Genomic DNA, 144,179 nt, shown 5'->3' with positions numbered 1-144,179 from the left:
AATATTCAAACTTACAGAAATTAGACCTTCAATTTTCCAAATTGTATTTCAACTGCACACCAAAGCATGCCCATGTGTGCACACTGGACAGTGACACTACAAGCATCATATGCTCCCATGCCAGGACTGCAGAGTCTCTCCCTACCCAAGAAATCCACCCACAGTGAGGCTCAGAGAACAAGGGCCACTGCCCAGGTCCCACATGAACCAACAGAACCACAGTCTAACACATGGTTAATCCAAATCCCAACAGAAATGACAGCTCAGCAGACCTGCTATGAACACTCTACGCTCACAATGGCATATCTTGTGGTCATCTTTACAACACACTACAGCAGAAGCAGAGGAGAATCCTGGAAAGAACCTGCAAGCCACCCTCCATTAGTTCTCCTAATTGCTAAGCCTTCCCAGAGTTCCTCATTGGCTAGGGCCACCCAGCTAGGCCTACTCTGCTAGGCCTCACAATATTAACAGCTCCCCTACTGGGTGAGCACAGATCAAATTACTCGGAGAGCAAAAAACCTTCCCAGGTTGAACCTCCCACACTGTGGTTAGACAGGATCCCATTCCAGGAAATTTGTAGTTCAGTAAAATCCTCCATTCTCCCAGAGCTCTTCCTGTTCCTCTTCTAAAAGTCCTATTTGTACACATTCCATTACACAGTAATGACCCGTCCAGCAGGTCAGGTTATTCGAGGGTCTCGAGGAGGGAACCACCTGAAAGCCAATGGGGGCAAGAGAAGAAGGAGACCAGGCGCATAAAGAAAGACAGAGTCAGTCTGAGTCGCGTCAAGGTCTCGTTTATTGGCAGGGTGTTGCAGCTTATAAGCAGGATTTCAGGCAGGGAGGGGGAGCAGGGAGAGTGGAAAAATTTTCTTGAGAAGAAGTCAGGGTGGTCAGGGTAGGGTGTTTCTTTGGTCCCAGGCTTCTGCAGCTGGCCGATTACAGTTTATGCCAAGTGGTTTATCTAAACGTAAATTTGGTGGTTAGGCCAAGGACGCCCTGTTTTTGCAAGACTTCACGAAGCAGAAAACTCAAGACACAACAGTCCTGGGTCAAACAGTCCTGGGTCAGTCTCCAACACAGTAAATGTTCAGAGTAGACAGCCCTGTATTTCATAGCTGCAACCAAACACAAGTCTCATTCAAACCATATCTGTTATTAAACAAAACGAGACCATGAATTAAAACACAGTGGTCTATGGGAGGGATTGGAGGTTGGAAATAATACAGTGGAAATAATGTAATTATAATCCCAAAAAATTCTGTTAAAAAGTTGAAACAGGCTTTATGGCCATGTGCTACAGAGACAAAAGATTTGTAGTAGAGCAAACCAAGTACTGACATTATTTCTCTCTGGGTATACATCTTTTTTTGTTTGTTTGTTTGTTTTGTTTTGTTTTGTTTTGTTTTTTGAGACAGGGTTTCTCTGCGTAGCTTTACTCCTTTTCTAGAACTCACTTGGTAGACCAGGCTGGCCTTGAACTCACAGAGATCCACCTGCCCCTGCCTCCTGAGTGCTGGGATTAAAGGCGTGTGCCACCACTGCCCAGCTTGAATTACTTTCATCTGAAACTACCCCACAGCTACTGTTTGCTTTAATTAACTACCTCACAGTAAGAGAATGTGAGGGTTCTTAATGCTTCTCAATGTCAGCTGTGCTCAGCATCAATTTGAAATTCCCACCTGACTCTGCTAGCTCTAGCAAGTCAATGCAACCATGTTGCCAGGTCTGTACTGAAGTCATTCATTCTGGCCAAATAGTCTACCTACATGAGTGCATGGAAGTAGAACGTTGAGTTTTGTCTGTTTCTAGGAGCTCATGTTTTTCTACATCACTGTTCCAATAAAGTACAGAGAGTGAGGTTTTTGATCCTCCTTCCAGTCTCTTAGTGTGGTAGAAAGTATACAAGGGTTTTCTTGCTTTGAAACCCCAAATATTATCAGAAAGGTGAAATTTTGAGATAAAGTTTCCTGAGAGGATTCAGATGGAAGGGAAAAAAGAGATGGCTTTTTCTCAGGTAATGTGTGTATGGAGGTGAGATTTGTTGCCTGTTCTCCTACAAATGCTTCTTTTGTGGTGATCTCAAAACATTTACATTATCTCAAAGTTTTTACAAGGCTCTTTTTTTCTATTTCTGATGCGGTTGTCAAGGTAAAGTTTTTTTTTTTTGAATGCATGTCATATGAGTGTGTGCCACTTTCCATTGTTTTCTCACTTTATTTTTCAAAAAAAATTCTCTGCACTAATGCATAGTACAAAAATTTGATATACAAAAATACATGCATATCCATGTCTTAAGAAAATGGAATTGAGTCATCTCATATGAATGAGAAAAAAAAACTATGTTCCATAATCCTTTTACTCAGGTATCTATTTGCTCAGTATAGACTGTTGAAGAAAGAGGCACTATGAAAAAGAATGGAATGTCTATCTGTCAATGGATAATGTTTAAATTATTATTTCTATGAAAGACATACTGTGTTATATACTAGGTTGAGGTATTTAAATGTAATACAAACTTCCAAATGGAATTTGCCAGTCATAAGGTGATATGAAATTATCCTATCAGGCAAGTTTTCTTCTGTTTATTGTTCTGTTTTGTGGATGGATTCAGAAAGTCTATTCTAGTGTTTCTCTTTGCTATCCATTAACCCTACAGTGAACTTGCAATGCCCTTCTGTTGCGCTGACACCTGCTAACAATCACTCACCTGAGAGCTGATGCAATATTACATCCTGTGGTTATAGAGTACATTTTTTGAACAAATGAACTAATGGAGAATTTGTAGGCAAAGTGTATTTATATTCCTGTTGATTTCACAATCAATAAGTCTCAACAAGGAAATTTTAGGTGGTAGGAGTTGAAGTGTCTTCATTAACAACCAACAATATTAACCTGGGTGCAAGGATGCCATTATTTAGATAGTGTTTGCAAGTGAATCCCAAAGAAGTATTTTCACTATTTAAAATAAACTTAAGAGAGAATCTAATCATTTGTTTTTCTGCAAAACTGTAAAATAGTGGAATTGTAGAATGAAACATGGAAACTAAAGGGGATGCCTCACTGAAGACACTGTTGAGGTATCAATTTTCTACTGTGCCTTGGTTGTAGGCAATTATATTACTTAATCCAGAGTGAGATATACATTCAGTTGAGGCTATGGCTCAGATTCCATGCACTATTTCAAATACAGGTATCTGTTATGTTTTAATTAATGATGTCAGGGAAACAGAATGTGAGGAAAAGGTCACTACAATTTCTTACAGCTGTGTTCAGAATCAATTTAAAATGCCTGTGCACAGTAAAAAGCAGAGCACTGAAGCCACAAACCCAGGTTGTAGAGATTGCCACGATCTGCTGAAATAACAGACCATCTCAACGCAGAAAATGAGAAACTAAGTTTTGATCTCTCTGTAAATATTCATGATCTCTGCATCTCTGCTATGTCCGAAATCACTGATTGAGGACATTTTCCTTATCTGCTTTCTGGTCTCTGAGTGTGGTAGCAGGGAATACAGGTGCTGCTACCTTTGCATACAGAATAGTATCAGAAAAGTGAAACTTTAAGATAAACTTCCTGGCTGAGTAGTGGTGGCACACACCTTTAATTCCAGCACTCTGGAGGCAGAGGCAGGTGGATCTCTATGAGTTCAAGGCCATCCTGGGCTACAGAGTGAGTTCCAGGAAAGGCTCCAAAACCACACACAAAAAAGGTAAACTTCCTGACAAGATCCATAAGAAAGGGGAAGAATGGATGGCATGGTCTCAGGTAAATTCATACACAAGGATGAGAAGATTGACATTCCGCACATAAATGCTTCATTTGCAGAGCTCTCAAATTTTGCTATAGTTGCTCACTGTGAAAAATCATATTTTTGTGTTTTATTATATTTTTAATATAAATTCTTTATTATAATTGTCATTTCTGTTCTACATCCTGTTTTCCACTCTTTTCTGCCTCTTTTATTTTCCAGTGTGACTTATGTACATCAGTTCATGACCTGAAATATTTACAAATTTTCTGATATTAGAGATAAATATTGAAACTCAACTCCTACTGAGGACAACTTCAGATATTATTTATAACCAAGAAAAGGCACATATTCCATGAAATGTTTAGATGTTGGGCACTTTAATCTCATGAAAAAGTCACAACAGCCTCCCTCTTAATATATAACATGTGAAAATTGCAGAATGATTACTGATAACACAGATTTTTTAGTTAAGTAATCTTTTCTGGGGAAAATAAGGACTCAAACCATCATAACAAAGAAAATTTGAATTTTTGCTTCAGAGTCTATTGACTTTCAAAGATGTGGCCATCAATTTCTCCATGGAGGAGTGGGAATACTTGGACACATCTCAGAGGGATTTATACAGAGAGGTCATGTTGGAGAACTACAGCAACCTGGTTTCTTTAGGTGAGAATAAATTATTTCATGGTTGCTGCTTAGCTCTCAGAATGTCTACCAACTTTTAATATTTTAAATTGTTTTCTATCAATGAATCTGAGCTCCCAATTATTCCTAGATATTAGTGTGTGTAATATTTACTGAAAATTTTCTTATTCTAAATGGTGTTTTAATTTAGCAAATACTCCCTTAAATCCCATATAATGATTTTTTTTGCAGTCACTCAGTAGCAATAATGTTTGAATACAGTTTGATTATAATAGTTTTATTTTTGTAATGGGATAATATAAGGAAAGTTGAATATATATACAAAATTAAAATTATGGATTTCTGAAAAGTCTACAACACCTTTCAAGTATGGCCTAACAAGACTTCACTTATAAGTCTTTCCTTATGTAACTTTGTATTACTGAGTACAGGACTGTGTTAGAACCCACCTCTTTTTCCCATCATATAAATAAATTGTCATATATCTATTCTAATTCACAGGCCTTTCTGTATCAAAACCAGAACTAGTCTCCTGCCTTGAACAGAACAAAAAACCCTGGATCATGAACACAGAGGAAGCAGAATGTGGAGAACCAGGTAAGGTGGAAGGAAACAATGGTGTATGTATAAAGTACAAAATAGAAAGAAACCATAATTGCAGTGGGATTAGCCCAACTCTTCACAAGAAGTGATGCCTGAGAATTTCATTTAGAATTGTGTACTAGGATGTAGTACACAGAAAATTTTACATGATTTTCCCTCATTTTATTAGAAGCATGATTAGATAAAATTTAATATGGCCATAACAATTTGACAATGTATGTGCAGCTTTATTGTGTGTTCCAGTAAATGTCTGAATTTTTCTCCTATATGTCAGTGATTCTAGTGCTTTTCTGTATTTTTTTTATAATATATCTGTATCAATTTATTTTTATTTCTTTTACCTTCTTGCATACCATCCCTGTACCACACTAACCTAAATGCCATGATTCCTTTACGCGGTCTCCTACTCACTATCAAAAAAAGAACAGAAAATATGTAAAAAAAAAAAATGAGGAATATTTGGCCTGGCCAACTATTTCTGAACATTTTGAATTTGAATATTTGACATACCTTGGTGTTACACAATTGAAAAATTGATTTTCTTACTTCTGGAAGCTAGGGACTGCACATACATTCCTGTCAAAAAGTTGTGACTTTGGGCCTACTTTCCATTTTAGAAGCTGATATTTTGTCTGTTTTGAGCTTCTGTGGGTTTTAGCCTTGCTGACACAGACTTGATAATTGTATGGACATTGGTCCTATAATTTTTGTAAGTTTATTTTTCTCTAGAGTCATTTACCATTTCTTGTATTTATGTTTTCTCTGCACACATTTTTTTTCATAGGTGCCTGAATCCTGATGCAAGGGTTAAGATAAAAGAATCCGAGATAGGGCTCAGTTCTTCAATATCTCCATATTGCTTCTCTAGTGGAGCATGAGTGATGCATAAATGTATAGGTATTGCAATATAGCATAAGTTTAATGCCATATTCATTAACCAGAATAATAATAGTTTTTTTTTACCTCAGGCCCATGACCAATTTGGTCTCAGTTGCTTGGCTGCAATAAAAGTGTCAGGAATGGGTTCCAACAAGGGAGTTGACTTTAAGACAGTCACATAGTGATTAGCTATTGCCAACCCAAATGTGCTAATTTTGTGCATTTCTTTCAGGCCAGTGAGAATATTCACTCACATGGTTCATAATGGGGAAAGATTGATGAGTACTTTTCTCCTCATGTTGCATATACAGCACGTTCTAACACCATGAATGTCTTTCAGTTGGGTTTAAATTTCCAGTTGAACAAAAGTTTGATATCTTTACATTCAATGTTTTAAGTATGTGAGCCTTATCATTGGGTTCTTTTTTTTCATTTTTCTTTATTAAGAAATTTTCTACTCATTCCACATACCATCCACAGATGCCTCCCCCTCTTTCCAACACCCAGCTCTCCTTCCCAAGCCACCCTGCATCCCTACATCTCTCAAATCAATGTCTCCCATGCAGAGTCAGCACACTGAGCCTAAGCAGATCCAAGCTCTTTCCCATTGTACAAAGGCTGTGTAAGGCATCACACCACAGGCACTGAATTCCCAGAAGCCTGCACATAGACTAGGGACAGATCCTGATCCTCTTGCCTGAGTGCCCCACAAACAGTTTGAGCCAAACAACTATATTCCATATCCAAAAGGCCTAGACCAATCCCATGGGGGCTCCACAGCCACAAGACCAAAATTCATGGGCTTGCACTGCTGTGGCCAGTCATCTCTAAACATCCTCCTATCATGATCTTGATGTCCCTCACCTGCAGAATCCCTCCTCTCTCTCATCAGTTGCATTCCTAGAGTTCAGTCTGGTGCCTGGCCATAGATCTCTGCATCTGCCTCCATCAGTCAAGAGACAAAGGCTCTATAATGACAGCTAGGTTATTCACTAGACCATTCACCAGAGTAGACTAGTCCAGAGATCCTATGGACCACTGCCAGTAGACCAAGGTGGGGTCATTCTTGAGGGTTACTGAGAGCCTCCCCAGCACCCTGCCTCTTCCTTTTCCCATGATGTTCTCATTTATCATGCTATTTGTCTACCTGCCCTCCCACTCCGTCCCTGTTCCAGCTTGACCCTCACATTTCCCTATGTTCTCATTCCAAACTCCTTGCCCTCTGCTACCCCTCCACACCCACTCCATTCATGTAGATTTCACCCACTTCTCCTGCACAGGTTCATTCATGTCTTCCTCCTAAGATCTTTCCCTGTTAGCAAGCCTATCTAGAGTTGTGGGTGGCAGTCTGGCCATCCCTTCCCTCAAATTTAGTATCCACTTATGAGTACATACTATATGTATCCTTCTGAGTCTGGGATACCTCACTCAAGATGATATTTTTTAGTTCCATCAATTTGCCTGCAAATTTCATGATATCATTGATTTTACTGCTGCGTAGTACTCAATTGTGTATATGTGCCATATTTTCTTTATACATTCTTCAGTTGAGGAACATCTAGATTGTTTCCAGGTTCTGGCTATTATGAATAATGCTGTTATGAACATAGTTGAGCACCTGTCCTTGTGGTAAGATTGAGCATTCCTTGGGTATATGCCCAAGAGTGGTATAACTGGGTCTTGAGGAAGATGTTTCCCAATTTTCTGAGAAACCGCCATACTGATTTCCAGTTTGGCTGTACAAGTTTGCATTCCCACCAACAGTGGAGAAGTGTTCCCCTTGCTCCACATCCTCTCCAGCATAAGCTGTCTTCAGTCTTTTTGATCTTAACTATTCTGACGGGTGTAAGATGGTACCTCATATTTATTTCGATTTGCATTTCCCTGATGACTAAGGATGTTGAGCCATTCCTTATATGCCTTTCAGCCATTTGAGATTCTTCTGTTAAGAATTCACTGGTAAGCTCTGTACCCATTTTTTTAATTGGATTGTTCAGTATTTTGAATTCTAGCTGTTTGAGTTCTTTATATATTTTGGCGATTAGCCCTCTGTCAGAAGTGGGGTTGGTGGAGATTTTTTCCCATTCTGTAGGCTTTCGTTTGGTCTTATTGACCATGTCCTTTGCTCTTCAAAAGCTTCTCAGTTTCAGGAGGTCTGATTTATTAATTGTCACTCTCAGTGTCTCTGCTACTGGTATTATATTTAGGAAGTGGTCTCCTGTGCCAGTGCGTTCCTGACTACTTCTTACTTTCTTTTCTATCAAGTTCAGTGTAACTGGGTTTATGTTGAGATCTTTGATCCACTTGGACTAGAATTTTGTGCATGGTGACAGATATGGATCTATTTGCAATCTTCTGCATGTTGACATCCAGTTATGCCAGCTCCATTTGTTAAAGATACTTTCTGTTTTCCATGATACAATTTTGGCTTCTTTGTTGAGAATCACATGTTCATAGGTGTGTGGATTTATGTCAGGGTCTTCAAATTGATTCCATTCATCCATATGTCGGTTTTTATGCCTGTACCAAGCTGTTTTTATTAGTATAGCTCTATATTAGTGCTTGAGGTCAGGGATCATGATGCCTCCAGAGGTTGCTTTATTATACAGGATTCTTTTAGCTATTTGTTTTTCTATACAAAGTTAAGTATTGTTTTTTTGCAAGTCTGTGAAGAATTGTGTTGGGATTTTGATTGGGATTGCATTGAATTTTTAGATTCCTTTTGGTAAGATTGCCATTTTTATTATGTTGATTCTACCTATCCATGAGCATGGGAAGCCTTTCCATTTTCTGATATCTTCTTTGATTTCTTTCTTCAGTGACTGAAAGTTCTTACCATACAATTTTTTCACTTGCTTAATTACAATTACCCCAAGGTATTTTATATTATTTATGGCTATTATAAAGGGGTATGTTTCTCTGATTTCCTTTTCAGCCCATTTATAATTTGTATATGGGAGGGCTACTGATTTTTTTTTAGTTAATCTTGTATCCTTCCACCTTACTGAAGGAGTTTATCAGCTGTAGCTGTTCCCTGTTAGAATTTTTGGGGTCACTTATGTATACTATCATGTTGTCAGCAAATAATAACAGTTTGACTTCTTTTTTTTCCAATTTGTATCCCCTTGATCTCCTTTTGTTGTCTTATTGCTCTATCTAGAACTTCAAGTACTATATTGAATAAGTATGGGGAGAGTGGACAGCCTTGTCATGTTCCTGATTTTAGTGGAATCGCTTTGAGTTTCTCTCCATTTAATTTGATGTTGGCTGTTGGCATGCTGTAAATTGCCTTTATTATGTTTAGGTATGTTCCTTATATTCCTAATCTCTCTAGAACCTTTAGAGCAGACTATTAAGAAAGAGACCAAATGATCTTTTCATTAAATGCAGAAAAAGCTTTTGACAAATACAGTATCCATTCATTATAAAAATTCAACAGTGGGAGGAACATATCTACATATAACAGACTTTATTTATTGTAAGTAATTACCAACATAATCACTCTAAATAGAGAAATCTCAAAAGGGTTCTTCTATAATTGGCAAAGTAAAGGATACTCACTCTCTCCATACCTGTTTGATGTCCTGCGTGAAGTCCTATGTGTCAGTCTATGACAATATGAATTTCAAGGTGATACAGACAGGAGAGAAAAAAGTCATAGTATCCTCATTATATATAATATTTATTATACACCAAAAAATTTAAATCAAGTTTCTTATGATTGGTGCTAAAGTTGTTGCCAGTCTCTCCTTCACCTTTTGTACTGACTTTCTTTCCATCATAACTGAAGAACTCTCCTGAATTACTGTTTCCTAATTCATAGTGTCACTCTACCTCAAATCCCTAATCAAAGAACTAGGACACCTAATGAATTCTGTGACAAGGAGAGTTACCTTCTGTCATGGGTTATCCTTGTTATTGCTTGTCTAGGGAAAAGTGATGAGACCTGAAAAGATACATTCATTAACAATAAAGCTGGATTAACATTCTGAAGTTACATATATATGTATATATCATGTATAAATTTGAAAATATCATATATCAATTTGAAAGATATATACATAAATACATAAGAGTAATAATTATCAAATAGAGGTTATATTATTGATTTGGGGATATGGGAAGAATTGGAGTGAAAGTGGCTGGGATAAGCTTGAAATGAAATGATATAATTATATTTAAATTAGATCTACATTAAAAATAATTTTTGAATTTCACATGTAAACTCTGAGTTATATTTCACTTTGAAATAGAATTCTACATTTCAGTCTACTTTGAAAATATAAATTTTATTCAGTAGAGCTTTTATCCATTTATTGTTTTTTGGTGGGACAGAGTTTCTCTGTGTAACTGTCCTGGCTCTCCTGGAACTTGCTCTGTAGTCCATGCTAGCTTTGAACTCACAGAGATTTGCCTGCTTCTGATCACAGAGTTCTGGGATTAATACCTCTGTCTCCTGAGTGCTGGGACTTAAGACATGCCCAGCTTGCCTTTTTTCTGTTTCTGAATCCAAACCATTTTAGAGATCAAAGACTGTTTGGAAAAACAGATTGTAATGGACTCTGGCCACTATTTATAGTCTGCATTCAAGTCATTGAAGAGGACTTTAGAAAAAAGCCAGACTGTGATTCATATTGAAGGGACCTCTGGGATGGTTCTATCAGTTAATAACACTAGGACAGGACATACTGAGTCCAAATCAAGGTTTACTTTGCTGACAATTAGTTTTACAGCAGAGAAACCCATGCATCTTAATGTTGCCCAGGACCACATTGCCTAATTGATTCTATTGGCACTTTTTCTTACCTGGCCATATAATTTACTTTTCTCACCCCTCCATTTTTTGAGACAGGGTCTGTAACCATGTAGCCATGATTGACCAGAATTGAGTATGTAGATCAGGCTGGCCACATTCCCACAGATAATCATCTGCCCCTGCATCTGCCTCTGCCTTTCAAATCCTGAGATGAAAAGCCAGTCTTTTATCTATTTAAGATATTCTTAGGCATCTGAAAATTTGAAAGACCTATAGAATTATCAACATAATTGTGAGAATTTCAAAATTTTTTCTCCTCATATCCTTAAATAGCTGTGGACCTGGTAGGCATATTTGTTTTTCATGATCATTTTATTCTTTCCTTTTCAATAATTACTCTCCCTGAATAACTACATATTAATGTGTATTAAATCATTAATCAAAGAAAATCTATATATGACATTTTTTATTTCTATTACTTTATCATTTATCTGTTTGGAAAGGATATTTTGATCTAAATAGATAATACAATTTCCAAGTGAACAGAATATGTTTAATAATGGCTAATAGTTTCATTTTATATTCTAACAATTATATTTACATTGTTGGTTACATTATCGTGTACCCTAGCCTGAGCACTGAGAGGCAGGAGGTATGTGTATGCTAATTATGAGCCAAAGTCTCCACCTCTATGGTAATTAGGGGTGGTCTTTGGGGTTTTGGGCATGTTTGCCTCCTGCATGCTAATTAGGGGCAGGACATGCCAGAAGCTAATTAGAGGCTTTGTCTCTTGAGTTTATGCTAATTACTGTTGGGAACTCCTAAGCACGCTGATTAGAGGTGCTTTCCATGGGTTTTATGCAAATTGGGGTGGAGCTTTCCAGAATATGCTAATTAGAGGCTTATCCAATGGGTTTATGCTAATTACAAGCTTGTCCAATGGGTTTATGGTAATTGGAGTGGAGCTTTCCACAATATGCTAATTAGAGGGTCTTTCCACTGGTTTATGCTAATTAGGGGCAAGGCCTTTCTGCATATGCTAATTAGAGAACCTTTCCACAGGTTTATGCTAATCAGGGGTGGGGCTTTCCACAATATGCTAATTAGAGACACTTTCCACAGTTTTATGCTAATCAGGGGCGGGAATTTTCTGCAGTATGCTAATTAGAGGCCATTTCTTCTTACAGGGAATCAAAGGCTACTCTCAGTGACTGATTTCCAAATCCAGGTAAAGGACTGAGTGTCAGCTCCTACAGGAGGGACTGAGTGTCAACAACCACAGTGAGGACAGAGTGTCAGCACCCATGGGAAAGACTGAGGACCCAGCAACCAAGGGAAAACTGAGGATCCATAACCTACGGGAAGGACTGAGTGTCAGCAATCATGGGAATGACTGAGTGTCAGCACCCATGGGAAGGACTGAGCACCCAGCAACCATGGGAAACCTGAGGTTCCAGAATGCATGGGAATGACTGAGTGCCAGCACTGATGGGAAAGACTAAGACCCTAGTACCCATGTGAACCCAGCACCCATGGGAATGACTGAGCCCCAGTACCTAGCCCTGGAAAGTACAGACAGATGAGCCACAGAAGAACGAGCACCATGTACTCTTGAGTCCCATCGCCAAAAATAGTGGTGGAACAGAGAAAGGCATCCTGAGAAATGGAGTCCAAAACATACTGATGCTGCAGAGAAAGGCATCCTGGGAAATGACCTGAGGGGCATGATGGGAAATGTAGTTTGGAATATACTAACTGCACTGAGAAAGGCATCCTGGGAAATAGAGTCTAATCCATGCTGATGATGTGATAAAAGGCATCTTGGGAAAATGACCTGAGAGGCATGATGGGAAATGTACTTTGTAAGCATAGGCAATGGGGAGAAAGGCATGCTGGGAAATGAAGTCGAGAACTTAGAAACAACTAGCAGTAACCCAAACCCTAAACTAACCAACACCTGACCCTGAACCTTACCCTAACCTTAAACCTAACCCTAACCCTGACCCTAACCCTAAATTAACCCTGAACCCCTGACCCTGACCCACATTCTCACAATAATGAGGTACCACAAACCTTCAGAAAATCAGTGTCACTTGGTGAAGGCCTACATCTGATGAAGAAAAGGGGAAAATCCTGAGAACACAGGACACCTGGGAAATGGAGTCCAACATGTCTTGGTGCTGTGGAGAAAGGCATCCTGGGAAATGAAGTCCAAATGTAGTGATGCTGAGAAGAAAGGCATTCTGGGAAATGAAGTCTATACTGTACTGATGCTATAGAGAAAGAAATATTGCAAAATGATCACAAAGGTATGATGGGAAATGTAGTTTGGAATATATAGACAATACAGAGAAAATTATCATGAGAAATGGAGTCTAACACCAAGTGATTTAAGAAAAGCATCCTATCTACCATCTCTACTAAAGGGCTTTGATATAAATGCAAACGGGTAGATCAAAGCATGCCCCAAAATCTATCCATCCCCTTATGCAGCCCTGCTGAAAAAAACAAGCTAAGAACTCAACAGAAAACCTCCATGGGCTCAGAACTACATTCCCCACACTGTCTTTCCCAGTGTCATCAGAACTACATTTCCCACAGTGCCTTTCTCTACTTCATCAGAACTACATTTCTGATGTGGAATGTTCTGTATGGCAAATGTGTTGCTCTGATTGGTTAGTAAATAAAAAACTGATTGGCCAGTAGTCAGGCAGGAGGAAGTATAGGCGGGACAAGGAGGAGAAGTATTCTGGGAAGTGGAAGGCTGAGTCAGAGACACTGCCAGACAAAACCATGACAAACAGCATGTGAAAATGCCGGTAAGCCGTTGGTGATGTGGCAAAGTATAGATTTATAGAAATGGATTAATTAAAGATATAAGAAGTTAGGCAGAAGCCTGCCATGGCCATACAGTTTGTAAGCAATATAAGTCTCTGTGTTTACTTGGTTGGGTCAGAGAGGCTGTGGGACTGGCAGGTATAAGAGGTTTGTCCTGGCTGTGGGCCAGGAAGGAAAACTCTAGCTACACATTCCAACAGCGTCTTTCACTATATGCGCCCTACAGGGTTAAGCAGGCTCAGAACACACAAGGAAACTTCTGTGAACCCAAGAGCAGAGGACACAGGAAACCTGCAGCTAACACCCTCACCACTAACCACAACTTAAACTTAACCCTAAACTAACCCTAACCACTAAACATAATATAATCCTAACCCTAACACTAACTGAAACACTAACCTAAACACTAACAATAAACTAAACTTAACACTAACACTAACCACTTACAATTACCTAATCACTAACCCTAATCCTAATGATTAACCATAACCTACAATTAACCCTAACAGTAACCCTAATGACTAACCATAATCCTAACCCTAACACTAAATGAAACACTAAACCAAACCACTAACCATAAGCTAATCCTGACCATAAGACTAAGCAAAATACTAATCCTAACAACTAACTCTAACCTAATCTTAGCTCTAACACTAACCCTAAACACTAACCATAACCTAATCCTAACCCTAACACTAACTGAAACACTAAATCTAACCACTAACCATAAGCTAATCCTGACCATAAGACTTACCAAAACACTAACTCTAACAACTAACTCTAACCTAACCTTAGCTCTAAGACTAACCCTAAACACTAACCATAAACTAACCCTAACCCTAAATAAAAACAAACCCTACCTTAACACTAAACAACTGCCTAACCCTAACCTAACCCTAATCCCTGACTCTGACAGTAACCCTAACCCTTAACTCTAACCCACTAACCCTAACCTTGAACTAACCCTTAACTCTAACCTATTAACCTCAATGCTAACCCTAACATTAATAACCAGACACTAACCCCCTGACCCTGATCCCTTGACTCTGACCCCCATCCTCACACTGCTGAAGCATCAAAACCCTGCAGAAGGTCAGGTCACATGCTGAGGCCCTACACCTGCTGAAGAAAAGGGGAAACTCCTGAGGACACAGGACACCTGGGAAATGGAGTCCGAATGTCATGGTGATGTGGAGAAAGGCATCCTGGGAAATGGAGTCCAGAATGTACTCATGCTATAGGGAAAGTTTTCCTGGGAAATGAAGTCCATATGTAGTGATGTTATAGAAAAGGGCATCCTGGGAAATGAAATCCATATGTAGTGATGTTATAGAGAAAGGCATCCTGGGAAATGAAGTCCATCTGTACTGAAGCTATAGATTGACCACCCGGCCCTTAGCACCCATGACTGAGCACACAGCATTGCGCACACAGAAATCAAGACTGATAATCTGAGGCTGAGCACCCAGGATCAGCACATGGGACTGAGGACCTGAGGTACTGACCACATAGAAATCAGGACTGATCATGAAGCACCCATGACTGAGTACCTAAGACTGAACACACCCAGATATTGAGACTGGAAATCTTGGACTGAGCACCCAGTACCAACCATCTGAGACTGAGCATGGAGCACCCATGACTGAGACCCCAGGACTCAGTATCAAGTACCAAACATGAACATTCAGAATCTAAGACTGAGCACTGATCACCCAGGACTGAGCACTTGGGTCTGAGCACCCAGAATCAGGACTGAGCATCTGGAACTCAGCACTGAGCACTGAGCACATAGGACTGAGCACCTAGGACTGAACATGCAGGAAACAGGACTGAGCACACAGCACTGCAGCCTGAGCACTGATAAGTAGGGCTCCTGTCTCCATGTGTATGCTAATTAGGGGCAATGTCTCCACTTATATGGTAATCAGGGGCGGGACTTCCCCAGGATGCTAATTACAGGCTTTGTCACTTGGGATTATGCAAATTAGGGTCAGAAAATCCGCAGCATGCTGATTAGAGGTGCTTTCCTCGGGTTTATGCTAATTAGAGGGTGGGTTTATGCTAATTAGAGATTGGGGCATCCGGTAGTGTGCTAATTAGAGGCTTGTTCCATGGATTTATGCTAATTGTGGTGGAGCTTTTCAAGAATATGCTAATTAGAGGTGCTTTCCACAAGTTTATGCTAATCAAGGGAGGGGCTTTACACAGTATGGTAATTAAAAGTGCTTTCCATAGGGTTATGGTAATCACGGGCAGGACTTTTCTGCAGTATGATAATTAGAGGGCCTTTCCACAGGTTTATGCTAATCAGGGGCAGGACTTTTCTGCAGTATGCTAATTAGGAGACCTTTCCAAAGGTTTATGCTAATCAGGAGCGGGACTTTTCTGCAGTATGCTAATTAGAGGCACTTTCCACAGGTTTATGCTAATCATGGGTGGGGCTTTATGTCGTGTGCTAATTAGAGTCACTTTCTACAGGTTTATGTTAATCAGTGGCAGGGCTTTCTGCAGAATGCTAGAGTGTGTTTCCAAAGGTTTAAGCTAATTAGCGGCAGAACTTTTGTGCGGTATGCTAATTAGGGTCACATTCCACACGTTTATGCTAATCAGGGGCGGGGCTTTTCTGCAGTATTCTAATTAGAGGCACTTTCCACAGGTTTATGCTAATCAGGGGTTGGGCTTTCCACAGGTTTATGTTATTCAGGGTTGGGGCTTTTCACAATATGCTAATTATAGGCACTTTCCACAGTTTTATGCTATTCAGGAGCTGGGCTTCTCTGTAGTATGCTAATTAGAGGCCAAATTATTTTACAAAGAATCAAAGGCTACTTTCAGTGACTGAAGTCCAGAATCCAGGTGGAGGACAGAGTGTCAGCACCTACAGGAGGGACTGAGTGTCAACACCCACAGGGAGGACTGAGTGTCAGCACCCATGGAAAGAAATGAGCACCCAGCAAACATGGGAAAACTGAGATCCCGGAACCCACGGGAAGGACTGAGTGTCAGCATGGATGGGAAAGACTGAGACCCTAGCACCCATGTGACCCCAGTAGCCATGGGAATGCCTGAGCCCCAGTACCCGGCCCTGGAAAGCACAGGCAGATGAGCCACAGAAGACCCAGTACCATGGACTCATGAGCCCTGATTACAAAAAGTAGTGGTGGAACAGAAAAAGGCATCCTGGGAAAGGGAGTCAAACACATACTGATGTTGTACTGTTGTAGAGAAAGGCATGCTGGGAAATGACCTGAGGGGCATGATGGAAAATGTAGTTTGTAATATACTAAAAATACTGAGAAAGGCATTCTGGGAAATGAAGTCCAACATTTAGTGATGACCTAATCTGAACTGGAAGTTTCCTCCTGACTCCAGAGCCATGATGGGATATGCAGTTTCTAGAACAATTACGATGTAGAGAGAAAGGCCTCCTGGAAGATGAAGTCCGGAGCTGAGAGACACCTAACCCTTACCCTAACCTTGACCATGACCATGACCTTAGCTCCTGACCCTGACTCTGACCCTATCACTAACCCTAACCCTAACCCAAAACCTAACCCTCACCTAACCCTAAACCTAAGCATATCCTTAACCCTTAAACCTAACCCTGACCACCTGACCCTGACCCCATGAACCTGACCCCCACCCTCACACTGCTGAGGGCACAACAGACCTGCAGATAGTCACGTCCATGAGCTGAGGCCTGTGACACATGCTGAGGGCCCTGAACACCTGCTGAACAAAAGAGGAAACACCTGAGGACACAGGACACATGAAAAATGGAGTCCAAATGTCAGGGTGCTGTAGAGAAAGGCATCCAGGGAAGTGAAGTCCAAAGCATACTGATAGTAGAAAGAAGGAACAGGAAGTTTCAGTCTGCCTCAACAGGCATGGTGGGAAATGTAGTTTTTAATATATAATACACAGAAAGGAATCCTGGGAAATTAAGGTCAAAGCATATGATGGTATAAAGAGGGAACAGGAAGTTTCTTTCTGACCCAAGAGGCTTGATGGGAAATGTAGTTTCTAGAACCATTCTAATGTACTGAAAAGGAAACTTGGGAAATGGAGTCCAATCCATAATGATGGTGTCAGCAAAGGCATCCTGGAAGAGGACACAAGAGGTATGATGGGAAGTGTAGTTTGTAGCACACTGGCAATGTAGAGAAAGGCATCCTGGGAAACGCAGGCCAAAAAGAAATGATAATATAAAGATAAAACAGGAAGTTTCCTCCTGACTTGAGACCCATGAAGGGATATGTAGTTTCTACAACATTGCAGATGTAGAGAGAAAGGTATCCTGGAAGATGAAGTCAAGATGGAGAGAGACCTAACCCTGACCCTGATACTGACGGTAAATCCGGAACCTACCCAGACACTGCTGAGGATAACAAACCTGCAGAAGGTCAGGTCTACCTGCTGAGGCCCTACACATGCTGAGGGCCCTGGACACCTGCTGAAGAAAAGGGGAAAATCCTGAGGACACAGGACACCTGGGAAATGGAGTTCAACATGTCATGGTGCTGTGGAGAAAGGTATCCTGGGAAATGAAGTCTAGAATGTAGTGCTGCTGTAAAGAAAGGCATCCTGGAAAATGAAGTCCATAATATAGTGATGCAGAAGAGAAAGGCATCTTGGGATATGAAGTCCTCAATGTCATGGTGCTATGGAGAAAGCCATCATGGGAAATGTAGTCCAACTATAGTGATGCTATAGCATAAGATACCCTGGGAAATGAAGTACATATGCACTGACACTGTAGAGAAAGGCATCCTGGGAAATGAAACCCTTATGTACTGATGACTATTGGGAAGGCATCCTGAGAAATGAAGTCCAAGTGCAGTGATGCTATAGCAAAAGGCATCCTGGGAAATGAAGACCAAATGATGCTGTAGAGAAAGGCATCATGGGAAACGGAGTCTAAAATATAGTGACACAATACACAAAGGCATCCTGGGAATTAAAGCACAAAACTCTGATACAATAAGGAGAGGTATCCTGGAAAATAACCCCAGTAGCATGATGAGAAGTGTAGTTTATAATAGACATACAATAAAAAGAAAGTCATCCTGGGAAATGGAGTAAAAACCATACTCATGGTATAAACAGGGAATAGGAAGCTTGCTTTGGACACAAGAGGCATGATGGGAACCATTTTGGCATAGATAATACGTAGAAAAGCATGCTGGGAAATGGGGTTCAACAGGTAGCGTTGCCAAAAGAAAAGGCATCGAGGGAAATGATGCGAGTGGCATGATGAGAAATGTAGTTTGGAATACAAGACCAATATTGAGAAAAGCATCCTGGGAAATGGAGTCCAACATCGAGCAATGCTATAAGAAAAGAGATCCTAGGAAATTATCCAAGAGGCATGATGGGAAATGCAGTTTCTAGAACCATTCTAATGTACTGAAAAGGAATCCTGGGAAATGGAGTCCAAACCATACTGATGGTATCATCAAAGGCATCCTGGAAGAGGACACAAGAGGTCTGATGGTAAATGTAGTTTGTAGCACACTGGCAATGTAAAGAAAGGCATCCTGGAAAATGGAGGCCAAAAAGAAATGATGATATAAAGATAGAACAGGAAGTTTCCACCCGACTTGAAATCCATGAGGGGATATGTAGTTTCTAGAACATTGCAGATGTAGAGAGAAAGGCATCCTGGGAGATGAAGTCAAGATGGAGAGAGAACTAACCCTGACCCTGATACTGACAGTAAACCCAAAACCTGATCGTGACCATATACCTGGAACCTGACTCTAACACTAATACTAACCCAGTACCTAACCCTTACCCTAACCCTAACCTTGAGGAGCAAAGGACACACCTTTCCCTAACCAATAACCCTAACCAATAATCATACCTCTAACCCTGTACTTACACTAACCCGAACGTTAACGCTAAATTTATCCACTAACCCTAAAACTTGCCCTAACCCTAACCACAAAAATCTCCCTACCATAACCCTAAAAACTCGTAACCCTTAACCCTAACCAGAACCCAATGACAGTAACCCCTGACCCTAACACTAACCCTTAACCATAACTTTAAACCTAACTCCCTAACCCTAACCCTAACAACCTGACCCTAACCCCCTGAACCTGATCCCTGACCATGACCCATACCCACACACTTCTGTAGCAACACAAACCTGCAGAAGGTCAGGTTCACATGCTGAGGCCCTACACCTGCTGAGGGCCCTGAACACCTGCTGAAAAAAAGGGAAAATTCCTGGGGATACAGGACACCTGGGAAATGGAGTCCAAAATGTCATGGTGTTATGGAGAAAGGCATCCTGGGAAATGAAGTCCAGAGTAAAGTGATGCTATAGACAAAGGCATCCTGGGAAGTAAAGTCCAACACCTACTGTTGTGCTCAAGTGTGAACAGGAAGTGTCCTCCAAACTCAAGAACGATGATGGGAAATGGAGTTTCTACTCCAATGCTGATATAGAGAAAAAGGCATCCTGGGAGATAAAGTCCAAAACATAGTGACAATATACAGCAAGATATCCTGGGAAATAAAGTCCTGATCATAGAGACACCTAAACCAAACCTAACCTAACCAAAACCCTAAAAATGCATATAATTTACTGTAGCTAGAGTTTTCCTGCCTGGCCCACAGTCAGGACAAATCTCTGTCACCCACCAGTCCCACAGCCGCTCAGACCCAACCAAGTAAACACAGAGACTTATATTGCTTACAAACTGTATGGCTGTGGCATGCTTCTGGCTAACTGTCCTTATATCTTAAATTAATCCATTTCTATAAATCTATACCTTGCCATGTGACTCGTGGCTTACCGGCATCTTCACATGCTACTTGTCATGGTGGCGGCTGGCAGTGTCTCCCTCCACCTTCCTGTTCTCTTAATTCTCCTCTTTGTTCATCCCACCTATAATTCCTTCCTGGATACTGGCCAAACAGTGTTTTATTTATTGACCAATAAGAGCAATACATTTGACATACAGACCATCACACAGCAATTAACCCTTACTCTAACATTAACCTAACCCAAACCTGAACCCTAACCCTAAATATAATGACTAACTGTAATCACAAACTCCCTCTACACAAATCATGAAAACTCGTAACCCTAAGCCTAAACAGAACCCACTGACCATAACCTGTGACTTTAACACTAACACTAATGCATACCCCTAAATAAACCCCATAATCCTAAGCCCTTGACCCTATCCCTAAAAACATGTAACTCTTAACCCTGACCCTAACCCCTTACACTAAACACTGACCCTAAAACTAACCCTGACCATTAACCCTAACCCTAAACCTAACCCCCTAACCCTAACAATAACCCTAAACCTAAGACCCTGACCCTGACCTCCTGACCATGACCCCCATCATCACACTGCTGAGGATAACAAATATTCAGAAAATCATGTCACCTTCTGAGGCCCTACACCTGCTGAGAGGCCTGGACACCTGCTGAAGAAATGGGGAAACTCCTGAGGATATAGGACACCTGGGAAATGGAGTCCAACATGTCATGGTGCTGTGGAGAAAGACATCCTGGGAAATAAAGTCCATCATAGTGATGGTATAGAGAAAGGCATCCTGGAAAATGAGGTCCATAATGTAGTAATGTTCTAGAGAAAGGCATCCGGGGAAATGAAGTCCAAATGTAGTGATGGTGTAGAGAAAGTCATCCTGGGAAATGAAATCCAAGTGTAGTGATGGTAAAGAGAAAGTCATCTTGAGAAAGGAAGTCCTACATGTACTGATGCTGTAGAGAAAGACATCCTGGGAAACGAAGTCCAAAGCACTCTGATGCTCAAAAGAGGAAAAAGGAAGTTTCCTACCAACTCAAGAGCCAAGATGGGAAATGTAGTTTCTAGTACAATGTCAATGTAGAGAGAAAGGCATCCTGGGAAATAAAGTTCAACATGATGTTGCACTATTGAGAAAGGCATCCTGGGAATTGAAGTCAATAAAGTGCTGATGGTATTCATAAAGACATACTGGGAAATGGAGTCCAATATGTAGTGATGCTGTAGAGATATGCATCCTAGAAAATAAAGTCCAAATGTACTGATGCTGTAGAGAAAGGCATCCTGGGAAATGAAGTCCAAAATGTAGTGATGCTCTAGAGAAAGGAATCCTGGGAAATGAAATCACACATGTAGTGATGTTTTAGAGAAAGGCATCCTGGGAAATGAATTCCAGAATGTACTGATGCTATAGAGAATGGCAAGCAGGGAAATGAAGTCCAAATGTAATGATGCTCTAGAGAAAGGCATCTTGGGAAATGAGGTCTATATGTAATGACCCTATAAAGAAAGGCAACCTGGGACATGAAGTCCAGAGTGTAATCATGCTATCGAGGAAAGCGTCCTCAGAAATGAAGTCCAGTATGTACTGATGCTATTCTTTTGCCATGATGTGTATGTAGCAGTGAGACGACAACTTATGTGTCTGGTATCTATTCATCCTATGTGAGTTCCAGAGATGAAAGCCAGGTAATCACTTGGTTGCCAGTTACCTCAATGGCACCTATTTGTATTTTGAAATTATTTATGTATGTGCTGGCATGTGAGTGTCCATATGCCACACCAGAAGTGTAGAAATAAGAGAAAGATTTGTAGGAGTGATATGGGCTCCTAGAGTACGAACTCAGGCCACTAGGCTTAGCAGCAACCTCCTTTACTCATAGAAACTACTCCCTGACATTGATTTGTTGTTTGGAGAAAGTGTTATGAAAAAATGTTTGGTTCTTAGAATAAACTAACTCATTACACATGCAAGAAAAAGAAAAAAAAAGAGATATCAGTATATCATTTTTATTTAAAAATAGTATTTATTAGTCAATATTTCCTATTTTCCATTATTTTTAAAAGAAGATGTTTTCAATCAGAAAAAAACAATAATTTCCTGTTTTAATGTTTCAGCTAATCTTATTTCAGCATCAATGAGACAGCTCTATTAGAAATGTCTGTGTTGCACAAGGCTGTGACCTCATCTTGATCACCATATGAAGACAGACAAAAGTAGACCCCACAAAGTTGTCTTCTATTCTTCACATTTCTGTCATGGCCTAAAAACCCATAGTGACATTACACACACACACACACACACACACACACACACACACACACACACACCAGATTTTTTTAGGTAAATGTCACTGCTATTACATTATCTGGTACCTCTATAATACCCCTTAAAAAGCAATACTTCAAGACATTATGACAAATGGATAACTGTTGAGGATATGAAGATGCACAGAACTTCAAATAATATATACATATACATAGTATATCAAGTTCTATTATAAAATATTCAGTTGATTACTGATAAACTTAAATTATTAAATGTCTTCCAGATAGATGAAAATGTTTCTTTGGATAGACACATAAGTATTTAATGTTTTTATACTCTCTATTAAGTATTCTAACATTAACATTGTTAAAATATTTTGAGAAAATTACAATTATTGGAAGTAAATCATCTACCCCTTGACTTGTACTCAGGAGACTGACACATGAAGTTCATGAATTCATATAATAACCATGACTAATAACTGACATTCAAGATATTCTCTCACATTCATTTGTTGATCTGAGAAACATTTGTGAACAAATGTTTGGTCCTCAGAATAAACTAAATAATTTTACATGCAATAAAAGGAAAAACAAAAGATATAGCAATATACCATTTTCACTTGCAAATAGAATTTATCATTCAATTTCTCCTACTTTGCTTTATCTTTCAATGAAAATATGTTTACAATCTGAAAAGGCAGTATTTTATTGATTTAATAATACAACTAATCTTATTTTAGCATTAATGAGACAGCTGTGTTGGAAATGCCTTTCTTGTGCAAGGCTGTAATGTTATCTTGATGACCATATGAAGTTGGACAAAAGTAGACCTCGCAAAGTAAATCTCACTGCTATTACATTATAATTCCCTTAGAAAACAATACTTTGGGATGAAGTGCCAAATGCATAACAGATTAGGACATGGAGATGCATGGGATAGAAGAAAATATTTCTTTGAATACATACATGAAGTATTTAATGATTTTTTATATTATCTATTAAGTACTTTAAAATTAACACCATTAAAATGTACTTGTAAGTAAATTTGTTGCAACAACTCTGGGTTTGGTCCCAGATTTTGGCACCAAAACATGAGATTTACAACTCTGAGCAAAGGTGTCCTGAGTACCTGGGAGTCAGAAAACACTTTGAGCAGCTTAGGACAACTCTGACAGCTGGAACTGCAGAGAGACAGTTCAGACCTGGAGGACAAGGTAACCTGGACACCTCAAGTAGTTCTGCCCTGAAGGTGTCCTAGACACCTGGAGCTGTTTAGCACTGCTCTGATGATTGTAACTGCAAGGAGATAGTTCTGTCCTGAATGGCAAGGTATCCCAGACACCTCAAGCTGCTCAAAACAACAACTCTGCCCTAAAGGTGTCTTGGACACCTGGAGCTTTTTAGCCCATGCCTGGAGGGAAGATTTTCTGATTTCTCAGGAAACTCAGACCTGGAAGTGCTTAAGCAGGGAAGGGTTTTCTGACCCTTCAGGAAAGTCAGGCTGTACCTGGTGTGATGGGGGATGTTCTCCCTGCAGGATATAGCAATCCTGCTCCTCTCCTGAAGAGTCACTACAGCTGAGTTTGCTCAGCGCCCACTTAAGGGGGCTTCCTAGAAAATCCCTGTTTCTCTGGCCAAAAAAATTACAAAAATATAGCAATCTCCTCTGGCTCAGGAAAAAAGTGTTACTTTTCAGCTCTTTTGCTCTGTCTACTCAGGAAGGATCTTCCATTTAGTTCCCCCTTGCTCAAGCCATTGTGAGACATCTCAGCAAGGTTCTTTTGTTCAGTTTCCCCTTGCTCAATCCAACAAGGTTTTTCTGTGAACCAGTGAATGAAGGTCTTCACACCCAAAACAATTTTGAGAAAGTGATTTATTTGGGAATAAGGAGTCCAGGAGAGTATCTGCATCTACCAGGGTGGAGAGTACAACTCTCCATTGACCAGACAGGTCAGTTTATATAGGATGTTTTGGGAATGGAGTCAAACAATCGTTTTTTTTTTCTGCCCAGGGATTGGCTAGTTTTGTGGGCTAGGGACAGAGATGGTCCTGATTACAAAGAAAAATTGTTTTTCTTTCAGTGGCCTTTCTTGGCTTTTTGGCACTACCTTTAAGGCCAGGGCTCATTTTTTTCACAGACTCTGATTCTAGGGACCAAGAGTATTATTTTGGAATCAATTTCAGAGTCAGGGCATGTTTTCTTGTTTCATTTCTCTGGCTCAGGTCCATGGCTCAGGTATAAAATACAAGTTGTGTTTCCTTCCCTGTTCCTGGGCCCTAGAGACAGGATTCTACTATCCTGTTCTGTGATTGGTTCGTTTTACAAGTCAGTTGGTCAGGGGAAGAGATAGTATGATTTGAGCCAAACTGTGTTGTTTCTCTTTTGTTTGTTTTTTTGTTCGCTTTTTTGTGTGAGTGTTTTTTTTTTTTTAAACTGGCCTTATCTGTGTCATCTTTCCCTAGTTCTGGGCTCCAGGATCATTCTGGGATTCTTTTTTTTTCCCCAGACAGGGTTTCTCTGTGTAGCTTTGCACCTTTCCTGGAAGTCGCTTTGGAGACCAGGCTGGCCTTGAACTCACAGAGATCCACCTGCCTCTGCCGCCCGAGTGCTGGGATTAAAGGCATGCACCACCACTGCCCAGCCATTCTGGGTTTCTTTACCCAGCACCTTTTCCCTACACTTTTGACAAAACAACAATCAATCAAAGTACATCATATACGCTTAGACTTGTGCTCAGGAAACTGACACACAAGGATCATGAATTCTAATGTATCCATGACTAATTACTGACATTCAGACCAAGCTGGATAACAAACAATATTTCAAGGGAATTTGTGAAAAAAATGTTAAAAACAAAATCAAGAACAAAAATCCACCACCCTTTCACAAACACCCTTACTTGAAAAGTGTGATCACATACTGCCTGAGACTTAAATAAAAATGAAACACTTAGATGATCGCCATCTCATTCTAATATATTGCAGCAGACAAATACCTCTTACTACATGAAAGTCAAAAAAGATGAACAAAAACCACAGAAGAAGTGAAAGAACCACAAAATAAACTTCACTAATTGAATTTGTCACACATATAGCACCCTTTAATATCTATCTCTCATGTTGCAAAATAGAAGCCAAAATGTAGTCTTCACATCAGTCTTTAGTGAACTTGGTTAATAACTTACTTACTTCAAAGCTACAAGGAAAAAGGCTTAAAACAAAGTTTTTTTCCTTGAAATTGAAAACAATTGTGATGTCTAAAGTCTTACATAAAGTTTACATAAGTAGGGTTTCTTTTGTGTGAGTACATACATATTTCCTGGTATCAAGATAATATAAAGAGCTTTAAAATGTTGACAGGCACCAGGTGGTGGTGGCACACGCCTATAATCCCAGCACTTGGGAGGCAGAAGCAGGTGGATCTCTGTGAGTTTGTGGCCAGCCTGGTCTACAAAGTGAGGTCCAGAAAAGGCAAAAAACTACACAGAGAAACCCTCTCTCGAAAAACGGAAAAAGCAGGAATACTGATTAAAATGTTGACAGGGATAGAGAAATGGCCAAGCCTTTATTACAAGTTCATTTCCTGGACCAAGGTCTGGTTTTCAATGACTTGGAGTAATTCCTGCTATAAGAAGGGCCAAGGGCTTAACCTTCTTGGGAACTAGAATGCACATACATATACTCACAGAAATATATACAGATATTGCTTAATTAAAATAAAAACAAATATTAAAACTAACTTTCAATCATGAATGTTTTTCTATTATAATTCTGGTACCATGAGTTTTGAGGCATCTAAATGATTACAGAGTTTTTATCTATCATGAATTGGTCCATGTTTCAGAAAGAAAGCATAAAGACTCGAAGTTAGAGAAATAAATAATTTTCGGTCTATGATATGATTTGGAAAGATTTATGAAATGGTACCCTGCTGTAAGAAATCTGTCACTGGGGATTGGCCTGAGAGTTTCTATCTGCATACCATTTCCACTTTACATTCTTCTTCATGCTGCAGGACAAGAATGTGAATTCTTAGCCTCTTGTTTTAACTGCCATGACTGTCACTTGTTTCCATGCCACTTTTACAGGGTTCATGTATTGCTCTGGAACTAAGGGCTAAATTAAACACTTTTCTAAGTTCACTTAGATATGATCCATTATCAAAGCAACAGAAAAGCAATGATACACATTTATGAAATTTTACACCAGAATTTATTATTTCATGTATTTGAAGAGATGTAGGAAATCTAAGAGGGTTACCTTATCATTTAAATTTATAGGCCTTTTATCCATATTAGTTGACAGGTGTAAACAAAATAAAGAGATATTATAATGCTTGAAAAGATTATTGAGACATTTTAGATTTTTTTTCCAAAATAATTAATCTTGGTAATTGAATGTAAGTATGTTGGCTAAAGATAATACCAATTTATATATATTCAGATTTCCTTTGGTATGTCTTTTTTCAGATCTTCAAAGTCTAATATTATATTCTAAAGCTTTAAGATAGCAATTACACACTAAATGTTTTACAGTTATAGGTTTGCTGTGTTTTCACTAGGCATTATCACATTGATAATGTTCAAAGGGTTTCTCTCCGGTATGTGTTTTTATATACTTGAAGATGACTGGGGTGTGCAAAGGCTGTACCACACTGTTTCAATTCATAGGGTTTCTCTCAAATATGTGTTCTTCCATGAAACTGAAGAGCAGTGTGATTAGCAAAGGCTTTACCACACTGATTACATACATAGGGTTTCTCTCCAGTATGTGTTCTTTCGTGCCTTTGAAGAGTACTATGACGAGCAAACGCTTTCCCACACTGATTACATTCATAGGGTTTCTCTCCAGTATGTGTTCTTTCATGCAATTGAAGAGTACTATGACGAGCAAAAGCTTTACCCTTTGATTACATTCATAGGGTTTTTCTCCAGTATGTGTTCTTTTATGCCTTTGAAGAGCATTGTGATCAGCAAAGGATTTACAACACTGATTACATTGATATAGTTTCTCTCCAGTATGTATTCTTTTATGCCTTTGAAGAGTTTTGTGATCAGCAAAGGACTTACAACACTGATTACATTGATAGGGTTTCTCTCCAGTATGTGTTCTTTCATGCCCTTGAAGATAACTATGACGAGCAAATGCTTTCCCACACTGATTACATTCATAGGGTTTCTCTCCAGTATGTGTTCTTTCATGCAATTGAAGAGTATTGTGACGAGCAAAAGCTTTACCACATTGATTACATTCATAGGGTTTCTCTCCAGTATGTGTTCTTTTATGCCTTTGAAGAGTATTGTGATAAGCAAAGGACTTACAACACTGATTACATTGATAGAGTTTCTCTCCAGTATGTATTCTTTTATGCCTTTGAAGAGTATTGTGATAAGCAAAGGTCTTACAACACTGATTACATTGATAGGGTTTCTCTCCAGTATGTGTTCTTTCATGTACTTGAAGATGACTGTGATAAGCAAAAGATTTACCACACTGATTGCATTCATGGGGTTTTTCTCCAGTATGTGTTCTTTCATGGAATTTATGAGTACTGTGATGAACAAAAGCTTTACCACACTGATTACATTCATAGGGTTTCTCTCCAGTATGTGTTCTTTTATGCCTTTGAAGAGTATTGTGATAAGCAAAAGATTTACAACACTGATTACATTGATAGAGTTTCTCTCCAGTATGTATTCTTTTATGCCTTTGAAGAGTATTGTGATAAGCAAAGGACTTACAACACTGATTACATTGATAGGGTTTCTCTCCAGTATGTGTTCTTTCATGTACTTGAAGATGACTGTGATAAGCAAAAGATTTACCACACTGATTGCATTCATGGGGTTTCTCTCCAGTATGTGTTCTTTCATGCTTTTGAAGATCATTATGACGAGCAAAAGCGTTATCACACTGATGACATTCATAGGGTTTGACTCCAGTATGTATTCTTTTATGCACTTGAAGAACACCGTTTTGTGCAAAGGCTTTCCCACACTGATTACATTCATAGGGTTTCTCTCCAGTATGTGTTCTTTCATGCAATTGAAGAGTACTGTGATGAGCAAAGGCTTTCCCACACTGATTACATTCATAGGGTTTCTCTCCTGTATGTGTTCTTTTATGCATTTGAAAAGTATTGTGATAAGCAAAGGATTTACAACACTGATTACATTCATAGGGTTTCTCTCCAGAATGTGTTCTTTTATGTACTCGAATATGAGTGGGGTAAGCAAAGGCTTTACCATATTGATTATATTCATAGCGTTGGTCTCCAGTATGTATTTTTTTATACTTTGGGGGATGACTATGATGTACAAAGACTTGACCACACTGAGTGTGTTCAGGTGATTTCTCTGTAGTATGACTTCTTTCACACCTGCAAGGATAATTGAAACATTTAATAGCTTTGCCACATTCATTACATTGTTGAGTCTTTATATCTGCATGAATTAATTTTACAATTTTGTGTGAATATAAAGAGTTATGTTATCTTTAGTTTTTAACATGATGTGTACATTCATGTTGTTGCCTGCGTTAAGGATGGCTTTGCATATTTGAACATGCCTGTCATAGTAAAACCCTTTATTACCTGGCTCATATTTATGGCATCATTTTTCTCTGAGATTTTTTTAATATTTGAAGATAACTGGGAGAATTCAGACATTTACATCACATACTCTATTGATAAACTTTCCTATACTATGATTAATGCTACATTTCCAAAGTGAACCAGAACAAACAGAAGCATTTACACAGGCCTAGTACTCATAGGTCTTTTCTGTGATGTGTTGTTGATTTAATCCAAATTAAGCTGGAAAACTAATTGTTTGTAAATTTAAATGTCATTCAACAAGTTTGCTCAACATGGGGCTACTACATGTTTTGTAATTGTTCTGAGATTGAGAGATGTACATTACTTCTTTTCATATCCTTATGTTCATATGGCTGGTATCCAAAGTGACATATGATATAACTATTAAAGAAAGAATAACAACAAGAAGGTTTCCACATTTTATTTAATGTTGGACTTTCTTTTTCCCATCAACATGTAAGATAGGAATTACTATATCTCTACAACATCCTCACTTTAATTCTTGACTCTAACCACTTATCTACCTAAATTATCAAAGACAGAATAACTTTTTGAGTAACAATGCTTTTACTATGGATTATTTGCTTATCAAAAGGTTGTGTACATATTCTTATCATGCATTCAGTGAGTATGCCTTTTGTAATTTGAATGGTATGAAATTAAAGGATTGTTATTTGTACAGCATAGCTATGATGAAGGTATTATTCAAATGATGATTGCTGTGGGATGGTCTGTATGTCAAATGTGTTGCTGATTGGTCAATAAATAAATCACTGATTGGCCAGTGGCAAGGCAGGAAGTATAGGTGGGACTAACAGAGAGGAGAATTGAGAGAACAGGAAGCTGGGTGAGAGAGATACTGCTAGCCGCCATCAGGACAAGGAAGATGTAAAGTACCGGTAAGCCACAAGCCACGTGGCAAGGTATAGATTTATAGAAATGGATCAATTTAAGCTGTAAGAACAGTTAGCAAGAAGCCTGCTAAGCCACACAGTTTGTAATCAATATAAGTCTCTGTGTTTACTTGGTTGGGTCTGAGCAGCTGTGGGTCTGGCAGGTGAGAGAGTTTTGTCCTGAGGTGGGCCAGGCAGGAAAACTCTAGCTACAGATGATTTCTGTTAAGGCATTGATTCCTTGTCTTCCTTTTTAAAAGGATGACTTGCAAACACAATTCACTTACCTGCCATTGAGGTATGTGTGTTTATAAGCATGTGATTTATAAGCATGTAATGATCATCAATGCATTTTGAGCTGTGTTTATTTACAATGTTTCATTTCATTAAAACTTCCAGATAAGTTAAATATATCCAGAGGCCCATTTGTATCAGCTTGCACAAGAAAATTACCTTCCATGTTTTCGAGAATTTTGACAAAGTTCTTCAACTTCAAGATCTTCCCAGTTGTAGCCTAAAATATCAAACAAGGAAATGTATGAAATATTACAGGAAACTGAAAAATTTACATTACTATCTTCAGTGATCCTTAGAACCAAGCCTGTTTTATTCACCTCATTCTGCCTCATTCTTAGTCAGAATTACAGAAGAGCATCGATAACCAAGAAACTGTTGTCCCCTTATTTAAATTGTGAAGAAAAATTTACAGTATTACCTATAGCAGTGAGGTTCATAAAGGTCTCCAGCATCACATCTTTGTAGAGATTCCTCTGTGAAGGATCCATCAATGCCCACTCTTCCTGAGTGATGTCGACATGCACATCATTATAGGTCACTGTATTCTAAAATATGCCATACATAAATATGCCATCCATATGTATGAAACAAAAAGCATGATACAACATTGTAAATGTGTGGTTCTTTGATAATATAGCCACATAATTCTTGTGAGGGCTACACATATTCTATAACTCAGACAATACAATGAAATCATCAACTTATTTCACAAAGAAACTGAATAGGAGGTTCACCTCTTTTTTTTCTGAATGCTTTGAACAGGATATCACCTTACAAGAGAAATACCTATTAACAGAGATAGAGAGACAAGCAAACATTTCAACAGTACTGAGCACACATCTGAGAAATTGTATGAACAATTATTAACTACAAGGAAGATTTGTAAGCTGGGTATTTTGGCTCATGCCTTTAATCCCAGAACTTAGAAGGTAGAAGCAGGTATGTGTGCTTCTAAGGTGAAAGTTAGCCTAGTCTATGCTAACTGTATCTGCACTGAATTTTCCATTCAAATAAACAAAACAGATAAGATAAACTCAGATTTTTTTTTTTACTGAAGATCCTACAAAGAGTTCGGCATTCACTCCAGTTCTGTATTAATCTTCCAGAAAACTGATTTGCTCCAGTTTAAACTACTTTAATAAATCTTACAAAAAGGAACTGTGCATTTAAAGAGGTACAAATAGAAAGAAGATAACATTAGCAGTATCGTTAATGATCATAAATAATCAACACAGGGAAGGAGAGATGGCTCAGAAGTTGTGTGCTCTTACTGGTCTTGCATATAGATGGGCTCAATTATCAGTACTTATATGGGGGACTCACACAACTGTTTATTATTCCAAGCTTGTGGGTTCTAAAACTCTCTTTGGACTACTGTGAGGACAGGTGAACGTGTGGTGCATATCCACGGACATAGACAAAAGAATCATATTCATTAAAAAAAAACATTAAAAAAACACAAAAAGCAAGAAGAATGTCACACAATTGTAATCTAATGATTCAGAAGGCCCAGACACTACATCTAGGAAGAGAATGGTATCTTCTACTGAATTTCAAAATTGAAACTGGGGGGTAAAGCTCAGCAAAACAACATATACTATAGGACCATCCCACAATAATATATATTAAAAAAAACCTGGAATGTAGAACAACCTTTAATCTCAGCATGTGGGAGCAAGAGTCAGGTGAATCTCTGAGTTGGAGGCCAACCTGGTTTACAAAGATACTTTTAGGAGAGTCAGGGCTACTCAGTCAAATTTTTTCTTCAGAAACAAAAATAGGAACAACAAAATTTTAAAAAATTCAGGCTAACAAAGTGAGTTAACATTGAATACCAATTCCATCAATTGTATTTTATGTGATTTAGTGATACTATCTATACTGGTGGTGAAGTCATGGCAGCAGAAGAAGAAAGTTGGCTGATTCACTTCAACCACTACATAGTAGATACATAGAAAAGGAAATGTGTTGAGGCTATGGAAACACATATCACAAACCCCAATGAGATATTTTATCCAGAGAGGTTCTACAAGTACCCCAAAGAAAGTCACCAAGGAGAGACACATGTTCAAATACCTCATCCTATCTGGGAGATTTTCATTCAGTTGACTAGATTCTGACCCAGGTCACTATAGGCTCAAGGGTCATCCTTGAAGAAAATACATTTAGTCATTTCAATGATTCTCATAGTCTGCAACAACTCCTTCACTGTTGAAATGTCCAAAGTCTCTTTTGACACTCAAGACAAATTCTTGATTGTGGCATCTTATAAAATGAGAAAACAATTTAAATATTCCCAACATGTGAATGGCACAGAAAACGTATTAACATCCCAAAGGAGAGGAACTAAGACACAGTGAGGAAAGACTGAAACCCAGCAGGGCAACCATTGAATCTGGTACTTCTGTGTCAGAGACATAGGGCTTCATTTTCAAAGGGCTTAGATGGCTCTCTCTCCACAACTTCCCATACAGCTCTCTCTATGGTTACTTCCACTCCATATATGCAGCTAGCTCTCCATGTAAGATGTCTCATAGCTTAAGTATTTCAACATCTTATGGTCTCAAAATACAACTCAGGTTTCATCCTCATAGTATCATGTAATGAACTCACACAGTCTTCTCATTGGTGATCTTACCATACAAATAACACAGATGCCTACAACAGAGCTGATCTGAAAATGCAGACTAAAAATGTATAATCTTAAATTTTATATCATTCTTGTCTCCATAACCAGGTCAACATCAATGATTCCCCCAAATTTGGTTTGTAAGTTGTGATGGCCTCTGTCATACTTGGACCAGAGTTGCTGCAGGCCTTGAATAAAGTTGCTTCCTGGGACTGGCAATCACTTTGCCTAATACCTCCATTAACTGAGGGCATATAAAGATGGATTCTAACCCTTAGTGCACCTTGATAAGCTTCCAATGTACAGTAAGGGCCATGTTTTTAATAGTGATAATCTCCCTGAACATTCATGATTCTGTTCAGCATTTGACTACCTTCTGCAAAGTCATAGTGCTGTTTTCTCTACAACCTGGAGACTTTTCATTTCTTTATGATCCATTTCTTGATTTTTTTAATGTAGTACTGAATGAATCATAAGTAATAGCTATCCAAGAGAGACAATATTCCCTCTAAGAAATCAGCCACATTATTATTTTTTTTTATTTCTGCCTTACTCAATTTCTTGAGGACATTGGCAAAATGAGAAAAGTTAGGGGCCAAAATATCATACAGATGACTTCTATTTCAATTCCCCCCAAAATCCTTTGACCTCTACCTCCACTCTTCACAATACCTTTAAGAGTACTTTATTCAAAGTACTACAAGAATAACCAGTTAAGCTCTGTGTGCAGCTTTCTATGTCCTCTGCCAAAATCAAAATCAGAGAAATCACTGACCACCACTCACCCTGTGCACTCCAGTTCTTTCCTTCACCAATTTTGATATGCTCAACATATCTAAATTTTGATATGCTCAACATTCCCCCCAAAAGTCATCATTCCCAGCACCTTTGAACAACAAAATCACTTTTGGTCTACCACATTCTGTTACAACTTGCTTTGATTCAATTCTCTACACAAAAGCACCTAGGTAATAAACGTGCTTATTTGGCTCATTCTGCCAGATCACAATCTACCATTGTCAGTGTTTAGGATAGATATTCAATCTAGCAACTGAAAGCAAAAACCATGAGGAATCTTTGTTTCCAGGCTTTCTCTCTAACATAGTCATTCTCTTTTATGCCAAACTTGCTGTCTTATCTAGTGCAGGCCAACTTTCTTAGGGATATTGCACACTCAGTAGAAGGGCTACCACCCATAAATCATCAATCAACAAAATCTCTAACAGACTTAGCAACTAGTTGTTCTAATGTGGCACATCTTCATCGGATGTTCCAAAAGGTGACTGTGGGCTCTGAAATGTTGACATCTCAAAGTAACTCACACACAGAGACAATAATATATGAGACTTTACAAACCCAAACCCAATGAATCAACTACATCAATAACTTAAATAGCAAAAAAAATTGATGATGATAACAAGTAGCAAAACAGATACACCAAGAAATGAAGAAATACAAGTTTCTGAGATCAAGAAGAGAAAACTAAAATTGTTCTTCTACTGAAAATCTCCAAATGAAAAACCTAAGGAGATCCTTACATAATGTAGTAATTTTCCATAAAATAAAAATAAGTGAAGTTCCATCATTTGCCAGAGAAATAATATAACTACATCATAGGTAATACAAAAAAACTCACACAACACAGATGTTACTACTGATAAAAGGAGACAGAAAGACAGACCTACAAATATAACTTTGTCTCTTAAAAGAGAATTATGTTTCTAATGAAAATTAAAATAAGAGAAATCACTGACCACCACTCACCCTGTGCACTCCAGTTCTCTCCTTCACCAATAATAGAAAATGGGTTGGGTAAGGAGACTGTTCCTCCAAAATTGGAATCATTCACTTGAAGCCTGATATTTCTACATTGTGAAAAATAGTTTTGTCTATTAATACTATCTCATTCTCCTTCGATAAAGAAAAGGATGTCTGTTAGAAAATTTAGAAAAAATTTTGTTTCCTATGATTGAAGATTAGACGTAAACCTGTATCAGAGTGAGGAAATAAAAATAAATAAATAAATGAAAAACAATACTTTTTAAAGATATTGTATGATTTTATTGTATACATAAAGCAACCTGATTTCTCTAATTGCTTTGTAAGTCACAAGTACTTTTGAAACAAGTCTAGACCCATTGTATGTGTATATTTGTATGTATGAGAAGGAATATTTTCCATGTGTGTATAGGTGACAGAACAAAGAGCATGTCAGATCCCCTGGATCTGGAATAGCAGTTGATTATAAGCCTCCAAACTTGGGTGCTCATATCTGAACTTCCCCAAGAAGAATACTTGTTAACTGACATTTTTAGCCCAAATATTACTTTTTTTTCCAATAAACGAAATGTCTTTCACAGATTAGCCACAACAGAAGCCTAAATAAGTAAATAAATGATTCCTGGGAACCTAATGAATCAGTATTAAGATGTTAGTTATGGGACCAGGAAGACTATGCACAGACCTTCCCCACTGTCAGGGTTCCAATCCTTAGGGTTGCCATGAGGGCTAAAACAGAACTCCAGCTGCAGCTTCTCCTCTCCCTTTTCATGTCTCCTGTGGATTCCAAAGACCATCCCCACCTACCCTTCCCTACTCACCTCATATCAGAATCCCATCACCCAAGTGGGGCAGACACCCTCTGGTCATTTACTCATATTCTGGAAGACCAGTTAGGATATCTGCAGATCTACCACATTGTCTCTTACCCCACAGCTGATTTAAAAATTTGCTCCTATCAGTGGAGTAGAGCATCAGAGGCAGCTTACTCTCTTTGCTCTCCATGCCTCCAGTGCCTCTGAAGATCATCTCCCCTGCATTCCTCTTTTCCCAGTCCCTAACACAACTAACACTCTCCCTTGAACACACCAGCCGAGAAGGTCAGGAAAAAGGCAACACTCATTCAACATACACTCTGAAACTCCAGAGAACAAACACAACTGCAGAACAAAACCCCCATCCAACAAAGATGATGTTATAAACCAGCACCTAGACCTATTATCACCCTAAACCCAGATGCCTAGCAGAGGAACATAATAAAAGACAGGGCACTATGTCACCACCAGAAACTAGGTGTCCTACCACAGGAGGCCCTAAATACTCAAAAATAATTGAAATGCAAGGGAAAAAAACTTGAAACTAAATATATAGAGATGATAGAGCCCCTTAACAGATGAATAAATACTTTACATAAATTCATGAAATTACAAACAAACAAACAATGGGAGGAAACCAATAAACTACTCCAAGAAAGCTAGAAAAATGCAAACAATTGGAGTAAAACAATAAACCTCTTAAATAAAGCCAAGAAAAAACAAACAGATTGTTAAAGAAAACAAATGCAACTGTTTAAGACCTGAAAATGGAAATAAAAAAAAAAACAGAAACTGAGGGAATTACAGAAATGAAATATTTAGGATTACAAAAAAAAATTACAGAGGCAAGGTTCACCAATAGAATAGAGAAATGTTAAAAGTTAACCTCAGAACAAAACTACTTTTCCCTCTGAGCAGGCTGGATTAGCAGAAGGTCACAGCTGTTTCTGTGCAAGACCAGCAGGAGTTCATTTGAACAAACCCTGGTTAGTTTTCTGGCTCAGGGCCATGACATCACTGTAAATAATTGCATTCTTTTCTTTTTATAATTTTTTTTAAAATTTTTATACAGTGCTTTGTCTGTATGTGTCTGTGTGTTGTGCCTACCGAGGCCAGAAGAAAGCCTGGGACTAGAGTTACAACAAATGGTTAGCTACCATCTTGGTTCTGGGAATGGAACCTGGGTCCTCTATAAAAATACCCAGTGCTCTTAATTGCTTAGCTGTCAATCTAGCTCTTTTTTATTTAAAATTTATTTTCACAATTTTTTAAGTAAAAGATATTACATCACTTTCCTCTTTTATCTCTTCATTCCATCCCTTCTCAAATTCTTTCCAAATTCTCCCTTTTTAAGTGTGGGTTATTAAGTATGCTGAAATACATTAATACAATCTGCTGCATCCATATTTGGTTTTATGTATATGGATAATGGGCCAACCATGTTGTATTGGCTAAAGAATTAGGGAGCCATCCTTGTCTGAGGTTAATTCTCTCAGGAGAACTCTATTTTTAATCAGCATCTAGTATCTGACCCTGACTCGGCTACCTTGGACAGGAAACATAATCAAGAAGAGAAAACTTAGGTTAGAAAATACCTTACCAGTTAAGAGCACTGAAGATTCTTTCAGAGCTTACAGCTTCCATTCCCAGTACATACAGAGACTAACTGATTTCTCTAACATCAGTGTCAGGAGTCCTGACACCATCTCCTCACTTCCCTGTCCACCATAAGAAGAGGAAACTTTGACCATAAAAATTATTTTTCAAGCTGTGAGTGGTAGTGCATTCTTTTACTGCCAGCAAACTGGGCACAGAGGCTGGAAGATCATTGTGAGTTTTAAAGCCTATGCCACAGTCTACACACACACACACACACACACACACATGCATGCACACACACACACATGCACAGAGAGAGAGAGAGAGAGAGAGAGAGAGAGAGAGAGAGAGAGAGAGAAAGAGAACTGAATTACATACAAGAAACGGAGCTTTGGAGAATTAGAACAACACAATACCTCTTAAAGTCATTTGAAGTGTCTGTCACTGGTGCCCTTAGAATCATTTTCAAAAATAAATATTGTCAAGCATGAGAGCACATCCCATTATTTCCAGTCACTGGGAGAAACTGAACATTTGACTGTGGGCCACCCCTTTACCATATGACCTGAACTGCCCAGTGTCAGCTGGAGGTTATCCAACCCACCAAGTCATAAAGTGGGACATACACAGCTGTATTCTGTAAGTATGTGTTGCTTCCATTGGTTAATAAAGACACTACTAAGGCCTATGACAAGGCAGAACAGAATGAAGTGGGTAATCCAAGAGAGATAGAACAAGAAAAAAAGGTGGAGTCAGAGGAGATGCTGTGACCCATAAAAGCTGTGGTAGTGGTGCACACTTGTCATCTCAGCACTTCTTGAAACATGGAAGAAGGATCATAAGTTCAAGTATTCAAAGGTGTTCAAGGTCAGTCTGAGCTACCTGAGAGCCTGTTGCAAAACAAAAACAAAAACAAAAAACAACTCAACTAAATACACAATAGCACTAAAGTCTAATGGAGACAAGATCAAACAGATTCCCTATAATGGGGGCAAAAACTGAGGGGATGTAGCAAAGGCTTAGCAAGTAAAACCATTGATGACTTTTATTGGGGACCTGGGGTTGATTTCTAGCATTGACATGGAAGCTCATAGTCATCTTTTATTCCAGTTGCAGGGAATCTGACATCTACTTCTGGCTTTGATAGGTACCAGAAATACAAGAGGTACATGTAGGCAAAGTACAAACATGGGAAACCTTAAATTACAACTACTATCTTCTAGAAAACCCCAAACTGGTCCTAAAAGCCACACTGGATAACCAGGTTTATCTCTGTGACAAAGCAAGGCACTGAGTTCCCCTATAAGGACCATAACCTGTTCTCAGTGGCCTAGAAGAACATACTCTGAGAGTGTAGGAAAACTTTATTCCTTAATTTGTATTTGTCTAGACCATTCTGGGACATTATTTCTGTTATAGAAAAGTAATAATAGCATCGCTTAAATATAGTAGTCTCCATACTACCATCGGACTGAAAATGTGTCCTGAATTTAAGTAATCCGAACTCAAAAATCCTAACTAACTTCCGACTGAAGAATAAAAAAAATCTAGCCCATTGATTATCTACTTGTAAGCAAGAGCTACATTTGCTAGCTGATTTCACATTTGCTGCAATACACAATCATTTAATTAGACATTTATGAGGGGAGAAAGTAACTGGAAAATAAATGATAGTTTATTGGACACACACCTGTAATCTCAGCTCTTAGGAGGTAGTAGGATTACCCCAAGAATGAGACTAGCATGATCTGTATTGATGAATTCCAGGAAAGTTACCCAACAAAACTAGCTCAGATATATTGATTAATTCATTATTTATAATTTTAAAAACAAGCTAAATATAATTTAGCTACAATTTTTTTAGGCTTTGTGACAAAATGAAAGACAATTCCTTACACAGTCTCAATATTATCCACAAGAAAAACATGAGTCTTTGTTCAAAGACAAGATATATGAAACAAAAAGCCTTAAAAACTGAGAAATGAAGTCATCTAATAGTAAAATTTTCTACTATAAGAAACATAGAGGAAGTAAAATCTCATAGGAAAGATTTACTAAGCAAAGAGATTTATCTATTTACTGAGATCATACCAAAAAATGTTCAAAAAACACACAAGTATTTCTAAGTAAGAAAGCAGCTCAGTGGTAGAGCAATGCCTAACATGAGCCCTGCCTGGGTTTCACTCCAAGATGAAATTGTCTGGAATAATAAATCCAAGATATGCAAAAGATCATAATTCTAAGAGTAAATAAGATTTTTTAAAAGAAAAGATGAGTAATAATGATGATTTAGAACTAATTTGTGAATACATGGACCGCAAAGGACAAACAGCAAACAGAAATCAAGCAGATGTGAATGTAAAACAAAATTATTCCTTAACTCTGAACCAAAACCTGTGCAGTATGAAAAAAGGAGCAACATTGTCACAGTTTACATGTTTAAATCATAAGCTGGGCAGTGACTTGTGTGGGGCTAAGAGCTACAAGAAAAGGCCATCCTCTCATGAGTATGGAATTAAAAGCCACCTCAGCCAACTAAAGACCAGATCACAAAATAAGTAAGCCTGGCCAAAAATTTTTACCCCCATTGATTTATTCTGCTTTTTCAAAGTAAAACCTACATTGACATTTATTGGACATATAAAGACTATCTCAGCCAGATGTGGCAACATAGACTTTAATCCCAGGACTCTGGAGTTCAAGGCAACCAGATCTCTGAACTTGAAGCCAGCCTGCTCTGCTCAGCAATGCCAGAACCATCAAGGAAACATATTGAGACTCTTTCAAAGAACCTAAATGAAGGCCAGACATGCTGGTTTAAGCTTTTATTCACAGCACTTGTGAGTCAGAGGCAGGAGGATCTGTGTTTAAGTCCAAGGCCAGCCTGGTCTATATGAAAGCTTCATGACAGCTAGGGCTACAGAAACAGAATGTGTCAAAAATGAAACCAAATCCAAACAAAGTCTATTTTTATTAGATCAAAATATAAAATTCTTTATTACTTAAGCTTTAAGAGTCTTTAAAATTTCAGTGTCTCCAAAAGTAACAGCCATTTTTTTTAGGATTGATTTTTTAACATTTAAAAGTATTTTTTCATCTTACATACCAACCACAGTTCCCTGTTCCTCCTCTCAACCTGCTCACCCCACCTTCACCCACCCCATCCCATCTACTCCTCAGAGAGGGCAAGGTCTCTAATGCAGATTTGACAATGTCTGGAATATCAAGCTGAGGCAGGACCAAGCCCCCAACACCTCTGCATCAAGGCTAAGCAAGGTATCCCTCCATATGCAAAATGCTCCAAAATGCCTGTTCATCCAGTAGGGATAAATCCTGGTCCCACTTTCAGAGGTGCCACGCACTACAGAGCCTCACAACTGTGAGTCACAGTCTGAGGATCTAATTTGGTCTTATTGAGGTTCCCCAGTTGTCAGTCCAGAGTCCTTGAGCTCCCACTAGCTCATGTCAGCTGTATCTGTGGGTTTCCCCATCATGATCTTCTCATGTAATCCCTCCTCTCTCTCTTTGACTGGACTCCAGGAGCTCAATCCATTGCTTAGCTATGGATCTCTGCATCTGCTTCCATCATATACAATTACTGCCTTATATGGTACTGATAAAGATTCAAAATCATTCTTCTAAACCACTAATATTAAATTCAAAATTACTTTATGCAACTTCTCCTCATAGTAGCCAAAGTATTCAAAGTATCACACTTGACAAATATTTATGTTACGCTACCAGGAATGACTACTTTTATAGGGTAAGTCTTTGTCAGAACATGCTGTTATGTCATACAATTAAAAAATAACAAACCAAAGAAAAACATCCAGTTCTGTGCAGATTTATTCAACACATATCTGAAGTGTTCTTTAAATACTAATACTGTTTTTAAAAGTTTCTTTCAGGGTGTACGTATGTATATTTGTCTGTGTATGTCTCTTGGTGTGAATTGTGTGTGTTTGTGCATGTGTTTGTGTGTATCTGTTTGTGTGGTGTGTGTGGTTTATGTGATCTTTGTCTCTGTTTATGTTTGTGTGACTTTGTGCACATATTTGTGTGTATGTGTTTTTGTGTTTGTGTATATAGTTTGTGTGTGAGAGCAGTGTGTGTATATTTTGTGTGGTATACATGTTTATATGTATATTGTGCATGTATTTGTGTGTGTGTGTGTGTGTGTGTGTGTGTGTGTGTGTGTGTGTGTGTGAAAGAGGGAGGTGTGTGATTTGGGTATGTGTTTGATGTGTAGTGCACATACATGCTGGACCTCATATATAGTGGCCAATGAACAACTTGGAGAACTTGTTTCTCTCTATCATGAGTTCCCAGGAACAAGCTTATTGCACTTGTACAGCAATGTGCTTTGACTTGATGAGTCATCTCAATATCTCACTAATACTTGTAAACAAACTTTATAAAATAATTGGTGGCACCTAAAGTCAGTGCAAATATACTGTCTTGTGTGATTGCTTTTTGAACAAACAAGAACTAACTCAGGTTTACAACTTAACCATCTTAGGTGAATTTCATGATTGGGGAGATTTTAGTGATTAATATTATTTTACCTGAAGCAACAGTGGCTACAATTACCCAAATTCCCTATATCCACTGGTCTATGAAGCTGTTAACACCACTTTGAAACTTTTCTAGTGCTAAAAATTAGATAGATACCTTTGTCACAGGACAAAGTTGGCACCTGTAGATATACAAATTATAATACCACCCATTAGTATAGGCAGGTGACGGGGAAGTCCTTAAACTTTAAAATGTATAGAATACATGTATTAGCAAATAATCACTCTAGTGTGAAGATTCCACATGACACTAACTTGAGATTTCATACTTCTCTGAAACTCTCTAGGGCTGCAAATTGCAAGTACCAACATTAAATAATTCTTATTTAAAATTCCATTTTCTAGGATCCATCTCCTAACTAGTATGAGTCAGAGTAACTTAGATGGTGTTGAGTAAGCTGGAGTAAGGTCTTACTGCAATCCTGACAAGCAGTAAAACTTGGTTACCATTATCCTGAACTTGTTGAGTATTTGTTTTTAAATTCCCCATATCATTCTCTCATTGTGTGAATGGCACAATGGATGTGAACAAATGCCCTCAGTCTCTGTGGACTCTCTTATATAGCTCTATTGGCTGAACCACTTTCCTTTCTAACCCTACAAGAAACAATAAACTTAGGCCTTCTGATTTAACACTAACCATTTATTATTAATAGAATCACATGATATATATAACCCCAGCATTCAGAAGCTGGGATGCCATGAATCAATGGCCTTCCTGAGCTAGAAAACAAAACAACAAAATAATTCAATTCAAAATAGTAACAATTCAATTCCTTTGCAGTAAAAAATATCATATTTTAGGTACCTTTATTTTTTTTATTCCAAAATTCTTCTCTGTTGGTGTGATTAAATTCTCGAACCAGAAGCAACTCAGATAATTAACAAGTTTTTTGGGGATAATTTTTGTTGTTTGTTTGTTTGTTTTTTATTTTTGGTTAATACCCCTAGGCCACAGTCCCTCCTTGTGGGAGCTTAGGATAGAAATTTTTTTTTTAAATTTTTATTTTGCAATACAATTAAGTTCTACATATCAGCCACAGATTCCCTTGTTCTCCCCCCTCCCGCCCCCCTCACCTTCCTCCCAGCCCGCCCCCCATTCCAATCTCCTCCAGGGCAAAGCCTTCCCCACAGACTGAGATCAACCTGGTGGACTCAGTCCAGGTAGGTCCAGTCCCCTCCTCCCAGGCCGAGCCAAGCGATCCTGCATAGGCCCCAGGTTTCAAACAGCCGACTCATGCAATGAGCACAGGACCCGGTCCCACTGCCTGGATGCCTCCCAAACAGATCAGGCCAATCAACTGTCTCACCCACTCAGAGGGCCTGATCCAGTTGGTGACCCCTCAGCCATTGGTTCATATTTCATGTGTTTCCGTTTGTTTGGCTATTTGTCTCTGTGCTTAGGATAGAAATTTAAGCTAATATATGAAGAGAAAATATAAGGAAGAACTGCTTTCAGGCTTTCTCTTTTGCTTTGTCACTGTTCCATGCTAAGCAACCTCTCTTATCCAGTCCAGGTCCATTTTTTTAGAGATATTACCAACTCAGTGGAAGAGCCTTCCCACATCAATCAAAATCAGCTCAATCTCTCTCAGACTTAACAACCAGATATTTTGGTCTAGGAACGCTCTCAACTGATGTACCATGAGATGACTCTATGTTATGTCATGCTTACAGCTGAAGCTAATTAGAAAAAAAAATAGTCTATGAGGAGGTTTTTAAAGATCCAATGCCAATGTATTAATTGTATCAATCACTTAAGCTGCAAAACCAGAAACATGAAGATAACAACAACCAGAAACCACACATATGCTGGGAAATGTGAAGAGACAAGCATCTAAGATCAAGAAGAGAAAACTAAAACTTTATCTCCACAAAAAAATTCACAAACCAACCAATAAACAACAAACTCATAACAAGAAATTTTCAGAATACAAAATTGTTGAAGGTCCATCATTTTCCAGAGAAACAACAATGTAATTAGCTGAAAATAAAACTAACAACATAGATGTCACTGCAGAAAAAAGTGAGATGGAAAAAGATACCTACAAATATACCATGGTCCCTTAAACAAGAACAAAAGATTCTAATTTAAATCAATCTACAAGAAATCACTGACCAGCACACATCCTGTACAATAATTCTCTCTTTTGCCAATAATAGGAAATGTGTTGTGTGAGGAAGATCTGCCACCAAAATTGGAGAAATTCACTTCAAGTTTTCTGATGTTTTAATTTTATAGAAAATAGTTTGACTTCTAAGAGAATTTCATTCTTTTATGATAAAGAAAAGGAAGTCTGTTAAGAACATTTAGACACCATTTTCCCCCTATGATTAATGATTGCTTATAAATATGAAGCAAAGTGAAGAAATGAAAACTTTTTAAAACAAAATAAAAAACAATAGATTTTGAAAGTATCAGTGTACACCTAAAACAACTTGTTTTGCTCTAATTGCTTTATAAATCATAAGCATTTTGAAAACAAGTTTTTCTTTTGCAATTTTTGCATATGTTTGTACATGAGAAAGAATGTTTTCCATACATATACAGGATCTGGAACAGTAGATGATTACGATCCTCTTAAATTGAGTGTTGGTATCAGAACTCAGGTCATTCTCAAAAAGAATATGTGTTGAGTCACCTGCCAAAACCATGACATGTTTTATCCAATAAACCAAAAGTTGTTCACATATAAACTCAACCTAAATAAATACAGAAGCAAATAAATGATCCTTGAGAACATGATGTATCAAAATGAAGTTTTTGCTTATGGTAAATTTGTAGCATAAAATGAACACAGTCCAATAACAATGTCCAACAATTTACAACACGATAACTGATTACAAAGCTACTTTCACAATGAAAACACTCAAAGTGATCACTGGGATTATAAAAAAAAAATTGTACACAGGTTGACATAATATGATTTTTATACTTATTACTAAGCTATAGCAAACAAGGAGTATAATATTTGTAAAAAAAAAAGAGGATAGAGAGAAAGACAAAAAACAAAGGCAGAAAAATATAGTCAACAATAAATCAGAGACCAAAGGTAACCAGGAAAAGTGTCATCTTGAACAATGTTACCCAGCTACTTATGATTCTATGTGTATAGAAAGCAATTAAGCACAGACTTCACAACTACCACAAAATTAACTCAAAGTAATCCTTGAACAATTGATTTTAACCCTCAAACTACTGATATTTCTTACAAAGGCAGAAGCCCCATGCTCTAGACCTCTCTTTGCAAAAGGAGGTGATCTCTTGCTATGGCTCTCTAGCCCCTTATGCCTCCCTGTGGTTTCAGGTAAGAACAGCTCCACTGATGTCCAATTAGAAAGCAACATAGAAAAAAATTTATTATGTCACATAGACTATGTCACTAAATATGAATTCTATCCAATCTATCTAACCAACACCATGCACACCTAAAAACCTCTGTAGCTCATAAACTCCTTTTCCCCTAGAACTAAACTTTGCTGAATCACACCATTGCAGCTGGTGGTAGCAGAAAGTGAAAAGCCTTCTAATTATGGACTGCTGAAACACAATCCACATCACCATCTTTTTACCAGTTTCTAAAATACTGAAAACATTTATGAGAGAAACCTAAAATTGGAATGCAATATTCAGAACTTCTAGAAACCAGACTTTCAGTGTTCTAATGTGTCTTCCAATTGCACACCAAAAGCTTGCCTGTGAGTACACACTTGTCAGTGATATTACAAGAATAACATCCTCCTATGCCAGGACTCTACTCTCCCCCTACCCTAGAAATCCATTCACAGTGATGCTCAAAGTACAAGGACCACTGCCCAGGTCACCACAAAGACCAACAGAACCACAGTCTGGCTCATCATCCATCCAAATACCAACAGACATAAAAGCTCAACAGACCTGCTCTGAATACCCTATCCTCCCCATGGCATAGCTGGTGATCTTCCTTACAAATATTTACAGCAGAAGCAGAACATAATCCTGGAATGAATCTGCAAGCTACCTGCCACTCTTCTTATTGATTGAAAAGTATTCCATAAGTCTTTCATTGGCTAGGGTCACCCAGTTGTGCCTCAAAATACCAGCAGCTCTCCCACTGGGTGATCAGAGATCGAAAGAAACAGAAAGCACAGTCCTTCCAGCTCTGCCCTTCCAGCCCAGGAGACAGGGTCCTAGTCTAGAAAGTTCCCATTTTTTTGTGGACATTCTTCTACTCTCTTAGAGCATATCCTCTTCCTCATCCAAAGCACAGGTTCCTTTAGGAGAACATTTAATTATATACTCAATACGCAGTGCAACCAACCCATTGCCTCATCATAGCTGGGAAATTGTGTAGCCAAAAAAGGTCACATTCACACAGTAATTGTTGTTACTGCATAACTCTTGTTAAAGAAAAACAGGCCCCGAATTAGAAAACAATGAGTGGACATGGTATGGCTTAGAGACAGAAAAGAGGATGTGGTTATGATGTAGATAAAATCTCAAAAACATATTTTGAAAAGTTGAAACGGTTGTAACGGCCATGTACTCCAGAGTCTAGGGATTTGTATTAGAACACATGAAAGATTTCTCAAACCTTTATTTCTGGGTGTATATCTAAAACCTCAAAAATAACAGTCCCATCAGGCATGGCCACATTTTACCTACATATATTTTGATTGTACTACTGTAACTATAGCAATTTAATTTCATGATAGTGTCAGGACTTTATCCAGATTCTTGATTGCCCTTGTGTGTGGACCCCAAGAAATGGACAAAAAGGACATTTATGGAACATCTAAACTTGATTACCTAATTTCACATAGGTATTCTCAAGTACTCTTGAAGTAGGAAATCTGTCAACCCCCAACCTGTCTCTCCCTTTCTGCACTGTGACTCCACCAGCTTCAAAGTTGATCAATGAACTCAATTTTTGCACAGGTCCCTCTTCATTTATAACTCTCCACTGAAAGAAAGAGAGATAGGAGATCCCTCATTAACTGGTTTATTTTATCTTCTTACTGACCAGTCAAGGCCCAGAATGGAAGGAATTGGAGGACTTTTTTCCCAGCACTGGGCAGCAGAAGCAGGATTAGCTGTTCAATGAAATTCTCAATTACATAGAATGAGGAAAGCTTAAACTAAGGGAGACATTGCTCTACACAGAAATTAATAATCAACATCACTTGAGAGAAAAGGAATAAAACTACTGATTACCTACAGACATTGGAGAACAGAAACAAATTGAGATAAGAGCAGTAATCCACTAAACAATGATACCAATAAGTAATCTTAAAAATGATATAAATAATGTATTTTTAACATGAAAAATTAAGCTATATTGATTTTGAAAAAGAATAGGCCCTTCCCTAGTGGAGGGGATGTCATTAATATGAAATAGATTGATCCTGCTCATTTGCATATTTTGGCCACTGAGATATATAATTGGCACATTGAGTTATAATCATTGACCTGTTTCTCAAACCTTTGAGCTGACATAACTGTGTTAAGCAGGATTTGACATATCTGCATAGAAGAATTGCCTAATTGCAATTCAATATTCATTGGCTAAAGATAATTTCCTGAAACTCTACACTCACACAGTCTGGTCTGTGATCATTCATGTGACATAAATTAAAACCTGAAGCGAAATTATAAAACAACTCTTGCTACCATAATCAGGTCTTTTTTTACAGTAGTGACTCCAGCAGGTGATTGTCTACTCTGCTTCCCCCTGGAGTGTGCACAATAAACTATTTCCGCTATTTGGTCTGGAGTCATAAGCAATGCTCCACATTTGAAATCTTTTCTGGTGACTTCATTGGATAGTCAACTACATGACTCAAATGGATAATTTTAAAACTCTTAGGTGGTACAGTCATTTAATTTAAGCATTTTGAAGGTGTAGTATAGAGAACAGTGAGATCATTGGCCTGGAGGGCAAGAGAGTGGAATCAAGGACACCCTCGTCAACATAAAAGAGCTTCTCTCCAAAACATTTTTACAACAGGATGGAAATTCGGCTGTCCTAGTATTAATATGACTTCCCAGGGAGAAATCATACCCATGCTATTAATAAAGAAAAATCCCATTAATGATAGTATGTATCCATCGCTGGCAAATGCTTAAATAGGAGACAGCCTTGACACATTTTGCATTCAACATGTGCATTCATCCTTGTGTCTTTTAACTTTATGCTCCAGGTTGCACTTTGAACAATGTAAATAGAGACAGGCAACTTGTAGGTTTAGCCATTTGGGCAGATAGGTCAGTTAGATACCAAAAATATCACCAGAATTATTTTTTAAACTTACCAGACACCTGAGACAGCAGATCATTCTTTAGTGACATTGTGCTGGGTTAAAGCTGACAGAGGATGAGAATTATGGGAAAAGTGGAAAGTAGTAAAGATAAGAGATGGGTTGGTCAGTTCTTGCACAAGCTATATTGTATGTCATGTACGCTTCTTTAAAAAAATAGCATCTTGTATAATACTTCTAGGGGGAAATGGAAGGTAATGGATGATTCATTGAAGTCAGCAGAAACTATTATACCATAGGACAGACTCAGGAGGAGGCTAATCAAACAGTGCCTAAAGGGGAACACAGAGCATCTCAAGAACATTAATGAGTAAGACCACCAGTGGTCTTGTGTTAATAACCACAGCTCCATGTGGGGTCTGAAGCCACCCCACCATAAAACGTCTGGTTCCAGAACATTAGCAGTTCACTCAAACATATTCCTGATCGTAGGGAAGGAGCTCTGTTCTATTGTCAGTACATCAGGCCCTTAGGGTAAGCTCCCAAGGCCTAGGCCCCAAGCTCTCCCAAGAATGTTTCACCACCTTAACAGAGGGCCCAAAAGAAAGCCTTGCTTGATCAGGCCAGTCTTTAAAACAACAGTATTTTTCTTTTCAAATAAATGTCACCTGGTGTCATATTGCCCATGTGTCAGAAGTATGCTTTTCTCAAAAAAACTGGAACTTTATGGCATGCCAGGCTTTAAGGTTGTCTGTGACCCTATAATGCCTCAATAAGCAGCTTGTTATAATTTAATTCTTTGATACATTTGGTCCTAGTGGCTTATTATATATCTGTAGTGGCACCTTTGTGATGTTTTGGAGCCAAATGTCTGGACAATCTTGGTGAACATAAGTATATTTTACCTTTCTAATCTCTAAACGGCCTGGGTAGCATGTGCTTATTGTTGGGGTGTATTAGAGGCAGTCCTCCCTCCTCAGAATTCTATTTTGTGAGAATTCCTATCTCCTAAGCATTAGTAAATCCTTTTAGTTACCAATTCTATTCATCTACATCACACCTTAGTGGGGAGTGCTACCCAATGCATAGGATGCCTTTTACAACCCCCCACAAAATTAACTATAAATGGATATTACATATAAAAATTAAATGCAAAACACTGAACCTCTCTATGTTAATAGAAGGTATTCTATAAATTTGGCATCCTGCTTTCCACGGGTTCACAGAAAGCATGTTGAAGTTCAAAGATTTTTGTTGTTGTTGTTGTTTTTTTTTTTTGGCTTTTCGAGACAGGGTTTCTCTGTGTAGCTTTGTGCCTTTTCTGAAACTCACTTGGCTGCCCAGGCTGGCCTTGAACTCACAGAGATCTGCCTGGCTCTGCCTCCCAAATCCTGGGATTAAAGGCATGCACCACCACCACCCAGCTATTTTTGGTTTTTTGAAATGGGATTTCTCTGTGTAGTTTTGGTGCCTGTCCTGGATCTCACTGTGTAGACCAGGTTAGCAACAAACTCACAGAGATCCACATGGCTCTGCCTCCCAAGTGCTGGCATTAAAGGCTCATGCCACCACTACAGCCCAGCTTCAAAGATGTTTTTAAGCACAGCTCCCATACTTCCAAGTCTGTGAGCAGATAGTGCCCATAGAGCAGTGATTCAGAGGCCTGCCCCTGGGTCTAGGGAATTTTGAATACCACGTGGGACCTCAGAGGACAGAGATTCTACAGGCAGATTTCTACCAGGTCCTTGGAGGACTGACCACAGTGAATTTTATAGCTCACCATCTGCTTCAACCTATCTGGAGACAGAAGCAACTCACTCACCTTGTCATGGTTTCCTAGGTCAGCCATGCTCTCTGCTCAACTCCCTGTAGCAGGGCTCACAGCACAGCACACAAAGCCAATAGCACCAGCTCCTCTTGAAAGCCAAGTCTGAAACCCATGGCAGGAGGAAGGACCCTGCTCCACTTTTGACTGGCAGGTCTCCTGGAGGACCTGATTGGCTAATGAGACCTGAGTGACAAGAGCACATCCCATAGGGTTACAATGTGCTTAAAATCACAGCACAATGGTTCCTGTCCCTCCCTTCCATCACAGACAAAGACATTTTCTAGATCAGCAGAAATATGCGTTTCAATAGCTCTTGCCCCAGGCTGCAAAGCAGACTTGCTTTCTTCCTGCTCTCAATAGGCATTTTCTCTTCCTCCTCCTGGACACAATGTGACTAGTTAGCTTGTCCAGACCACTATACTATGTGGGGTGGAGTGATTCCCTGCTACACAGGTAGAAGGGTGCCCAAAATATTAACAACTAAAGAGATATTTAAAGACACACAAGGAGAGTGTTTGTTGTGTGACTTAACACTGACATCAGGTGACCGAAGGTACTTTTTACCTAGTTGTCACAGGGACTGCAGACAAACAGCAAAGAAAAGCAGAAACTAGATCACAAACAAGATAAAAGGTCTTTCTCCCATCAGAAAGCTGGAGGATGGCTCCATCCTCCTTAAGGAGTTTTATTCCTGAAATTCAGAGCAAAGTTTTGGCTCTGGGTTGGGGAGGTCTTGCACAAGCTATGTTGCATGCCGTGTAAGATTGTTAAGGAAAATAGCATCTTGTATACTACTTCTAGGGAGTGAAATGGAAGGGAACAGATGACTTCTATGAAGTCAGCAGAAACCATCATACAATGGGACAGACTCAGGAGGAGACTAATCAAACATTGCCATAAAGGGGAACACAGGGCACTCAAGAACATTACTGAGTAAGCCCATCAGTGATGCTGGTATTGTAAACCATAGCCCCATGTGGGATCTGAAGCCACCCCACCATAAAAGGTCTGGTTCCCGAACATTAGCAGTTCAACCATATTCCTGAACTTAGGGAAGGAGCTCTGTTTTATTGTCAATACATCAGGCCCCTAGGGTAAGCTCCCATGGCCTAGGCCCCATGTTATTATTAGCTCTCCCAAGAATGTTCCTCCTCCTTGACTGAAGGCCTAAAAGAATGCTTTGTTTGATCAGGCCAGTCCTTAACACAACACTATTTTAATTTTCAAATAAATGTTACTTGGTGTCATATTGACCGTCTGGCAGAAGTATGCTTTTCTCAAAACTGGAACTTTATAGCATGCCAGGCTTTAAGGTTGTCTGTGACCCTATAATGCCTCAATAAGCAGCAGATTAAAATTTAATTCTTGGATATGTTTTGGCCTAGTGACTTCTTATATATCTGTAGTGCCTCCTTTGTAATGCTTTGGAGCCAAATGTCTGGACAATCTTGATGAACATAAGTATATTTTACCCTTCCAATCTCTAACCAGCCTGGGTAGCATGAACTTATTGTTGGGGTGCATTAGAGGAAGTCCTCCTTTTGCTAAATGCTATTTTGTGAGAATTACTATCTCCTAAGCATTAGTAAATCCTTTAAATCAACAATTCTATTTATCTATATCACACCTTAGTAGGGAGTGCTACCCAATGCATGGGATGCCTTTTACAACCCCCACAAAATTAACTATAAATGGATATTACATGTAAAAAATAAATGCAAAACACTGAACCTCTATATGGTAATAGAAGGTATTCTCCAGTTTGGCATCATGCCTTCCATGGGTTCACCGAAAGCACGTTGAAGTTCAAAGATTTTTTTTTTTTGGTTTTTTGAAACAGGGTTTCTCTGTGTAGTTTTGGTGCCTGTCCTGGATCTCACTGTGTAGACTAGGCTAGCATCAAACTCACAGAGATCCACCTGGCCCTGCCTACCAAGTGCTGAGATTAAAGGTTTGTACCACCACTGCCTGGCTCATGCACCACCATGGACCAGCTAAAAAGATGTTTTTAAGCACAGCTCCCTACTTCTAGGTCTGTGAGCAGATACAGCCCATACAACAGTGATTCAGAGGGCTGCCCCTGGGTCTAGGGAGTTTCAAGTACCACAGGGGACCTCAGAGGACAGAGATTCTGCAGACAGGTTCCCACCCATATCCTGGGAGGACTGACCACAGTGGATTCTACACCTCACCATCTGCATCAACCTATCTGGAGACAGAAGCAACTCACTCACCTTGTCATGGTTTCCTAGGTCAGCCATGCTCTCTGCTCAACTCCCTGTAGCAGGGCTCACAGCACAGCACACAAAGCCAATAGCACCAGCTCCTATTGAAAGCCAAGTCTGGAACCTTTGGCAGCAGGAAGGACCCTGCACCACTTTTGACTGGCAGGTCACCTGGAGGACCTGATTGGCTAATGAGACCTGAGTGACAAGAGCACATCCCATAGGGTTACAATGTGCTTAAAATCACAGCACAATGGTTCCTGTCCCTCCCTTCCATCACAGACAGACATTTTCTAGGCCAGGCGTTGGTGGCGCACGCCTTTAATCCCAGCACTCGGGAGGCAGAGCCAGGCGGATCTCTGTGAGTTCGAGGCCAGCCTGGACTACCAAGTGAGTTCAAGGAAAGACGCAAAGCTACACAGAGAAACCCTGTCTCGAAAAACCAAAAAAAAAAAAAAAAAGACATTTTCTAGATCAGCAGAAATATGCATTTCAATAGCTCTAGCCCCAGGCTGCAAAGCAGACCTGCTCTCTTCCTGCTCTCAATAGGCATTTTCTCTTCCTCCTCCTGGACACAATGTGGCTAGTTAGCTTGTCCAGACCACTATACTATGGGGGGTTGAGTGATTCCCTGCTACACAGGTAGAAGGGTGCCCAAAATATTAACAACTAAAGAGATATTTAAAGACACACAAGGAGAGTGTTTGTTGTGTGACTTCACACTGACATCAGGTGAACTGAAGGTACTTTTTTACCTGGTTGTCACAGGGACTGCAGACAAACAGCAAAGAAAAGCAGAAACTAGATCACAAACAAGATAGAAGGTCTTTTTCCCATCAGAAAGCTGGAGGATGGCTCCATCCTCCTTAAGGAGTTTTATTCCTGAAATTCAGAGCAAAGTTTGGCAAAATAAATAATAACAAAGAGTTGTTTTCATGGAAAGTTGAATACTTAGAGAACAAGGAAGCTAGGAAGAACGCATGTATGAGCACCATTGTTAGCCAGCACATCTTTCTCCATAGACAGGTGAAGAAAAAAAAAAAACACCACAACTCTATTATTCAAGCTTCTGTACATGATCAGGACCGATAAAATGAATCTCTCCATGTATGTAGAAAGTTGATTTCATGGAATGTCTTACAAGCATGCAGGATCAGGAGAAAAAGGAAAAAAAAAACAGTAGCCATCTTGAGAGATGCTTCCCCCTCTCCGCTTCCAAAGGTTTTTGCTCACCAGTAGTTTTAGAAGTGATCAGAAGTTGAACTTTTAAGGCTGGGACAATAAATCTATGTATCCTGGACTTGGCAAAACAAGATATAGGGAATAATGGGCTCATTTGACCAGAAATTGAACTCAGGGGAGAGTAGGACAGGAACAATAAATCTGAATGTATGTATCCTGGGTTCAACAAAAGCAGGACATAGGGAGTAAAATTTATGTCTCTGTAATACTGTAAATCCTGTTAGCCATCAGTAACCTCAAGGTTATAGTTCAGCCAGTAACTTCAAAGAACTACCTCACACCTAGCCCCCTCATTCAATCCCAAGCTGCATGTAAATGTTTCCTCTATAAACCTTTTAAAATGAGTGCTCAGGGCCATTTTGCTCCACCCACTTTGTTGGATGATGAACGTGACCAAGCTTGCTTGTTTTATTCTTCAAAACTTCTGTGTGCTTGCATCAGCTAATGGCTCTGTGGTGGTCTTGCTTAGGGGTCTTGTGACCTGGGCACAACAGAGATTATTTTAACTTGCCCTGCCTGCTGTCTGTCTCAGGGCTGTGACATCATTGCAGAGGATTCCATTTTTTAAGCTTTATTTTATTTTATATGTACAGATGTTTGCCTCCAGGTATTTGTACAGAGTACTTGCAAAGGCCAGAAGAGAGTTACAGGAGATGGCTAGTTAAAATGGAACCTGTGTCCTATGTAACAACAACTGGTGCTGCTTTTAATTGTTAAGCTATCTCCCTAGGCCACTTCTTTATTTAAAATTTATTTTCATATATTTCAATTTGTTGTGCCCAGATCGTGACCCCCAGAGAGACCACCAAAGATGAGCATGCCTGAATGCAAAAGCAAGGTTTAATTCTGGATATACAATACAAGCCTAGGCAGGGACTTAGTCCAATACATCCAACGCAGTGGAGACTGGAGGAAGTGCCCACCTACCTGCAAGCTCAGTTTTTAAAGGGAAAAATCACAAGGTTACGTCATTTAGGTGTGCTAGTACGGGTACAATTCTGATTGGCTCGCTTCTAGGGGCTTTCTCGAAATCATGGCTTAATCTTACTTCTAAGGGGGTGGTTGCCTGCCACCATTGCTCATTGGCTGCCCTCAGGTGGGTACATTTTTATGGTCAGTTACCCTGGAAACCAGGGTTAGACCATTCTATAGTCCAGCAGTCATTACCTCGTGCCTACCTTGTGACTCTGTACTTTTAAACTTCCTGGTTTCTGGAATCTGGACTGACTTGTTTTAGTAACTATTGGCCTATTCCTTGAAGGAGAAATCTTAGGTCTTAGTTTTTGGGTGAAAGCATTTTGGTCTTATTTCTAAGATGGCTCATTTTGGTTTCACAAATTAATATGTAATAAATCATTTCCCCTCCTTCTTTTCCTCTCTCCATCCCTTCAAATTTCTTCCTTGTTAAGCATGTGAGAATATGGATGCATAAATACATGAATAAAACCTGCTGAGTCCAATTCTGTTGGTTGTGTTTATAAAGATTCAGGGATGAATACATTATATTGGATAAGCAAATAGAGAGCTCATCCCTGCCCAAGACTAATTTGCCCACCTGCAGGAGAATGCCACTATTTAGTGAGCAACAAGGGTTTTATCCCCAAGTGATCTAGGTGCCTTGGACAAAAAACGTTCTCAAGAATAGGAAAACATTATAAATAATAGTAAACATGACGTGGTAAATACCTCAGCTAACAATTGCTGTTGCCTTGGCCTTGAATTTCTGGAGCTGCAAGGAAGACTATGTACATTGTCCCCAGCCAATCAGTTTCCCTTGGTTCTATGGTCCTCCTGTCATGCCCAGATCTCGACCCCCAGATAGACCACCAAAGATGAGCATGCCAGAATGCAAAAGCAAGGTTTGATTCTGGATATCCAGAAGCAATACAAGCCTTGGGAGGGACTTCATCCAATACATCCAATGCAGTGGAGGCTGGAGGAAGTGCCCACCTATCTGTAAGCTCAGTTTTTAAAGGGAAAAAATCACAAGGTTACATCATTTAGGGGTGCTAGTACAGGTACAATTCTGATTGGCTCGCTTCTAGGGACTTCTAGAAATTACTTCTAAGGGAATGGTTGCCAGCCACCTTTCTCATTGGCTGCCCTCAGGTGGGGGCATTTCTTTGGTCAGTTACCTGGAAACCAGGGAGAAGACATTCCATAACCTGTAGGCATTACCTCATGACTATCTTGTAACTCTGTACTTTTACACTTCCTGGTTTCTGGGATCTGAACTGACTGGTTTCAGTATCTAATGGCCTATTCCCAAAAGGAGAAATCTTAGGCCTTAATTTTAGGGTGAAAGCATTTTGGTCTTATTTCTAAGATGGCTCATTTTAGTCTCATACTCCAACCACAACCTATTGACCATTCTCATTTTGGATGACATTGAAAACCTGAAATTCCTACCTTCACATTCTAAGTATCATGATTGCAGGCCTGAGCCACCATGTCTAGCCTAAGTGGCTTCAAATGCATTCCTTGAGGCATTAGAATGATGGGGTGAGTTACATGAACAATTATACTTAACTATATTTAAAAAATACTTATCTCTGTGAGCCTGGTGTTCACTTTATGCAAAATAAGGACAGAACTCTTCCCAGGTCATTGATGAGTTATAACAGGCTCAATAATAAAGAAAAATAAAATTTCTTAGTGTTGGAAAAAAGGTAACAGTAAGGCAGGCAGGCTACATTTGATGGGAACCTTCTGTTATTGAAGATAGGATCAGAACCTGTGTACTGGCTACTCTAACTAAGCAGGCACAGCCACTCATCCTCAGTAAGCCAATTAAATGAACCAAGTTATCCAGTGAGCAACATGCCTCCTATAATGCAGGAACTCTGGAGACAAGGTGAACAGTCCTCTCTGATGTCCTAGGATAGACTAGTCTGTATTTGAGTTCCAGGCCAGCCAGGTAGTCATAGTAATACTATTCTTTACAAAGTGAAAAGAGAAAAGGGAAAAAAGCTAATTATTAATGAAAATTTAAAACATGATATTTATTCAAATTGACTAACTTGGAACAATAAAGAAAATATAAGATAACTAATCCATCCTTGAGGTCCTTAGAGGTTTAGATAGAAGGTGAAAGATATGCAAAACCAAGTAATCTAATGAAGCCATGTAATTATTTTTTCCCATCTTAAAACCATCCTGAATTATCATCTGGAGGGTTCAAATCTTTTCCAACAATAAGATGCCCAGTGAATTACAATTTCTTTCTTTCTTTCTTTTCTTTTTTCTTTTTTATCTTGGTTTTTTGAGACAGGGTTTCTCTGTGCAGTTTTGTGCCTTTTTGGAAATCACTTTGTAGACCAGGCTGGCCTCGAACTCACAGAGATCTGCCTGCCTCCATTTCCTGAGTCCTGGATTTAAAGTCGTGTGCCACCACCGCCTGGCGAAATTACAATTTCATGTGGTCCACTGTTCCAATAATTGTTAGCCAAAAAGAGAAGTAGAAATGTCTCTTTAGAACATCCTTATTCCTTCCTACCAGGAATGTAGGTTACAGGGATTGACAGGTGCGGACTGGGGAGTTTTAAGGCCCAAATGTGGATGAGAAAGTGGGGACCTGCAGAAATTTGTCAGTGACAGCTGCATATAGTTGTCAAAACAGGAAAGAGGCCAGGCGGTGTTGGCGCACGCCTTTAATCCCAGCACTCAGGAGGCAGAGCCAGGTGGATCTCTGTGAGTTCGAGGCCAGCCTGGGCTAACAAGTGAGTTCCAGGAGAGGCGCAAAGCTACATAGAGAAACCCTGTCTCGGAAAAAAAAAAAAAAAAAGCAAGAAAGAGTGAGAGACCTGGAATGCACTAATTCATCACAACAGAGTAAATACAGAGAGCACAGTAGGAGGCAGCTTTTCTCAGGTACACCCTAAGGATTCATCTCTGGTCATTTGATCATGGGCTTTCACACCCAAAACTGTCTCCTAACACTTCCTCCATACTCTATAGTTCTTTTTTAAAGGCTCATTGCCACAGGTTTACAGTGACTTCTGTTTAAGTCTCAGGATCTCCTCACAAGCTGGATGTCATATGGAGTCACCACAATTAGGAGCTCCAACAGAGAGTTTTACAGGCATCAAGGAAGCAGACTAGGATTCCATTCAGACAAGTCAGTCTTCATACCTGCTATTTCCTCTCCTCTCCTTACAGGAGGCATAAACTCCAGCAAGGGTACACCTGCTAATTGTCCTTGTGGGCTCACATTGCTGCTCATTTTTGGTATTGGAGATAAACTCATGTCTCGTGGATTTGGTCCAGCAGTCAGACAATTTTTAAGACTTATATTGTTGGGGGCTGGATATCATCTGAAATGAGATCTGGTGACCTCTTTTGGCATGCAGGCAGAACACTGCATATATAATAAAAATAAATAAATCTTTTAAAAAAAAGACTTGTATTGCCAATTACACTTCTGATCATTTTTTGCACTCTTCCCTCATTTTGTAGAGATTTGGACTTGGAAACTTCTTTAAGTACTATGTCTAAGTTAATTTTGGGTCCTTTCAATCTTGTATTTCTTTTGGAAAATAAGAGCTGAGCTGAAGATGAAATCAGGATCATCCATCACACCTCACTGCTATAATGACATATTCATGGGACTAAATAGAAGGTTCAACACCTGAGAGCACTGGCTGTTCATTCACAGGGCCTGACTTTGATTCCCAGCACCCAGAAGACATCTCACTACTCTCTGTAACTACAGGCACCTGGGATCACACAATCTCTTATGTCATACTTTAGTACTTGGCATGTTCTTGATATACACACTTATACATATAAATTAAACTTCATTTCTTTTGAAAATAACATATGCATGAAGAAAAACTTTTTCAAAAGTATCAAATCATACACATATCTGTCTTTTTACCATTTGTATATCTGGTGCCCTAGCAGGAATAAAGAATGCAACATGTCTCCAGGACCTAGAAATACAGGTAATTCTGGGTCATCTGGGTCTAGGAACCAAACTTGTGTATCCAAGAGGAGCATGAATATTCAGTAAACTTTCCAGCTCCCAAATCTGACATTAAAATGTAGATTAAGATGCCAGATTATCTCTTCCGTCTCCTGTCACTTGAAGGTGATGAAAGTCCCCTCTAGATGGCTAACAAAGAGTTCAATGGCTTTTTACCCTCTTTGAATGGACTCTCTGCTTTGCTTCTTATTTTCATTATTAACACAATTCCCTTGATGTGAGCAAAGATAACAAACCTGATTTGTTGAAACCACTCAATCTCCAGTCAGATTTTATAGAAAAAGATCTATAATTTGAGATATGCCACATATTTTAAGAATTTTATTTATTTATTTATTTATTATTTATTTATTTATTTATTTATTTATTTATTTATTTATTTATTTATTTATTTATTTATTTATTTATTTATTATTTGGATTTTCAAGACAGGGTTTCTCTGTGTAGCTTTGTGTCTTTCCTGTAACTCCCTCTGTAGTCCAGGCTGGCCTCGAACTCACAGAGATCTGCCTCCTAAGTGCTGGGATTAAAGGCATGTGCCATCACCGCCTGGCTATTTTAAGAATTTTTTGAGATAGGTAGGATACCTCTACAAAGCCATGGTTGTTGTGGAACTCACTATTTGAACAAACCTTACCTGAAACCTCAAACTCAGAGATATTGGCTTGTCACTGTCTCCCAAATGCTGGGATTACAGGCATGCACCTCTAAGGCCAAATGAAATACGTTTTTAAATGTTCTATCTTTAAATCAGAGAATTAAATGATAACATAAGATTTTAAAAGAAATCATCAATGTTGCATTGAACAGTAATACTTCTTGAATTTCTATAATTATAACGTAAACTGGCAAATCATTTCATATATTCCCAATAACTGGGTTACTTGCTTTGTTAATTTGATCCATTTAAAAGTGTCTGAACTCTGTGCATGTATGCCTATGCCATCATGTGTATGTGGCAGTGAGAGGACAACTTCAAAGTGTCTATTAACTAGTTCTCCTATGTGAGTTCCAGAGATGAAACCAAGGAGTCTTCTGGCAGCAAGTGACATCAATGACATTTATTTGGGTTTAAAAATTATTTAGGTATGTGCCATTGTAGGAGTGTGCATGTGCCAAAGCCCTAATGTGGCACTAAGGGAAAATTTTGTAGTTATTTGAGTCTTCCAGAGATTGAACTCAAGTCATTAGGCTTAACAACAACCTACTTTACCATTGAGACAATTCTATGGCATTCACTTGTGGTTATGAAAAATATAATGAACAAGAGCTTAATTCTCAGAATAAACTAACACATTCAAAAGGAAAAAAAGGAAAGGAGTATATCACTACCATTTGCAAGGATCTATTACTCAAATTGTCCTGTTTTCCTCTACCATTAGATGATAATACATTTATAATTTGAAAAGAAGACAATATTTTACTGATTAAATATCTCAACTACTTTTATTTGAGGAGCAGTGAGACAGCTAAGCAAGAAATATCTGTGCAAGGCTGGGGCCTGACTTTAATCACCATATGAAGAGGGCCAAAAATAGACCACACAAAGTTTTTTTTACTGTTCCTACATATCTGACATGACCAAAAAACCCATAATTACAGTAACATAAACATATAAAAATATTTTTTGTTTGTTTTATTTTTTTTCAATCAAGAATATGTACAATATATGAGAATGAATAAAGTAGATGGAGAGGAAAAGCAAAGAACAAAAGCAGAAAAATAAAATCAACTTTTAATCAAGAGACAAAATGAAGAACACAGAAGAAATATGGGATCTTGACAAATATTATCCAACTGCCTGTAATTCTGTGTATAGAAATTAAATAAACACAAATTTCACAACCCCCTCAAAATTAACTCAAAGTGACCTTTAAATGCTGTCTCTGACCCTGTAGCTATGGATATATCTTCCAAACAGAGAGGCCCCAAGCTCTACAGCTTTCTTCACTAATGGAGGAAATTACATGCTATGACTCTGTGAACTCTGATGTCCCCATGTGGTTTCAAGGCCCACTGATGCTCAATCACAAAACAGTTTAGAATAATTTAATGTCTATTTCCACATGGGTTATAACACATGATCTAGAATCTGCTCTATGCACTTGCCTAACAACATGCAAATATATTACAGATATCACAGCCCCATAGCCAGGGAAGCAGAGCCTCCCCCTCACCACTGAATCCACACTCAGGGATTCTCAAAGAAGCGCCATTTCTCAGATCAACACAGGGACCAAAAGAACCATAGTCTGGCTCATGGTCCTTCACAGTCACAGAAGCTCTGACAGCTCAGCAGAACTTCTGCTCTTGGTCTCAGGTCAGTGGGCCCCACACTCACCATTGCATGCATTTTGGTCTTCCTCACAGCTCCTACAGCAGAGCAAGATGAGAATCCTGAAAAGAACCTGCAAGCTCCTTCCCATTGGTACTAATTGCTAAGCTTTCCTGAGGTCACACATTAGCTAAGACTGCCCAGCTCAGACTCAGGACAGAGGTGGCTCCCCCACTGGGTGATCAGACATCAAATGACACACACACCACAGGCCTTCTCAGCTCTGCCCTTCCACCTTAGGAGCAGACAGGATACTCCTCTGAGAAATCTGTATTTTCAAAATTCTTCCAGTCTCCAAGAATACTTCTTGTTCCCCTTCTCAAGCACACAGGCCTTTGTGTACAACTACACACTGATTGTTCAGTGCAACCAAACCTTTGCTTCATATCTGGGAAGACCTGCATCCAAACACAGGTCACATTCAAACAGTAACTGTTGTAACTATGTAAATGTTAAAGAAAAACAGGCCAAGAATTAGAAAACAATTAGTGGTCAATGGTAGGGCTTGTAGGTAGGAAAGAGAGCATGGACATGACATAATCATAATCTCAAAGAATTATTTGGAAGAGTTGGAACTGAGTTTATGGCCATGAGTTCCAGATACTAGGGATTTGTTTGAGAGCTAACCAAGGATTACTCACATGCATATTTTTTCCTGAGGCTACACATCTTAAACAAGGAAAATAGCAGTCCTGTTAGGCAGGGCCACACCACTTTACCTAGATTGTCTATAGTGACTGACCAAGTGTAACTACAGTAATTCTGTTTCAATGTAGGGTCAGTGTTTTATCCAGATTACTGAATGTGCTGCTTTGTAGACCCCAAGAAACAGCCAGTAAGGACATTTGTGGATCATCTAAAATTGGTTACATCACTCCACGTTGCTCATCTCAAATATTGTTGAAACAGGAAAACTCTCACCCTTTGTCCTGTCCCTCCATTTCCGGCCCATTCAATGCGTCAACTTCAAAGATGCTCCGTGAACTCAATTCTTACACAGGTCCTTCTTCATGTTTATGCCCCAGAAAAAGCCAGGAAGACTGTTGAACACTTATTAACTTCTCTATTTTTCCTTCTCACTGTACCCAGCCTAGTAGAAGATGCAGGACTGTCTTTCCAGCACTTGGCAACAGAGGCAGGTTTAAGTGTTCTATGCAATTCTCCATTACATAGCATGAGGCAAGCCTGGGCTACAGGAAACACTGCTCTACACAGAAATCAATAATCAACAGCTCTTGATAGACAAGGAATGAAACAAATAATGACCTAGACACATTAGAGAACAGAAACAAATAGATAAGATCAGTAATGCTCTTTAAAATTTTAAATATAATACTAATAAGTGTAGCTAGAGTTTTCCTGCCTGGCCCACAGTCACGACAAATCTCTTACCTGCCAGTCCCACAGGCGCTCAGACCCGATCAAGTAAACACAGAGACTTATATTGGTTACAAACTGTATGGCCATGGCAGGCTTCTTGCTAACTGTTCTACAGCTTAAATTAATCCATTTCCATTAATCTATGCCTTGCCACATGGCTTGTGGCTTACCGGCATCTTCACATGCTGTTTGTCATCGTGGCGACTGGCAGTGTCTCTCTGACTCAGCCTTCCACTTCCCAGCTTTATTCTCCTCCTTGTCCCGCCTAAACTTCCTGCCTAGGCAATGGCCAATCAATGTTTTTTTTATTGACTAATTAGCAACACATTTGCCATACAGAACATCCCACATCAAATAAGTGATATTTTAAAGTGATAAAAATAATGTATTTTTCAAGATAAAAAACTTAACTATGCCAGTTGGTGGTGGCACACACCTTTAATCCCAGCACTCCGGAGGTAGAGGCAGGCAGATCTCTGTAAGTTTGAGGCCAGCCTGGGCTACAGAGTGAGTTCCAGAAAAGGCTCTAAAGCTACACAAATAAACCATGTCTCAAAAAAAAAAAAGAAGACAAAAAATGAACCTTAGCTATATTGACTTTAAAAGAGAGTGGAATTTTCTCTAGTAAAGGGAATATCATTAATAAAAGATAGGTTGATCTTACCATATGCACTTGTTGGCTGCTGTGACCTGTAACCTGACACACAGTTACAGTCAATGGCCTTTTTCTCAAACTTCTGAGCTGTCATAACTGTGTCAAGCAAGAAACATAGCTCTCCATGGAAAATCAATAATCAACAGCTCTTGATAGAAAAAAATGAAACAATTAATGACATAGACACATTAGAGAACAGAGTGACTGAACTATCTTCATAGGAGAGTTACCTAATTGAAAATTCAATATCATTCGGTGCAAGTTTACCTTCCTAAATTGAACACCAACCAGTCTGGTCTGTCTTCATTCACAAGTCATCAATCAGTACATGCTGGGAAATTATAAAATTACTCCTCCTGCTACAGTTCGGGTTTGTTTTCATAATGGTGACTCTAGTAGCTGACTGACTACCCTGTTTCCCCCAGCAGTGTACACAATAAACTATTCCTTCTATTCTGATCTGAAGGTAGAAACCATGCTCCATATGCAAATCCTTTTCCTTTTACTGCAATGGATATGCAACTGTATCACTCAAATGGATAGTTTTGAAACCATGAGGTGATACAGTCATTTAATATAAGATTTTTAATGTGTAATATAGAGGACAGCAAAGTCATTGCCATAGAGTGCAACAGACTGGGAACAAGGACACTAGTGTCAACATAAGAAAACTTGTTTCAGAAACATTCTTCTAACAGGATCGAAATCCAGCTGTTCTAGAATTAAAATTCTTTCCAAGGGAGAAGTCACTCAACACACTTCAGAGATTAATAAAGGAAAACTCTTTAACGATAACATACATCTATCTCCAGCTAATGCTAAAAGAGGAGCCAGCTTAGAAGAGACTATGCATTGCACATATGCTAATCATCTTTGTGACATTTAGGTTCAGGCTTTAGGTTACACTTTCAGCAATTTAAATAGGAACAGAAGACTGCAAGTCTACTCACTTAGACAGAGGAAAGACTTACACAGCAAAAACATTTCCAAAATTCTTTCTTTCTTTTTTTGTTTTTTTGAGACAGGGTTTCTCTGTGTAGCTTTGGAGCCTGTCCTGGAACTCCCTCTGTAGCCCAGGCTGGCCTCAAACTCACAGATATCTGAAAGGACCAAGCAGATGCCATAACAAGCTGCTCAGTCTTCTCTCAGAGATCAGGCCTCAATTTCAGTTTCCTGAGACTTGAGCAAAGCAGTTTCTAGGAGGGCTATGAACAAAAGACATAGTCCTTGAAGTAGCTCCCTTTCTGCACATACTCTGACTGCTCAAAGTTCAGCCAGATGTTTACTTTCTGGGGACCCTCACCAACTTAAAGTTATATGCAGTACGTGCTTGTCCAGCCAGCCCCCATGGTGGCTCAAGAACAAAGCCTGGGACTTGTGCTGGACTGCCCCCAAAGTAATAAATTGTAACCACCAACCAGTAAATTCAAAGGTTACATACCCTCACCCAATTAAAAGAGAACAGAGATAAAAATAAACCAATCCAAGTTGCACCCGTGCAAAACTTCCCCAACCCCCCTGAAAAGCTTGTGGATTTTGCCTTTAAAAAGCTAGCCACACAAAGAAAAACCAAGTTCCTCCTGGCCTCACGACTACAAGTGAGTGCTTTGAATCGAGCTTCCCTGCTCGCGGCTTGTAAACAAACAGAAATAAACCATGCTATTGCATTCTGAACCTAAGGTCTGTGGTGAAGTCTTTGGGGTCCCAATCTGGGCACAACAATATCCACCTGCCTCTGCCTCCCGAGTGCTGGGATTAAAGGCATGAGCAACCACCGCCCGGCTCCAAAATTATTTCTTGAGTACCCCAGTGATGTGAAACAGCAGGATCTTTTTCAATGACAGGGTTCTGAGGTAAAGGTTAAAAAAGACGAGAAAGAGAGGAAAAGTATAAGATAGAAAAGATAAAAGCTGGAGTGGGGAGGTTTTACACAAGCTATATCTCATGTCACCTAAGCTTCTTAAGAAGAATAGCACCTTGCATACTACTTCCAGGGGTAAAATGAAAGGAAGTGGGGCACTTCTAGGATGTCAGCAGAAACTATCATACAGTGTGGCAGACTCGAGCCTATTCAAACAATGCTGCACAAGGAAAAACAGGGTATCTCAAGAACATACTAGGGTTTGGGGATTTAGCTCAGTGGTAGAGCACTTGCCTAGCAAGCACAAGGCCCTGGGTTTGATCCTCAGCTCCCAAAAAAAAGAACATTACTGACTAAGCCCGCTTGATCTATGGACTGATAACTATACCGTGATGTGGGAGAAAGTCTTGGTTTCTCAGGATCGAAAGTAACCTTGCCACAAACACCCTGGTTCCAGACCATTACTAGTTCTCCAAAGCATATTCCTGGTTTTTGGGAAGGAGCTTGGTTGTATTATTAGTACATCAGGCCCTTATGGAAAGCTTCCTAGCCCTAGGTCCAAGGTTATTACTAGCTTGCACAAGAATTTTCCTAATCTATACCTGAGGGCCTAAATGAAAGCCTTGCTTGATCAGGCAATTCCTTAACACACCAGTGTTTTACTTTTCTTTTATTCTTATTTCCTTTTTTTCTTTCTTTCTTTCTTTTTTCTTTTCTTTTTTTCTGTATTTTCAAGACAGATTTTTACTGTATATCTTTGGAGCCTCTCCTGGAACTCGCTATGCAGAACAGGCTGGCCTCAAATGTACAGAGATCAACCTGCCTCTGCCTACTGAGTGAGTGCAGGGAAAATAGGTGTGCACCACGACCACCACCCGGCTAGTGTTTTACTTTTCAAATAAGTTAACATATTTGTCATATTGTCCATCTGGCAGAACTATGCTTTTTTCAAGAAGGAAACTGAAACTTTATGGCATACCAGGATATAAAGTTGGTTTTTACCCTGTAATGCCTCAATAAGCAGCTTGTTAGAGTCCCATTCTTTGATTCAGTGGCTTGTTTAAATAAGCAGTGGATCCTTTGTGATGGTTTGGAGCCAAACAAATGTGTATCCTACTGTCCTAATCTCTAACAAGCCTGACTACAATGCAGTTACCTTTGAGGGGTTTTTTTTTTTTGAGGTAGTCCTTCCTCAACTAAATTCTATTTTGTGAGACTTACTGTCTCCAAAAAATTAGTGAATCCTTTATATTACCAATTATACTTATCTACATCACATGTTAATAGTGAGTGTTACCTAACACATGAGATGCCCTTTACAACCTACACAAAATTAACTATAAAAGGATCTTACACATAAAAGTGAAATGCAAAGTACTGAACTTCTAAAAGGTACTGGATAGTACTCTCCATTTTTGACAACCTGCTTTCCATAGGTGCACCAAAAGCATGTCTAAGTTTACAACAAAAACGTTTCTTTTGTTTGGTTGTTTTTGTATTTTGAGACAGGGCTTCTCTGTGTCATTTTAAATGCCTGTCCTGGATCTCACTCTATAGACCAGGCTGGCCTTGAACTCAAAGAGATCAGCCTAACTCTGCCTCCCCTGTGCTGGGATTAATGGTGAGGGCCACCCTCACTTGGCACAAAAATATTTCTACACACAGCTCCCTGTACAGAATTCTGTGAGCCGATTCAGCCCACAGAACAAAGTTATTCAGAGGCCTGCCCCTGGGTCCAAGGAGTTTCAAGTACCACAAGGGACTTCACAGGACTGGGACTGTGCAGGCAGGTTCCTACCCAGATCAAAGGAAGTCTCACCACACTGGATCCCACACCTCATCATCTGCTTCACTCCATCTGGAGATAGCAGCCCTTCACTCACCAAGTCATGGTTTTCCAGCTTGTCCATGCTCTTGGCTCAGCTCACTGTAGCAGGACTCACAGCACACCACACAAAACTGCTGGAACCAGCTCTTCTTCAAAGCCAAGTCTGAAGCCAGTGGCCGGAAGGACCCTGCACGGCTTCTGACTGGCAGGTGTCCTGGAGAGCCTGATTGGCTAGTGAGACCTGAGTGACAAGAGTACCTCCCACAAGGATACAGTGTGCTTAAAGACACAGCACAATGGTTCCTGGCCCTGCCATCCACCCTAGACAAAGACTTTTTCTACACAGTAGAGATGTGCATAATAATAGCAATTGCCCATGGCTCCAATAGCTGACTATGCTTTCTCCCTCTACTCCATAGGCACTTCCCCTTGCCCCCCAAAGACACAATGTGGCTAGCTACCTTGTTTGTACAAACCACTAAACTATACGGGGTGGAGTGATTCCTTGTCACACAGGTAAAAGGAATTTTGGAATATTAACAACTAAAAAGAGATTTAAAGACACACGAGGAGAGTGTTTATTATGTGACTTAATACTGACATCAGGTGAACTAAAAGGTACTTTTTACCTGATTGTCTTAGGGACTTCAGACAACCAGCACAGAAAAGCAGGAACTTCATCACAACCAAGAAAATAAGTCCATTGCTTTAGGAATTTTTTTTACAGAAATTCAGAGCAAACTGTTAGCAAACGAATAATAATACTGGGTAGCCTTCATGGATAGTTTAATATTAAGATAATAACTGAGCTATAAAAATGTGTTTATGAACACTATTGTTAGTCAACACATCTTCCTCTGTGGGCATATGAAGGAAAAAACAACTGCATTATTCAAGGTTCTCTACCTGAAAACAACTGGTAGAATGAATCTCTCTATGTAGGAAGAAAATGAATTTATTAGAATGTCTCACAAACTGTGGTTTAGATAGTCCATCAATGGCTGCTACCATTGGAACTTTGAAGAACTCAGTAGTTGTTCAGTTCATGAGGCTGTATATCTCAGCTGTTCTTTAGTATACACCACAATTCTAAGGAATTAGGCTCTAATGCTGGTAAAAGAATGAACTTGGAGCTGGGCAGTGGTGTCTCACGCCTTTAATCCCAGAACTTGGGAGGCAGAGGCAGGTGGATCTGTGAGTTCAAGGCCTGCTTGGGCTACAGAGAAAGTTCTAGGAAAGGCTCAAAGCTACAGAGGAACCCTGTCTCAAAAAACCAAAAAAAAAGAGAAGAAGAAGAAGAAGAAGAAGAAGAAGAAGAAGAAGAAGAAGAAGAAGAAAGGAAGGAAGGAAGGAAAGAAGGAAGGAAGAAAGGAAGGAAGGAAGAGAAAGAATGAACTTGGTAGCCAGAGCTAGGGCAAGCAGGAGCTTACTCCTTCTGTGTGCTTTATGTATGCAGGCTACCACCAGAGGGTATGATCAAGATTAAAGGTGGAGCTTATACTTTGATTTTTTTTTTTTGGTGTTTCTGAGAATGGATTTATCTGTGTAGCCTTCGAATTCTGTAGACCATACTGGCCTCAACCTCAGAAATCCTGAGAAGATTCTGCCACCTCAGTGCTGTGCTTAAATGTGTGCACAGACACCAAGCAGCTGAATATGGATATCACCTCAAATGATCTAGATTAAAAATGGGTCTTCAATTTCAAAACCTTTCAAAAATCCCTCACAGGTGTACCCAACTATTTTGGTTTTAGTTAATTGCAGAGGTAGTCTGACTACCAAGAATAGCCATCACAATATCCAAGATGGAAGAAATTAGAAAACTTTCTTACCTGCAGGAGGATGGAAGAGTATGGAATACTTTTACATTGCTTTATGTAAACAAAGGAAGCATGTAGATTTTACATAGGGAATCTGGAAATGGTTCGGTAGAGTTCTCCATATTCTTATGCAGGCTAGGTTAACAAATCCATTTTTGAACACAATCACAATGTAAAAGTAGAGACAGTTAGACGAGTTCTTACATGAAACTCATGTGGAGCCATACATAAATTATAAAATGATAGAAAAAAACACGTCTGGGATATTCATCTTGTACCCCAAAGTCTTAGCTGAAATTCTAATAAGTAATACAGTGAATGAAGATTGCTCTCGGGCATATGAGACCTGTCAATCTTAATGTTCAGTCTAAAAGATAAGTATACCATTACCACAATTCTCATAAAAATAGAGAACAGATATGCAGAAAGCAACATTAAAAAGTCACTTAACAGCATTGTTTACTCTGCTGTTAGATGAATTGTTAGATGAGCTTTATTAACATCAGAATAAAGCTGCTTTTGCCTCTGAGCAGGCTGGCTTGGCAGGAGGCCACAGCTTCTTCCATGCAAGAAAATAAGGAGTTCATTTTAACTATCTCTGGTTACTGTCTGTCAGAGGGCTGTGACCTCATTGTAAAGAATGGCTTTCTTTTCTTTTTCTAACTTTAAAGAAATATGTATGTGATGTTTTTTTCTCTTCACAGTACCTACAGTGGCCAGAAAAAGGCAGGAGGTGCCTGGAACCGGAGTTACAGAAAATAGTTTTCTACTTTTTGGGTTCTATAAATGGAGCCTGGGTCCTCTGTCACAAAAGTCAGTGCATTTATTGCTGAGCCATCTATCTAGCCCTTCTTTATTTAAAATATTTGCCCAAAAATTGTTAAATAAATGATATTAAATCTCTACACTTAAATGTATTGACACGGGAGATCACTTCCTAAATATAACACCAGCAGCACATACACTGAGCACAACAATTAATAAATGGGACCTCTTGAAACTGAGAAGCTTTTGTAGGAAAAAAGATATGGTCAGTAAGACAAAAGACAGCCTACAGAATTGGAAAAGAACTTCACTAACCCCACATCCAACAGAGGACTGATCCATAAAGTATATAAAGATCTCAAGAAACTAGACATCAAAATACTTAACAATCCAAATTAAAAATGGGCTAAAGAGCTAAACAACAAATTCTCAAAAGAAGAATCACAAATGGCTGAAAGGCATTTAAAGAAATGCTTAACATCGTTAATCAGCAGAGAAATGCAAATCAAAACGACTCTGAGACATCACCTTACACCCGTCAGAATGGCTATGATCAAAAACACTAAGGACAGTCTATGTAGGAGAGGATGCGGAGAAAAGGGAACACTCCTCCACTGTTGGTGAAAATGCAAACTTATACAACCACTGTGGAAATCAGTATGGTGCTTTTTCAGATAATTGGGAATCAATCTACCTCAAGACACAGCCATACTACTCTTGGGCATATACCCAAGGAATGCTCAATCATACCACAAAGATACATACTCAACTATGTTCATAGCAGCACTACTTGTAATAGCCATAACCTGGAAACAACCTAGATGCCTGTCAACTGAAGAATGGAGTAAGAAAATGTGGTACATATACACAATGGAGTACTACTCAGCAGAGAAAAACAATGTCAGCATGAAAGTTGCAGAAAAATGAATGGAACTAGGAAATATCATCCTGAGTGAGGTAAGCCACACCCAGAAGGACAAACATGATATGTACTCACTCATAAGTAGATTATAGATATAAAGGAAAGAACGGGGTTGGGGATTTAGTTCAGTGTGAGAGTGCTTGCCTAGCAAGCGATTGGCCCTGGGTTTGGATCTCAGCTTGGGGGGGAGGCAAAGAACAATCAGACTGCAACCCACAGAACCTGGGAGGGTATATAGCAGGGGGGACCCTAGGATGACTGTGGCTTAGAATAAATTTTGGTTTTACTCAAAAAAACAAAAAAACAAAAAAATTTCTTCCTTTTTTGGCTTTTTTGAGAATTGGTTTCTCTTTGTAGTTTTGATGCTTGCCTGTCTTTGATCTCACTCTGTAGATCAGGCTGGCCTCAAACTCACAGAGATATGTCTAACTCTGCCTCTGCAGTGCTGGGATTAAAGTCATGGAGCACCCTCACTCAGTACAAAAATGTTTCTACATACAGCTTCCTGCACCCAACTCTGTGAGGAGATTCAGCCCACACAGCAAAGTTATACAGAGGCCTGCCCCTGTGTCCAGAGACTTTCAAGTACCACATGGGACTTCACAGGACTGGGATTCTGCATACAGGTTCCCACCCAGATCCAAGGAGGACCCATCACACTGGATTCTATACCTCATCATGTGCTCCATGCCATGTGGAGACAGCAGGCACTCACTCACCAAGTCATCAGTTCCCTGTTGGCCCATGCTCTCTGCTCAGCTCCCTGCAGCAGGACTCACAGTACACCACACAAAAATGCTGATGTCTGCTCTTCTTCAAAGCAAAGTCTGAAGCCAGTGGCCAGAAGGAACCTGCATGACTTCTGACTGGCAGATCAACTGGGGTACCTGATTGGCTAGTGAGGCCTGAGGGACAAGAGCACCTCCCATAGGTTTACATCATGCTTAAAGACACAGCACAATGGTTCCTGATCCTGCCTTACACCCTAAAAAAAGACTTTTTCTGTATCAGCAGAGATATACATATTAACAGCACTTGCCCCTGGCTCCAGTATCTGACCCTGCTATCTTCCTGCACTCCATAGGAACTTCCCCTTCTTCCTCCAGGACACAGGTGGCTAGGTAGCTTGCACAGACCACTAAACTATGTGGAGTGAAGTTATTCCCTGTAACACAGATAAAAGTGATCCTGGAATTTTAACAACTAAAGAGATTTAAAGACACACAAGGAGAGTGTTTATTATGTGACTTAATACTGACATCAGGTAAACTTAAGGAACTTTTTACTTGCTTGTAATAAGGACTTCAGATAACCAGAAAAGAAAAGCAGTAACTTCATCACAACCAAGAAAATAGGTCCATTGCTTTAGGAAGTTTATTACAGAAATTCAGAACATAGTCTTGGCAAATGAATAATAATAAAAATGAGTCTTCATGGATAGTTTAATATTTAGAGAATAATTGAGCTATCAAGAATGTGTTTATGAGTCGGGCGGTGGTGGTGCACGCCTTTAATCCCAGCACTCGGGAGGCAGAGCCAGGTGGATCTCTGTGAGTTCGAGGCCAGCCTGGGCTACCAAGTGAGTTCCAGGAGAGGCGCAAAGCTACACAGAGAAACCCTGTCTCGAAAAACCAAAAAAAAAAAAAAAAGAATGTGTTTATGGGGTTGGAGAGATGGCTCAGACCTTAAGAGCACTGGCTGCTCTTCCAAAGGTCCTGAGTTCAATTCCCAGTCATGGTGGCTCACAACCATCTATCATGAGATCTGGTATCCTCTTCTGGCATGCAGGGATAGATGCATGCAGAACACTGTACATATAATTAGTAAATAAATCTTTTTTTAAAAAAGTGAATGTGTTTATGAGATCTATTGTTAGTCAGCACATCTTCCTCAGTGGGCAGGTGAAGGAAAAAACAACTGCATTATTCAACATTCTCTACCTGAAAAGGACTGGTAGAATGAATCTCTCTATGTAGGAAAAAAAATGGATTTATTAGAATGTCTCACAAACTGTGGTTTAGATAGTCCATCAATGGCTGCTACCATTGGAACTTTGAAGAATTCAGTAGTTGTTCAGTTCACGAGGCTGTATATCTCAGCTGATCTTTAGTATACACCACAATTCTAAGGAATTAGGCTCTAATGCTGGTAAAAGAATGAAATTGGATCAGGGCAGTGGTGTTTCACGCATTTAATTCCAGCACTTGGGAGGCAGAGGCAAGCGCATCTCTGTGAGTTCAAAACCAGCCAGGGCTACAGAGAAAGTTCTAGGAAAGGTGCAAAGCTATACAGAGAAACCCTATTTCGAAAAAAGAAAGAAAGAAAGAAAGAAAGAAAGAAAGAAAGAAAGAAAGAAAGAAAGAAAGAAAGAAAGACAGACAGACAGAAAGAAAGAAAGAAAGAAAGAAAGAAAGAAAGAAAGAAAGAAAGAAAGAAAAGAGTGAAGTTGGTAGCCAGAGCTAGGGCAAACAGGCAAAGGGAGAGCTTACTCCTTCTGTGTTCTTTATGTATATAGACTACCACCAGAAGGTATGATTAAGATTAAAGGAGGAGCTTATACTTTGTGTTTTTTGTTTGTTTGTTTGTTGGTGTTTCTGAGACTGGATTTATCTGTGTAGCCTTGGAACTCATTCTTGAGACCACACTGGCCTTGACCTCAGAAATCCTCAGAAGATTCTGCCTTTTCAGTGCTGCACTTAAATGTGTGCACAGACACCAAGCAGCTGAAGGTGGATATCACCTCAAATAATCTAGATTAAAGATCAGTCTCTAATCTTTCAAAAATCACTCACAGGTGTACCCAACTCTTCTGGTTTTAGCAGAGATAGTCTGTTTGACTACCAAGAATAGCCATCACAATATCCAAGATGGAAGAAATTAGAAAACTTTCTTACCTGCAGGAGGATGGAAGAGTATGGAATACTTTTACAATGCTTTATGTAAACAAAGGAAGCATGTAGATTTTACATAGGGAATCTGGAAATGGTTCGGTAGAGTTCTCAATATTCTTAAGCAGGCTAGGTTAACAAATCTATTTTGCACACAATCACAATGTAAAAGTAGAGACAGGGGAATACTTAAATAAAAATCATGCAGAGCCATATATAAGTTATAAAATGATAGAAACAACTGCCTCTGGAATATTCATCTTGTACCCCAAAGTCTTAGCTGAAATTCAAGTAAAAGATACAGTGAATGAAGATTGCTCTCAGGCATATGAGACCTGTCAATCTTAATGTTCAGTATAAAGGATCAGTATACCAATACCACAATTCTCACAAAGATAGAGAATAGAAATGCAGAAATCATTATTAAAATCATCATTTACTCTGCTGTTAGATGAATGGTTAGATGAGCTTTATTAACCTCAGAATAAAGTTGCTTTTGCCTCTGAGCAGGCTGGCTTGGCAGGGGGCCACAGTTTCTTCCATACAAGACAATAAGGAGTTCATTTTAAGTATCCCTGACTACTGTCTGTCTGAGGGCTGTGACCTCACTGCAAAGAATCCCATTCTTTACTTTTTCTAACTTTAAAGAATTATTTATATGATGTTTTGTCTGTTCATACTGTTCTGGCCTACAGAGGCCAGAAGGCAGAAGGTGCCTGGAACCCGAGTTACTGCAAATTGTTTCCTACCTTGTGAGTTCTATAAATGGAGCCTGGGTCCTCTGTCACAAAAGTCAGTGCATTTATTGCTGAGCCATCTATCTATCCCCTTTTTATTTAAAATGTTTTCCCATAAATTGTTAATTAAAAGATCTTACTTCTCTACACTTGAACACATTGGCACAGGAGATCACTTCCTAAAAAAGAAAAAAAAAATAGCAGCACAGTCATTGAGCTCAACAATTAATAAATGGGACCTCTTGAAACTGAGAAGCTTTTGTAGAGCAAAAGACATGGTCGGTAAGACAAAAAGACAGCCTGCAGAATGGGAAAAGACCTTCACTAACCCCACATCAGACAGAGGACTGATCTATAAAGTATATAAAGATCTCAAGAAACTAGACATCAAAATACTGAAAAATTAAAAAAATTGAGCTAAAGAGCTAAACAGAAAATTCTTTTTTTTTAAAGATTTATTTATTTATTATGTCTACAGTGTTCTGTCTGCACATATCCCTGCAAGCCAGAAGAGGGCACCAGATCTCATTACAGATGGTTGTGAGCCACCATGTGGTTGCTGGGAATTGAACTCAGGACCTTTGGAAGAACAAGCAGTGCTCTTAACCTCTGAGCCATCTCTCCAGCCCCCAGAAAATTCTTAAAAGAAGAATCACAAATGGCTGAAAGACATTTAAAGAAACGCTCAACATCCTTAATCATCAGACAAATGCAAGTCAAAATGACTCTGAGACACCACCTTACACCTGTCAGAATGGCTAAGATCAAAAACACTGAAGACAGTCTATGTTGGAGGTGATGCAGAGCAAAGGGAACACTCCTCCACTGTTGGTGGGAGTGCAAACTTATACAACCACTGTGGAAATCAGTATGGTGGTTTCTCAGAAAATTGGGAATTAATCTACCTCAAGACACAGCCATACCACTCGGGCATATACCCAAGGAATGCTCAATCATACCACAAAGATATATGCTCAACTATGTTCATAGCAGCACTACTTTTAATAGCCATAACCTGGAAACAACCTAGATGTCCCTCAACTGAAGAATGGATTAAGAAAATGTGGTACATATACACAATGGAGTATTACTCAGCAGAATAAAGCAATAACAACGTGAAAGTTGCAGACAAATAAATGGAACTAGAAATATCATCCTGAGTGAGGTAAGCCAAACCCAGAAGGACAAATGTGGTATGTACTCACTCATAAGTGGATTCTAGATATAAAGCAAAGAACAATTATACTGCAACCCACAGAACCAGGGAGGCTACCTAACAGTGAGGACCCTAGGATGACTGTGGCTTATAATAAGTTTTGGTTTTACTCATTTCTGGCCAAGCCTCAATGAAACATTTCACTATAATGATAAGAATTTATACTGTATCAAGCTGATAATAGAAAAATAAATATGAAAAATTAACATTAAAAAAATTTCTTCTCTTTTTAATATTATTTCTTTATTCACTAACTTTCTAAATGCCTTCTAAACTCTTCCTTGTTAAGTGTGGGTGAATCAGTATGCTGTAATATATGAATACAACCTGCTACATCCATTGTTGTTGATTGTACATACATAGATAATTGGCTGACCATGTTATATTGGACAAATCATTAGGGAGCTATTTCCTACCTTATTCTCTCAAATGGAGTAGAATTATACTTTTAATCAGCACCAGTTGTCTGACCCTGGCTAAGCTGCCTTGAATAGGAAACATAATCAAGAATAGAAAACTTAGGATAGAATATGCCTTACCAGTTAAAAGCACTGAAGATTCTTTCAGAGCATCCTGCTTCCATTCCCAGTACATATAGAAGCTCACTAATATATATGACTCCAGTATCAGGGATTCTGACACAAACTCCTGCTCTCTCTTGCTGCCTTAAGAACAGGAGACTTAGACCATAAAGATTATATTTCAAGGTGTGTGTGGTATTACATTCTTTTAGTACCAGCAATATGGACACAGAGGCAGGAAGGTCACAGAAAGTTTTGAAGCCCATGCTACATAGTCTACACACACACACACACACACACACACACACACACACACACACACTCATTGGAAATGAATAAAACTGAATAACATAAAGTAAAAGGAGAATTGGAGAATAGGGACAATATAATACCAATTAAAGTCATTTCAAGTGTCTGCCACCGGTGCCCATTGAACTTTGTTCAAAACAAGTATGGCCAAGCATGAAAGCACATGCCATTAATCCCAACCGCTGGAAGAAACTGAACATATTTGACAGTGATTCAAAAACCTCACCATGCAACCTGAACTTCCCATCACAATCTGAGTGTTATCAAACCAACCAAGTCATAAAAAAGGACATGCACAGCAACAATCTATTATCAAGTGAAAAATGTATGTAGCAGATGAGGTCCAAGAGCATCCTAAAGGCACAAACAAGCCACATCAAGAAGTTTCCCAAATGCCTATGGTTTCTACTTTGGTTACAATGTCTTCTGCTGCCAAGCATTCACCAATAGCCTCATGGGGTATTCCCTTTGATTGGCTGACTGAGGAGAAGAAGACTAGGGTGGGGTTTAATGGTGTTTCTGTACATCATGTAGGCACCACCCAGAAATGGACAGCTGTAGCATTTCAACCTGGTTCTGTGACAAGTCTGAAAGACACTGGTGAAAGGAAATCTACACAGTGGGCAGTAGGTCAGGCAGTACCCAGGGTCATACAGTTTGTTTGAAAGTAGAAATGTCCAAATGTGCAACTACTCACTGAGCTATAGCCAAAAGATTGACTGGATATTCAGCAACTTGGAAAGAGCTTGATTGAAAAATTGGTGAGAAAGACATCTGGGGAAGAAGTATGTGGATAGACCTCTTCAAATGGCCATAGGCTGTGAAGACATCTATATCCATGTCCATGTTCAGCAAACATGTAACAAGCTGAGGAGTTCAACAATCAGAGAGTAAGGATGACTCTTTCTTTGGACAGTCAGCCCCTTTTCCCAGCCTTTCATGTCATTGCCCAATGGGCCCAAGAACAAAATGGCCATGGTGGCAACGATGGGAATGATACATGTGCTCAACGTAAAATTCCACTCACCACAGCTGATCTGGCTACTGTTGCTGCTGTGTACCAGATCACCCAACAACCAAGAACAACACTGAGTCCCAGATGTGGCCTGTTAGAAAAGGGAATTGACTTTGGTCTTTTGAAAACAAGGTTACAGCACCCATTAGGTGGCAACATCTGGACAGCTGGGGAAAGGTTCTCCAGAAGACAGTATATGCTCTGAATCAGCATCCAATATATGGTAAGTTTCTCCTATAGCCAGCATTGATGGATCCAGGAAGCAGGGTATAGGAAAATGAATACTTCTACTCACTATCACTGCTAGTGACCAACTAGAAGTGTTTGTGCTTGCTGTTTCTGCAACACTAAGTTTTGCTGGCCTAGAAGTTTGTTTTTTTTTTTTCAGAGGCCATTGTGTTCCTGCCAGGAGGCATAACAAACTTTCCAATGAATTGGAAGCTCAGACTGACCCCTTGGTCATTTTGGTCTTCAAATACCCTTAAAACAACAGACTAAGATAGGAATAACACCATAAGGAGGGGTGATACATCCAGATTACCGTAAGAAAAATCGGACTCTCTCTACAATGGATGTAAGAAAGATTATGTCTGAAATGTTCGAGATCCTTTAGGGCATCTCTAGGTGCTACTGTGCCCTGTGATTAAAGTCCTTGGTAAACTACATTAATCTAACCCAAGAAGGATGACAAAGGGAACAGACCAATCATGAATGAAGGTATAGGTCACTTTTCCAGGAAAGAACCATGACCCTCTGATGTGTCTTTAGAGGGTAAAAGAAATACAGAATGCAAAGTACAGGGATGTAATTCTAAATACCATCTAAGGCCATGTGACCAGTTGAAGAAATGAGGATTATAACTGACATGAGTGCTTCTGTTATATTTTTTTAATGTATTTGTACAAATATTTGTATTTTTTTCATATTTTTTAAGATTCATTTTTTCTCTTAGGCAGACAGTTTTTAATGGATTCAATAGTTTTTTTTTTTTTTTTTTTTAGTTTCCTTATAATATGTTGCAACACCAATTAAGAGAAGATCATTTGACATCAGATGTAAGTTTGAGTTACTAGAAAGATGTTCCTTAAGGGACATTGCTACTAGTCTAAATATATAATGGGTTTGTAATTTTATGTGGGATAGTTATGTTATCTTTAGGCATAACTATGACCTGGTTATTGTATTTCATTTATAAATTAATTATGACTTATGAAGATAGGATTGTGTGTCTTGTTGTCAAGATATGGATTGTGATGAATATTATTGGTTGTAAAGTTTACTATATCTGGAATGAATTATAATTCAAAATGGAGGGCACATTTGTCATCTGGACCTAGAGGCAAGAAGACAACATGCCTTTGATGCAGATCCTGAGTTTGGATGACCTCGCCTTCAATCCAGACCTTAAGGATGGAAGGCACATTTTTAATCTGGGTCACACCTTCTACTCAAAAGATAATGGAAAACCAAAAAAAAAAAACAACAAAAAAAAAAATGCCGGGCGGTGGTGGCGCACACCTTTAATCCCAGCACTTGGGAGGCAGAGGTAGCCTGGGCTACCAAGTGAGTCCCAGGAAAGGCTCATAGCGACACAGAGAAACCCTGTCTCGAAAAAACCAAAAAAAAAAGATAATGGAAGGAGGAAGGTGGTGTGTAAGTTTTTTGTCTTCTTTCCTTCACCTTGTCAGTACATCTATTCCTTCACTGGCTTTGAAGTCTAGTTTTGTTTTTTAAGATTTATGTATGTATGTGTATGTATGTATGTGTGTGTATGTATGTATGTATATATGTGTGTGTATGTATGTGTGTATGTATGTATGTGTGTCTGTATGTATATAGTATTTTGCCTCCATGTGTGCTTGCATGCCAGAAGAAGGAACCAGATCTCATTATAGATGGTTGGAAGCCACCATGTGGTTGCTGGAAATTGAACTCAGGACCTCTGGAAAAGCAGCCAATGCTCTTAATCTCTTAGCCTTCTTTTCATCCCCAAAGTCTATATTTTTGAAATTCCAGCACCTACAAAGAAAATACCTGAAACACCCAGACTTATGAGACTGATCAGCTACTAGATTCCTGGACTTTCTATTCATTCACAGCTAGCTGCTGTTGGACTGCAGTCTGTAAATATTCCAGTATATTTCTTTATTTCCCATGTATGTGTTCAACAAAAGGTGACAAGATAAGGAGTTCAATAAAGAGATAGTAAGGATGACTCTTTCTGTGGAAAGTCAGTCTTTTCTCCAGCCTTTCATGTCATTGCTTAATGGGCCCAAGACCAAAGTGACCATGGTGGCAGAGATGGGATTAATGCAAAATCTCAAATGAAATTTCATTCACCACAGCTGATCTGGCTACTGTTGCTGCTGTGTGCCAGATCAACCAACATCAGAGACTAAAACTGAGATCCAGACATGGCCTGATAGAAGATGGAGTTGACTTCTGATCTTTTGAAGACAAGGTTACAGCACCAATTAGATGGCAATGTCTGGAGGGCTGTGAAAAGTTTCTCCAAAAGGCAGTATATGATCTGAATTGTGTGTGCGTGTGTGTGTGTGTGTGTGTGTGTGTGTGCATATTGATAGATAGACACATAGATAAGGAGAGAGAGAGAGAGAGAGAGAGAGAGAGAGAGAGAGAGAGAGAGAGAGAGAGAGAAAGATTCATTCCATCAGTTCTGTGACTCTGGAGAACCCTAACTTATAAACTGGGATTACTAGTCAATTTCTATACTTTTAAGTTCTAATTTTTGATTTATACTCTAACTCCACATCTGAAATACTCTTTTTTAATATTTATTTATTTATTTATATTATTTATTTATAGTATTTATTTATTTATTTATTTATTTATTTATTTATTTATTTATTTATTATGTATACAGTGTTCTGGCTGCCTGTTTGCCTGCAGGCCAGAAGAGGGTACCATATCTCATTACAGATGTTCGTGAGCCACCCTGTGGTAGCCGGGATTTGAACTCAGGACCTCTGGAAGAGCAGTCAGTGCTCTTAACCATTAGCCATCTCTCCAGCCCCCCTGAAATACTCTTAGTAAATGCTTCAGTACTAGTTTGCATACATTTGCAGAAAATACTTTTCCTATTGTATAAAGCTAAAGAACATGGAAAACAGTGAAGCATATAGTTGTGTGTTTTTTCTAATGAAAACTTTATAATATAGTATGAGCTTATAGATACATGGCAAGATTAGGTCAATTGTATTGATATGTTGAATGTACTTGTTACTTAGTGGAAAGCTACTTTATTATTAATTTAATCAAGTAGGCACTCATTCTTTAATCTAACAAAATTCAAATATTAAGCTAATTGATGCTTAAAAGGGAAACACCAACATCAAAACTCCAGTCACCAAGGAAGGAGAAAGTAAACTCTGTCTCCAGTTCTAAATCCATTATTTAGAAATGTAGTTAACTGATGGAATGATGTCACTGGGGAGATATCTCCATGGTTAAGAGCATTAAGTGCTCTTACATAAAATCTGAATTCAATTCTCAACACCCATGTGGTAGATCACAAGTGTCTGTATATCCAGCTCTAGGGGATCTGACACCCTCACACAGACATCTGGTGATCTTGATCTTATTTATTCTTATGTAATCGTTGGAATGTTTGGAATGTCAGGTACTTCCCATTAGTTGCTGGTCTATCCTTGAGTGGATCTCTTAGTGGTGTCAGTATATGGATGCAGGAGTTGCCTGACAGTAAGCCTGTCATGGCAGCTGTGTGGTCAAGCTGTTTGGGTCCCCTACACCCTTCACCAATATCTTTCAGGGTTGTTCCAAAATGGGGTTGAAATGCTGCAGCTGTCCATTTGTGGGTGAATCCTACATGATGTACAGAACCACCAACTGGCCCTAGTCTTTTCTTACTGGCTCAACCAAATATAGGAAATACCCCATGTCCCCATAGATGCCTGCTTGGCAGCAGAAGGCATTATAACAGGAGTAGAAACCATAGGCATCTGGGCAAATTCTTCAGGTATCTTACTTGTGCCTTCAGGACCTGCTTGGGCCTGATCTGTTATATACCACTTCCATTTGATAACATATGGCTGCTGTGCATGTACAACTTTATGATTTGGCAGGTCCCATAACATAGCTCAGGATGAGCGGTTCAGGTCACATGATAAGGCACTGGCAAACCTTCAAATGTTTATTTTCTCTCATTGGCTGCAATTAATGTCACGTACTTTACGGTTGGCCATACTTTTTTTTTTTGAGCTGAGGATCAAGCCTACAGCCTACCACTTGCTAGGCAAGTGCTCTACAATTGAGCTACATCTCCAACTTTTTTTTGTTTGTTTTTTTTTTCCTTTTTTTTTGAGACAGGGTTTCTCTGTGTAGCTTTGGAGCCTGTCTTGGAACTCACTCTGTAGCCCAGGTTGGCCTCAAACTCACAGATCTGCCTGGCTCTGCCACCCTAGTGCTGGAATTAAAGACATGCACCACTACTACCCGGTGGCCATACTTATTTTTGAAAATGATTCTATTGGAAGCAGTGTCAGACACTTGAAATGACTTTAATAGGTATTATATTCCAAATCTCCAATGCTCCTATTTTTGTATTTTATTACATTTTGTTCTTTTACTGTGTCTGTGAGTGTGTGTGTTTGTGTGTGTGTGTGTTTGAGTGTGCTTGTTTGTTTGTGTGTGTGTGTGTGTGTGTGTGTGTGTACACTATGTAGCACAGGCTTCACAACTTACTTTGATCTTCCTGCCTCTGTGTCCAGATTGCTGGTACTAAAAGAATGTACTACCATGCACAGCTTGAAATATAATCATTATGGTCTAAGTCTCTTCTTGTTATGGTGGCCAGGGAGATCAGGAGACTGTGTCAGAATCCCTTATAATGGAGTTATATATAATAGTGAGCTTCTTCTATATGTACTGAGAATGTAAGCTGGATGCTCTAAAAGAATCTTCAGTGTTCTTAACTGGTAAGGCATTTTCTACCCTAAGTTTTCTGTTCTTGATTATGTTTCCTGTACAAGGCAATCTAGTCAAGGTCAGACACACAATAATGATTAAAAAGTAGAATTCTCCTTTAATTTCGAGAATAAGGCAGGGATGAGCTCCCTAATTATCTGTCCAATACAACATGGTCACCCAAATATCCATATTTGTATGGCCAACAATGAATGCAGAAGGTTGTTTTCATGTATTTCATCATACTTATTTGCCAACACTTACCAAGGAAGACTTTAGAAGGAATTTGTGTAGAGAATAAATGAAGACATAAAAGGAGGAAGCAATGTAATATGTTTTAATTAACAATTGATGGAAATTATTTGTGCATTTTTAAATATTTGAAACTAATGTAAAACCACTATGGAAGTCAGTATGGTATTTTTTCAGAAAATTAGGAATTGACCTACTTCAAGACATAGCCATACCACTCTTGGCCATATACTCAAGGAATGCTAAATCATACCACAAAGATACCTGCTTAACTATATTCATAGCAACATTATTCATAATCGTCAAAAACTGGAAACAACCTAGATGTCTGTCAACTGAAGAATGAATGAGGAAAATGTGGGACATATACACAATGGATCACTACTCAGCAGAGAAAAACAATGACAGCATAAAATTGCAGGCAAATGGGTGGAACTAGAAAATATCATCCTGAGTGAGGTAACCCAGACTCAGAAGGACAAACATGCTATGTACTCACTCACAAGTGGATACTAGATCTAAATCGAAGGACAATCATACTGCAATCCACAGAACCAGAGAGGCTACCTAGCAGGGGGACCCTAGGATGACTGTGTCTATAATAATTTTTGGTTTTACCCAATCCCTTGGCAAGCTATACTGAAAAATTTCACTATTAGGATAAAATTTGTACTGTACCAAGGTGAAAAAAAAAGAGAAACATAATTTAAAATTAAATAAACTAAAAAAAATTAAAACAAAACAAAACAAAAAACAGGGAAGAGTTTAGAAGGTATTTGAAAAGGGGCTAAGACCTTGTGGTACAAGATGAACATCCCAGAGGCATTTCTTCTCATCATTTTTATAATTCATATATGGCTCCGCATGATTTTTATGTATAAATTCTTCTAAGTTTCTCCACTATTACATTGTGTTCATGTTAAGAAATGGATTGGTTAACCTAGCCTGCTTAGGAATATGGAGAACTCTACACAACCAAGTCCAGATTCCCTATGTAAAATCTACATGCTCAGAAAAAGCTTTGGAAAAGCATTCCATACTCTACCATCCTCCTGCAGGTAGGAAATTTTTCTCCTTTTTTCTGTCTTGGATATTGTGATGGCTATTCTTGGTAGTCAAACTGACTACCTCTGCAATTAACTAAAACCAAAATAGTTGGGTACACCTGTGAAAGATTTTTGAAGGGTTTTGAAATTAAAGATCCATCTTTAATCTAGATCATTTGAGGTGATATCCACTTTCAGCTGCTGGTGTCTGTGCACAATTTTAAGCCCAGCAGTGAGGAGGCAGAATCACTTGGGGTTTCTGACTTTGAGCCCAGCCTAGTCTACAGAATGAGTTCCAGGGCTACACTGATAAATCAAGTCTCAAAAACATTAAAAAAAAATCAAACAAAGTATAAGCTCCACCTTTAATCTTGATCATACTTTCTGGTGACAGTCTACATATATAAAGGTCACTGGAGGAGAAAGCTTTCCCTTTGCCTATTGCCCTAGCTCTGGCTACCAAGTTCATTCCTTTACCAGCATTAGAGCCTACTTCCTTAGACATGTGGTTTATACTGAAGACCAGTGGAGATACACAGCCTCATGAACTAAACAGCTACTGAATTTTTCAAATTTCCATTGGCAGCTGCCATTGATGCACTACCTGAACCACAGTTTGTGAGACATTTGAATAAATCCACTTATTTATACATGGAGAGATTTGTTCTATCATTTTCAGGTAGAGAACTTTGAATAATGCAGTTATTTTTTTCCTTCACCTGCCCAGTGAGAAAGATGTGCTGGCTAACAATAGTGTTTATGAACACATTCCTCCTAGCTCAATTGTTCTCTATGTATTAAATTATCCATGAAAACTACTCTTTGATATTATTAATTTGCCAACAGTTTGCTCTGAATTTCTGGAATAAAACTCCTAAAGCAATGGACCTATTTTCTTGGTTTTGATCCAGTTTCTCCTTTTCTTTGCTAGTTGTCTGAAGTCCCTATGACAACCAGGAAAAAAATACCTTCAGTTAACCTGATGTCAGCATTAAGTCACATAATAAACACTCTCCTCATGTGTCTTTAAATCTCTCTTTAGTTGTTAATATTCCTGACATTCTTTTTCCTATGTAATAGAGAATCACTCCACTCCACACAGTTTAGTGGTCTGTGCAAGCTAGCTAGCCATATTGTGTCTTGGAGGAAGAAGGGGAAGGTCCTATGGAGTGCAGGAAGATATCAGGGTCAGATATTGGAGCCAGGGGCAAGTGCTATCAATATGCACATCTCTGCTCATTTAGAAAAAGTCTTTATCTAGGGTGGAAGGCAGGGTCAGGAATCATTGTGCTGTGTCTTTAAGCCACTGTAATCCTATGGGAGGTGCTCTTGTCATTCAGGCCTCACTAGCCAATCAGGCACTCCAGGTGACCTGCCAGTCAAAAGTGGTGCAGGGTCCTTCAGGCCACTGGCTTCAGACTTGGCTTTGAAGAAGGGCTGGTTCTAGCAGTTTTGTGTGTTGTGCTGTGAGTTCTGCTGCAGGAAGCTGAGCAGAGAGCATGACTGAGCTGAGAAACCATGACATGGTGAGTGAGGGGCTGCTGTGTCCAGATGGAGTGGAGGAGGTGGTGAGGTGGAAGATCTGGTGTGATGTGTCCTCCTTGGATCTGTGTGGGAACCTGCCTGCAGAATCTTTGTACTGTGAGGTCCCATGTGGTACTTGAATCTTGGACCCTGGGGCAGGCCTCTGAATAACTTTGCTCTGTGGGCTGTATCTTCACAGAATTGGGCACAGTGAGCTGTTTGTAGAAACATCTTTGTGCTGCATGAGGGTAGCCCATGCATTTAATCCCAGCACTAGGAAACAGAGTCAGGCAGGTCTGTGTGAGTTCAAGGCCAGTCTGCTCTACAAAGTGAGATCCAGGTTAGGCATCAAAACTACACAGAGAAGCCCTGTTTCAAAAAACAAACAAAACAAAAACAAAAAAATGAAATGTTTTTATAGTGAGCTTTGACATGGTTTTGGTGCACCCATAGAAAGCAGGTTGTTAAACATGAAGAGTGCCTTCCAGTAACTTTTAGAGGTTCAGCACTTTGCATTTCACTTTCATGTGTAAGATCCATTCATAGCTAATTTTGTAGAGGTTGTAAAAGACATCTCATGTGTTGGATAGCATGTCACTATTAACGTGTGATGTAGAAGAGTAGAATTGGTGATGTAAAAGATTTACTAATTCTTTGGAGATAGTAAGTCTCACAAAATAGGAGTTAGCTGAGGGAGGACTGCCTCAAAAAACAAAAACAAAAAAAGCCACCTCAAAGGTAAGTGTATTATAGCCAGGCCTGTTAGAGATTAGGACAGGAGGATACACATTTGTTGGGCTCCAAACCATTACAAAGGAGCCACTGTTTATTTAAAACAAACCACTAGGCCTAACAGTGAATCAAAATGGGACTCTAACAAGCTGCTCATTCAGGCATTACAGGGTAACAAACAACCTTAAATCCTGGCATGCCATGAAGTTCCAGGTTTCTTCTTGAGAAAAGGATAGTTCTGCCAGATGGACAATATGACAAATGTGTCAACTTATTTGAAAAGTAAAACACTACTTGGGTGGTGGTGGTGCACACTTATTTTCCCTGCACTCACTCATGAGGCAGATGCAGGTTGATCTCTGTGAGTTTGAGGACAGCCTGGTCTACAGAGCAAGTTCCAGGAGAGGCTCCAAAGCTACACAGTAAAAATCTGTCTTGAAAATACAAGAAAAAAAAAAAGGAAAGGAAATAAGAATAATAGAAAAGTTGTTGGACAACCTGGAACACAGCTTGTGAGGTATTCTATTAAATTGACTTTCTACATACATGGAAAGATTTATTCTACTAGTCTTGTTCATGTAGAGAATCTTGAATAACACAGTTGTGGGTTTTTTTTTTCACCTGTCCACTGAGGAAGATGTGCTGACTAACAATGGTGCTCATAATTGCATTCTTTCTAGTTCAGTTATTCTCTAAGTATTAAGCTTTCAATGAAGACTACTCTTTATCATTATTTAATTTTCCAACTCTTTTTTTCTGAATTTGAAGAGTAAAACTCCTTAAGTAACAGAGCCATCATCCAGCTTTCTAATCGGAGAAAGACTTATTTTGTTTGTGCTCTGGTTCCTGCTTTTCTTTTCTGGTTTTCTAAAGTCCCTGTGACAAGCAGAAAAAAAAGCACATTCAACTGATCTGACCTCAGTGTGAAGCCATGTAACAAACATCTCCTATTGTGTGATTATATCTCTCTTTAGTTGTTAATATTCCCGGTACCCATCCACCTGTGTGACAGGGACTCCCTCCACCCCACATAGTGTAGTGGTCTGTACAAGCTAGCTAGTCACATTGTGTCCAGGAGGATGAAGGAGAAGTGCCTGTGGAGGGCAGGAAGAAAGCAGGGTTCCCTATTAGAGCCTGGGACAGGTGCTATTGAAATGCAAATCACAGCTGATTCAGAAAAACTCTGGGTCTGGAGTGGAAATCAGGAACCATTGTGCTGTGCCTTTAAGCACAGTTTAAAGCTATGGGAGGTGCTCCTGTCACTCACGCTTCATTAGCCAATCAGGGGCTCCAGGCAACCTGCCAGTCAAAAGTTGTGCAGGGACCTTCCTGTCACGGGCTTGAGGCTTGGCTTGAGGATCTGGTGCCAGTGGTTTTGTGTGCTGTAAATTCTGCTTCAGGGAGCTGAGCAGAGAACATGGGAGAGCTGGAAAACCATGCTATGGTGAGCTAGTGGCTGGAATCCTCAGACTGGGAGGAGAGGCCAGTTGAGCCCCGAGAGCCAGTGTGGTGAGTCTTCTCCTGGCTGGGTGGGAGCCAGTGTCTGGATGTAGAGTTCCACATGTTCTTGCTTGGTCCTGCCTGGTCCTGCTGTGTCTGCATGCTCCACTCTGGTTTTGCGTGGTTCTGTGTGGTCTTTTCAGTTTTTTTTTTTTTTTTTTTTTTTTTGGTTTTTCGAGACAAGGTTTCTCTGTGTAGCTTTGCGCCTTTCCTGAAACTCACTTGGTAGCCCAGGCTGGCCTCGAACTCACAGAGATCCGCCTGGCTCTGCCTCCCGAGTGCTGGGATTAAAGGCGTGCGCCACCACCGCCCAGCGGTCTTTTCAGTTTTGAGTCATGGTCTCTGATGTTGCTGGAGTTGGAATTGAACTCTGTCTGTAGCCCCACAGGGCACTGCCCTTGCTATCCTTGTGACTAACCTTCCTAAATCTTGGATGATACATCTGCAGCACCACAGAGTTCTAAAATTACCAATTCGAGTCACATTGTGGACTGTCCATTGCAGAACAGGGAAAAGATTTGTGTGTGGAGCACGGCTACTCACTGCAGACTAGAAGAAGAGGAACAGTGTACTGTGTACAGTGCAGTGGGAAACAGACTAGACAATATCTTGATCCCTGATTGAAGTTGAAGGCAGTGAGCTGCAGGCATCTCCATTATAAAGAAGGACTGAGGGTCAGGGTGAGTGAGATTCTCTGTGATTTTCCTGCATGGATTAATTTCTTCCATATGAACAAAGACAGACTGAATTGGTGGGTGTACAATTTCGGGAAGATATCTTGAACTAGTAAGTATTCAGTTTCAAATTAGAGAAATCTCCTACTTAGATATGTGCAGTTAAGTTAACACAGAGGTTTGAGACACAGGACATTGGCCATAACTCCATGTGTTACTTACAACAATCAGAGGCTAACACTTTACATGGAACAAACTCATACAATGTCTTATTAATGGTATTCTCCCTATCAAAGTATTACCTATTCCATTTCAATGTCAGTATACCTAAGTGTCCTTCTAATTATTTGTATCATTATGAACATGAATTATTGGTATCATTTTTAAAATTCATATTTTAAAAATGTATTACTGTAATTTTTTACTATTTAACAATGCTTTCCATTTTCAGAATCTCATTCTATTTTTTTCAATGCTATTTATTTATTCATCTATGCATTTATATCAGTTTAAAGCCATGATTCTCCACATGGGGGATCATTGCCCCTCTGGGACATCAAATGGCCCTATCACAGGATTGGCTTAAGACCATCAAAAATCACAGATAGATATTTATATTGTAATTCCTAACAGTAGCAAAAATGTAGATATGAACTAGCAGTGAAAATAATTATATAGTTGTGGAGTCACTACATCATGAGGAACAGTATTAAGTGGTTACAGCCTTAGGTAGGTTGAGAACCACAGGTTTAGGTGGCTGTATCTTGTAGCTTAGGCCCGCATCACACTATATAATTGAGAATTGCTTTGGACACCTAATCTTGCCTCTGCTGCCCAGTGATGGAAGGACAGTCCTGAAACTTCTTCCAGGCTGTGCCTTGACTGATCTGTGGGGAAGAAAAATAGACCAGTGAATGAGTATCCTCCAAGTTCTTTAGATTTTATTGTGAGTTTGCAAATAAAGTGGGAACTGTGTGAGATTTTAATTCACTGACCAAGTGTAAAACAAGTGTAGTTAAAGCAGAGAAAGGGATGGGCAAGGAAGATCATGAAAGCTTTACTGCTGGTATAGTAGTTGACATTAGCAATGAGTAGGTAATCCATTTTAGATGATCAATAAATGTTCTTCTGACTGGCCATTTCTTCAGTCAACAGACCAGGGTATCTAGAATTTGGATAAAGAACTGAGTTTTAATGAAACCAAATTACTCTAATTATACTGTTTCAACCTAAGTAGTAGAACTGTATAAAATGGAGTCACCCTGCCTAATATGATTGTGTTTTCCAGGTTTACAATGTATACTTGGAGAGAAATAATGTGAGTAGTACTTGACGTGCTATAATAAAAATCCCTAGTCTCTGGAACACATGGCCATAAAGCCTGATTCAACTTTTTAAGAGATTTTTTTTATTATAATTACATTATTTGCACTGTATTATTTGCTGTCTTCAATACCTTCCATAGTCTCTTGTGTTTTAATCCATGGCCTCTTTTTGTTTAAGAACAGATACTGTTTGAATGTTACTTGTGTTTGGTTGCACGACCTTCCAGTTATAAAGTACAGTTCTGTCTACATTGCACATTGACTGTGTAATGGTATGTGCACCTACAGGACCTTGTGCCTTGGAAGAGAAATAGGAAGTGTTCTTGGAGAATATAAGATTTTATTGAACTACAAATATTCCAGTTTAGGCTCCTGTCAGGTCGGCCAATTATGAAAGGACCAACCTAGGTGGGTTTTTGCTCTCCGAGTCTTTTGATCTCTGCTAATGTCCTGAAGCCCAGCTGGGTCATCTTAGCTAATGAGCGACTCTGGGAAGGCATAGCAATATGGAATACCTGTAGGAAGTAGCTTACGGGTTCTTTCCAGGATTCTCCTCTTGTTCTGATGTAGGGAGCTGTAAGAGTAATGACAAACCATGTCATAGTGAGTGTGGGGGCCACATCCCTAGACTAGAAAGAACAGGTTGGCTGATCTGTCAAAGCTTCCTGGGCTTTGATGGACCATGAGCCAGACTGAGATTGTGTTGGTCCCTATGGTGACCTGGGTAGTGTCCGTTGGCCTATGAGTTTTGCTGAGTGTGGATTCCCTGGGAAGGGGGAGGCCATGCCATCCTGGCGTGGGAGACTATGAGCTTGTAATATTACTGCTTCATGTTACATAATTGAGAATTACTTTGGACACCTAATCTTGCCTTTGCTGCCCACTGCTAGAAAGACAGTCCCACAATTCTTTCCATTCTGAGCCTTGACTGGTCAGTGAGAAGGAAAAATAGACCAGTTAATGAGTGACCTCCAATGTCTCTGACGTTTAGTGGGGACTTAAAAATGAAGAGGGACCTGTACAGTTGTTAAGTTCACAGACTAACTTTGAAGCTGGTAGGGTCACAGTGCAGAAAGGGAGAGGCATGATGGAGGTTGAGATCTTTCCTACTTCATCAGTAGTCAAGATTAGAAATGTGTCATTTTGTAATCACTTTCAAATGCTCCATAAATGCCCTGATCGTTCACTGTTGGGATTCATAGACCAGGGCAGTCATGAATCTGGGTAAAGGACTGAACTTATCTTGAACCCAAATTTCTATAGTTACAGTAGTTCAACCAAAATAGATCTGTGTATAATGTTGTGGCGGTGCGAAACAGGATTGTTATTTTTCTGGTTTTAGATGGTACCCCTGATACCAAAGTTCTGAGAAATCTTTGACGTGCTGTAATATAAATTCCTAGGCTCTAGAGCCCATGGACATAATGCTTGTTTCAACTGTTCAATATAATTTTTTGAGATTATAATTACATCATATCCATATTCTCTTTTCTATTGCTAAGCCCTGCTATAATCCCTCATTGTTTTCTAATTCACAGTCTATTTTTTTAACAAAAGTTAAATAGTGACAACAGTTAAACAATAGCAATAGTTACTGTGTGGATATTACCTATGACCTGTGACCTATGTAGTTGTCCCAGGTACAAGGCAATGGGTTGGCTGCAATACACATTTAGTGTGTAATAGAATGTGCATAAAAATGATCCTGTGTTTTGGACAAGGATCATGATGTGCTCTAGAAGAGTGGAAGAATGTCTACTAAAATACAAACTTTCTGGACTTGGGCATGTATGCAGGACTGGAAGGGCAGAGGTGGAAGGACTGTGCTTTCTGAATCATTTGATCTCTGATCATACAGTAGGGGAGCTGATAATATTCTGAGGCCTAGATGGGTGGCCCTAGACAATGAGGGACTCTGGAAAGTCTTAGCAATTATGAGTACTAGTTAGTGGAAGGTAGCTTTCAGGTTCTGTGCAGGATTCTCCTATGCTTTTGCTGTAGTGAATTGTAAAGAAGACCACAAAATATGCCATGGTGAGTGTAGCGTGTTCATAGCAGATCTGCTGAGTTGTCATTTCTGTTGGAATTTGCATCAACCATGAGCCAAACTGTGGTTCTGTTGGTTCATGTGATGACCCAGGCAGGGCCCCTGTTCTCTGAGCCTCACTGTGTGTGGATTTATAAGGGAGGAGAGAGACTCTGCAGTTCTGGCATGGGAGGATATGATGCTTGCAGTGTCACTGCCGAGTGTCCGCACACAGGCATGCTTTTGGTGTGTAGTTGGAAGACAGAGTTTCATCAATATATGATAGAATGCTTCTAAGGTTCTGCCACCACCAGACACAATGGTGTGATTCTGTAAAGTTTATTTATTTCCAGGGTACAAAAGGAGTTTCTGATCTTCAGAGGTTTCTCAGGTGTGCATGATGTTGGGTGGGTGGAAAGGGCAGAATCCACATTTCCTGCCATTGTCCATGTTACAAGAAGCATTCATAACTAATAAGAAGTCTCTGTGTCGTGATTTTGGAGCTGGTTCATGCCACAAAAGGAAACCCACTACATGCCCCTATTTACTTCATTTCAAATTGGTTGTTTCTCTTTTGTTATTTGTATGTCTATGCTCATGAATAAATATGAGCTACTGAGTCCATTATTTCTTCTAATTATTTTTCTATTTATATGACTTAAGGGGAGAACACTTTGTTTTGAATAACCAACTAGGATGCTGACATCTGGGAAAAACAATTTTCCCTCTCAATAGTCATTAGTCTCCTATAGTACTTTTTTCTAGGAACAGGGTCTCATTAGATCTCCCTAAACTTTCTATGTTAGCATATGTACTGGCCATGCTTGCTTCTCTACCTGAGATCTTTTTCAGATCTTAGGGTGTGTCTTCCATACTAGCTCTGGTTTGACTTCCCAACTTCCTGCTCTAGAGGTCCAGGTCTCCTCCTCCCAGGCCTTGTGGTTTGCAGTGGATGGGCTGCCTTGCTCTCTCCACTGGTTTTGATCTTAGAGCAGGTCCCGAGTATAGCTGCCAAGCACTCCACATCTGCCTCTTTCCTCAAAACTGAAATCACCACAGGATTACCATTTCTTCTGAGTCAGGCTGAGAATAGTGTCTGGAAGGGCATTACTAGGGAAGAGGAATGTCTGTGAACATGTTCTATGGTGTGTCTGTGAGGGACTAGCCTGGGGTTGCATCTGGAGATTGCTGTGCTTGTGAAGGGAGAAGTGGAGGAATTTCTGTTCAGTTTGCCTCAGGGAGAGGGTATGCATAGTAGATGATTTGTGGGCTTGTTCCAGGAAGGCAGGAAGTTGGGGCTGCAAAAGCTCACAAACCCTGTGCACCAACCCAGCTCTATTCTTTCCTATCTCAATTATCTGTAGAGATGAAGGAGATGTTCATGGAGTATCATGTGGCCTGATCATTTGGAGCCCTTGAACTAGTCCCTGGATTCCCCCTGTGACCTGGATCTAGGTGGACAAGGAGTCAACAAAGGCTGATGATGAAACCCAGAGATGTGGAGGTTGTAGTGCTGCTGCTGTAGTTGTTAGGAGTAGCAGGATGCTGGAACAGTGCAGGAACAGCTTGCCATGGTTATAGAGGTGAGAATTTAATGCAAGAAAAGTGATCCAGGAATCCATCTACCCTTTTTAAGGATCTTCCTGCCACCAGGCTGCCTTCTGTTTCTTTAGTCTCTGAGATACTCTCCAGACCCTTCTTTGAGTGCAAATGCTTTCCAAATACTTCCGGGTACCCAGCTCCTTTACTGAGTGTTCCAGTGCCTCACCATTGAATTCTGAGACTTCAGATACTGTTAGAGACATGGATTTTCCTGAGACAGCATGGGTGATCCTCATAGGTAAAACTGGTAATGTTATAAAGCACATAAACTCATAACTGTTTTTTGAGGCATTTCTATTTTGTATTTAAAAATCTAGTTATGTTGGTTATTATCAGAATTAGGGAGCTGGTTGAAATTATAAATTGTTGCTGTTCCTATACATGTTGGTTAGACAAGTCAGGGTTAGATAATTGTTTGGAAGCACTCTCTTGTGTAGAAGAAAACTGTTATATTTTGAATAATAAACCAATGGTATAAAATGTAATGTTTACTGGAATTGGTTTTATATGTTCAATGTAAATTAGTTTATATTTGTTTTATTTATTCATATATTCAACATATATTATTCATTAAATTATACAGTATGAGTTTGAGGCTTGCTGGAGCTTTGTAATCTTGTCTCAAACAACAGAGCAAAATTATATTTAACTATATTTGTGTGTGTGTGTGTTTGTGTGTGTGTGTGTGTGTGTGTGTGTGTGTGTGTGTGTGTGTGTGTTTGGGTGTGTGTATTATTGATAAAGGTCTTTGTCTCATATTCACTATGAAGACCAAATTCAAGGAGATCTGCCTGGCTCTGCTATCATACTTGGTCTATTCATTTCTGAAAATAATTTGACATGGACCATTGGCTTACACCAAAAGTGACTTTAAGAAATATTGTCCTGAACATGAGTATCTCTGCAGAGCTTAAGCTGGGATGCTTCAGTGCATTTTGGAAAATGATTTCAGGATGAGTCAATACAAATCAGTTTTGGGCTGGGTGGCTATGGCGCATGCCAAAAATCCCAGCACTAGGGAGGCAGAGCCCTGTAGATCTCTCTGTGTTCAAGTCCAGCCTGGTCTACAGAGTGAGATCCAGGACAGGCACCAAAACTACATGGAGAAATCCTTTCTTGAAAAACCAACAACAAAAATTTTCCAGTTTTGTCTACATTGTGGATTTCCAATATGCAACCAGTGAATCAGGTATGGATGATCTATAATTGTCCCAGTTGACCATTTCTTGGGCTCCAGAGACCAGGATCCTTGGCCAGGAGATGTACATGTTTTCATTGAAATATTAGGTCTGTGCCAGGACAGAAATTCTATTCTCTTAATCAAGGGCCTTTTTCTCATAACAGGTCTTCTTTACTACATTTAACTTTGCCCCTTCTTGGGCCCTAGTATCACTTATCATCAGAGATCAGAACTCCCAAACACTTGAAACTGCTAAGAGTCCTAGAGACACTTCTGGCTTTTAGTCAAGAAACAACTGGTTACATTACTTTGGTGTTTTTTACTCTAAACTGCAAAGTTGAATTTTTTCCTTCAGTTCTTATCCCACGTCCCTCTACAGAGGTAACACTAACTGAAATTATGAGATTGAAACAATGACTGATCTGACTTCTTCCCACTGAATTTGGTTTACCAGGTGGCAGTTTTGGGATATCCTTCCATTGTCCTCTTATAATGTCCAAAATCTCAGATATAGACAGAAGTAGAATTCCTTTACTGGTGTCTGGAAAGAATTAAACTTTCCAAAGTCCATAAGACATTCTTGATGGGCTCACAATGACACCCATCTATTAGATGTTTCCCTTTGACCTTTAGGTTTGGTCTCCAGTGATGAAGCCACAATTAGTTTTAACACTATTTTATAGCTGTTTCCTAACCAAAAGTCCCTTCCCATGTTGCTTTTGTATAGGGAAAGAAAAAATATTCAGTGTCGTTTAGATGCAAGAATGGTGATTGCCAAACCTTGCCAAGACAAGGTGGGATAGTCCTTAAATTTTTTTCTGCTTCATATGAAAGTCTGTCAGATATACTAGGCCTGTAGGACAAAACTGGATACCCCAATGTTACAGAGGAATCTTTGGTGTCTTTCCAGGCAGGCAGCCCTTTCTGTCACCTCTTGTTTTTTTTTTTTTTTTTTGAAGTTGTTTGCTTGTACTTCTTGCATATGTAAGTATTATTATTTACTTATTTGGTCTTTGGTAGAGTTTTCTTTTTTTTTTAATGTAGACACTCAGTGCTGTACAATTTCCTCACATCACCATTTTGTTGTGTCCTTTAAGTTTGGGTATGAGGTGTAATTATTTTCAAAGAGTCCTAGAAACTCTTTATTTTCCTTTTTTATTTCTGTCCTGACCCACTTTCTTCAGTACAGTGTTGTTCAGTTCTCATGAGATTTTAAATTTTGTTGTTATTTTTTAAATTTTATATTCAGCTGTTGTCCATAGTGATCTGACATTATGCACAGAGTTATTTAAATTTTCTTGTATCTGTTGGGACTTGAATTGTGTCCAAGTGTCTAATCAACTTTGGAGAAAACCCCATGTGGTGCTGAGAGGAAAGTGTATCTTTTTTTGGATTGAATGTTCCGTAATATCTGTTTGGATCACACTGCTTATAAAATCCTTTAGCTCCAATATTTCTCTGTTTGATTTTTTGTCTAGATGACATGTCCATTGGTGAGAGTGGGGTATTGAAGTCTACCACTGTCAAACCCTGTGTGAGAGTCACTGTGTCATTTAATCTGTGGAAGTGTTTCTTTTACAAAAATGGATGACCTTGTGTTAGGGGCATAGGTATTATTTATTGAAATGTCATATTGGTGGATTTTCCTTTGATATATAATGAGTGTTCTTCCAACGTCATTTGATTAATTTTTGTTTGAAGTTTATTTTGGTAGATAATAAAATGGCTGCACAAACCTGCTTCTTAGTTCCAATTGCTTTAAATATGTTTTCCCAGCCTTTGCCTTTTAGTAATCTCTATCCTTGATGTTGAAGTGTGTTTCTTGTATATGATAGAAGGGTGGACATTGTTTTTGAATCCATACTCTTAATTTGTGTCTTCATTGGGGAGTTGAGTCATTTGATATTGGGAGACATCAGGAATAATGATCATTAATTCCTCTTATTTTGTTGTTAGTAGTGACGGTAGTATGTAAATGAATGTATGCTTGTGTGTGTTTTCCTTCTTTTGGTTTTGCTAGTGTGAGATTATTTATTTACTGTTTTTTCATGTGTGTAGTTAGCTTCCTTGTGTTGTATATTTTTTCTAAGAATCTTCTGTAGTGCTGGATTTGTACATAGATACTGTTTAAATTTGACTTTTTCATAGAATAAGTTATTTTCTTTATTTTTGGTAAATGAAAATTTTCTGGATATAGTAATATGAGATGGCATCTGTGTTTACTTAGAACACGCACCACATGTGACCAAGCCCTTATGGCTTTTAGAATCTCCATTGAGAAGTTAGGTATAATTTTCATAGGTCTGCCTTTATATTTTGCTTGGTCTTTTTCCTTTGCATCTTTTAATATTTTTCTTTATTCTGTATGTTTAAATATTTGGTGATTATGTGACAAGGGGACTTTTTTTTCTGACCCAGGTTATTTGGTGTTTTACATGCTTCTTTGTACTTTTATCAGCACCACCTTTAACTTAGGAAAAATTTATTATATGATTTTATTGAAAATATTTTCTGGACTTTTGAGTTGTGTTTTTTTTGTTTTGTTTTTAATCTTTCCTCTACTCCTATCCTTCACAGGTTTGGTCTCTGCATAATATCCCAGATTTCTTAGTTGTTTAGCATCAAGAAATTTTTATTTTTAACATCCCCTTTGACTGACATATCCATTTCTTCTATTGTCTGAGATTCTCCCTTGCATTTCTCTATTCTATTTGTGAACCTTGCCTCTGTAATTCCTGTTTGTAGTCCTAAAGTTTTCTTTCCTGGACTTCCTTCAGTTTCTGGTTTTTTTTTATTATATTTATTTCCATTTTCAGCTCTTAAACAGTTGTATTTGTTTCCTTTAATAATTTGTTTGTTTTATCTAAGCTTTATTTAAGTTTTTTATTGGTTTACTCCAATTGTTTGTGTTTCCCTATCTTTTTTTGGAGGAGTTTATTGATTTTTCTTCCATTGTTTGTTTGTACTTTCATGAATTCATGTAAGCTATTCATTTTTTACGTGCATCTATCTTCTACATATATTTGGTTTTAAGGTTTTTTTCCTTGTATTTCAACTATTTTTAACTGTTTAGGTCCTGTTGTGGTAGGATAGTTGGGTTCTGGTGGTGACATACTGCTCTGGCTTTTATTAATTATGTTCCCCTGCTAGGCCTCTGGATTTAGGGTGATAATAGGTCTAGGTGCTGGTTTATAACATCATCTTTGTTGGGTGGGAGTTTTGTTCCTGGGTTTGTGTTTGTTCTCTGGAGTTTCAGAGTGTGTGTTGAATGAGTGTTGCCTTTTTCCTGGCCTTCTTAGCTGATGTGTTCAAGGGAGAATTCTTGCTGTTTTTGGGAACTGGGAAAAGAGTAATGCAGGGGAGATGATCTTCAGATGCACTGGAACCATGGAAAGGGAAGAGTGTAAGTTACCTCTGATGTTCTACTCCACTGACAGGATCAACTTTTTAAATCATGTATGAGGTATGAGACAATGTGGTAGATCTGCAGCCATCCTAACAGGTCATCTGGAAGATGTGGTGAGTAAATGACAATAGGGTATCCACCCCAGTTGGGTGATGGGATTCAGATATGAGGTGAGTAGTGAAAGGTAGGGGGGATGGTCTATGAAATCCGCAGGAACATGGAAAGAGAGAAGAGAAGCTGCAGCTGGAGTTCTGTTTCAGCCCTCAGGGCAACCCTGAGTATTGGATCTCTAAGAGTGGAGAAGGTCTCTGCATAGTCTTCCTTGTCCCATACCCAACATCTTAATACTGATTCATTAGGTTCCCAGGGATCATTTATTTACTTATTTAGGATTCTGTTGTGGCTAATTTGTGAAAGACATCTAGTTTATTGGGGAAAAAAGTAGTATTTGGGCTGAAAATGTCAGTTAGCAAGTACTCTTCTTGGGGGAGTTCAGATATGAGCACCCAAGTTTGAAGGCTTATAATCAACTGCAATTCCAGATCCAGGGGATCTGACATGCTCTTTGTTCTGTCACCTATACACACATGGAAAATATTCTTTCTCATACATACAAATATACACATACAATGGGTCTAGACTTGTTTTCAAAAGCTCTTATGACTTATAAAGCAATTAGAGAAGTCAGGTTGCTTTAAGTTGTAATAAAAATCATACAATGTCTTTAAAAAACTATTGTCTTTCATTTATTTAAAAAACATTTTATTTCCTCACTCTGATACAGGTTTACATATAATGTTCAATCATAGGAAACAAAATTATTTCTAAATTTTCTAACAGACATCCTTTTTTTTATCAAAGGAGAATGAGATAGTATTAGTAGCCAAAACTATTTTCTACAATGTAGAAATATCAGGCTTCAAGTAAGTGATTCCAATTTTGGTGGAACAGTCTCCTCACCCAACCCATTTTCTATTATTTGAGAAGGAGAGAACTGGAGTGCACAGTGTGAGTGGTAGTCAGTGATTTCTTTGATTTTGATTTTCATTAGAAACTTATAATTCTTTTTCAAGGGACAATGTTATATTTGTAGGTCTGTCTTTTTGTCCCTTTTTTTCAGTGTTACCATCTGTATGGTGTGAGTTTTTATTAGTTATAATATGGTTATATTGTTTCTCTGGCAAATGATGGAACTTCACTTTATTTTTTTTGGTTTTTTTCGAAGCAAGGTTTCTCTGTGTAGCTTTGTGTCTTTCCTAGAACTCCCTTTGGAGACCAGGCTGGCCTCAAACTCACAGAGATCCACCTGCCTCATCCTCCCGAGTGCTGGGATTAAAGGCGTGCGCCACCACCATCCGGTGATTCACTTATTTTTATTTTATGGAAAATTGCTATATTATGTTAGGAGTTCCTTAGGTTTTTGATTTGGAGGCTTTCTGTGGAGGAACAATTTTAGTTTTTTTCTTCTTGATCTTAGAAACTTGTATTTCTTCATTTCTTGGTGTATCTGTATTGCTACTTGTTATCATCATCTTTTTTTCTTCTTTAAATTATTGATGTAGTTCAATCATTTTGTAAAGTCTCATATATTATTGTGTCTGTTTCCTAGTTACTTTCAGATGTCAACATTTCTGAGCTCACAGTCACCTTTGGGAACATCTGTTGAGGATGTGCCCCATCAGAGTAGCTAGTTGCTAAGTTTTTGACAGATTTTGTTGATTGATGATTGACGGGTGATATCCCTTCCACTGAGTGTGCAATATCCCTAAGAAAATTGACCTGCGCTAGATAAGACAGCAAGCTTGGCATAAAAGACAATGACTATGTTAGAGAGAAAGCCTGGAAACAAAGATTCCTCATGGATTTTGCCTTCAGTTGCTAGATTGAATATCTATCCTAAACACTGACAATGATGGATTGTGATATGGCAGAATGAGCCAAATAAGCACATTTGTCACCTAAGGTACTTTTGTGTAGAGAATTGAATCAGAGCAAGAAAAAAGCAAGTTGTATCAGAATGTGGTAAACCCAAAGTGATTCTGTTGTTCATAGATGCTGGGAATGGTGACTTTTGTGGGAATGTTGAACATACCAAAATTTAGATGGCAAAAGTCATAGAAAACTGTGTTATGGGCTCAATTGGTCATTCTTGTAATACTTTGAATAAAATACTGTTAAAAGTATTGCAAACAATGGAGGTAGAGGTCAAAGGATTTCAGTGGGAATTAAAATGGAGGTCATGTATGTGATATTTTGGACCCTAACTTTTCTTATTTTCCCATGCCCTCAAGAAATTGATTGAGTTAGGAAGAATTAAAAAAAAATAATGGGGGCTGGAGAGATGACTCATAGGTTAAGAGCATTGTCTGACCTTCCAGAGGTCCTGAGTTCAATTCCCAGCAACCACATGGTTGCTCACAACCATCTATAATGAGATCTGATGCCCCCTTCTGGCATATGGTAGACTTGCAGGAAGAACACTGTTTACATAATAAAAAAAAATAAATCTTTAAAAAAAATAATGGTGCTGATTTCTTAGATGGAGTATTGACTTTCTTGGATAGCTATTACTTATGGTTCATTCAGTACAACACTACAAAAATCAAGAAGTGGACATAAATAAATGAAAAGTCTATTGGTTGTAGAGAAAAAGAGCACTATGAATTTGCAGAAGGTAGTCAAATGCTGACCAGAGTCAGGAATGTTCAGGGAGATTATCACCATTAAAAAGAAGGCCCTTATTATACATCAGAAACCTAGCAAAGTGCCCCAAGGGTAAGAATCCATCTCTATATGCCCTCAGTTAATGGAGAGATTAGGCAAAGTGATTGCCATTCCCAGGAAGCAACTTTATTCAAGTCCTGCTGCAACTCTGGTCCAAGCATGGCAGAGGCCATCATAACTTAGTAACCAAATTTGGGGGAATGATTGATGTTGAACTGGTTCTGGAGACCAGAATGATGTAAAATTTAAGATTATACATTTTTAGTCTGCATTTTCAGTTCAGCTCTGTTTAGGCATCTGTGTTTGCTATGGTAAGAGCTCCAGTGAGAAGACTGTCTGAGTTCATTGCATGATACTATGAGGATGAAGCCTGTGTTGTAGTTTGAGACCATAAGATGTTGAGATAATTAAGCTATGAAATATCTTACATAGAGAGCTAGCTATAGGGAGTGGAGGTAGCCATAGAGGGAGATGTATGGGAAGTTGTGGAGAGAGAGAGCCATCTAAGTCCTTTGAAAATGAAGCCTCATGTCTCTGACACAGAGCTAGTTACCATATTCAACGGTTGCCCTGCTGAGTTTCAGTCTTCCCTTGGTTCAATTTTTCCTCACTGTGTCTTAGTTCCTTTCCTTTGGGATGATAATGGGTTTTCTGTGCCATTCACGTTAGAAATATTTAAATTGTTTTCTGATTTTATAATATGCCAAAGTCAAGAATTTGTCTTGAGTGTCAAAAGAGACTTTGGACATTTCAACAGTGTAGGAGTTGTTGCAGACTATGAGAATCATTGAAGTGACTAAATGCATTTTCTTCATGGATGACACTTGAGCCTATAGTGACATGGGTGAGAATCTACTTAATTGAATAAAAAGCTCCCAGATGGATGAGGTATTTGAACATGTGTCTCTCCTTGATGACTTTCTTTGCGGTATTTGTGGAACCTCTCTGGATAAAATATCTCATTGGGGCTGGTGATATGTGCTTCTATAACCTCAACCCATTTCCTTTTCTATGTTTCTACTATGTTGTGGTTGAAATGAATGAGCCAGTTTCCTTCTTGTGCTGCCATGACTTCACCACCAGTATAGATAGTATCATCAAATCACATAAAATACAATGGATGGAATTGGTATTCAATGCTAAGCCACTTTGCCAGCCTGAGTTTTTTAAAATTTTGTTGTTCCTATTTTTGTTTTTGAAGAAAAGCTTTGACTGAGGAGCCCTGAGTCTCCTAAAAGTAGCCCTGTAAATCAGGTTGGCCTCCAACTGAGAGATTCATCTGATTCTTGCTCCCACATGCTGAGATTAAAGGTTGTTCAACATTCCAGGATTTTTTAATATATAGTATTAGGTGATGGTTCGAGAGTATATGTTTTTGTACATGTCAAGCATATGGTGTTTTGCTGAGATTTATCACCCAGTTTCAATTTTGAAATTCAGCAGAAGATACTATTCTCTTCCTAGATGTAGTGTCTGGGCCTTCTGAGTCATTAGATTACAATTGTGTGACATTCTTCTTGCCTTTTGTGTTTGTTTTGATTTTTTTTAATGAATATGATTATTTTGTTTATGTACATGGGAAAATTTTTTTTTGAGACCAGGTTTCTCTGTATAGCTTTGTGCCTTTCCTAGATTTCACTCTGTAGACCAGGCTGGCCTCAAACTCACAAAGATCCACCTGCCTCTGCTTCCCGCGCGCGCTGGCATTAAGGGTGTTCACCACCAAGACCTGGCTGTCTATGTACATGGATATGCACCACATGTACACCTATCCTCACAGCAGTCCAAAGAGAGTCTTAGAAACCATAAGATTGGAATAATAAACAGTTGTGTGATTTCCACATGTAAGTTCTGACAATTGAGCCCATCTGTATGCAAGACCAGTAAGAATTATTTTACTTCTGAGCCATCTCTCATTCCCTGTGTTGATTATTTATGATCATCATTGATATTGCTAACATTATCTTCTTTCTATTTGTAACTCTTTAAATGCACAGTTCCTTTTAGTCAGATTTACTAATGTACAGTTTAAACTGGAACAATTCTGGTTTCTGGAAAATGAATAGAGAACTGGAGTGAATGCCAAACTCTTTGTAGGATCTTCAGAAAAAAAAATCTCTGAGTTCATGTTATCTTTTTTGTTTGTTTGAATTGAAGATTCAGTGCAGATGCAGTTAGCATAGACAAAGCTAACTTTCACCTCAGAAGCACATACACCTGCTTCTACCTTCTAAGTTCTCAGATTAAAGGCATGAGCCGATATACCTAGCTTACAAATCTTCTTTGTAGTTAATAATTGTTCACAAAATTTCTCTGATGGGTGCTCAGCACTGTTGAATTGTTTGCTTGTCTCTCTATCTTTGTTAATAGGCATTTCTCTTGCAAGGTGATATCCTGTTCAGAGCATTCAGAAATAATAGAGGTAAACCTCCTATTCAGTTTGTTTGTGAAGTAACTTGATGAATTCATTGCAATTGTCTGAATTATGGAATACGTGTAGCATTCACCAGAATTATATGTCTATATTGTCAAAGAAGTACACACTTACAATATTGTATCATGCTTTTTGATTTATACATATGGATGGCATATTTATGTATGGCATATTTTAGAACACAGTGACCTATAATGATGTGCATGTCGACATCACTCAGAAAGAGTGGGCATTGATGGATCCTTCACAGAGGAATCTCTACAAAGATGTAATGGTGGAGACCTATATAAACCTCACAGCTCTAGGTAACACTATAAATTTTTCTTCACAGTGTATGATTTGTTTTATACACTTAAATAAGGTTATTTTCCTCTAATTACTTTCTGAGTCACAAGAACTTTAGAAGAAAAGTTTATTCCCAGATTTTGCATGTTTTTGTGTGTGACAGAGGATGTCTTTCATGTGCGTACAGGTGATATACAAAGAAAGAGGGCATCAGATCACCTAGATTTGGAGTAGCAGCTGGTTATAAGCCTCCCAACTCTGTCTTGAAAAATCAAAAAAGAAATAAAAGGGAAAAAAAGAAGTAATATTTTTTAATGTTAATATTTTAATTTATTTTTTTATTATCAGATTGATACAGTATATATTCGTATCCCAATAGTGAAATGTTTCATTGAGGCTTGGCCAGAAATGAGTAAAACCAAAACTTATAAGCCACAGTAATCCTAGGGTCCCCCCTGCTAGGTAGCCTTCCTCATTCTGTGGGTTGTAGTATAATTGTTCTTGGCTTTATATCTAGAATCCACTTCTGAGTGAGTACATATCATATCTGTCTTTCTGGGTTTGGCTTATTTCACTCAGGATGATATTCTCTAGTTCCATTCATTTGCCTGCAACTTCATGCTGTCATTGTTTTTCTCTGCTGAGTAGTACTCCATTGTGTATATGTACCACATTTTCTTAATCCATTCTTCAGTTGAGGGGCATCTAGGTTGTTTCCAGGTTCTGGCTATTACAAGTAGTGCTGCTATGAACATAGTTGAGCATGTATTTTTTTGTGATATGATTGAGCATTCCTTGGGTATATGCCTAAGTGGTATGGCTGTGTCTTGAGGTAGATTGATTCCCAATTTTCTATGAAACCACTACACTGATTTCCACAGTCGTTGTACAAGTTTGCATTCCCACCAACAGAGGAGGAGTTTTCCCTTTGCTCCACATCCTCTCCAACATAGACTGTCTTCAGTGTTTTTGATTTTAGCCATTCTGACAGGTGAAAAGTGGTATCTCAGAATCATTTTGACTTGCATTTCTCTGTTGATTAAGGATGTTGAACATTTCTTTAAATGTCTTTCAGCCATTTGTGATTCTTCTTTTGAGAATTTTCTGTTTACTTCTTTAGCTCATTTTTTTAATTGGATTGTTCAGTATTTTGATGTCTAGTTTCTTGAGATCTTTATATACTTTGAAGATCAGTCCTCTGTCTGATGTGGGGTTGGTGAAGGTCTTTTCCCATTCTGTAGGCTGTCACTTTGTCTTATTGACCATTTCTTTTGCCCTACAAAAGATTCTCAGTTTCAAGAAGTCCCATTTATTAATTGTTGAGCTCAGTGTCTATGCTGCTGGTGGTTTTTTTTTTTTTTTAGGAAGTGATCTTCTGTGCCAATGCATTCAAGTGCAGATAAGTAATATCTTTTAATTAACAATTTATGGGAAAACATTGTAAGTAAAAAGGAGCTAGATAGATGGCTCAGCAATAAATGCACTGACTTTTGTGACCGATGACCCAGGCTCCACTTATAGAACTCACAATGTAGGAAATCATTTGTTGTAACTCTGGTTCCAGGCACCTCCTACCTTCTTCTGGCCTCTGTAGGCCAGAACAGTGTGAACAGACAAAACATCGTATAAATATTTCTTTATAGTTAGAAAAAGTAAAGAATGGGATTCTTTACAGTGAGGTCACAGCCCTCAGACAGACAGTAGCCAGGGATAGCTAAAATGAACTCCTTACTGTCTTGCATAGAAGCAGCTGTGGCCTCCTGCCAAGCCAGCCTGCTCAGAGGCAAAAGCAGCTTTATTCTGAAGTTAATAAACCTCATCACAATCATTAATCTGACAGCAAAGTAAACAGTGCTGTTAAGTGACTTTTTAATATTGATTTCTGCATTTCTGTTCTCTCTCTTTGTGAGAATTGTGGTATTGGTATACTTATCTTTTAGACTGAACATTAAGATTGACAGGTCTCATATGGCCAAGAGCAATCTTCATTCACTGTATCATTTACTTGAACTTCAGCTAAGACTTTGGGTTATAAGATGAATATCCCAGAAGCAGTTGTTCCTATCATTTTATAACTTATATATGGCTCTGCTTGATTTTTATGTAAGAATTCCCCTAACTGTCTCTACTTTTACATTGTGATTGTGTTCAAAAATGGACTTGTTAACCTAGCCTGCTTAAGAACATGGATAACTCTACACAACCATGTCCAGATTCCCTATGTAAAATTTCCTTTGGTTACATATAGCATTGTAAAAATATTCCATACTCTACCATCTTCCTGCAGGTAAGAAATTTTTCTCCTTTCTTCCATCTTGGATATTGTGATGACTATTCTTGGTAGTCAAACTAACTACCTCTGCAATTAACTAAAACCAGAAGAGTTGGGTATACCAGTGAGGGAGGTTTGAAAGGTTTTGAAATTAAAGACCCATCTTTAATCTAGATCATTTGAGGTGATATCCATCTTCAGCTGCTTGGTGCACACATTTAAGCACAACACTGAGGAGGCAGAATCTTCTGAGGATTTCTGAGGTTGAGGCCAGTGTAGTCTACAGAATGAGTTCCAAGACTACACAGATAATTCCAGTTTCAGAAACACCAAAAAAAAATCAAACAAAGTATAAGATCTACCTTTAATCTTGATCATACTTTCTGGTGGCAGCCTACATACATAAAGAACACAGAAGGAGTAAGCTCTCCCTTTGCCTGCTTGCCCTAGCTCTGGCTACCAAGTTCATTCTTTTTGTTTGTTTCTTTTTTTTGTTTCTTTCTTTCTTTGTTTCTTTGTTTGTTTCTTTTTTTCTTTCTTCCTTTCTTCTTCTTCTTCTTTTTTTTTTTTTGGTTTTTTGAGACAGGATTTCTCTGTATAGCTTTGTGCCTTTCCTAGAACTTTCTCTGCAGCCCAGGCTGGCCCTGAACTCACAGACATCCGCCTGCCTCTGCCTCTCAAGTGCTTGGATTAAAGGCATGAGACATCACTGCCCAGCTCCAAATTCATCCTTTTACCAGCATTAAAGCCTAATTCCTTAGAATTGTGGTGTATACTAAAGACCAGCTGAGATACATAGCCTCATGAACTGAACAACTACTGAATTCTTCAAAGTTCCAATGGTAGCAGCCATTGATGGACTATCTAAACCACAGTTTGTGAGACATCCTAATAAATCCATTTTCTTCCTACATAGAGAGATTCATTCTACCAGTCATTTTCAGGTAGAGAACCTTGACTAATGCAGTTGTTTTTTCCTTCACCTGCCCACTGAGGAAGATGTGCTGACTAACAATAGTGTTCATAAACACATTTTTCATAGCTCAGTTATTATCTTAATATTTAATTATCCATGAAGCTACTCTGTATTATTATTCATTTGCCAAAATTTTTCTCTGAATTTCTGTAATAAAATTCCTAAAGCCATGGACCTATTTTCTTGGTTGTGATGAAGTTCCTGATTTTATTTGCTGGTTGTGTGAAGTCCCTATGACAACCAGGTAAAAAGTACCTTCCATTCACCTGATGTCAGTATTAAGTCACATAATAAACACTCTTCTTGTGTGTCTTTAAATCTCTCTTTAGTTGTTAATATTACAAAATCCCTTTTACCTGTGTGACAAAGAATCACTTCACCCCATATAGTTTAGTGGTCTGTACAAGGTAGCTAGCCACATTGTGTCTTTGGGGGGCAAGTGCTTATGGAGTAGAGGGAGAAAGCATAGTCAGCTATTGGAGCCATGGGCAATTGCTATCAATATGCACATCTCTGCTGTTTAGAAAAAGTCTTTGTCTAGAGTAGAAGGCAGGGTCAGGAATCATTGTGCTGTGTCTTTAAGCACACTCTAACCCTGTGGGTGGTGCTCTTGTCACTCAGGTCTCACTAGCCAATCAGGCACTTCAGGTGACCTGCCAGTCAGAAGCCGTGCAGGGTTATTCCAGCCACTGGCTTCAGACTTGGCTTTGAAGAAGAGCGGGTTCCAGTAGTTTTGTGTGGTGTGCTGTGAGTTCCTGCTGCAGTGAGCTGAGCCAAGAGCATGGAAAAGCTGGGAAACCATGACTTGGTGAGTGAGAGGCTCCTGTCCCCAGATGAGGTGGAGCAGATGATGAGGTGTGGGATCCAGTGTGGTAAGACTTCCTTTGATCTGAGTAGGGACCTGCCTGTAGAATCCCAGTCCTGTGAAGTCTCACGTGGTACTTGAAACTCCCTGGACCCAGGGGCAGGCCTCTGAATAACTTTGGTCTTTGGGCTGAATTGGATCACAGAATTTGGTGCAGGGAGCTGTGTGTAGAAACATTTTTGTGCCCAGTGAGGGTGGTCCTCACCTTTAATCCCAGCACAGGGGAGGCAGAGTTAGGCCGATCTCTTGAGTTCAAGGCCAGCCTGGTCTACAGAGTGAGATCAAGGACAGGCATTTAAAGTACAAAGAGAAGACCTATCCCCAAAAAACAAAAACAAAAAAAGAAATGTTTCTGTAGTAAACATCAAGATGCTTTTGGTGTACCCATGGAAAGCAGGTTGTAAAATATGGAGAGTACCTTCCAGTACCTTTTAGAGGTTCAGCACTTTGCATTTTACTTTCATGTGCAAGATGCATTTGTAGTTAATTTTGAGGAGGCTGTAAAAAGCATCTCATATGTTGGGTAGCACTCAACTACTAAGGTGTGATGTAGAAGAGTAGAATTGGTGATATAAAGGGTTTACTAATTCTTTGGAGATAATAAGTCTCATTAAATAGAATTTAGCTGAGGGAGGACTACCTCAAATAAAAACTCTCAAATGTAAGTATATTGTAGTCAGGCCTGTTAGAGATTAGGACAGGAGGATACACATTTGTTTGGCTCCAAACCATCACAAAGGAGCGACTGCTTATTTAAAACAAGCTACTGAATCAAAGAATGGGACTCTAACAAGCTGCTTATTGAGGCATTACAGGGTAACAACCAACTTTATATCCTGGTATGCCATAAAGTTCCAGTTTTCTTCTTGAGAAAAGCATAGTTCTGCCAGATGGACAATATGACAAATATGTCAACTTATTTGAAAAGTAAAATGCCCTGGCCAGGGGGTGTCAATGGAGGCGACCCACCTGTGGGAGAGAATGAGAGGGATGGGGGAGACACGAGAGAAGACAGCAAGACAGTGTGTTCTGATCAAGCTGCAAATTTTATTCTCCTCAGCAAGGCTTATATATCATGGGAGGGGGAGGGAAGGAAGGAAGGGGTGCATGATGTGCCGTATGTGCAGGTGAAGGGGGATGTGCAGGTGAAGGGGGACATGCAGGGCTACTTGCAAGTCATGAGGCTGGTAGGTGGTAAGGTCACTGGTCAGGGCCCATTGTTCTGTTACTATGCTACCTGACCTGCCTGACCTGTTCTTTATCTTTAGGGGCTTCTGGTTTAGGGCAAGGGCTTGTTCTCTGGCCTAGTTAGTACTTTTCCATGGTCCATGTTTGGTCCCTGACATCTCCCCCTTCTATACGTATAGCAAAACAAAGAAAGGAGGCCCAAATATTTTTGCCATGACAGGAGAGGGGTGACAGAGGCTCTATCCCTGATAAGTTCCATTGTTAACTGTCGGTCCATGTAGGCGTCCCCACATGCCCCGAAGGAAGCTGGAACGATGCAGTTTTTTACAGGGGGCGGGTTTGATTTCGGGAGGAAAGGGTATAGGGTCTGCATAACCGTCATGCAATAGAGCATGTAAACCAAGGCACCCAGGATGGTGGAGCACTTTAGTCTCCCTGCCTTCTGCAGTCCCGTCTGCACCCTCAATCCCCTATGCATTGGGCTCCAGCTCCCAGGCACAGGTGCATCTTCCCCGGGGCAGAGGGGCCTGTGCTGATATGGAGTCTTTATCTGGTTCATCGAGACCATGATCATGGAGATCGAGGTGATGGTAATGAACCAGAATTTGTTTTGCCTGAATGAAGTTCGGCCAGCTGACCGCGCACAAATCGAGTTAGTTGAGACAAGGCCCAAGGGCCAAATGTCAAGACAAGAATGAGGCCAACCTAGGGTCCCAGAAGGGACGGCAGGAGGGTGGTTAGCCAGGGTGATGCAGAGAACCAATTATGGAACCAGCCTAGCTCTTGATCTCTTTCTTTTTTGCGCTTCTCTAAGCCTTCCCGGACCTTGGCTATGCTATCCCTTGCTACTCCTGTGTGCTCAGTATAAAAGCAGCACTCTTCCTTAAGAGCAGCACAGAGACCTCTTTGCTGTAAAAAGAGGAGGTTGAGCCCTCAGCAGTTTTGGAGGACCACCTCTGAAAGGGAGGTGAGGGAGAATTCAAGGGCAGAAATGCCTTGCTCAAGCTGTGCTATACCCTCATCTATGGAAATTCTAAGCTCTGAATAATGTTGATTAGATAAAACCAGGGAAGCTATGCCAGTACCGGTCCCTGCAGCCCCGACCCCCAGGAGGACAGCCAGAGTGACTGCAGTCACGGGTTGGGGCATCCTACGCTTTCCTCCCTTCAATAAATTTTGTAATTGTGGGCAGTCTGACCCCACCCCAGAGAAGAAAAAGAAAATTTGTAAGTGGGAGACATAAACTGTAGTCAGGTTGTTTTCCTCCCAGTCCTTCTTGGCTTTTGGGCGTTGACAAATGTTGATCGCATGCCATCACCGCTGGCATGATCTCCTGAAGCTTATAAGAACCTTCTTAATAGACAAAACCTTAGACATGTTAGCAATATAACAGTGGTGAACTTTATCAGAACAAAATTATGAGTCCTTGGAGCCTCAACAAAACATCACGATAGCCAGAGAATGAAATCTGAAATTTGTCATTTATATATCTCTCAAGTCTCATATATATTTTGACAAAAATTAATAAAATACATTTAGAACAGAATTATTAGTTCTAATCATATTTCTATAAGTTTTGATGAACAGTTCATCAAAAGAATCTGGAATTGTATCAATTTATTTATATTCAAGGCTCAATATTTAAGAATCTAGAGGTAAATAACAGCCTGTATTTAGACTGGCAGCTTTAGAGTGCCTTTGTCCTGCAGCTGCCAATATATGGTGTGACCAGGCAATCCAGGATTCATAAAGGCGGGTCAATGTCCTATAAAGACATGTGTCCTCCTCCTAACATTATGAAAACATCAGAACCTTTTTAAATATCAGTGAGGAGATCATAGAGGCTTAGGTGTAACTTTGTGACTTGGTCTGGTGGTGATGAGGAATACCTGTAGTGGGGGATATGAAAAATTAAGCACCAATTCTTAAGAGCTCTTGAAGCACATGTAAGGCTGTTGTCTATATATAAGCTCAAGGCATTCTTAAAATTAAAAAGCAGTGAAATAAGTGGTGTATTATTTTTTATTTCATAACCATAAATCATAAGAACATAAGCCTCATGGGTAAGCTTCCAGAGGGAGAGAATTTATAATTGTTGGACAGACATATGAAAAGGTGTCAGTATATCATGTAGAGCTATTTGTCATTCTATAGACTCACAAGTTTCATAGTTTGACATAAATATATCATCTGTACAATAAATTTATTGTAAGATATATGTATATACATATACATGTATACATACATATAGATTGGGGAACTGTGAGGAAGCTATAATTGACAGTTAGTTTTGATAGTTAATCTGTATATATAATGAGGAACTTTGCTCAATGTTTGTGTCCTGGATAAACAGAACTCGCATTTCCTGCTCTGTATGTCAGCTTTGGCCTTCATCATGGTAGGGTGAGTAGACAAGCTAAAAGCAAAATGCTTACAATCTTTAGGTTGAGGAGGTATGGTAAAGAAACAATCTTGTATATCTATGACGATTATTATTATTTTTTATTTCTGGGGATGACCCTGGGAGATGGCAAGCCAGGCTGTGAGACTTTCCTTGGCTTTAATAAATTTTATTTAATTTTTTAAGGACCTGTAACAATCTATAAGCCTGATTTTCCTAAATAAAAAGATATTGGGGTGATATAGGGCTGGTGGGGGACTTTATATGCCCAATATTTAAGTTTTTTCTCCACCAGACAAGTAGCAATTATAATTTTCTCAGCATTTAAAAGCCATTGTTTGATCCAGATAGGAGCATTAGATTTTCCCGACCTTCTGGCTACATTATTAGCTTGTCCTAGGCCTGTAAGAGATGAAGAAGTAATAGACATCTTAAGTACTTGGCCAATCTTTTTTTTGAAATATAAGAAACCTCTATGTTTATGTCTAGCAAGCCAATTATCTTCTTTCCCTGTATTTAAGTGTTTAGTTGTTTGGAATATTTAATTTCCTGAACTCAGAAGGCCATATCACTAGAATCCACACCAGCAGCTCCCTTAGGCGCTGCCTTGTATGAATCTGAATTGTACAATGATCTTAATCTCTCCAGTAAAGTCAGAATCACACATCCCTGGGGCAACCTTGTACAGCCGAGGAACTACAGCCTATAATTAGCCCCAGTGTCTGCTCTGAGGAGGTCCATTGACTTTTGTATTAAGGTATACATAAGTTTATTTTTAAAGCCTATATATCTATCTCAGACCTCAATAAAAACCTTATTCTTAGATCTAACTAGGGCATACATGCTTAATATCTTTAGGTTGCTTATTGAGATTTATGTATCATTTATAACATATCTAGATGTTTATATGTTATATTTCTCTATCCCAATGACTTGCATTACACATATAATAAACTATTTCTTAATGTTCTTAAACATTTTTTATATCTAATCATTCATATCCTTATAAAATCTTTACTTACATCTAAAAGCATTTTTGTATTTAATTTATCAGGAGATAGAGGTAATTGATTACTGAGAGCAGCCAATGTGGTGAATTTCTTTAAACAAAGGAACAGTCAAAGTTTATTTTGATATCTGTTTGGCAAGCTACCTTTTCTATGAATTTGGATAGCAAGGCAAATTATCTTTTAGGCCTGGTAAATGGGGATATAATCTAAATGATCTCAATGCATAGTTTGGACAAAACCCTGGCAATAAGGGGTATGACAGTTTTATCCAAAGCTTAAACATGTTAAATGCTAGGGGGCTAAGTAATGAATTGATTATATGAAACTTAGCATACTTAGCATGTATATAAATATGATTTTGCATACATTAGAGGATTTGATTGTTTATGATGATTAACCCTGAATTTGTATCCTAATAATTATCTCTAATAGCTTATAGCTTAAGTACAACTTACCCTTAACAGTTTACAGTTTAGGTCAGCCAATCAATTAACAAGTTTTATTTTTTAATTAGCTTTAATTAAAGTAAACTTATTCTTAACAATTTATAAGTTAGTTGTCATTATAAACTTAGAACTTGGGTTTTATACCTGTCAACTTTAGCCTTAAAAATATTAAGTTATTTTAATATAGAAACAGGAACTCTTACTTAAAATATAGTATATAAGGAGAGTAACAAATTAATAAATTCTTTAAGGTGTATCATGAAATGAGATAAGCACAGTAAAACAGAAAAACAAAGGAGGAATTTTTTTTTGGTAGCAGCTGCACCCAGTCTGTATCAAGCCAGATAGCCACCGGAAATGGCAAGGTGAGGAGAAGGCAAAAGTGAGCTGAGATGCAGATAGCAGATAGTTAGGTTCAGAGGGAAGAAGGCAGATGTTTAGGATTCCAACCCCCAAACATCTTCGGGGGTTTGATGAATCCATACAGGTCGTAGCAGAGCGTCCCCTAAGCAGGACCTGTTTTTGTGATGAGTTAACTGAAGTTCTTGTACTTGGCCAAGATTTTTGTAAATTACCAAGAACTTAAAAGTCAACCCAGAAAGAGGAAAGAGAGAGAAAAAGACACTTTTGCCATTAGTTTTTAAACCAGCTCTGGCTGTGGTGCTTGCATTGATATTTAAATGATGGCTGCTGGAGTGAGCTCCTAGTTAGCAATTTAGAAGTTTAGCCTCAAGTTGGTCCTCAGATCCATTTAGTTTTAGCACAAAAAACGCTGTTTGTAGCAGGACACTGCTGCTACAGAGTGTGAGACCAAAATGAGCCATCTTAGAATTAAGACCAAAATGCTTTCACCCTAAAATTAAGGCCTAAGATTTTTCCTTTTGGGAATAGGTCATTAGTTACTAAAACCAGTCAGTTCAGATTCCAGAAATCAGGAAGTGTAAAAGTACAGAGTCACAAGATAGTCACGAGGTAATGCCTGCCAGACTATGGAATGTCCTCTCCCTGGTTTCCAGGGTAACTGACCATAAAAATGCCCCCACCTGAGGGCAGCCAATGAGAAATAGTGGCGGGCAACCACTCCCTTGGAAGTAATTTTTAGAAGTCCCTAGAAGTGAGCCACAGAATTGTATCTGTACTAGCATCCCTAAATGATGTAACCTTGTGATTTTTCCCTTTAAAAACTGAGCTTGCAGACAGGCAGGTGCTTCCTCCAGCCTCCACTGTGTTGGATGTATTGGACGAAGTCCCTGCTTAGGCTTGTATTGCTTTTGGATATCTAGAATTAAACCTTGCTTTTGCATTCTGGCATGCTCGTCTTTGGTGGTCTCTCTGGGGGTTAGGATTTGGGCACAACACAGAGAACATAGTGAACTTCATTAACTCTAGTTTACACTCTCAGGAGGTATGGTAGTGTGATGATATTGTTACCTCCTTTTAAGACCCTGAATGAAGAAACGGCAGGTTTCTCCCTAAAAGGAGGGGTTAGAATCTCTGCCACTTATCATAGTCTGACAATAAATGAATTTCATAAGGTTGGCAGCTTCTAGGGGTCTCCTAAATCTTTTTTTTTTAATTTTTTAATTTTTTAAATAAACCTTTAGGATACTATTAACATCAATCGTCCTTTCTTGGGGAAACCAAGAACAACAGTCCTCTAAGTGACTAAAGAATTTGTTGAGGTCTTTCTTTTTTTATGAACCCTTATTCCTCGTGTCTTGAGGGCCTCTTTAAAGCCCTTAAGGAAAAGGTAATGGGAAGAACTTCCTCATCCCATGGTTAAGCCTAAATTTAGACTAACCTCGTCCTTCCCGCTCTCCTCCGGATCGTCAAGAAAGGGCATCGAGTTGGGCAGTCTCAACGGATGATCACCAAAAATATCTCCACCAGACGTCTGGGCTTTCCTGGAGAAGGACGTTCAACTCCCGACAAGGTGAGGGTTGAGCCACCATGTTGGGCGCCAGGTGCCCTGGCCAGTGGGGTGTCAACAGAGGCGACCCACCTGTGGGAGAGAATGAGAGGGATGGGGGAGACAAGAGAGAAGATAGCAAGACATTGTGTTCTGATCAAGCTGCAAATTTTATTCTCCTCAGCAAGGCTTATATATCATGGGAGGGGAGGGAAGGAGGGAAGGGTTACATGACGTGCCATATGTGCAAGTGAAGGGGGACATGCAGGTGAAGGGCTACGTGTAAGTTGTGAGGCTGCTAGATGGTAAGGTCACTGGTCAGGGCCCATTGTTCTGTTGCTATGCTACCTAATCTGCCTGACCTGTTATTTATCTTTGGGGGCATCTGGTTTAGGGCAGGGGCTTGTTCTCTGGCCTAGCTATTACTTTTCCATGGTCCATGTTTGGTCCCTGACAGTAAAACACTAGCCGAGTGGTGGTGGTGTTGCACACCTATTTTCCCTGCACTCACTTAGGAGGCAGAGGCAGATCTCGATGAGTTTGAGGCCAGTCTGTTCTGCAGAGCGAGTTCCAGGAGAGGTCCCAAAGCTACACAGTAAAAATCCGTCTTGAAAATACAATAAAAAAAGAATGAAAACAAAAAAAAAAAGAAATAAGAATAAAAGAAAAGTAAAACACTAATGTGTTAATGAATTGCCTGATCAAGCAAGGCTTCCATTTAGGCCCTCAGGCATAGATTAGGAAATTCTTGTGCAAGCTAGTAATAACCTTGGACCTAGGGCTAGGAAGCTTTCCCTAAGGGCCTCGTGTACTGATAATAAAACCGAGCTCCTTCCCGAAAACCAGGAATATGCTTTGGAGAACTAGCAATGGTCTGGAACCAGCATGTTTGTGGTGAGGTTACTTCAGTTCCCGAGAAACCAACTGTTTCCACCACATGAGAATGACTATAGTTAGAAGTCCACAGATCACTATGGGCTGAGTCAGTAATGTTCCTGAGATACCCTGTTTCCCCTTGTGCATCATTGTTTGAATAGCCTCCTCTTTGAGTCTGCACCATTGTATGATACTTTCTGCTGAGATCCTAGAAGTGCCTCACTTCCTTTCACTTCACCCCTGTAAGTAGTATCCAAGTTGCTATTCTTCTTAAGAAGCTTAGGTGAAGAAACCCTGTCTCGAAAAACCAAAAAAAAAAAAAAAAGAAGCTTAGGTGACATCAGACATAGCTTGTGTAATGCCTCCCAACCCCAGCTTTTATCTTTTCTACCTTATAATTCTCCTCTCTTTCTCATCTTTTGTGACCTTCACCTCAGAACCCTGTCACTGAAGAAGATTCTGCTGTTTGACATTACTGGGGTACTTAAGATATAATTTTGGAGCCAGGCGATGGTTGCGCATGCCTTTAATCCCAGCACTTGGGAGGCAGAGCCAGGTGGATATCTGTGAGTTTGAGGCCAGCCTGGGCTACAGAGAGAGTTCCAGGACAGGCTCCAAAGCTACCCAGAGATACCCTGTCTCAATAAACAAAAAAAAAAAAGAAAGAAAGAATTTTGGAAATGTATTTGCTGTGTAAGTCTTTTCTCTGTCTAAGTGAGTAGACTTGAACTCTTCTGTTCCGATTTAAATTGCTGAAAGTATAACCTAAAGCCTGAACCTAAATGTCACAAGGATGATTAGCATATAATCATCTCTTCTAAGCTGGCTCCTCTTTTAACATTAGCAGGAGATGGATGTACATTATCATTAAAGAGATTTTTCTTCATTAATCTCTGAAGTGTGTTGAGTGACTTCTCCCTTGGAAAGAATTTTAATTCTAGAACAGCTGGATTTTGATCCTGTTAGAAAAATGTTTCTGAAACAAGCTCTATTTTGTTGATACAAGTGGCCTTGGTCCCAGTCTGTTGCACTCTATGGCAATGACTTTGCTGTTCTCTGTATATCACATTAAAAATCTTATATTAATTGATTGTATCACCTCAGGGTTTCAAAACTATCCATTTGAGTGATGCAGTTGCATATCCATTGCAGTAAAAGGAAAGAGATTTGCATGTGGAGCATGCTTTCTACCTTCAGATCAGAATAGAAGGAATAGTTTATTGTGCACACTGCTGGGGGAAACAGGGTAGTCAATCAGCTACTGGAGTCACCATTATGAAAAAAAAAACCTGATTACAGCAGGAGGAGTAATTTTATAATTTTCCAGCATGTACTGATTGATGACTTGTGAATGAAGACAGACCAGACTGGTTGGTGTTCAATTTGAGAAGGTCAACTTGCACCAAATGATATTGAATTTTCAGTTAGATAACTCTCTTATGCAGATAGTTCAGTCACTCTGTTCTCTAATGTGTCTAGGTCATTAATTGTTTCATTCCTTTTCTATCAAGAACTGTTGATTATTGATTTTCTGTGTAGAGCAGTGTTTCCTGCTTGTTTACAGCTCAGAGGTTTGAGAAAAAGGCCATTGACTGTAACTGTGTGTCAGATTACAGATGACAGCAGCCAAACAAGTGCACATAGTAAGATCAACCAATCTTTTATTAATGATATTCCCTTTACTAGAAAAAATTCCACTCTCTTTTAAAGTCAATATAGCTAAGGCTTATTTGTTGTTTTCTGTTTTTTTTTTTTGTTTTTTTTTTTGAGACATGGTTTCTTTGTGTAGCTTTAGAGCCTTTCCTGGAACTCACTCTGTAGCCCAGGCTGGCCTCGCACTTACAGAGATCTGCCTGCCTCTACCTCCAGAGTGCTGGGATTAAAGGTGTGTACCACCACCACCTGGCATAGTTAAATTTTTTATCTTGAAAAATACATTATTTTTATCACTTTAAAATATCACTTAGTGGTATTATATTTAAAGTTTTAAAGAGCATTACTGTTCTTATCTATTTGTTTCTGTTCTCTAATGTGTCTAGGTCATTAATTGTTTCATTCCTTTTCTATCAAGAGCTGTTGATTATTGATTTTCTGTGTACAGCAGTGTTTCCTGTGGTCCAGGCTTGCCTCATGCTATGTAATGGAGAATTGCATAGAACACTTAAACCTTCCTCTGCTGCCCAGTGCTGGAAAGACAATCCTGCATCTTCTTCTACACTGGGCACAGTGAGAAGGAAAAAATGGAGAAGTTAATGAGTTCCCCCCTCTCTTTCTGGCTTTTTTTGGGGACATAAACATAAAGAGGAACCTGTGTAAGAACTGAGTTCACTGAGCTTCTTTGAAGCAGAAGAATTGAAAGGCCAGAAAAGTAGGGACAGGACAAAGGGTGAGAGCTTTCCTGTTTCAACAGTATTTGAGATGAGCAATGTGGAGTGATATAACCAATTTTAGATGATCCACAAATGTCTTGACTGGCTGTTTCTTGGGGTCTACAGAGCAGCACATTCAGTAATCTGGATAAAGGACTGACCCTATATTGAAACAGAATTACTGTAGTTATGCTTGATCAACCAGTATAGACAATCTGGGTAAAGTGGTGTGGCCCTGCCTAAGAGAACTGCTACTTTCCTTGTTTAAGATGTGTAGCCTCAGAAAAAAAATGCATGTGAGTAATCTTTGCTTTGCTCTCAAATAAATCCCTAGTATCTGGAACACATAGTTGTGAATTCAGTTCCAACTCTTCCAAATAATTCTTTGAGATTATGACTATGTCATGTCCACACTCTCTTTCCTATCTACAAGCCCTACCATTGACCACTAATTGTTTTCTAATTCTTGACCTGTTTTTTTTTAACATTTACATAGTTACAACAGTTACTGTGACATGTGTTTACCTGCATGATTTCCCAGATATGAAGCAAAGGTTTGGCTGCACTGGACAATCAGTGTGTATTTGTACAAAAGGACTGTGTGCTTGGAAAGGAGAACAGGAAGTATTCTGGGAGACTGGAAGAATTTTGAAAATACAGATTTGTAGCATGAATCTTATTAATAAAATCAAACCTGAGGCCAGATATTGGGGTCAATGCTGGTAGATCAGAGACAGAACAAGCCACAGCTATCTCACCTCACCTGATCCTCAGCTGGTCCTGTTTCCTCAGACTGGAAGCCTCTGAGTCCTCATCCAGAATGAATCTCAGCTGAACTGTGTTGCTCCAAAGCCTGAAAACATAACCAGCCAAATGCTTAACCAGCCAAAATGCCTAACCAGCTAAATGCCTTTAGTTTCTGGTCCTCACACCTTATATATCTTTCTGCTTTCTACCACCATTCCCTGGGATTTATTAACATGTATTTGGGGGAATACAATAACACACAGATTTCTCAGATTAGCATCCTGCCTGCCACTAAGGTGGAAGGGCAGAGCTGAGAAGGCCTATGCTGTGTGTGTTATTTAATCTCTGATCACCCAGAGGGGGAGCTGCCTCTGTCCTGAGTCTGAGCTCGGTGGTCTTAGCTAATGTGGGACCTCAGGAAGGCTTAGAAATTAGTACCAGTGGGAAGGAGCTTGCAGATTCTTTCCAGGATTCTCATCTTGCTCTGCTGTAGGAGCTGTGAGGGAGACCAAAATCCATGCCATGGTGAGTGTGGGGACCACAGAACTGAGACCAAGAGGAGAAGTTCTGCTGAGCTGTCAGAGCTTCTGTGACTGTGAAGGACCATGAGCCAGTCTGTAGTTCTGTTGTTCCCTGTGGTGATCTGAGAAATGGCCATTCTCTGAGAATCCCTGAGTGTGTATTCATTGGTGAGGGGGAGGCTCTGCTTCCCTGGGTGTGGGAGGCTGTGATATCTGTAATATATTTGCATGTTGTCAGGCAAGTGGAAAGAGTAGATTCTAGATCATGTGTCATAACTCATGTGGCAGGAAATAGACATTAAATTATTCTTCTAAACTGTTTTGTGATTGGGCATCAGTGGGACTTGGTTTTTCTGAAACAACATGGGGACATGAGAATTCACAGAGTCATAGCATGAGATTTCTTCCATTTGCCAAGAAAGTTGTAGTGCTTGGGTCCTCTCTGTTTGGAAGATATACCCATAGCTACAGGGTCAGAGACAGCATTTAAAGGTTACTTTGAGTTAATTTTGTGGAAGTTGTGAAATTTGTGTTTATTTAATTTCTATACACATAGAATTACAGGTAGTTGGATAGTATTTGTCATGATCCCATATTTCCTCTGTGTTCTTCATTTTGTCTCTTGATTAAAAGTTGACTTTATTTTTCTGCTTTTGTTCTTGGCTTTCTCTCCATCTACTTTATTCATTCTCATATATTGTACATATTCTTGATGATTGTAGTTTTGTGGTAAATATAGGAGTCACATTGTGTCAATATGTGTACTACCTTTTCATAATCCTATGAGCCCTCTGAGAGTTACCACTTTGCATTTACTTTTGGAATAAGGTATCCTGTCATAAATTGTTGGGACTTTTCTTTGGATTGTATTCAACTCATTCTACAGATTTACTGCCCTCAATATATTAGTATTGATGCATCATGTTCCTGATAAATCATTTATTAATGTCTCTATTTATTTACACTTTGTTGTTCTTGTTATTAATCTGTGATAGACTTTTAGTTTATTGGATAGAATGTACTATGGGGCTTGGCCAGTGTCTCAGCACATGTTTTTGGAAACAATCTGTGTTCATATCCCAACACCCAACCTGGGAGTTTCATAAGCATCTGCTATTGCAGATCCAGGGGATCTGACATGCTCTTCTCTTATGTGTCACCTCTACATACTTGAAAGACATTCTTTCTTTCACATGTTGACATACACATGAAAAGAGGATAAACTTGTTTTCAAAAGTTCTTGTGATATAAAGCAATTAGAGCAAAATAAGTTGATTTAGATGTATAATATAAATCATATACTTTTAATTTAAAAATCTGTTATTTTGTACTTGTTTTGGAAAAGTTTTTAGTTCCTCACTGATTCAGACTCACATACAATCATCAAGCATAGGAAACAAATTGGTGTCTCTTGGCAAATATCATTTTCTTTATCCTAAGAGACTGAGATTTTTTTAGTAGTCAAAACTATTTTCTATGAAGTTAAAATACCAGAAGACTTCAAGTGAATCTCTCTAATTTTGGTGAAACAGCCCTTCTCACCCAACTCATTTTTTTATTATTAGCAAATGAAAGAATTGGCATGCACTGGATAAGTGATGACCAAAGATTTCTTTTAGTATTATTTAGACTTAGATTATAATCTTGTAGTTCTTGTTAATGGACCATAATATATATGCGTAGGCGTGTTGTTGTGTCTTGATTTTTTCAGTGGTTTTATCTTTTTTTTAGTTGTATTACCTTCTAATTGTTTCTCTAGAAAATTATGAACCTGCACCAATTTTTACATTCATGAAAATTTACTATATTATGTTATTGCCTCGAGGCTTTTTGTTTCTTTGTGAACTTTGTGTACAGAGACATTAGTTTTCTTGATCTTAGAGGCTTGTCTATCCTCATTCCTAGACATGTCTGTGTTTCCAGTAATTGTTTACTTCATATTTAATTTTTTTTCTTCTTAAAATGATTGATACAGTTAATAATACACTGGTATTGAGTTTCTAAAACCTTTTGTGGTATCATTGTCTTTTTGTCCTAATTAGCTTTTGCTGTCAACATGATGTGGCCTAGAGTCATGTGGGAGAATATCAACTGAGAGTGTTCCCAGATCAGAACTGCTGGTTACTGTGTATTAGAGAGATTGTGTTGATTGATGATCAATGTGGGAAGGCTCTTCTACTGAGCATAGCAACATCCATAAGCAAGTGGGCCTGGGCTGGATATTACAGCTAGCTGACCCAAGACAGTAGCCAGGCAAGAGGAAAAGCAATTAAACATAGGTTCCCATTGGATTTTTGCATTCAGATGCTAGCTTGAGTTTCTATCCTAAGCTCCCACAATGATGTGTTATGATATAATAATATCATCCAATAAACCCATTCATTACTTATGTTGCTTTTGATTGGAAAATTTAATCATAGCAAGAAACATACAAGTTAGGACAAAACATGGGGCAACAAAAGTGAGAGTCATATGGGAGAACATCAACTGAGAGTGTTCCCAGATCAGAATTGCTGGTTACTGTGTGTTTGAGAGATTGTGTTGATTGATGATCAATGTGAGAAGGCTCTTCCACTGAGCATGGTAATATCTATAAGCAAGTGGGCCTGGGCTGGATATGACAGCTAGCTGACCCAAGAGAGTAGCCAGCCAGACAAGAGAGAAAGCAAGTAAACAATATTTCCCCATGGAATTTTACCTTTAGGTGGTAGCTTGAATTTATATCCTAACCTCCCACAATGATTGGTTATAATATGGTAATATCATCCAAATAAACCCATTCATTACTTCAGATGCTTTTGGTTGGAAAATTTAATCACAGCAAAACCAAGCAAGTTAGGACAAAACATGGTATATCACAAGTGATTTTATTGCAGTATAGGACCTAGGATTGATGACTTTTGGAGGAATGTTGAAGATATTAAGAGTTAAATGACAAAAGCCATAGAAAGTTTTACACAGAGATAAGTGACTAATCTTGTAAAACTGCTAAGATGGGAGAATTGAGAGTAATGCAGTGGAGGTCAAGGTCATAGCATTTCAGTGGGACATAGACTCCAGGAAAAATATAGCCAGAGGTCATTTTTACATTTTGGCTCCAAATCTTTCTTACTTTCTCCATTCCCTGAGAAATTGAGTAAGCCAGGATTAAAAGCAATGGGATAATTTGTTGCACAAAATGTTGATTTTGTTGCATGTTTACTACTGAAGACTCATGCAGATCTCCAGTAAAAACCAAAAAACTGAAAAACCTACGTTTTGTAGAGAAAATAACTAGGTAGTTTCAGATGGCAGTTCAGTGGTGAAACAGACACCATTCTCTGATTATAGTAGAATAGATTTAGAACTTCACTGTGAATGGATTTCTTGTCTAGGGGGAGACTAGAGTCCTGGCATGGGAACATATGATTTTTGTCCAGTGTGTACCCACAGGCAAGCTTCTGGTGTGCATGTGCAGTTGGAAAACACATTAGAACACTGAAGTTCAGGTTAATAAAAGTTATGAATATTGCATTCCACTTTCAGGTTTGTCTTATGAAAGTTTTCAGTATTTTAGAAATTGGTAGAAATATGGTGATGTGGATTGTGTTTCAGCAGTACATGATTAGAATGCTTCTCATTTTCTGTTACCACCAGCTGCCATGGTGTGATTCAGCAAAGTTTAGTTCTAGGGGACAAAGGAGTATATGAGCTACAGAAGTTATTTAGGTGTGCATGGTGTTTTGTAGATAGATATGATAGAATTCACATTTAGTGCCATAGTCCATGTGACATAATAAAGCAGATTATAATTTATTCTTCTATGTTGCTTTGGGATTGGACATCAGTGGGGCTGGTCTTACCTGAAACCACAAGGAGTTATAAGGCTCTACAGAGCCATAGCAAGAGATCACCTCCTTTTGCAGAGAGAGGTCTAGAGCATGGGGCTTCTGCCTTTGTAAGAAATATCAGTAGTTTTAGGGCTAAAATCAATTGTTCAAGGGCCACTTTGAGTTAATTTTGTGGTAGTTGTGAAGTCTGTGCTTAATTAATTTCTATACACATAGAATCACAGGTAGCTGGGTAACATTGTTCAAGATCCCATTTTTCCTGGTTAAATTACCTTTGGTCTCTGATTTATTATTGACTATATTTTTCTGCCTTTGCTTTTTGCTTTTCTCTCTATCCTCTTCATTTTTTCACAAATATTACACTCATTCTTGATCACTGTAGCTTAGTAGTAAGTACAGAAATCATATTATGTCAACCTGTGTACAATTTTTTCATAATCCCAGTGATCACTTTGAGTGTTTTCACTGTGAAAGTAGCTTTGTAATCACGTATCCTGTTGTAAATGGTTGAACATTGTTATTGGACTGTGTTCATTTTATGCTGTAAATTTATCATAAGCAAAAACTTCATCTTGATGCATCATGTTCACAAGGATCATTTATTTGCTTCTGTATTTATTTAAGTTGTTGTTTATATGTGAAAGACTTTGGGTTTACTGGATAAAACATGTTATGGTTTTGGCAGGTGGCTCAACACATAATCTTTTTGAGAATTACCTGAGTTCTGATACTCAACTCAAGTTGAGAGGCTCATAATTATCTACTATTCCACATCCTGTACATATATATGGAAAACATTCTTTCTCATGCACTAACATATGCAAAAATTGCAAAAAAAACCCTTGTTTTCAAAATGCTTATGACTTATAAGAAATTAGAGCAAAACAAGTTGTTTTAGGTGTATACTGATACATTCAAAATCTATTGTTTTTTATTTTATTTTAAAAAGTTTTTATGTCTTCATTTTGATTCAGACTTATAGGCAACCATCAATGATAGGAGAAAAATGGTGTCTTAGTGTTCCTAATAGACTTCCTTTTCCTTATCATAAAAAAAATGAAATCCTTTTAGAAGTCAAATGATTTTCTTTAAAATTAAAACATCAAAAACCTTGAAGTGAATTTCTTCAATTTTGGTGGCACACCCTCCTCACACAACACATTTTCTATTATTGGCAAAGAAGAGAATTATTGTACAGGATGTGTGTGAGTCAGTGACTTCTTGTAGAATGATTTTGATTAGTATCTTTTTGTTCTTGTTTAAGTGACCATGATATATTTGTAGGTTTCTTTTTCCATCTCATTTTTTAATGTGGTGCCATTGATGTTGTTAGTTTTATTATCATCTAATTATATTGTTGTTCCCCTGGAAAATTATGGACCTTCAACAATTTTGTATTCTGAATATTTCTTGTTATGAGTTCATTGTTTATTTGATGGTGTGTGAATTTTGTGTGGAGATACAGTTTTAGTTTTCTCTTCTTGATCTTAGATGCTTGCCTCTTCCCATTTCCAGGCATATGTATGGTTTCTGGTTGTTGCTATCTTCATATTTCTGTTTTTGATGCTTAAGTGATTGATATAATTAATACATTGGCTTTGGATCTTTTTTTTTTTTAAGATGTATTTATTTATTATGTATACAGTGTTCCATCTGCATGTATGCCTGCAGGCCAGAAGAGGGCACCAGATCTCATTATAGATGGTTGTGAGCCATCATGTGGTTGCTGGAAATTGAACTCAGGACCTTTGGAAGAGCAACCAGCAGCCAGTGCTCTTAACCTCTGAGCCACCTCTCCAGCCCGGCTTTGGATCTTTTAAACCTCCTCATTATATTACTGTCTTTTTCCCTCTAATTAGCTTCAGCTGTAAGCATGACATTTCCTAGAGTCATATGGGGGTACATCAGTTGAGAGTGTACCTAGACCAAAATGTCTGGTTGCTAAGTCTGAGCGAGATTGAGTTGATTTTGATTGATGTGGGAAGGCTCTTCCACTGAGTTGGTAATATCTCTAAGAAAGTGGGCCTGGGCTGGATAAGAAAGCTAGCTTAGGAAGAGACAGTGACAGAGCAAGAGAGAAAGCCAGAAAGCAATGCTTCCTTACATTTTCCCTTCATTTATTAGCTTGCTTTCTATCCTAAGCTCCCACAAGGAGGGAATGTGGCCTAGAGGTATTAACAAAACAAACCAACACAAATCAAAACAAACAAACCTATTAATTATCTGAGTTGCTTCTGGTTAGAGAATTTAATCACACCAACAAAGAAGAAAGTTGAAATTTTTTTTAAAAAAAAGGTACCTAAAATGTGATTTTCTGACTCCAAAGGAGTTGAAATTGTTAGGTCTGTCCTTGCCATCTTGAATAGAATTATGTTGTTTTTTTGTTTTCTAGCAAAGAGAGGACAGTGACTCATGACATCTTTCCTCCCAGCTTCTGAATGCTGGGGTTATATATCATGTGATTCTATTAATAATAAAAGTTTAGTGTTAAATCAGAAGGTCTGAGTTTACTGTTTCTTGTAGGGTTAGAAAGGAAAGTGGTTCAGCCAATAGAGCTATATAAGAGAGTCCACAGAGACTGAGGGCATTTGTTCACATCCATTGTGCCATTCACTCAATGAGGGAATGATATGGGGAATTTAAAAACAAATACTCAACAAGTTTAAGATAATGATAACCAAGTTTTCCTGCTTGTCAGGTTTGCAAGAAGAGTTTACTCCAGCTTACTCAACAGCATCTTAGTTACTCTGACTCATACCAGTTAGGAGATGGATCCTTGAAAATGGAATTTTAAATAAGAATTATTTAATGTTGGTATTTGCAATTTACAGCCCTAGAGAGTTTCAGAGAAGTAGGAATTCTCAAGTTAGCGTAATGAGGAATCTTCACACTAGGTCATTACTTGATAGTACATGTATTCTATATATTTTAAAGTTTAAGGACTTCCCCATCACTTACCTATACTAATGGATGGTATCATAATTTATATATCTAGAGTTGCCAACTTTGTCCTGTAACAAAGGTATCTATCTAATGTTTAGTACTAGAGAAGTTTCAAACTGGTGTTAACAGCTTCATAGACCAGTGCATATAGGGAATTTGGGTAATTGTAGCCACTATTGCTTTAGATAAAATAATGTTAATCACTAAAATCTTCCCAATCATGAAATTCACCTAAGATGGTTCAGTAGTAAAACTGAGTTAGTTCTTGTTTGTTCAAAAAGCAATCACACAAGACAGTATATTTGCACTGACTTTAGTTGCCAGCAATTATTTTATAAAGTTTATTTGCATGTATTAGTGAGATCTTGAGATGACTCATAAGTCAAAGCACGTTGCTGTACAAGTGCAATAAGCTTGTTCCTGGGAACTCATGGTAGAGAGAACCAAGTCCTCAAAGTTGTTCATGGGCCACTGTATATGAGGTCTAGCATGCATGTGCACTACACATCAAACAGATACCCACATCAAACACACCTCTCTCTTTCACACACATACACACACATACATAAATACATGTACAATATACATATAAACATGCACACCACACAAAAATAAACACACTGCACTCAAACATAAACTATACATACAAACACAAACACACACACACACACAAATACGTGCACAAACAAAGACACACAAATATAAACAAAGACAAAGATCACATAAACAACACACCACACAAACCCATACACACAAACACATGCACAAATACACACACTTCACATGAAGAGATATGCACAGACACATATACACACATACACCCACAAAGAAACTTTTAAAAACAATTTGTATTTAAAGAACTCTTCAGACATGTGTTGAATAAATTTACACAGAATTGGATGTTTTTCTTTGGTTTGTTATTTTTTATTTGTATGACATAACAGCATGTTCTGACAAGGTCTTACCTTACAAAAGTAGTCATTCCTGGTAGCCATAACATAAATATTTGTCAAGTGTGGTACTTGGAATACTTTGGCTACTATGAGAAGAAGTTGCATAAAATATTTTTGCATTTAAAATTAGTGGTTTAGAAAAATGATTTTGATTCTTTATCAGTACCACATGAGGCTGTGACTGTAAATGATGGAAACAGATGCAGAGATCCATAACTAAGCAATGGGCTGAGCTCCTGGAGTCCAGTCAAAGAGAGGGAGGAGGGATTACATGAGAAGATCATGATGGGGAAACCCACAGATACAGCTAACCTGAGCTAGTGGGAGCTCAAGGACTCTGGCCTGACAGCTGGAGAACCTCAATAAGACCAAATTTTAGATCCTCAGAATGTGGCTGACTGTTGTGAGTCTTCTGTAGTGTGTGGCACCTCTGAAGGTGGGACCAAGATTTATCCCTACTGCATGAACAGACATTTTGGAGCACTTTGCCTATGGAGGGAAACCTTGCTCAGCTATGATGCAGAGGGTTTGGGGGCTTGGTCCTGCCTCAGCTTGATATGCCAGACTTTGTCAAATCTGCATTGGAGGCCTTGCCCTCTCTGAGGAGTGGATGGGATGGGGTGGGTAAAGGTGCCTTGAGCAGGTTGAGAGGAGGAACAGGAAACTGTGGTTGGTATGTAAGATGGAAAAATACTTTTAAATGTTAAAAATTAATCAATCCTAAAAAAAATGGCTGTTACTCTTGGAGACACTGAAATTTTAAAGACTCTTGAAGCTTAAGTAATAAAGGATTTTATATTTTGATCTAATAAAAGTACACTTTATTTGGATTTGGTTTCATTTTTGACACATTCTGTTCCAGTAGCACTGGCTGTCTTGGAACTTTCATATAGACCAGGCTGGCCTTGAACTTACACAAAGATCCTCCTGCCTCTAACTCACAAATGCTGGGAATAAAAGCTTACAACAGTATGCCTGGCCTTCATTTAGGTTCTTTGAAACAGTCTCAGTATGTATCCTTGATGGATCTGGAATTGCTGAGTAGAGCAGGCTGGCTTAAAGCTCAGAGATCTGCTTGCCTTGAACTCCAGAGTTCTGGGATTAAAGTCTATGCTGCCACATCTGGCTGAGATAGTCTTTAAATGACCACTAAATGTCAATGTAGGTTGTACTTTAAAAAAGCAGAGTACTATCAGGGGGCTAACAATTTTGGGCCAGACTTACTTATTTTGTGACCTGGTCTTTAGTAGGCTGAGGTAGCTTTTAATTCCATGTTCATGAGAGGATGGCCTTTTTTTGTAGCTCTTAGCCCCATACAAGTCACTGCCCAGGTTATGATTTAAACATGTAAATTGTGAAAATGATGCTCCTTTTTTGATACTGCACAGGTTTTGGTTCAGAGTTGAAGAAATCTTGGTTTTCATTCACATCTGCTTGATTTTTGTTTGCTGTTTGACCTTTGTGACCCATGTATTCACAAATTAGTTCTAAATCATCATTATCACTCAGCTTTTCCTTTAAAAAGCTTATTTGCTCTTAGAAACATGATTTTTTTATATCTAAGATTTATTATTGCAGAAAATTTCATCTTGGAGTGAAACCCAGGCAGGGCTCAAGCTAGGCAGTAGCTCTTCCACTGAGCTGCTTTCTTCCTTAGAAATACTTGTGTGATGTTTGAACATTTTTTTGGTATGATCTCAGTAAATAGATAAAGCTCTTTGCTTAGTAAATCTTTTGTATGAGATTTTACTTCCTCTACGTTTCTTATAGTAGAAAATTTTGCTATTAGATGACTTCATTTCTCAGTTTTTAAGGCTTTTTGTTTCATATATCTTGTCTTTGAACAAAGATTCATGTTTTTCTTGTGGATAATATTGAGACTCAGTAAAGAATTGTCTTTCATTTTGTCATAAAGCCTAAAAATATTTGTAGCTAAATTAAATTTAGCTAGTTTTTAAAATTATAAATAATGAATTAATCAATATATCTGAGCTAGTTTTGTTGGGTAGCTTTCCTGGAATTCATCAATACAGATCATGCTAGTCTCATTCTTGGGGTAATCCTACTACCTTCTATGAGCTGGGATTATAGGTGTGTGTCCAATAAACTATCATTTATCTTCCAGTTATTTTCTCCCCTCATAAGTGTCTAATTAAATGATTATGTATTGCAGCAAATGTGAAATTAGCTAACAAATGTAGCTCTTGCTGGCAAGTAGATAATCATTGGGCTAGATTTTTTTTATTCTTCAGTCGGAAGTTAGATAGGATCTTTGAATTCAGATTACTTAAATTCAGGACACATTTTCAGTCCTATGGTAGTATGGAGACATTATGTGTATTTTAGTGATGCTATTATTACTTTTTAACAGAAACAATGTCCCAGAATGATCCAGACAAATACAAATTAAGGAATAAAGTTATCTTACACTCCCAGAGTATGTTCTTCTAGGCCACTGAGAACAGGTTATGCTCCTTTTAGGGGAACTCAATGCCTTGCTTTGTCACAGTGATAAATCTGTTTATCCAGTGTGGCTTTTATGACAAGTTTGGGGTTTTCTAGAAAATAGTAATTGTAATTTAAGGTTTCCCATGTTTGTACTTTGCCCACATGTACATCTGTGTACCACTTGTATTTCTGGTACCTATCAAAGCCAGAAGTGGATGTCAGATTCCCTGCAACTGGAATAAAAGATGGCTGTGAGCTTCCATGTCAATGTTAGAAATCAACCCCAGGTCCCCAATAAAAGTCATCAATGGTTTTACTTGCTAAGCCTTTGCTACATCCCCTCAGTTTTTGCCCCCATTATAGGAAATCTGTTTGATCTTGTCTCTGTTAGACTTTATTGCTATTGTGTATTTAGTTGAGTTTTTTTTTTTTTGCAACAGGCTCTCAGGTAGCCCAGACTGACCTTGAACTCCTTTGAATTCTTGAACTTCTGATCCTTCTTCCATGTTTCAAGAAGTGCTGAGATGACAAGTGTGCACCACTACCACAGCTATTATGGGTCACAGCATCTCCTCTGACTCCACCTTTCTTCTTGCTTTATCCCTCTTGGATTATGGATTTCATTCTATTCTGCCTTGTCATAGGCCATAGTAGCTTCTTTATTAACCAATGGAAGAAACACCCATTCACAGAATACAGAAAGACAATCCCCTGGCAGCTGTGTATGTCCCACTTTATGACTTGGTGGGTTGGATAACCTCCAGCTGACAATGGGCAGTTAAGTTCACATGATAAGGTGGTGGCCACTGTCAAATGTTCAGTTTCTCCCAGTGACTGGAATTAATGGAATGTGCTCTCATGCTTGGCCATATTTATTTTTGAAAATGATTTTATGGGCACCAGTGCTAGAAACTTCAAATGACGTTAAGAAGTACAGTGTTGTTCTAATTCTCCAATGCTCTTTTTCTTGTATGTAATTCAGTTCTCTCTCTTGCTCTCTGTCTCAGTCTCTCTCTGTCTCTGTCTCTGTCTCTCTCTCTCTCTCTCTCTGTGTTTGTGTAGACTGTGGCACAGGCTTTAAAACTTACAATGATCTTCCTGCCTCTGTGCCCAGTTTGCTGGCAGTAAAAGAATGTACTACTGCTTGCAGCTTGAACAATAATTTTTATGGTCGAAGACTCCACTTCTTATTTTGTACAGGGAAGCAAGGAGATGGTGTCAGGACTCCTGATACTGGAGTTAGAGATATTAGTGACTCTCTGTATGTACTGGGAATGGAAGCTGGATGCTCTGAAAGAATCTTCAGTGCTCTTAACTGGTAAGGTATTTTCCAACCTAAGTTTTTTTTCTTGATCATGTTTCCTGTCCAAGGCAGCCCAGTCAAGGTCAGATACCAGATGTTGATTAAAAAGTAGAGTTCTGAGAGAATTAACCTCAGACAAAGATGAGCTCCCTAATTCTTTAGCCAATACAACATGGTCAGCCCAATATCCATATATATATAAATACGGATGCAGCAGATTGTATTAATGTATTTCAGCATTCTTATTCATGCACACTTAAAAAAGTAGAATTTGGAAAGGATTTGGGAAGGGATGGAATGAAGGGATAAAAGGGGAAAGTGATGTAATATCTTTCATTTAAAAATTTATGAAAATAAATTTTAAATAAAAAAGGAGCTAGATTGACAGCTCAGCAATTAAGAGCACTGGGTGTTTTTATAGAGGACCCAGGTTCCATTCACAGAACCCACATAGTAGCTAAACATTTGTTGTAACTCTAGTCCCAGTCATCTCCTGCTTTCTTCTGGCCTTGGTAGGCACAGCACACAGACACATACAGGCAAAACACTGTATAAATATTTTTAATAAAAAGTTATAGAAAGGAAAGAATGAAATTATTTACAGTGATGTCACAGCCCTGTGTCAGAAAACAAGCCAGGGGTCATTCAAATGAACTCCTGCTGGTCTTGCACAGAAACAGCTGTGACCTTTTGCTAAGCCAGCCTGCTCAGAGGGAAAAGCAATTTTGTTCTGAGGTTAACATTTAACATTTCTCTATTCTATTTGTGGTTCTTGCCTTTGTAATTCCCCTTTGTAATCCTAAATTTTTCATTTCTGGAATTCCCTCAGTTTTTGTTTTCTTTATTGTTTTTATTTCTATTTTTAGGATTTAAACAGTAGTATTTGTTTCCTTTAATGATTTGTATGTTCTATATTGGCTTTATTTAAGAGGTTTATTTTTTTACTCCAATTGTTTGCATTTTCCTAGCTTTCTTGGAGGAGTTTATTGATTTCCTCCCATTGTTTGCTTGTTTGTACTTTCATGAATTTATGTATTTATTCATGTTTTAAGGGGCTCTATTATCTCTATATATTTGGTTTTTACTTCTTTGTCCCTTGTATTTCAATTATTTTGTGTATTTAGGGCCTGCTGTGGTAGGACACTTGGGTTCTTGTGGTGACATAGTGCCCTGGCTTTTATTAATTATGTTCCTCTGCTAGGCATCTGGGTTTAGGGTGATAATAGGTCTAGGTGCTGGTTTATAACATCATCTTTATTAGATGGGAGTTTTGTTCCTGGGTTTGTGTTTTTTCTCTTGAGTTTCAGAATGCATGTTGAATGACTGTTGCCTTTTTCCTGGCCTTCTTGGCTGGTGTGTTCAAGGGAAAATTCTTGGTGGTGTTGGAAACTGGGGGAAGAGAAATGCAGGGGAGATGATCTTCAGACGTACTGAAAGCATGGAGAGGGAAGATAGTAAGCTGCCTCTGATGTTCTACTCCACTGATAGGTGCAACTTTAAAATCAGCTGTGGGGTAAGAGACAATGTAGTAGATCTGCAGACATCCTAACTTATCTTCTGGAATATGTGGTGAGTAAATGACCAGAGGGTGTCCACCCCAGTTGGGTGATGGGACTCAGATATGAAGTGAGTAGGGAAGGGTAGGTGGGGATGGTCTTTGGAATCCATAGGAGACAGGGAAAGGGAGAGGAGAAGCTGCAGCTGGAGTTCTGTTTTAGCCCTCAGGGCAATCCTGAGTATTGGATCCCTGAGATTGGGGAAGGACTGTGGATAGTCTTCCTGGTCCCATACCCAACATCTTAATACTAATTCATTAGGTTCCCAGAGATCATTTATTTACTTATTTAGGCTTCTGTTGTGGCTAATCTGTGAAAGACATTTTGTTTATTGGAAAAAAAGTAGTATCTGGGGTGCAAATGTCACTCAGCAAGTACTCTTCTTGGGGAAGTTCAGATATGAGCACCCAAGTTTGGAGGCTTATAATCAACTGCTATTCCACATCCAGGGGATCTGACATGCTCTTTGTTCTGTCACCTATACACACATGGAAAATATTCCTTCTCATACATACAAGTAGACACATACAATGGGTCTAGACTTGTTTTCAAAAGCTCTTGTGATTTATAAAGCAATTAGAGAAATCAGGTTGCTTTATATATATAATAAAATCATACAATATCTTTAAAAATATTGTTTTTCATTTATTTATTTTTTTTATTTCCTCACTCTGATACAGGTTTATGTCTAATTTTAATCATAGGAAACAAAATTTTTTCTAAATTTTCTAACAGACATCCTTTTCTTTATCAAAGGAGAATGAGATAGTATTAATTGACAAAACTATTTTTCACAATGTAGAAATATCAGGCTTCAAGTGAATGATTCCAATTTTGGAGGAGCAGTCTCCTTACCCAACCCATTTTCTATTATTGGTGAAGGAGAGAACTGGAGTGCACAGGGTGAGTGATGGTCAGTGATTTCTCTGATTTTGATTTTCATTAGGAACTTATAATTCTCTTTTAAGAGACAAAGTTATATTTGTAGGTCTGTCTTTCTGTCTCCTTTATCAGTGGTACCATCTGTGTTGTGTGAGGTTTTTTGTATTAGCTATGATGTAGTTATATTATTTCTCTGGCAAATGATGGAACTTCACTTATTTTTATTTTATGGAAAATTACTACATTATGTTAGGATCTCCTTAGGTTTTCCATTTGGAGATTTTCTATAGAAGAATAATTTTAGTTTTTTCTTCTTGATCTTAGAAACCTATATTTCTTCATTTCTTGGTGTATCTGTTTTGCTACTTGTTATCATCATCAATTTTTTTTTTGTTTTTGCTATTTAAGTTATTGATGTAGTTGATTCATTGGGTTTGGGTTTGTAAAGTCTCATATATTATTGTCTCTGTGTCTGAGTTACTTTGGGATGTCAACATTTCAGAGCCCACAGTCACCTTTTGGAACATCCGTTGAAGATGTGCCACATTAGAACAACTAGTTGCTAAGTCTGTTAGAGATTTTGTTGATTGATGATTGACGGGTGATATCCCTTCCACTGAGTGTGCAATATCCCTAAGAAAGTTGGCCTGCACTAGATAAGACAGCAAGTTTGGCATAAAAGACAATGACTATGTTAGAGAGAAAGCCTGGAAACAAAGATTCCTCCTGGTTTTTGCTTTCAGTTGCTAGATTGAATATCTATCCTAAACACTGACAATGGTAGATTGTGATCTGGTAGAATGAGCCAAATAAGCACGTTTATTACCTAGGTGCTTTTGTGTAGAGAATTGAATCAAAGCAAGTGGTAACAGAATGTGGTAAACCAAAAGTGATTTTGTTGTTCAAAGGTGCTGGGAATGATGACTTTTGGGGGGAATGTTGAGCATATCAAAATTTAGATACGTTGAGCATATCAAAATTGGTGAAGGAGAGAACTGGAGTGCACAGGGTGAGTGGTGGTCAGTGATTTCTCTGATTTTGATTTTGGCAGAGGATATAAAAGTTGCACACAGAGGTTAACTGGTTATTTTTGTAGTATTTTGAATAAAGTACTCTTAAAGGTATTGTGAACAGTGGAGGTAGAGGTCAAAGGATTTTGGGGGGAATTGAAATAGAAGTCATCTGTATGATATTTTGGCTCCTAACTTTTCTCATTTTGCCAATGTCCTCAAGAAATTAACTAAGTCAGAAATGAAAAAAAAATAATAATGGCGCTGATTTCTTAGAGGGAATATTGTCTCTCTTGGATAGCTATTACTTATGATTCATTCAGTACTACATTAAAAAAATCAAGAAATGGATTATAAAGAAATGAAAAGTCTCCAGGTTGTAGAGAAAAACAGCACTATGACTTTGCAGAAGGTAGTCAGAAGCTGAACAGAGTCATGAATATTCAGGGAGATTATTACTATTAAAAAGATGGCCCTTACTGTACATTGGAAGCTTAGCAAGGTGCACTAAGGGTTAGAATCCATCCTTATATGCCCTCAGTTAATGGAGAGATTAGGCAAAGTGATTGCCAGTCCCAGGAAGCAACTTTATTCAAGGCCTGCAGCAACTCTGGTCCAAGTATGACAGAGGCCATCACAACTTAGAAACCAAATTTTGGGGAATCATTGATGTTGACCTGGTTATGAAGACAAGAATGATATAAAATTTAAGATCATACATTTTTAGTCTGCATTTTCAGATCAGCTCTGTTGTAGGCATCTGTGTTATTTGTATGGTAAGATCACCAATGAGAAGACTGTGTGAGTTCATTACATGATACTATGAGGATGAAACCTGAGTTGTATTTTGAGACCATAAGATGTTGAAATACTTAAGTTATGAGACATCTTACATGGAGAGCTAGCTGCATATATGGAGTGGAAGTAACCGTAGAGAGAGCTGTATGGAAAGTTGTGGAGAGAGAGCCATCTAAGCCCTTTGAAAATGAAGCCCTATGTCTCTGACACAGAAGTACCAGATTCAATGGTTGCCCTGCTGGGTTTCAGTCTTTCCTCACTGTGTCTTAGTTCCTCTCCTTTGGGATGTTAATACGTTTTCTGTGCCATTCACATGTTGGGAATATTTAAATTGTTTTCTCATTTTATAAGGTGCCACAATCAAGAATTTGTCTTGAGTGTCAAAAGAGACATTGGACATTTCAACAGTGTAGGGTTTGTTGTAGACTATGAGAATCATTGAAGTGACTAAATGCATTTTCTTCATGGATGACCCTTGAGCCTATAGTGACCTGGGTGAGAATCTAGTCAACTGAATGAAAATCTCCCAGATAGGATGAGGTATTTGAACATGTGTCTCTCCTTGGTGACTTTCTTTGGGGTACTTGTAGAACCTCTTTGGATAAAATATCTCATTGAGGTTTGTGATATGTGTTTCCATAGCATCAACGCATTTCCTTTTCTATGTTTCTACTATGTTGTGGTTGAAATGAATCAGCCAACTTTCTTCTTCTGCTGCTATGACTTCACTGCCAGTATAGATAGTATCACTAAATCACATAAAATACAATTGATGGAATTGGTATTCAATGTTAAGTCACTTTGTTAGCCTGAATTTTTAAAAATTTTGTTGTTCCCATTTTTGTTTCTGAAGAAAAAATTTGACTGAGTAGCCCTGACTCTCCTAAAAGTATCTCTGTAAACCAGGTTGGCCTCCAACTCAGAGGTTCACCTGACTCTTGCTCCCACATGCTGAGATTAAAGGTTGTTCAACATTCCAGGTTTTTTTTTAATATATATTATTGTGGGATGGTCCTATAGTATATGTTGTTTTGCTGAGCTTTACCCCCCAGTTTCAATTTTGAAATTCAGTAAAAGATACCATTCTCTTCCTAGATGTAATGTCTGGGCCTTCTGAATCATTAGACTACAATTGTGTAACATTCTTCTTGCTTTTTGTGTTTTTTTAATTTTTTTTTAATGTATATGATTCTTTTGTCTATGTAGGTGGATATGCACCACATGTTCACCTGTCCTCACAGTAGTCCAAAGAGAGTTTTAGAACCCACAAGCTTGGAATAATAAACAGTTGTGTGAGTCCCCCATATAAGTACTGATAATTGAGCCCATCTATATGCAAGACCAGTAAGAGCACACAACTTCTGAGCCATCTCTCCTTCCCTGTGTTGATTATTTATGATCATTAATGATATTGCTAATGTTATCTTCTTTCTATTTGTACCTCTTTAAATGCTCAGTTCCTTTTTGTAAGATTTATTAAAGTAGTTTAAACTGGAGCAAATCAGTTTTCTGGAAGATTAATACAGAACTGGAGTGAATGCCAAACTCTTTGTAGGATCTTCAGTAAAAAAAATCTGAGTTCATCTTATCTGTTTTGTTTGTTTGAATGGAATATTCAGTGCAGATACAGTTAGCATAGACTAGGCTAACTTTCACCTTAGAAGAATACATACCAGCTTCTACCTTCTAAGTTCTGGGATTAAAGGCATGAGCCGATATACCCAGCTTACAAATCTTCCTTGTAGTTAATAATTGTTCATACAATTTCTCAGATGTGTGCTTAGTACTGTTGAAATGTTTGCTTGTCTCTCTATCTCTGTTAATAGGCATTTCTCTTGCACGGTGATATCCTGTTCAAAGCATTCAGAAAAAAAAAGAGGTGAACCTCCTATTCAGTTTCTTTGTAAAATAAGTTGATGGTTTCATTGTAATGCCTGAGTTATAGAATATGTGTAGCACTCACAAGAATTATGTGGCTATATTATCAAAGAAGCACATATTTACAATGTTGTATCATGCTTTTAGTTTTATAAATATGGATGGCATATTTATGTATGGCATATTTTAGAATACAGTGACCTATAATGATGTGCATGTCGACATCACTCAGGAAGAGTGGGCATTGATGGATCCTTCACAGAGGAATCTCTACAAAGATGTGATGCTGGAGACCTTTATGAACCTCACTGCTATAGGTAATACTGTAAATTTTTCTTCACAATTTAAATAAGGGGACAACAGTTTCTTGGTTATCGATGCTCTTCTGTAATTCTGACTGAGAATGAGGCAGAATGAGGTGAATAAAACAGGCTTGGTTCTAAGGATCACTGAAGATAGTAATGTAAATTTTTCAGTTTCCTGTAATATTTCATACCTTTCTTTGTTTGATATTTTAGGCTACAACTGGGAAGATCTTGAAGTTGAAGAACATTGTCAAAATTCTCGAAAACACGGAAGGTAATTTTCTTGTGCAAGCTGATACAAATTGGTCTCTGGATATATTTAACTTATCTGGAAGTTTTAATGAAATGAAACATTGTAAATAAACACAGCTCAAAATGTGTTAATGATCATTACATGCTCATAAACACACATACCTCAATGACAGGTAAGTGAACTGTGTTTGCAAGTCATTCTTTTAAGAAGGAAGACAAGGAATCAATGCCTTAACAGAAATCATCATTTGAATAATAGCTTCATCAGAGCTATGCTGTACAAATAACAATCCTTTTAATTTCATACTATTCAAATTACAAAAGGTATACTCACTGAATGCATGATAAGAATATGTACACAACCTTTTGATAAGCAAATAATCAATAGTAAAAGCATTGTTACTCAAAAAGTATTCTGTCTTTGATAATTTAGTTAGATAGTTGGTTAGAGTCAAGAATTAAAGTGGGGATGTTGTAGAGAAATAGTAATTCTTATGCTACATGTTGATGGGAAAAAGAAAGTCCAACAGTAAATAAAATGTGGAAACCTTCTTGTTGTTATTCTTTCTTTAATAGTTATATCATATGTCACTTTGGATACCAGCCATATGAACATAAGGATATGAAAAGAAGTAATGTACATCTCTCAATCTCAGAACAATTACAAAACATGTAGTAGCCCCATGTTGAGCAAACTTGTTGAATGACATTTAAATTTACAAACACAAAAAAAAATAAATAAATTTACAAACAATTAGTTTTCCATCTTAATTTGGATTAAATTACCAACACATCACAGAAAAGACCTATGAGTACTAGGCTTGTGTAAATGCTTCTGTTTGTTCTGGTTCACTTTGGAAATGTAGCATTAATCATAGTATAGGAAAGTTTATCAATAGAGTATGTGATGTAAATGTCTGAATTCTCCCAGTTATCTTCAAATATTAAAAAATCTCAGAGAAAAATGATGCCATAAATATGAGCCAGGTAGTAAAGCATTTTACTATGACCAGCATGTTCAAATATGCAAAGCCGTCCTTAATGCAGGCAACAACATGAATGTACACAACATGTTAAAAACTAAAGATAAAATAACTCTTTATATTTACACAAAATTGTAAAATTAATTCATGCAGATTTAAAGACTCAACAATGTAATGAATGTGGCAAAGCTATTAAATGTTTCAATTATCCTTGCAGGCATGAAAGAAGTCATACTACAGAGAAATCATCTGAACACACTCAGTGTGGTCAAGTCTTTGTACATCATAGTCATCCTCCAAGGTATAAAGAAATACATACTGGAGACCAACACTATGAATATAATCAATACAGTAAAGTCTTTGCTTACCCCACTCATATTCAAGTACATAAAAGAACACATGCTGGAGAGAAACCCTGTGAATGTAATCAGTGTGGGAAAGCTTTTGCTTATCACAATCATCTTCAAGGGTATGAAAGAACACATACTAGAGAGAAACCCTATGAATGTAATCAGTGTGGTAAAGACTTTGCTCGTCATAATGCTCATCAAAGGCATAAAAGAATACATACTGGAGAGAAACCCTATGAATGTAATCAGTGTTATAAATCCTTTGCTGATCACAATGCTCTTCAAAGGCATAAAAGAACACATACTGGAGAGAAACCCTATGAATGTAATCAATGTGGTAAAGCTTTTGCTCGTCACAGTACTCTTCAATTGCATGAAAGAACACATACTGGAGAGAAACCCTATGAATGTAATCAGTGTGGGAAAGCGTTTGCTCATAGTAGTTATCTTCAAGGGCATGAAAGAACACATACTGGAGAGAAACCCTATCAATGTAATCAGTGTGGTAAATCTTTTGCTTATCACAGTAATCTTCGAGTACATAAAAGAATACATACTGGAGAGAAACCCTATCAATGTAATCAGTGTTGTAAGTCCTTTGCTGATCACAATGCTCTTCAAAGGCATAAAAGAACACATACTGGAGAGAAACCCTATGAATGTAACCAATGTGGTAAAGCTTTTGCTCATCACAGTACTCTTCAATTGCATGAAAGAACACATACTGGAGAGAAACCCTATGAATGTAATCAGTGTGGGAAAGCGTTTGCTCATAGTAGTTATCTTCAAGGGCATGAAAGAACACATACTGGAGAGAAACCCTATCAATGTAATCAGTGTTGTAAGTCCTTTGCTTATCACAATACTCTTCAAAGGCATAAAAGAACACATACTGGAGAGAAACCCTATGAATGTAATCAGTGTGGGAAAGCCTTTGCACAAAATGGTGCTCTTCAAAGGCATAAAAGAACACATACTGGAGAGAAACCCTATGAATGTCATCAGTGTGATAAAGCTTTTGCTCGAAGTAGTGATATTCAAAGGCATGAAAGAACACATACTGGAGAGAAACCCTATGAATGTAATCAGTGTGGGAAAGCCTTTGCACAAAATGGTGCTCTTCAAAGGCATAAAAGAACACATACTGGAGTCAAACCCTGTGAATGTCATCAGTGTGATAAAACTTGCTCATCGTAGTGATCTTCAAAGGCATGAAAGAACACATACTGGAGAGAAACCCTATGAATGTAATCAGAGTGGTAAAGCTTTTGTTCGTCACATTACTCTTAAATTCCATGAAAGAACACATACTGGAGTGACCCGTCCAGCAGGCCAGGTTATTGGGTGAGCTCCGAGGAGGCAACTCCTGAAAGATCAATGGGGGTGAGAGAGAAAGGAGACCAGGCGCATAAAGGAAGACAAAGTCAGTCTGAGTCATGTCAAGGTCTCGTTTATTGCAAGGTGAGTCAGGCTTATATATGCTGGGAGCTAGGAGAAGTAGATAGGGTTATGGAAAGTTACTAGGAGGAAGTTAGGGTAAGGTAGGGTTCAGGGAAAGGTCTCTTTGTTCCAGGGCTTGATCAACAGACCATGCAGCAGACCATCATGTTTCAGGAAGTTAATCAAAAGGTACATACTGCGGTTTTGTTGAAAAATGGTCGCTATTGAAACTGTTAATGGAAGGTTAGGTACACAGCTTTTTCCCATGAGAATCACTTAGGCTACTTGGCTCCTGACACTGCAGCGAAACCCCATGAATGCAATCAGTGTGGTAAATCTTTTGCTTATCACAGTCATCTTTAAGTACATGAAAGAACACATACTGGAGAGAAACCCTATCAATGTAATCGGTGTTGTAATTCCTTTGCTTATCACAATACTCTTCAAAGGCATAAAAGAATACATACTGGAGAGAAACTCTATCAATGTAATCAGTGTTGTAAATCCTTTGCTTATCACAATACTCTTCAAAGGCATAAAAGAACAAATACTGGAGAGAAACCTTATGAATGTAATCAATGTGGTAAAGCTTTTGATCATCACAGTACTCTTCAATTGCATGAAAGAACACATACTGGAGAGAAACCCTAGGAATGTAATCAGTGTCAGAAAGCATTTGCTCGTCATAGTTATCTTCAAAGGCATGAAAGAACACATACTGAAGAGAAACCCTATGAATGTAATCAGTGTTGTAAAGCTTTTACTTATCACAGACATCTTCAAAGGCATGAAAGAACAAATACTTGAGTGAAACCATACAATTGTAATCAGTGTGGTAAAGCCTTTGCTCATCACACTGCTCTTCAGTTTCATGGAAGAACACATATTTGAGAGAAACCCTATGAATTTAAACAGTGTGGTACAGCCTTTGCACACCCCAGTCATCTTCAAGTATATAAAAACACATACCGGAGAGAAACCCTTTGAACATTATCAATGTGATAATGCCTAGTGAAAACACAGCAAACCTATAACTGTAAAACTTTTAGTGTGTAATTGCTATCTTAAAGCCTTAGAATATAATATTAGACTTTGAAGATCTGAAAAAAAAACATACCAAAGGAAATCTGAGTATATATAAATTGGTATTATCTTTAGCCAACATACTTACATTCAATTACACAAGATTAATTATATTGGAAAAAAATCTAAAATGTGTCAATAATCTTTTCAAGCATTATAATATCTCCTTATTTTGTTTACACCTGTCAACTAATATGGATAAAAGGCCTATAAATTTAAATGATAAGGTAACCCTCTTAGATTTCCTACATCTCTTCAAATACATGAAATAATAAATTCTGGTATAAAATTTCATAGATGTGTATCATTGCTTTTCTGTTGCTTTGATAATGGATCATATCTAAGTGAACTTAGAACAGTGTTTAATTTAGCCCTTGGATCTAGAGCAATACATGAACCCTGTAAAAGTGTCATGTTAAAAAGTGACAGACATGGCAGTTAAAGCAAGAGGCTAAGAATTCACATTATTGTCCTGCAGCATGAAGAAGAATGTAAATTGGAAATGGTATGCAGATGGAAACTCTCAGGCCAATCCACAGTGACAGATTTCTTACAGCAGGGTACCATTTCTTAAATCTTCCCAAATCATATCATAGACTGAAAATGATTTATTTCTCTAACTTCAAGTCTCTATGCTTTCTTTCTCAAACATGGACCAATGCATGATAGAGAAAAACTCTGTAATCATTTAGATGCCTCAAAACCTATGATACCAGAATTATAATAGAAAAATATTCATTATTGAAAGTTAGTTTTAATATTTGTTTTTATTTTAATTAAGCAATATCTGTATATATTTCTGTGGGTATATGTATGTGCGTTCTAGTTCCCAAGAAGGTTAAGCCCTTGGCCCTTCTTATAGCAGGAATTACTCCATGTCATTGAAAACCAGACCTTGGTCCAGGAAATGAACTTGTATTAAAGGCTTGGCCATTTCTCTATCCCTGTCAACATTTTAATCAGTATTCCTGCTTTTTCCGTTTTTCGAGACAGGGTTTCTCTGTGTAGTTTTTTGCCTTTTCTGGACCTCACTGTGTAGACCAGGCTGGCCAGGAACTCACAGAGATCCACCTGCCTCTGCCTCCCAAGTGCTGGGATTAAAGGCATGTGCCACCACCGCCTGGCCCCTGTCAATATTTTAAAGCTCTTTATATTATCTTGATACCAGGAAATATGTATGTACTCACACAAAAGAAACCCTACTTATGTTAACTTTATGTGAGACTTTAGACATCACAATTGTTTTCAATTTCAAGGAAAAAAAAACCCTTGTTTTAAGTCTTTTTCCTTCTAGCTTTGAAGTAAGTAAGTTATTAACTAAGTTCACTAAAGACTGATGTGAAGACTACATTGTGGCTTCTATTTTGCAACATGAGAGATATTAAAGGGTGCTACATGTGTGACAAATTCAATTAGTGAAGTTTATTTTGTGGTTCTTTCATTTCTTCTGTGGTTTTTGTTCATCTTTTTTGACGTTCATGTAGTAAGAGGTATTTGTCTGCTGCAGTATATTAGAATGAGATGGCAATCATCTAAGTTTGATTTTTATTTAAGTCTCAGGCAGTATGTGATCACACTTTTCAAGTAAGGGTGTTTGTGAAAGTGTGGTGGATTTTTGTTCTTGATTTTGTTTTTAACATTTTTTCACAAAATCCCTTGAAATATTGTTTTTTATCCAGCTTGGTTTGAATGTCAGTAATTAGTCATGGATACATTAGAATTCATGATCCTTGTGTGTCAGTTTCCTGAGCACAAGTCTAAGCGTATATGATTTACTTCCATTGATTGTTGTTTTGTCAAAAGTGTAGGGAAAAGGTGCTGGGTAAAGAAACCCAGAATGGTGGGCGTTGGTGGTGCATGCCTTTAATCCCAGCACACAGGAGGCAGAGGCAAGTGGATCTCTGTAAGTTCGAGTCCAGCCTGGTCTCCAAAGCGACTTCCAGGACAGGTGCAAAGCTACACAGAGAAACTCTGTCGAGGAAAAAAAAAAGAATCCCAGAATGATCCTGGAGCCCAGAACTAGGGAAAGATGACACAGATAAGGCCAGTTTAAAAAAAAAAACACTCACACAAAAAAGCAAACAAAAAAACAAACAAAAGAGAAACAACACAGTTTGGCTCAAATCATACTATCTCTTCCCCTGACCAACTGACTTGTAAAACGAACCAATCACAGAACAGGATAGTAGAATCCTGTCTCTAGGGCCCAGGAACAGGGAAGGAAACACAACTTGCGTTTTGTACCTGAGCCATGGACCTGAGCCAGAGAAATGAAACAAGGAAACATGCCCTGACTCTGAAATTAATTCCAAAATAATGCTCTAGGTCCCTAGAATCAGAGTCAGTGAAAGAAATGAGCCCTGGCCTTAAAGGAAGTGTCAACAAGCCAAGGAAGGCCAGTGGGGGAATAAAAAATTTTCCCTGTAACCAGGACCATCTCTGTCCCTAGCCCAAAAAACTAGCCAATCCCTGGGCAGAAAAAAAAAAAAAACAAACGATTGTTTGACTCCATCCCCAAAACATCCTATATAAACTGACCTGTCTGGTAAATGGAGAGTTGTTCTCTCCACCTTGGTAGATGCAGATACTCTCCTGGACTCCTAATTCCCAAAAAAATCTCTTTCTCAAAATTGTTTTGGGTGTGAAGACCTTCGTTTACTGGTTCACAGAAGAACCTTGTTGGATTGAGCAAGGGGGAACTGAACAAAAGAACCTTGCTGAGTTGTCTCACAATGGCCTGAGCAAGGGGGATCTGAATGGAAGATCCTTCCTGAGTAGACAGAGCAAAAGAGCTGAAAAGTAACACTTTTTTCCTGAGCCAGAGAAGATTGCTATATTTTTGTAATTTCTTTGGCCAGAGAAGCAGGGATTTTCTAGGAAGCCCCCTTAAGTGGGCGCTGAGCAAACTCAGCTGTAGTGACTCTTCAGGAGAGGAGCAGGATTGCTATATCCTGCAGGGAGACCATCCCCCATCACACCAGGTATAGCCTGACTTTCCTGAAGAGTCAGGAAACCCTTCCCTGCTTAAGCACTTCCAGGCCTGACTTCTGAGAAATTAGAAAATCTTCCCTCCAGGCATGGTCTAAACAACTTTAGGTGTCCAAGACACCTTCAAGGCAGAGTTGTTGTTTTGAGCAGCTTGAAGTGTCTGGGATACCTTGCCATTCAGGACAGAACTATCTCCTTGCAGTTACAGCCATCAGAGCTGTGCTAAACAGCTCCAGGTGTCTAGGACACCTTCAGGGCAGAACTACTGTTCTGACCAGCTTGAGGTGTCCAGGACACCTTGCCCTCCAGGGCTGAACTGTCTCTTTGCAGTTCCAGCTGTCAGAGTTGTCCTAAGCTGCTCAAAGTGTTTTCTGACTCCCAGGTACTCAGGACACCTTTCCTCAGAGTTGTAAATCTCACGTTTTGGTGCCAAAATCTGGGACCAAACCCAGATTTTGTTGCAACCAATTTACTTACAAGTACATTTTAATGGTGTTAATTTTTAAGTACTTAATAGATAATATAAAAAATTATTAAATACTTCATATATGTATCCAAAGAAACATTTTCTTCTATCCTATGCATCTCCATATCCTAATCTGTTATGCATTTGGCACTTCATTCCTAAGTACTGTCTTCAAAGGGAATTATAATGTAATAGCAGTGAGATTTACTTTGTGAGGTCTACTTTTGTCCAACTTCATATGGTGATCAAGATAACATTACAGCCTTGCACAAGAAAGGCATTTCCAGGCTTTGCCCTGGAGGAGATTGGAATGGGGGGGCGGGCTGGGGGGAAGGTGAGGGAGGGGAGGGGGGAGAACAAGGGAATCTGTGGCTGATGTGTAGAACTGAATTGTATTGCAAAATAAAAATTTAAAAAAAAAAAAAAAAGAAAGGCATTTCCAACACAGTTGTCTCATTGATGCTCAAATAAGATTAGTTGTATTATTAAATCAATAAAATACTGTCTTTTCTGATTATAAACATATTTTCATTGAAAAATAAAGCAAAGTAGGAGATGTTGAATGATAAATCCTATTTGCAAGTGAAAATGATATATTGCTATATCTTTTGTTTTTTGGTTAATTGCATGTGAAATTACTTAGTTTATTCTGATGACCAAACATTTGTCATAGCAGTTCTCAGATCAACAAATGAATGTGAGAGAATATCTCGAATGTCAGTTATTAATCATGGATATTATATGAATTCATGATCTTCATGTGTAAGTCTCCTGAATACAAGTCAAAGGGTAGATGATTTACTTCCAATAATTGTTATTTTTTCAAAATATTTTAACAATATTAATGTTAAAATACTTAATAGAGTATATAAAAACATTAAATACTTACGTGTGTGTGCAAAGAAACATTTTCATCTATTTGAAAGAGATTTAATAATTTAAGTTAATCAGTAATCAGCTGAATATTTTATATGTACTATTATATGTATAT

The 144,179-nt window shown here is 38.6% G+C and overlaps 2 protein-coding genes across 2 annotated transcripts; one reads left to right on the top strand and one right to left on the bottom strand.

Annotated features, from left to right (window-relative positions):
• Positions 1–27,215: 27,215 nt before the first annotated feature.
• Positions 27,216–113,141, bottom strand: LOC131900913 (zinc finger protein 431-like). The gene is made up of 6 exons (XM_059252232.1): positions 113,100–113,141; positions 30,741–30,825; positions 30,479–30,539; positions 28,245–28,592; positions 27,643–28,160; positions 27,216–27,391 (listed from the first exon to the last, which is right to left on the bottom strand). The coding sequence occupies exons 1-6, from the start codon at positions 113,139–113,141 to the stop codon at positions 27,216–27,218; spliced, it is 1,230 nt and encodes a 409-aa protein (XP_059108215.1).
• A 21-nt stretch (positions 113,142–113,162) lies between these two features.
• On the top strand, positions 113,163–138,408 carry LOC131900912 (zinc finger protein 431-like). Its single transcript, XM_059252231.1, has 5 exons — positions 113,163–113,231; positions 135,524–135,638; positions 135,840–135,900; positions 137,079–137,330; positions 137,415–138,408. Exons 1-5 carry the CDS (start codon positions 113,163–113,165, stop codon positions 138,406–138,408), a joined length of 1,491 nt encoding a protein of 496 aa, XP_059108214.1.
• Positions 138,409–144,179: the final 5,771 nt, after the last annotated feature.

This window comes from Peromyscus eremicus, unplaced genomic scaffold (assembly GCF_949786415.1).
Source record: "Peromyscus eremicus unplaced genomic scaffold, PerEre_H2_v1 PerEre#2#chrX_unloc_1, whole genome shotgun sequence".
Classification (NCBI taxonomy): Eukaryota; Metazoa; Chordata; class Mammalia; order Rodentia; family Cricetidae; genus Peromyscus; species Peromyscus eremicus.
This window is presented reverse-complemented; position numbering and strand designations above follow the sequence as displayed.

Excerpts from the sequence above, each read along its gene's own strand:
- LOC131900913 (XM_059252232.1), bottom strand. The coding sequence starts at position 113,141 with ATGCCCTTTCTTGACGATCCGGAGGAGAGCGGGAAGGACGAG. Across the intron at positions 30,826-113,099 it reads AGGAGAGCGGGAAGGACGAG|GAAGAGTGGGCATTGATGGA; the intron begins GTTAGTCTAAAT and ends GACATCACTCAG. Across the intron at positions 30,540-30,740 it reads TATGAACCTCACTGCTATAG|GCTACAACTGGGAAGATCTT; the intron begins GTAATACTGTAA and ends TTGATATTTTAG.
- LOC131900912 (XM_059252231.1), top strand. The coding sequence starts at position 113,163 with ATGATCACCAAAAATATCTCCACCAGACGTCTGGGCTTTCCTGGAGAA. Across the intron at positions 135,639-135,839 it reads TATGAACCTCACTGCTATAG|GCTACAACTGGGAAGATCTT; the intron begins GTAATACTGTAA and ends TTGATATTTTAG. Across the intron at positions 137,331-137,414 it reads TATCACAATCATCTTCAAGG|GCATAAAAGAATACATACTG; the intron begins GTATGAAAGAAC and ends TGCTCATCAAAG.